This window comes from Gymnoscopelus braueri (assembly GCF_963280865.1).
Source record: "Gymnoscopelus braueri genome assembly, chromosome: 13".
Taxonomy (NCBI): Eukaryota; Metazoa; Chordata; class Actinopteri; order Myctophiformes; family Myctophidae; genus Gymnoscopelus; species Gymnoscopelus braueri.
The window spans coordinates 49195062-49325061 of record NC_137615.1 but is presented as its reverse complement, the minus strand read 5'-3'; the positions used below and the strand labels follow the sequence as shown (position 1 = coordinate 49325061).

The 130000-nt window shown below is 42.0% G+C and overlaps 3 protein-coding genes, 3 long non-coding RNA genes and 1 pseudogene across 7 annotated transcripts; 2 read left to right on the top strand and 5 right to left on the bottom strand.

Annotated features, from left to right (window-relative positions):
* The first annotated feature begins 4676 nt into the window (after window positions 1-4676).
* LOC308098373 lies at window positions 4677-6647 on the top strand. The gene is made up of 6 exons (XR_013934293.1): window positions 4677-4806; window positions 5040-5129; window positions 5320-5418; window positions 5526-5659; window positions 5734-5834; window positions 6137-6647. It is a non-coding gene; the product is annotated as an uncharacterized lncRNA (long non-coding RNA).
* Window positions 6648-9068: 2421 nt separating this feature from the next.
* On the bottom strand, window positions 9069-10097 carry LOC308099660 (C3a anaphylatoxin chemotactic receptor-like; annotated as a pseudogene). Its single transcript has one exon. The product of its transcript is annotated as a C3a anaphylatoxin chemotactic receptor-like (transcript).
* A 37316-nt stretch (window positions 10098-47413) lies between these two features.
* LOC308099659 (uncharacterized protein) lies at window positions 47414-49156 on the bottom strand (the record flags this gene model as incomplete). The annotated part of the gene is made up of 5 exons (XM_080448395.1): window positions 47414-47523; window positions 48000-48185; window positions 48412-48507; window positions 48812-48940; window positions 49078-49156. The coding sequence occupies 5 exons, from the start codon at window positions 49154-49156 to the stop codon at window positions 47414-47416; spliced, it is 600 nt and encodes a 199-aa protein (XP_080304521.1).
* Window positions 49157-49256: 100 nt separating this feature from the next.
* LOC308099315 lies at window positions 49257-127523 on the bottom strand. The gene is made up of 3 exons (XR_013934379.1): window positions 127399-127523; window positions 50118-50502; window positions 49257-49304 (listed from the first exon to the last, which is right to left on the bottom strand). It is a non-coding gene; the product is annotated as an uncharacterized lncRNA (long non-coding RNA).
* LOC308099314 lies at window positions 75831-109291 on the top strand. Its single transcript, XR_013934378.1, has 6 exons — window positions 75831-75934; window positions 91520-91572; window positions 92878-92926; window positions 96196-96281; window positions 100548-100589; window positions 108381-109291. It is a non-coding gene; the product is annotated as an uncharacterized lncRNA (long non-coding RNA).
* LOC308098857 (uncharacterized protein) lies at window positions 81308-83788 on the bottom strand. The gene is made up of 8 exons (XM_080447318.1): window positions 83677-83788; window positions 83512-83591; window positions 83319-83423; window positions 83010-83209; window positions 82749-82916; window positions 82403-82647; window positions 82254-82285; window positions 81308-82026 (listed from the first exon to the last, which is right to left on the bottom strand). The coding sequence occupies exons 1-7, from the start codon at window positions 83777-83779 to the stop codon at window positions 82266-82268; spliced, it is 921 nt and encodes a 306-aa protein (XP_080303444.1). The 5' UTR covers window positions 83780-83788; the 3' UTR covers window positions 81308-82026; window positions 82254-82265.
* On the bottom strand, window positions 83923-90703 carry LOC308098644 (uncharacterized protein; the record flags this gene model as incomplete). Its single annotated transcript, XM_080447050.1, has 7 exons — window positions 90299-90703; window positions 86825-86926; window positions 86592-86666; window positions 86348-86425; window positions 85793-85906; window positions 84349-84697; window positions 83923-84237 (listed from the first exon to the last, which is right to left on the bottom strand). The coding sequence occupies exons 1-7, from the start codon at window positions 90589-90591 to the stop codon at window positions 83923-83925; spliced, it is 1326 nt and encodes a 441-aa protein (XP_080303176.1). The 5' UTR covers window positions 90592-90703.
* Window positions 127524-130000: the final 2477 nt, after the last annotated feature.

The following is a 130000-nucleotide window of genomic DNA, read 5'->3' as shown; positions in this document are numbered from 1 at the left end:
TAGCTCATTCTATGCTTAAAGCAGTCTGTAGTTGTGCAGACTGGCATTATATCGTGTTATTTATTTATGGACAGATAATAGGGGTAGGGATGATTTATCTCCATGTGCCGATGGTGGCTATAGTTATTTACCTCTTGTATAGCTATAACTGGTATCTAATTGCAGAGTAGGAAAAATGGCATGGTAGAGTTGTTGTAGCACAGGCTAACACAGTACGTTTGCTTCTTGTGGAAGCTTTAGATTGTCGTAGCACAGGCTAGCACAGCATGTTGCTTCTTGTACGGAAGCTTTAGATTGTTGTAGCACAGGCTAGTCAGCATGTTTGCTTCTTATGTGGAAGCTTTAGATTGTTATAGCACAGGCTAGCACAGCATGTTTGCCTACGTGGAGGCCGAATTGTTAGCAAAAGCTATCTCAGCATGCCTTGCTACGTGGATAGCTCTGGATCGTTTGTAGCACAGGCTAGCATAGCATGGTTTGCTTCCCACGTGGAAGCTTGGATTGTTCGTAGCACAAGCTAATTCAGCATGTTTGCTTCTCATGTGGAAGCTTGGATTGTTGGTAGCACAAGCTAAACACAGCATGTTTTGCTTCCCATGCGTAAAGCTATCAAATTGGTTGTAGCACAAGCTAACTCTGCATGCTTATGTAGATAGCTCTGGATTGTCGTAGCACAAGCTAAACACGGCATGCTTGCTTCCATATGGGAGGTTCATGGTATATAGAAAAGTTGGTTGCCAAGTGATGTTGTCATGTTAGGAGCATCAAGAGTTCAGAAGTAAAGTTTGCAAAAAAAAAAGATTGAGAACTAGAAAAAGTGCTCCTCGGGGCACAGGTCTCCGCCAGGTCAGGTAGGTTATTTTGGCCTCCTGGTGGCGCTATAATAGGCCAATGTGAAAAGGGTGCCATTTATTCCTAGGCCGTACACAGCAATTGGACACTGCATGCATGATTTGAGGCATTTTCTTCTAAAAATGTGTTTTGCTAAATTTGACCTGCTGGTGGAGCTATAACAGGCCAATGTTAAAAGGGTGGCATTTGTTCCTCAACGTAGTGCAAATGTGCATTCAAAGTTTTACCGCAATCGGACGCTGCGTTCAAAACGGGCCACTCCTGCAAACATTACATGTCAATGTTAGCCAATCAGGATGGAATATGAAAAATCAAACAGATCCGTCTTGATCACATGACTGATCATGTGTACCGATTTGCGTGAAATTTGGATCAAATCTGAAGGCTTAATATCAAAACTAGAAAATGTGCTCCACGGAGCACAAGTCTCCGCCAGCAGACCCGTGCTATTTTAATAGCACGGGTCGTCTTGGTAGAACGGGTCGTCTTGGTAGAATGCGCGTGGTTTTTGGTGTTCTGCAGGGGCGACTGAATATGTAGTGTCTGCATCTAAAAAAAATCTTCTTGAAGCAATGTGTCATATGGGAGTCCTCGTAATTGACTGGTTTGTTCAAATGCTTGTCTGTCTTCTTCATCTTCATTGTCTTGAACAGTTTCAGCAGTTGATTGGTGTGTTTGATCTATGTCAGTTTTCTCTAGTGCTACATAATGTACAGTAGGGCTTAATTAAATGGACCCTGGGGCGTGCGGTGGATGGCATGAGTACAGAATGCAGGGTGCAGAGACTTCATAACGGCACCAGAGACCCAGGCCCTCCCCTCCCTCCCAAAGTGTGGAGCCAATATAAACCCAACCCCTTGATTGCTATTAGTAGGGTCCTGGCAGTAGGCCATGCTGCTATCTCTTTAATCTTTGATTGGTGTGTTTGATCTATGTCAGTTTTCTCTAGTGCTACATAATGTATTTGATCAAGGTGGCCAATTGTTACAGTATTAAGACTTCGGCCTTGTTGTGGGATCAATTCAACTCTATAGTCCTCTTCTGTGTTACTGTTGTAGATGAGTATGCTTTCTTAGCTTTGGCCTTCTGCGCCTTTGCTTGACCAATGTTAGGTGTTCTCAGAGGGACACACACACACGCACGGACGGGTGATTTGTACTGGAAGGTACTGTTCCAATCAAGACTGATTGATCCTGTCTTACCTCACTTCAAAAAACATAAATGACTTTTTGAAGTGACACACCTATTTATAGGATTTTATTTGGTCATGCGTCCCTCTAGCCAATCAAAGGCATTGGTGTCAACATATTGACACGTGTCACGTGGAGCTTGACCAATGTTAGCTTGGCTAGGGGGGAGGTGAACACACGGCGGGACGAAGCGAAAACATACTCTCCGCCTCCGGCGGAGACAAAAATTGTTTTACATAAGTCTGCCTCCTGGTGGCACTATAAAAGGCAAATGTGAAAAATGCAGGGCAAAGGTTTTTCCTTGGCCTCTAGAGAGTGTGCATACAAAGTTTTACACTGATCGGTGCAGTTATAGGTAAAAACACAAATTGGCCTGTTACAGCGCCACCATGAGGCTGATTTGAACATTTTCAAATGGCATTTCTTCCTCGGCCTAATGGGAATGTGTTTGCAAAATTTCACGGAAATTGCATGCTGTGTTCATGATTTGAGGCATTTTGTTCAAAACGGAGTACTCCTGCAAACTTTGAAAGTCAATGTTTGCCAATCAGGATGGAATATGAAAAATCTGAAATGAGACGTTTCTTTTAATGACTATAGAGATACTATCTAGCGATTTGCGGGATTTTTGGCCAAAATCTGTAGGAGTACTGTCCAAAAATGTGTTTTGCACAAATCGGCCTCCTGGTGGCGCTATAAAAGGCCCATGTGAAAGATTTGGAGCAGAGGTTCTGCTCTGGCATCCAGGGAGTGTGTGTGCACAGTTTCGCTGCGATCAAGCCAACGGTGCCAGAGATTAGCTGTACACAAAATGACAGAATGACACACGGACACACACACACACGGACGGACGGACGGACGGACAGGGGGTAAAACATACTCTCTCGCCATGCCTTTCGGCCTGGCGGAGATAACAATATCTCCAGTGGTCCTGCCATGTGTTTCAGGGGTGTAGGGTGGTGGGTAGCAGAGACAATAAAATCAATAATAAAAACATTCATACAATATTACTTGTTGAGATTTCGGCCATCGCTGTGCAGTTGAGTCGATAAGTACTGTACATTTTCCACTTCCACACACACAAAATAAATACTGTCACATTCTGCATGGACATTGTATGCCTTTTTTCTCATGCCGTCTCTTTCCGAACACATTCTCAATACCTATTCTCATCTTGTTAGTTAAAGAGGATTCAAGAGTCAAGAAGGTTTATTTGTCACTACATGTACAAGCAGTAAAAGGCAAGTGTGGTAGAGCTTAAGATTTTTGCCCGAACCCGACGGGACCCGACCCGGCCCGTCAGCACGGGCTGGGCCGGGTCCAATTAGTCACGTATTTGTCGGGCTTTGGGTCGGGCTGGGCTAGGCAACAAAATGCAATTTCTTTTTTTTATACAAATAAATGCGTATATTAATTAATTTGTAGCATATTCTTTTTTTCTAACAGACTGTTGGAAAAGGGTGAATGACTCCTGTTCTTAACGAATTACCAAGATTTTATGAGAAAAAAGGCTGCATGCAGCAATTAAGCTCGTTTAGAAAAATTACGGGCTACGGGCTGGGCTGGGCCCAATGTGTCAATTATGTATCGGGCTTTGGGTCGGGCTGGGCTTGAAGTTCTGTCGGGCTGGGTCGAGCCGGGCTCAAATATTTAGGCCCGATTAAAGCTCTAAAGTGTGGTGCTCCATGATAATATGACTATATAGCATAATATAGCATTATGTTTACTGTATGTTTATGATAATCCATTATACTAGTCCATACCCGGTCGACACATCCATGGGGGGATATGCGCACATGATCTGGCAACCCGGGAGGCAGTTCGTCCCATAGCTGGGCAGCCCCGTAACCATGGCAACAGTGTTTTACACAAAAACGCTAATAAACAGCTGAGATTTTGTGGTATCGAAAAATGGGCTTCACAGTTGCGTTCAGATGGTAATGGTCAATGGCTGTGTGCAAATTCAGATCAATTGCTCCAGCCACTGAGAAGAACCGGTTGGCCTCACCATGACATCATGACAGAGGTCAAATTAGAAAATGCATATAGCCTGTGTAGAATGGTCAAAGCTTTGAACTTAGTTGCTCATATTGGATAGCAGCTACAAACATGCATGATTTGTAAAAAACTCCCATGCCTGAATAGATGTTGTTAATTTAATAAATGTATTAATCCCTTTATTACACTTCAATGAAGAACAATGTCTGTTAATCACCCTTCAGTCAACACAGCAATAACTTTATTAAAGCCCGGATAATAAGCTTCATGAAGGATTATAAAAGCAATAGCAACATCAGCATTACAACAATACAATTATGTGCAATAAGGTAAGAACAGGTACAGAGAACATGTCAATGTTTCTAAAACATCTTTACACAGGTATTGTTCCTTTATGACAACTCAAAAATTGTATTCCTACTTCTCCAGACACAACTAGACCACTCTTATGCTCCGCTGTGCCATTTCACAAAGAAAATATGCTGATGCTGAAGCATTTGTATTAATGCTTCCTGTAAGAAAGCGTTTATTTTTTTATTATGAGGGTGGAACAAACCAAAAAGAGAAAGGTAATCGAAGCCATAAAAGAAAGACTGCACTCTTCTTTTGCTCAGTGTCTTGTGAAGAGGTGGCCAATAGCAAACACTTGCGATAAGAATTAACAGCACAAAGGTAGAAATGGATGTAAATGGACATTATGAGCACCTTGAGCTTGAGTATGTTGATACAGCACAGGAGAAAGATCTAGAGAAGACACCACAGTCTGGTAAGATATATAACTAAATAGATAAACATCATAAGAATGAACACTTGAATTGTATAAACATGCAGTTAAAAGAGTTTAACTGACCTCCCTCCTCTTCTTACTCTGTGTGTGTGTGTGTGTGTGTGTGTGTGTGTGTGTGTGTGTGTGTGTGTGTGTGTGTGTGTGTGTGTGTGTGTGTGTGTGTGTGTGTGTGTGTGTGTGTGTGTGTGTGTGTGTGTGTGTGTGTGTTCCAGACATAAGACGGTACAGGCGGGTTGGAGTCAGTGTTGGATTGCTTTGTGCTGTTCTAGCTCTCCTCAACATTGCTCTCCTGGTCTATCTCTGTAAGTCATGTTTCATTAACGATGTATTATTTTTAAATTACAATGTTTAATGTGATGATCAAGCAAGTGTTGTTTTCAATACACTAACATGATACCCAATAAAATATAAAGTTTTATTATGTGTCGTAATAAAATGTACTATAAGTGTATTTGAATAGCGGATATTCCTTTTTGTATCGTTCCTATACAGATCACTCGAACCTGGTGGAGAGAGACCAACTACTGAACAATTACAACCATTTGCAAACAAGTTTTGACCATTTACTGACCAGACATAACAACTTGACTGGTCAGTGAGACATCACTGTTTGTCTTCATTGTTATATCATGTTGTTCATCATTTATCATTAAGTTGAGCAAATAAAAGAACAGGGGCTAACTTTATTCTTTTGTTAGACTCACCCAGATGGCAGAAAATTGGCAGCAGTTGTTATTACATCTCTACTGGGAAGACAACCTGGGACAATAGCAGACAGTGGTGTAGAGACAGGCAATCAGACCTGATTGTCATAAACAGCAAAGAAGAACAGGTATGAAAGTGTACAATATATCTATGATCTTATACAGTTCATGTACATCAGTAACCAGCAGCTTCTCTGTCCAGGATTTTGTTGAAAATCTATATCAGATGGTGTGGCTGGGTTTGACTGACCGAGACAAAGGACAATATAAATGGGTGGATGGAACGCCGCTGACCACGCCAACGTAAGACTTATCGTCTTACCTTCATTCTTCTCTTGTTCATTTCAACACACATTTTCAATAATATTTCACAAATTTAATTTCAGTAAATTTTTACCTAAATGTTATTACATGTTATATAACATGCCTACTACACTGTCAATAAGACATTACGTCTGTTGTCAACTTCACTTCACAGTTAATTGGCATCTATATATAGAATATAATTTGAGTTTGTGATAAAAAACAACAACAACACAACGAAAAAAACATCCTTGTAAAGGTATTGTAATGAACACATTCAATGTCCCTACGTACTTCTCCAGGTACTGGCGCCCTGGTGAGCCTAACAACAGATGGGATGCTACTCATGGCACACAAGACTGTGTTCTGTTTGATAATGAGGTTAACCCTAGAGGATGGATCGATGCATACTGTTCTCGCAGTTTCCACTGGATCTGTGAAAGAGTTGGTTGCTGAAATCATCATTTTCACAATGTATAAGTTAGCTGGTTTGTTGGCACAGCTACATGATGGCTGTGTTCGCATGTGGTAGTGTGTGCGGTTGGCCTGCCTTTCAATTCTACCCAACATGCACTAATACAATGTATATTCATATTTGTATTATACAGTATAGTTAAAGGGGAATCTAACAGCCAGCTGGTCCAGTTTAATACCATGTTGCATGTAGATTAATAACATAATCTGTATTCTTAAAACTGTGTAGAACTTATGTACTGTATGTATTTCTCAGAAGTTTTAAGCTTTTTATTTCATTTTATTTTCCATTTAACATAGTTAGTGATTGATTATGTGCTTTACATGTCTGTGTGTGTGTGTGTGTGTGTGTGTGTGTGTGTGTGTGTGTGTGTGTGTGTGTGTGTGTGTGTGTGTGTGTGTGTGTGTGTGTGTGTGTGTGTGTGTGTGTGTGTGTGTGTGTGAGTATGCTGGGTCAGTGAGACAACACTGTTTTTCTTCATTGTTATATTATGTTGTTCATCATTTGTCATTAATTTGATCAAATAAACGGACAGTGCGATAATATTATTGTTTTGTTGTTGTTTAATGCCTTGTTCACAATGTGCTGCTTGTGCAGAATGATCGACAAACTGCTAAATCTTGAGATTTAATAGAACAAAAATAATGAATGTTTGTGAATGACCCACAAAACAATAAAACACTCAAGTGGTCTCTCATAATAAATGATTTAACATCACACAAATTGTATTTTACACTAGTGAGCATGTTTGTAGAGATTGTAACAAGCTCGTCTCATATACTGTCTACAAAGCAGACTGCATGGAATCGCAAAACAGAGACCACTAGAGTCACAGACTTGGGAAGGTCAACGTGATTTTCTCCATTGATGGTCAGTCTGAGTAACATTACATGAACATTACAGTAGGCCTGTTGGGAACGATGCTTGTTGGGAACGATGCCTGTTGGGAACGATACCTGTTGGGGGGTATCGTGGTATACAGGGTCTGTGAACGTGACCATCGGTTGAACTGTAGCGTAATTAAGTGTACCTGCCATGCCAATGGCAAAACACTTATTGTAATCCGCCACACTAAACTAATTTCCTGCCATACACGCATAAAGTCGTTCTATTAGATAGTCCACTTGCCCGCCAACACGCATAAAGTCGTTCTATTAAAAAAAGTATACCCTCTTCTATCTCTTCTTTCTCTTTTCTGTAAACAATCAGAACGATGGAGCTTGCACAAAAACAAATTTCACCCACTGTTTTACACCTGTAAACGTGAGTGGGTTGTGACAATAAAGATGATTCTGATTCTGGTTGGCACCTCAACGTCAAACTGTCCCTGACCCAGTCCCTTTGCTTCCTCCTATCCTGTCCTATTCTGTTCCAGTCCCCACTGTGGAACAAGGTAAAGTAAAGAAGAGTAAAAAGAAGAAAAAGTTGTGGTCATTGTGAAACCCAGTTAAAACCTCTTATAGATTGTACCGTCCCTTTCAAGCGGGGTGCAAATATACCAGATAGCTTAACACCCACCTATAATGTGCACATATACAGTGACAAAAATACACCCAACGGAGTGGGGACTATACTACTATTACACTATTCTACTAGGACAGGGCTAGGGCCGCCCACCTGTCCTATAGCCTACCCCAAACGGTGGTTGAAATAGTATGATTCGAGTTGGTCCCACATCTGTAAGATCCTGCAGCACAAATGCCCAATTCTTACCTTGTTCCGAACATTGTATGAAAAGAGTAAAGGTAGTCCTGGTATCCTACAGATGTCTGTACATCTGACAATCACAATGTTCAGATGTCTGTACTTCTGACAGGCAGAAGAATGGATCTTAGTGGCACGTTTCATGTTGCTCATTACTTTTATTTGGGTTCATAGATGTGTTAACGTACCGGTGACACACACACACACACACACACACACACACACACACACACACACACACACACACACACACGCACGCATGCAAGCGCACACATGCACGCACACGCACGCACGCACGCACGCACGCACACACCCACACACACACACACACACACACACACACACACACACACACACACACACACACACACACACACACACACACACACACACACACACACACACACACACACACACCTGGGCTTATTAATAACCTTAGATATTTGTATTATTATATTATTTATTCTCTTACTTAATATACAACATTTCACTCTTTGTACTTAAGTAATTCCTTCTTCAATTGAAAAATACAAACTTCAAACAGGCACAACTAATGCCCTGTTTGACCTATACTGGCATGACATTCATACAACTATGCCTCTCATGATAAAGAACACATTTGCACTGTAGCTCCAAACTATTTCCCCGGCAGCTTCATTATTTCTGACAGCAATCCAATGGCCAAAACAAACAAACACAAATTCAAATGTGTTTGTTGTGACTGTGTACAATTACAAAATCACACCTCAATCAAGAGAATCAAGCATTAACTTTATTGTCCCATCACTGGTATACAGGTAAAGAAGTGTGCAGAATTCATTTTAGTGTAAGCGCCATCATTTTGTTGTTGGCATCAATCAACAACATCATGTAAAAAAGATTTTCAAATGAGAGAAGAAGAAAAGGATGGGGAGAAGCAGGTAGAAACAAATCTAACATTAACAATTAATATGCCTGTTTTTAAAACTCTAATTCCAACATGGACATTTTTCATCATGGTTTCAATCTTGGCGGATGCAATGCAGAGGAAAAAAAGCCATTTACAGTTGCACATATTAAAATAAATTCAAAGAGGCAGTCTCTTGACCTGAGTTTGTGCAAGTGCTGGGTTGAGGCACCTCTTCGGCGAAGGCGTTCTCCAGCACTTTTAGGAGAGACTTGCGAACTTCATGCTTGAGATCCTGACCCATGAACACGTACAACAGCGGGTTCAGGCAGCTGTTGATGTACGCCAGGCAGAAAACTATGGGAAACCCGATGGTGATCACATGGTCCAGCGTTCCATTAGGCTCAGCCGCCATGAACTGAATTTGTACCATGACGTGAAGGGGAGCCCAGCACAGGAAGAATGTGATGATAACAACTGCTATGATTTTGAAGGAGCGGCCTGAGTGGCTGGCCAGCGAGTGACTTTTCCTGATCCGGTAGATAATGAGTGAATAGCAGGAAACGATGACGGTGAAAGGGACCACGAATGCCATGAGGAAGCGAGTAACGATCATGGCCTGAAGGCGAAACTTCAATAGCTGAATCATTGCGGGCGTGGAGTCATCTGCAAAGTTGTAGTCGCACATGATGATGCCCTTATCGGGCCACGTGTCGTTATAGATGAAGTAAGGGGGACTGAGAGCCAAGGCCATTACCCAGACACCCAGACTCACGCACGACGCCTTTCTGACGCTGCGCTGGTTCTTGGCCTACACTGGCCACACCACGCAAACACATCTGTCAACACTGATGACCATCAGAATGTAGACGCTGGCAAACATGTTCAGGTAGAGAACGGTAAAGTTCAGCTTGCACATGAATTGACCAAAAGGCCAGTGTTCGTCCATAGCTCTTTTTGTGATGGTCAGGGGCAGAGAGGTCGTGAAGAGGAAGTCGGCCACGGCGAGGTTGAGGTACCAAACGGTGTTGATGGTTTTCTTCATTTTGAAGCCCGTCACCCAGATGACAACACCGTTCCCCAGCAAGCCGAACACAAAGACCAGGCTGTAAATGACGAGAGACACGACCTTGAGGGATTTGTTGAGTTCAGCATGTTCATCCTTGTAGTCAGAGCCATTTCCACCAGACAGATCCATGGTTACATTGGGATAGACAGCAGTGAAACCTAAAATAACAAAACAAAAGTACATGCTTTGTTTTATCACAAGATGTATTATTATCCTCTAGGGCTCAGTAAGACTCCATAACCATTTATAATGGCCAAAAAAACTATATAGACATCTAACAAATATTCACGATATGATATTATCAAAAAACAAGTTTATGATATTTATCACATTAAAAAAAGAATTTAATCTGTAGGACACAGATTTTCATTTCCCATTTGTGTAACATGAGCAGTGAGTGTAATATAGCTGAGTAACTGTTTAGTGGATATATTAGCAATATATTAATTTATGTTAAAATACGTGTTAAATAGCTTTATATTCCCATAGCAACCATTCCTAGATGGTCTAGAATCTAGACCATCTATAGATACTTTAAAACAGGTAATTTTTTTTTTTTTTTTTGGGCGGTGAAACCGCCCCTATAAGTGAGGTTTGGATATTTGTACAATATGCAGGAATGTGCATTGGCCAAAAATGTACAAAAATGTACCCCGCCTAACCCTGCACCGTGATTGGCCAATCACAGTCTATTCAGGACTGTGATTGGCCAGTGTCACATGACACATGTGCATAGCCCTATATAAGAAACCATAACTTGAAAAAAAACATAAATTGGTTTTTTTCAAGTTATGGTTTCTTCCATCCTAAAGAGTGTTTCAATAAATGTATTTATTTTTTGTACATGATTGGTTGACTCCATTCAGTATTGTGATTAGCTAGCAAGACACCGCCCACTTCACACAGGGTGTGATTTTTTAATCTAGACTCTAGATTAAAAAATATATATATATGTATAAATTACCTGTTTTAGTGTTGACGTGAGTCAGAGAAGTGTCCTGTTCAAACTCTGCTCATGGGGAGCTCACATCACCCTATAGCACCCTATGGTGAGTCATATCCTTCCTGTTGGGCGGAAACCTCGTATCTCCATGTTTCAGCTTTTATTATTATTATTTTTTTTGTAAATTAATGCTCTATTTCGCAATACAAATATAAAAGGAGCAAACGTTTCAAAAGTTATTTTACTGAACCAATGAAAAGTATTAAAAAGAGCTTGTGACTAGAAATTAAGTACTACATTGTATCAATTGGAAGGTTTAAAAAAAAGAAACATTTCCTGAAAAGTAACCGTTTTGGACATGCAAGGTTTCCACCTGACAGCGACGACTAAGCGCACCACATTTGGTCAAAATGTGCTTTCAATAAAAGGAAGTAGGCGTAGGCTACACACCAAAAAAAGCTGAACATAAAAAAAGCGAAAGTACTGTAGGAGTAGCTTTTGTATCAATAATTGGGCGTGTCCAAGGAACCTGTCACTCAAGTCTCAGCTGGTGTGCCTGTTTGGCCGTGACAAAAACAGGCCGTTTGAACAGGAGCGCATTTTGAAATCTAAAATGTAAAATACCACCTGTAGATGAGAAATAAGTCTATATTTAGTTACTAAATAGAGCACCGAAGTCCTGACGTGACTCGTTCATCCCCAGGTTTGCGGAAGTAATTTCTCTATGGAGAATAACATTGGGTCATCTTAGAATCGTCTCATATAAGAATTGTGGTCCAAAAATAAACACCGCGTGTCGGCGTTATTGTCAGGGAGGGGGTTCTGTATCGTTTATGATAGTCAGTCACTTATATTTGATACAGTCTGTTTCTGGCGAAAATGTAACTAATTCGGCGGAAGTAACATTAGCGTTTTCTCACCGTCAGTTGATGCTTCATATCCATAAGAGTCAACACGCCGGGGTCATTTGTTTATTTTTGGAACACAGTTCTTATTTGACGCGATATTAAATACGTCTATGGGATTCAGAACGGGGGTGGAAAACTGCGAACCAGGTAGACAAACAAAGGATGTGTAAATGACGTCAGACTTCGGCGGTCTATAACCTATTTATGTATAAAGAATTGTATTAAAAAAATATATATACATATATTTTTTTTAATCAAATAACATAAGCCTAACCTAAGCCTAAAACCGAAATAAAGTAACAAAAAAACGCCCAAAAACGGTCACAATCCGCCCAATAACTGCGAACGCACGGGTCGCACGGGTCGCGCAGCATGTTTTTATTACGGGGCCAGAGCTCAGCTCTGGACCTGTCTTATTATTGTACGTATTCTTCTGTTTCCGCCACTTTTCGCAGTTCTGGCTGAACCGTGCTGTCGCTTTTTACGAAACTCGGCCATATGGTAGATGGTCATGAAAAACTATCAAGAAATAAATCTCACAATCTTTCGTCAAAAGGTGGCGCTATAGCACTCAATTGAAAATGCCAACTTTGAACAGGTACAACTCATGCCCTGTTTGACCTACAGCCATAAAACTTCAATACACACATGCGTCTACTCATGATGAACAACTTTAACCCTCTGACTTTTGACCTCTGACCTTTAGATCTCCCACCATTTTGAATTATATGAAAAACAGTTAAAACCTATCTCCTCCTGGGATTTTTGAGTAATCTGCACGAAACGTTTTACACATGAACTTTGGACCTATGCCGACTCAACGATGCAGCAGATTTTCCATAAGTGAAAAAATGAAGCTTTAATGAGCCAATGAATATTGCAGTTTTATGACAATTATTCATCTGCCCCTAACACATACATGCAGACTCACATTTCTTTGAAACTTTGCGTTAATGTTGAGGGTCATTCCAAATATTACTGAAACCAATCTTACTCCAATTGGTCAAAGGGGGGCGCTATAGCGATTTTTTGAAAGTGCAAACTTTAAACAGGCAAAAGTCATGCCTCGTTTGGCCGACAGCCATTAAACCTGCTTACACATGTGCCTTGACTCATGAGGAACACATGTATCACGTTGACCAGTAAGCTCCCCCCTTAGATTGTCCGCAATTTTGAGCAGTTTGAAAAACACTTAAACCCAGGATTTTTCAGCTATTTGCGTGAAACTGTATCATCTGTGTGATCTCCTTTTTCACAGGTTCTTGTCTGTTGGTCCAATGGCTTCTCCCTTAAACCTGTGCCTCACAACCTGAAGGTTGCCAGTTCAAGCCTCACTTGATGCGGACTTCATTAAAGTTGCATTGCACACAACATGATTGTGTCAATTAATACATGTGCAATTGTTAAACATAACCTGAAATACTTATTTGAGAGGGTATGTTTTTGCAATGTATGACATACTTCATTCTGAAAATAGCCGATCTACAATCTCAAAACTTTTCAGATAGCAACGTGTTTCTGAGTTTGTAGATCGGCTGCTTTCACTGGTTCAGTTTTATCTTCAACAGACAACCTCAGCCTGGACAAAGCTATAGCACTATAGGTAATGTTGCAGCCCGTCAATCCGAAGGTTGAGGGTTCGATTCCTGTTAATGGCAATAGGTTGACACGTCCAATCAATCCATTCTGCTTCCATCCTTCTCTCTCTTCAATCTATTGTTTCCATGTCTCTCTCTCTTCAATCTATTCTGTTTCCATGTCTCTCTCTCCGCCCTTAGATTGTTCGCAATTTTGAGCAGTTTGAAAAACACTTAAACCCAGTATTTTTCAGTTATTTGCGTGAAATGGTATCATCTGTCTGACCTCCGTTTTCACTGTATCAGGTCTGTTGGTCCAATGGCTTCCCGCTTAAGTGAATGTTTCACAACATCAAGGTTGCCGGTTCAAGCCTCACTTGGTGGAGACTTCATTTAAAGTGCATTGCAAACTACAAGACTGTATTAATGAATACATATGCAATTGATAAAGATAACATGAAATGCTTATCTGAGAAGGTCTGTTTTTGCAATGTATGACATACTTCATTCTGAAAATAGCCGATCTACAATCTCAACTTTTCAGATAGCAACGTGTTTCTGAGCTTGTAGATCGGCTGCTTTCACTGGTTCAGTTTTATCTTCAACAGACAACCTCAGCCTGGTCAAAGCTATAGCACTATAGGTAGTGTTGCAGCCTGTCAATCCTAAGGTTGAGGGTTTGATTCCTGTTAATGGCAATAGGTTGACACGTCCAATCAATCCATTCTGCTTCCATCTTTCTCTCTCTTCAATCTATTGTTTCCATGTCTCTCTCTCTTCAATCTATTCCGTTTCCATGTCTCTCTCTCCGCCCTTAGATTGTCCGCAATTTTGAGCAGTTTGAAAAACACTTAAACCCAGGATTTTTCAGTTATTTGCGTGAAATGGTATCATCTGTCTGACCTCCGTTTTCAGTGGATCAGGTCTGTTGGTCCAATGGCTTCCCGCTTAAGTGAATGTTTCATAACATCAAGGTTGCCGGTTCAAGCCTCACTTGGTGGAGACTTCATATAAAGTGCATTGCAAACAACAAGACTGTATTAATGAATACATATGCAATTGATAAAGATAACATTAAATGCTTATCTGAGAAGGTATGTTTTTGCAATGTATGACATACTTCATTCTGAAAATAGCCGATCTACAATCTCAAAACTTTTCAGATAGCAACGTGTTTCTGAGCTTGTAGATCGGCTGCTTTCACTGGTTCAGTTTTTATCTTCAACAGACAACCTCAGCCTGGTCAAAGCTATAGCACTATAGGTAGTGTTGCAGCCTGTCAATCCGAAGGTTGAGGGTTCGATTCCTGTTAATGGCAATAGGTTGAGATGTCCAATCAATCCATTCTGCTTCCATCTCTCTCTCTCTTCAATCTATTATGTTTCCATGTCTGTCTCTCTCTCTCAATTAATGCATGTGCAACTGTTAAAGGTAACATGAAATGCTTCTTGGAGAGAGTATGTTTTTGCAATGTATGACAAACTTCATTGTGAAAATAGCCGATCTACAATCTCACAACTTTTCAGATAGCAACGTTTTGTGAGCTTGTAGATCGGCTACTTTCACTAGTTTTCGTTCCGAGGAGACACAAAAATGCCTTTATTGGTAAATGGTTTGTGAACCAGTGATCTAGAGTAGTTCGGGACACAGAGGCTTGGTTCATAATGGACGGAAATACTTATAAATATCAACAGACACTACCAGTAATTGTGTCAATTAATACATATGCAATTGATAAAGATAACCTGAAATGCTTATTTGAGAGGGTATGAAGTATGTATGACATACTTCATTCTGAAAATAGCCGATCTACAATCTCAAAACCTTTCAGATAGCAACGTTCTTTCTGAGCTTGTAGATCGGCTGCTTTCACTGGTTCACTTTTATCTTCAACAGACAACCTCAGCCTGGACAAAGCTATAGCACTATAGGTAGTGTTGCAGCCTGTCAATTCGAAGGTTGATGGTTCGATTCCTGTTAATGGCAATAGGTTGAGATGTCCAATCAATCCATTCTGCTTCCATCTCTCTCTCTCTTCAATCTATTATGTTTCCGTGTCTCTCTCTCTTCAATCTATTCCGTTTCCATGTCTCTCTCTCTCTCTCTCTCTCTCTCTCTCTCTTCAATCTATTCAGTTTTTCTCTCTCTCTCTCTCTCTCTCTCTCTCTCTCTCTCTCTCTCTCTCTCTCTCTCTCTCTCTCTCTCTCTCTCTCTCTCTCTCTCTCTCTCTCTCTCTCTCTCTCTCTCATTCACCAGGTCAGGTCTGTTGTTCCAATGGCTTCTCGCTTAAGTGTGTGCCTTAAAACCTGAAGGCTGCCAGTTCAAGCCTCACTTGATGCAGACTTCATTTAAGTTGCATTGCACACAACATGATTGTTGCGAACGCGGAAGGAGGCCTCCGACCAAGTGGAGCTTACTGTATCACCGTGCTTGGGTTGTGTGTGTGTGTGTGTGTCTGTCCCTTATTTATGGTCTTTCCGTGTGTGTTCACGCTCTCATTGGCTCGCGCCCCCATGTGACTCGAAACTCTGTGCTGAAATGCCAGCAGCTGCACTGCCTGTATACAGCGTGTGTTCACGCTCTCATTGGCTCGCGCCCCCATGTGACTCGAAACTCCGTGCTGAAATGCCAGCAGCTGCACTGCCTGTATACAGCCGGCAGAGTGCGGCAGAGTGCACTACTACAGTGTGGTTGAAATATAGCAGCCTCAGTCAATCTGCGTTCGCTTCCAGCGTTCGCGCGTCTTACTTGTGTCAATTAATGCAAGTGCAATTGTTAAAGATAACCTGAAATGCTTATTTGAGAGTATGTCTTTTCAATGTATGACATACTTCATTCTGAAAATAGCTGATCTACAATATCAAAACTTTTCAGATAGCAACGTGTTTCTGAGCTTGTAGATCGAATACTTTCACTGGTTCAATTTTATCTTCAACAGACAACCTCAGCCTAGACAAAGCTATAGCACTATAGGTAGTGTTGCAGCCTGTCAATCCGAAGGTTGAGCGATCGATTCCTGTTAATGGCAAAAGGTTGAGACGTCCAATCAATCCATTCTGCTTCCATCTTTCTCTCTCTTCAATCTATTATGTTTCCATGTCTCTCTCTCTTCAATCTATTCCGTTTCCATGTCTCTCTCTCCGCCCTTAGATTGTCCGCAATTTTGAGCAGTTTGAAAAACACTTAAACCCAGGATTTTTCAGTTATTTGCGTGAAATGGTATCATCTGTTTGACCTCCGTTTTCACTGGACCAGGTCTGTTGGTCCAATGGCTTCCCGCTTACGTGAATGTTTCACAACAGCAAGGTTGCCGGTTCAAGCCTCACTTGGTGGAGACTTCATTTAAAGTGCATTGCAAACAACAACACTGTATTAATGAATACATATGCAATTGATAAAGATAACATGAAATGCTTATCTGAGAAGGTATGTTTTTGCAATGTATGACATACTTCATTCTGAAAATAGCCGATCTACAATCTCAAAACTTTTCAGATAGCAACGTGTTTCTGAGCTTGTAGATCGACTGCTTTCACTGGTTCACTTTTATATTCAACAGACAACCTTAGCCTGGACAAAGCTATAGCACTATAGGTAGTGTTGCAGCCTGTCAATCCGAAGGTTGAGGGTTTGATTCTTGTTAATGGCAATAGGTTGAGATGTCCATTCAATCTATTCCGTTTCCATGTCTCTCTCTCTCTCTCTCTCTCTTTTGAGGGGCGGCCATAGCTCAGTGGTTAGTGAGCCAGCCTAGGGAGCCAGAGGCCCTAGTTGCCCCAGGTATGATTCCAGGCCAGGCCAGCAAATGACATTTGTCCCTGAGCAAGACTCTTAACCCCTAATTGCTCACAGGCCCTCATTGGAAACAAGACCGCAAGGACTTTCATGAACGGACCTGTTAAAGGAATTATCCTTATCTATTCCGTTTCCATGTCTCTCTCTCTCTCTCTCCGATCTACAATCTCACAACTTTTCAGATAGCAACGTGTTTCTGAGCTTATAGGTCGGCTGCTTTCACTGGTTCACTTTTATCTTCAACAGACAACCTCAATCTGTACAAAGCTATAGCACTATAGGTAGTGTTGCAGCCTGTTAATCCAAAGGTTGAGGGTTCGATTCCTGTTAATGGCAATAGGTTGAGATGTCCATTCAATCCGTTCTGCTTCCATCTCTCTCTCTCTTCAGTCTATTATATTTCCATGTCTCTCTCTCTCTCTTCAATCTATTCCGTTTCCATGTCTCTCTCGCTATCTCTCTCTTCAATCTATTCCGTTTCCATGTCTCTCTCTCTCTCTTCAATCTATTCCTTTTCCAAGTCTCTCTCTCTCTTTCTCTTCAATCTATTCCGTTTCTCTCTCTCTCTCTCTCTCTCTCTCTCTCTCTCTCTCTCTCTCTCTCTTCAATCTATTCCGATTCTCTCTCTCTCTCTCTCTCTTTCTCTTCAATCTATTCTGTTTCTCTCTCTCTCTCTCTTTCTCTTCAATCTATTCCGTTTCTCTCGCTCTCTTTCTCTTCAATCTATTCCGTTTATCTCTCTCTCTCTTCAATCTATTCCGTCTCTCTCTCTCTCTCTTCAATCTATTCCGTCTCTCTCTCTCTTCAATCTATTCCGTCTCTCTCTCTCTCTCTATCTCTCTCTCTTTCTCTTCAATCTATTCTGTTTCTCTCTCTCTCTTTCTCTTCAATGTATTCTGTTTATCTCTCTCTCTCTTCAATCTATTCCGTCTCTCTCTCTCTCTCTCTCTATCTTTCTCTCTCTCTCTCTCTCTCTCTCTCTCTCTCTCTCTCTCTCTCTCTCTCTCTCTCTCTATTCCCTGGCCCCGCTTATCGCTGCTTGCAGCTATATTTATTATTGTTATTTGTATTATTATTTTGTTTTTTAATTTATTGTGGAAAAAAAAGAGAAAAGTGAGTCTAACATTAATTAGACGGACACAATCAGTCACCAGAAGCAGGGAAATTAGATTTAAATGAGTCTAACATGCTTAAAGGGAGTTTAAAATTATTATTATTTGAATGGGCTTATAATATATAAGCCCATTATATATATATATATATATATATATATATATATATATATATATATATATATATATATATATATATATATATATATATATATATATATATATATATGATCAAATTAATATCACAACGCAAACTTGCATTTTGGACACATAAAAGCAAAACAATTAGATATAGATAGACAATGGACTTAGTAATTATACTGTATGAATGTGTTCATATAGTATGACATGCATTGCTGAGGTCACTCACTTGGTCACTCAGTGGCATTCACAAAGCACTGAGCGGAGCTGCTAAGCCTAAACTGAATGCACATGATTTTGAATGAATGCAACATTTGTGCTGTCGTTACTTTTCCTATCTATTCCCATTCCAAAGTATTGGTGTTTTGTAAGTCCTGCACGTGCTATCCAAAAAAACATTAATTATAAATATGAATATTACTTATGTCTGGTTTCCTATAGAAGCAAATAGACAGGCATTTGAGTTTTTCCTGCAGAAAAGTCAGAACGGCAGAAAATCAAGTTATAAGACAAAACAATTAAGTGGGTTTTTATAGCGCCACTGCAAGGCTGATTTGAGGAAAAGATGCAACGATTGAGTTCTATGGCAGTGTGCACAAGAAATCTGACTCTAATCTGTGTAGTAATTTGCAAGATCAGACACGCACACGCATGTGAGCACGCACACACACGCGCACACACACACACACACACACACACACACACACACACACACACACACACACACACACACACACACACACACACACACACACACACACACACACGCACACCCCTTCTGGCTCCCCATGGCAACTGTGTGTTCCACAATACATGGAAAACATCCAGCAGTTAGTACATGTTTTTGCACATCATGTTTTCATCAAATAGTTCTCTTAGCTTTCTGCCTCAGTGTCTTTCACATTGCCATCAACCAACAAGTTTAATTAAAACAAAGTCATACCTGAAGTCCAGAACAAAATGAGGCCAATCGCTGTTTGACCCATGACTGTCTTTAGAATCCAGGACAGTTGCCTGATATGATGCTGTTACTATCCAGTCACTTGCTGCTCTTTAAACTATCAACTATCTTTGCTCTTTATCTGCGAGTGGTTTATCTGTCATCAACCGTCTCTTCCTGTGCTTCTAAAATAGAACTTATGACCCAGGATGTGGCAAATGTTTATGCAAATGCTAGGTTTGATGTTTACCTGGTAATCTAGTTACGTTGAAGCACAAACGTTTTTCTTTGCGCTGATAGTCAATCTGGATAAGAAAAATGTCTAGATTGTAAATTGTTAAATATTCTTGCATTTATAAATTTTACTTCTCCCATTGATGCTAATTTGGGTGCAGTTGTCTCAATTAGTAAATTCACTGTTGTTGGCATGGCTTATTCTTCGTGTGAGCAAAGCTTGGTCAGTATCAAAGTCCTGACATCACTCCATTATCCCCTGGGTCACAGAAGTATTTTTTTATATTAGGGTCATCTTAGCATTGGTTCATATAAGAACTGTGTTCCAAGAATAAACAAATCAGCTGGCCGATTCTGTCAGGTATGTGACTCTGTGTCGTCTATGATATTGAGTTACATTTGATAACGTCTGTGTTTGGAGAAAATGTACAGTCTTCTTAGATAGGGGGATAGCGGGCTCTAACGGCGGTGATGTCAGGGTTTGGTTCTATATTACAGTACACAAACTATACATTTTGCCATTATTTATTGTTTTGACATTGTTGGCTTTCTGCTTGCACTGACAAGCTGCAAGCTGTGCAGAAGTTTCCGCCTGTCCGAGTCTCGTGTGAGCAAGCATCAAATGTCCCCAGAGGATTACCCTTTACTCTGATTCCAGGACATTCTAAGCTATAATAGAATTCTAACCTGGTATTGCCATAACGTTATGTCTACAACACCATGTAGGCAATGATGGAATAAATGTTGTGATTCTGTGCAAACATTAAGCATAGAATAAACATCATTCTGTGTCATGACTAACACTAAACCCTCTATTTTCAGTCAAAACTGACCTACATTTCTTGGACCGCTTTTTTCTGTCAACACCAAAACTGTTTTCAGTTTACAATCTACAATCTACAATCTACAAGCTTATAGATCGGCTATTTTTGGTGAATGTTTGGTGAATGTTCCCCCCATACTGCTCCCGGATCAGAGTCCTGCAACGGGCCGGGTACCCGCGGATACCCGACGGGTACCCGCGTTTGACGGGTGAAAACGGGTGAAAATTTTACTTTGATAAGATCACGGGTACGGGGACGGGCGGTACTGAACTAATCGCGGGCGGGTATCATTTTATTGTGAAAATCAGAGAGCACTGTTTCCGCCCAAACAACGTAACTTGTGTAACTTAACACAGCACAACTGCATGGAGCACGCTGGTCAGTTATCTTAACTCACAAAAACACATTGAACATCCTGTTAAACCTTCAAATTAAAAGTATATGATGACGTAAACAACGACACATGTGTGCTGCGTAGATGCGCGTTCGCGCGTGGCTTAAGCTCGCTCCTCCGTCTTCACTTGATTTCTGTACAAACCTGACCACTGAATGTAGCGCTGTTGTTGAAGGCTGCTATCTTTTTCAACACACTTTTCAATAGGATTTACATTTTACACGGGTAAACGGGCGGACAACGGGTCGTTTATTTGACGGGCGGGGCGGGTCTGGTTCGTATTTTGAAATTATCACGGGTGACGGGTCGGTCTACGGATCTGAGTATTGACGGGCGGGGCGGGCGCGGGTTCTCAAAATTGGACCCGTGCAGGACTCTGTCCCGGATACCGTCTACATTCTGGTTGTCACCCGTCTCTCCGGTGGTCACCAAACTATTCCTGGTTGTCACGTAGTCTATTCCTATGAGCCACTATAAATAGAATACATTTAATTTTAGTAAAGATTTTATTTCACACTTGTGTGCCTTTATTTTGTAGTGATGTCCCAGTGTTTCCTGTGTTCCTTAGTTACTGTTCCCTGTTCTGTCTCACCTCTCTGTGGTGATTATTAGTTGTCTCCACCTGTTAGTCTCCTAGCCTATCCCTGTGCTGATTGTCAGTTGTGTTCACCTGTGCCTGGTTATCCCTGTATGTATATAAACCCTCCTTGATATTCTAGACAGGCTTCATGATTGTTACAGTGTTCTGGTTTACTCCTAGAGAACTAGTCTGATCCTGGTTACATTCTAAGAGTTCCTTTGTAATTGCCTCGGCCTCTCTGTTCTGCGTTTGGGTCCACCATTTCCTGCCTCACACTGTGACATAAAAAAGTGATAACGTGACATGCTGTCAACAGTGACAGTGATTGTTTGATGAGCAGTGCCATACACTAGCCCAGTGGTCCTTGAGGGGGTTCCAGGGGGTCCCCAGCAAAACGTGTTAATATAGCATCAAAATTAATGTAACCACTAAAACCCTAATACTATAACGTCACAACTCAATTTTTTTTGAAAATGTGTAAAATTTAGAATATTTTAAAAACAATTTAACTAGTCTTTTACAGGGTTCCCTGGCACAAGATAGTTTCAGATGGGGGTCTGTGGCCAAATACATAATAATTTGGAGTTGACATGCACCACTGCACTAACCCATTTGAGCCACCAGGCCTTGAATATCTAGTTATTGTGTATGAATGGAGAGTCAGAGGGAAGTGGACCCAAATGCAAAGCAACAGCAAGCAGAGCAGATAAAGCTAAACAGAGGAACAAAACAATCCAAAACATTCAAGACGGGAAAATACCATAACACTCTCACCTAGTGGTGGTCAGAGTAACAAAGTACATTTACTTGAGTTGAGACAGGGGTAGGCAACTTTAGCCAACATTGGCACAGGGGAGGGTATTCACTGGCATAAGTGTGAGAGAGGGTTCTTCTTTTCAAATAAAAAAAATATGTTTTAATGTAGTCAATCAAATTAAGTCCCCTCACATCTGTATGCAAATTATATCCTGCACATAATTCTACATCCATTCAAACTCTGAACTCTGACTGGGGAGGGAGTGTGGGAGATAGGTGGGCTATTGCTCCGTGTCTCGTGATCATTAAATGTCCTGATGTGAAAGAAATATGTTAAAGAAAGAGAAAAACAAATAATATGTTTATGGCACACTGACTATCAAGAAAATAAAAACATGGCACTTCATGTCAAAAAGGTTGCCTTCCCCTGCTTTAGACATTTGCAAAGACATTCAAAGATTTTCCAGGAACGAAAAAAAAAACTAAAATGAAACACTGATAATGAAAATTGGTGAGCTTGTAGATTGGCTATTTCACTATTTGAAATCAGAGCATATGAGCGGAGCGGAGCAGGGGGAAATGCTAGCCTGGCATTGGCCAGACTGATAACGTGGATTCACTCTCACGTTCCTCCCTGGTATCAGTCTGGATTTCGGCCCATAGGGAGCGAGTATGAGAAATCAGAAAATCATCGGGCCAATCAGTGACTGCGTTTCAACTGCTGTCCATACAACAGTGAAAAGCATCAAAATCATTCTGATTTCTCATACTCGCTCCCTATAGGCCGAAGTCCAGACTGATACCGGGGAGGAACGTGAGAGTGAATCCACGTTATCAGTCAGGGCAATGCCAGGCTAGGGAAATGCCGCAAAATAAAACATATATATATATATGAAGAATATACATACTAAAGATAAAATACTGGAGGTAATAATAATAATAATAATAATAATAATAATAATAATAAAGCTTTATTTATATAGCACCTTTTGAAACAAAGTTACAAAGTGCTTCACAGAGATAAAATACACCATACAGTAGGAGAGCACAAAAATACAAAAATAAGAAAACATTAAAAGCAACAAAAAAAAATAATTATGCAACAATACAGTAGGACACAATGGGTAAAAGTCTTTAGGTAATAAAAGCAACTCTATATAAGTGGGTTTTCAGGAGGGATTTGAACCGGGGCACAGACTCTGCAAGCCTGATCTCTAAGGGGAGGGCATTCCAGAGAGTCGGGGCTCTAAAAGCGAAGGCCCGATCACCTTTTGTTGTTTTATGGGAGAATGGGATTTCGAGTAGAACTTTGTCTGAGGACCTCAAATTGCGCTCTGGTTTATATGGCTCGAGTAGGTCGGAGATGTATGAAGGGGCCAGACCAGAGATGGCCTTAAAGGTAATTAATACAATTTTAAAATCAATTCTGAAAGCGATTGGGAGCCAATGTAGGGATGCTAGAATTGGTGAAATATGATCGTACTTTCTAATGCCGGTCAGGACCCGGGCGGCAGCGTTCTCGACCAGTTGTAACCGTTGAATTGATTTATTAGAAAGACAGGAATATAGGGAGTTACAGTAGTCAAGGCGTGAATAGATGAATGCATGAATTACTTTTGTTAAATCGGGGGTGGATAGGAAGGGCTTGATTTTCACGATGTTTCTGAGGTGGTAGAAGGATGATCTGAATGACCTTTTTTATATGGCCTTCAAAATTGAGGTCAGGATCAAGGGTAACCCCCAGGTTCCTTACGGAGGGCTTCAGGTTTGGAGCTAAAGAGCCCAGGTTTAGACCCAGCAGGGCTCTTTGCTGGGGCGGGCCAAATACTAGAACCTCGGATTTAGAATCATTCAGTTGTAGGCAATTGCTACACATCCAAAGTTTGATGTCAGCTAGGCTTGCGTGAAGTTTGGATATGCTGGAGGAGTCGTTTGGAGTGATGGGGAGATATAATTGGGTGTCATCGGCATAGCAGTGAAATTGGATGTTGTGACTACGGATGATGTTACCAAGGGGAAGCATATAGAGGGAGAAGAGGATGGGCCCAAGGATCGAACCTTGGGGGACGCCGGAATGTAGGGGGGCTAAGGATGAGGTTGCATCACTGATGCCAATGGAAACAAATCTGCCGGATAAGTATGATCTAAACCACTCAAGGGCGGTGCCTGAAATGACCACCCAGTTTTCCAGCCGGCTGATCAGGACCGCGTGGTCGATCGTATTGAAGGCCGCAGTCAAGTCCAGTAGGACGAGGATGGAACAGTTTCCTAAATCTGCGGCCATGAGGAGGTCATTGACAACTTTCAGGAGAGCCGTTTCCGTGCTATGGAGAGCACGGAAACCAGACTGAAATTTCTCGAAAAGGCAGTAGCTGAGTGAAAACTACCTTTTCAACAACTTTGGACAGAAAGGGTAGTTTGGATATAGGTCTGTAGTTGTTCATGGCGGAGGGGTCAAGGTTTGCTTTTTTGAGGAGGGGAGTGACTAGTGCGGTTTTCAAATGGGTGGGAACGGACCCAGAGGACAGTGAGCTGTTCACTATAGATAGAATATGGGGACTGACGGTGGGTAGGATCTCCTTCAGAAGGCTGGTGGGAATGAGATCTAGGGGACATGAGGTGGACTTCATGTGGGCTATTGTGTTCTGGAGGGTTAAAAGTGATATCTGGTTGAAAGAGGAAAAGGTGGCCATGGGGAAGCTTGTGGCTGCATCTGGTTCTCGGAAGGGGGGCAGAGGAGACTGTGAGGTGACCAGCTGGGATCGAATTAAATCTATTTTGTTTGAAAAAAATTGTAAAAACTCCCCGGGAAGCAAGCAAATTGGGGTGGGGGGGGGGGGGGCGACGACGTGCTCAATTGTCCTAAAGAGAGTTCTGGAGTTTTGATAGTTCTTGGCAATGAGGCTGGAGAAGTAATTTGCTCTGGCATCTTTAACTGAATTATTGTACGATTTCATGAGATCTTTCATGATTTCGTAGAACACGTGTAATTGTGTGGCTTTCCATTTCCGTACAGATTTTCTAAGTTCTCTTTTAAGTGCGCGGGTGTGATCATTGAGCCAGGGTGAGGTGACTTTGGGTGTGTTGGTACGGGTTTTAAATGGAGTGACAAGGTCAAGGGTAGTTAGGCAGATGCTGTTAAAGTAGTTGAGCTGATTATCAGTAGAGTGAGAGAGGGCAGGAGGAGTGGCAGAGGAGATAAACACAGAACTGAATTTGGCGGAGGTTGAAGGGTTAATGATGCGAGAGCGAATGGGAGCCCGTAATTTACTGGGGGGCGGAGCAATCAGCATATCAAAAATGATGACCACTCCGAGGCGTTGTTTACTAGGTTGACAATGCTCATGCCAGAAGACATCACAAGGTCAAGGATGTGACCTTTGACATGGGTAGGGCCAGTTGGCTGAATTATAAATAAAGATTGTATTAGGGTGAGGAATTCTCTTGCCAGCGGATTATTGGGGCAGCAGGTATGGACGTTGTAGTCCCCGAGAAGGATCACCCTGTCCTAGTTGGGCATGGATAGGGAAAGCAGGTCAGAGAACTCAGTGATGAAGGAGCTATTGGGTTGGGGAGGACGGTAAACTAGAATAAACAGTGTGGGTTGGTGCTTAATAGAAAATGCCAAATACTGAAATAAGGGGAAGACACCAAGGGCCCTATTCCGGAGCACTCCCCCCCATACCCCCCCCCCCCCCAAACCACGTTAAATACTGATAATGGAGCTGCTCCGCCCCAATATGTTATTCTAGCACCTGCTCTACCCGTCACCCATTATGCCGACACCGTTATTTGCGCGTGGAGGTGTGCCCGTGGGCGTGTTGTTGCTATATCCCCCACATTGCCATTCTGCAGACACACATGGGTACGGCTTTGGGGGGGGATAGTGGATTCTAATACCACCCGCCGTCCATTTAGTGGTTTACAAGAGCGCGCCCAGGCGGCTTCAACGCACGTCCACTTGGACACATGTGGACGCGCACAAGGGCTCCACCTCCATTCCTCACATTTAAAAGTCCGATGATATGAGGCTGTGAACCCTCATGACCCCAGACAAGCAAACATTTTGAGATCAGCTCGAGAGAGAGAGATTAAAAGACAGACAGACAGACAATATACCCAATTTACCCAATATTTTTTATAAATATTGGGTTTATAAAAAATATATTTATAAATATAAGGGATCATGGCAGAGATTCTGCTGAATCGGCTGGATGGCATGCTGGTTGTTCCACCAGAACGAGTCCCGTGCCAGCGAGTCTCCTACCTCGCCCTGACCGGTAATTTTTTTTTTTTTTTAATCAATACATTTTGCCGTTTTTATAGTGATAAAGTCGTTGGCAGTAACATAATAATTTTTCACAGAACGAGAAAGCGTGACGTTCCTGCGCCTCACCCGTGGGGCAGTGACAGAAATATGGCTTAACGCAATCTCCGTGAAAGATGCCTACCCACTGCCACATCAAGCTGATGCTCTAGCCGCACTCGGTGGGAATGCTTTCTTCTCCACAATGGACCTGACATCAGGCTTTTATAACGTCCCCTTGCACCCTGATGACAAGAAGTATACAAAGTTCTCGTCGCCCTTTGGACTTCATGAATACAACCGTCTCCCTCAAGGCCTATGCAACAGTCCCGCTACGTTCATGAGGATGATGATGTCCATATTCGGTGACGAGAATTTCACAAGCCTGTTGTGTTACCTAGACCAGTGTATATCAACCCTGGCAAACGTCCCAATTTTGGGCCGGGGCTACTGCTGAGGTGTGCCGCGCCGTTTGAAGGAGGTTTTTAAAAAAATCATTTTGAAAAAAAAAAAAAAAAGTTTTTTTTTTTTTTTTTTTTTTTTTTTAACAATAATAATAATCAGGCATGCAAACAGCCCCGAGGTGAAAAGGGTGACAACATGCTGTTTTTTTTCGGGTCAGGTGTCACACTATTGCCCTATTTGGATTCAAAACGGCAAGTGGAAGCTGAAAAGCTACAAGTTTGCATGTCTGAATAATGCAAAAACAGAAATATTTGTTTGCATTTGCTTTTTTTCTCCCCCATATATTTTCATGATAAAAAAGTGCGTATCGTATCGAAATCGTATCGAAGTTGTGTGCCCAATATCGTATCGTATCGTTTCGTGAAATGTGAAAATCGGCACACCCCTAGTGTGTGTATATAGATATACCGTATATATATATATAATTATATATACCATATATCTAGGTGTGCCCTGGGATTTTTTGGCTATGCCAGGTGTGCCTTGGCACAAAAAAGGTTGATAGACACTGACCTAGACGACCTGATGGTATTTGCACCTACAGAGGAAGCTGCACTCCGACGCCTGCAGATGGTGTTCGCCCGCCTCAAGGAACACAACCTTAAGCTCGCACCTAAGAAGTGCTTCTTCCTCAGAAGGACTGTGAAGTTTCTTGGGCATGTCATCAGTGAAGATGGAGTTCGGACAGACCACGAGAAAGTGAGAGCCATAAATGACGTCCAAGTCACCGACCTAATGGAGTCTGATGGGAGAACACCTTGCCCTAGTAAAATCAGATCGTATCTAGGAATTTCACGAGAATTTCACAAGCCTGTTGTGTTACCTAGACGACCTGATGGTATTTGCACCTACAGAGGAAGCTGCACTCCGACGCCTGCAGATGGTGTTCGCCCGCCTCAAGGAACACAACCTTAAGCTCGCACCTAAGAAGTGCTTCTTCCTCAGAAGGACTGTGAAGTTTCTTGGGCATGTCATCAGTGAAGATGGAGTTCGGACAGACCACGAGAAAGTGAGAGCCATAAATGACGTCCAAGTCACCGACCTCATGGAGTCTGATGGGAGAACACCTTGCCCTAGTAAAATCAGATCGTATCTAGGAATTTCACGAGAATTTCACAAGCCTGTTGTGTTACCTAGACGACCTGATGGTATTTGCACCTACAGAGGAAGCTGCACTCCGACGCCTGCAGATGGTGTTCGCCCGCCTCAAGGAACACAACTTTAAGCTCGCACCTAAGAAGTGCTTCTTCCTCAGAAGGACTGTGAAGTTTCTTGGGCATGTCATCAGTGAAGATGGAGTTCGGACAGACCACGAGAAAGTGAGAGCCATAAATTACGTCCAAGTCACCGACCTCATGGAGTCTGATGGGAGAACACCTTGCCCTAGTAAAATCAGATCGTATCTAGGAATGGTGATGTACTATCAAGGTTTCATCGAGGCATGTTCTGCGAAGGCAAAACCGTTGTTCAGGCTCACAGCTGAACCTGGTGCTCAGAGCAAGCACAAGAGAGGTCGCAAACCTGTCAAGAAAGGAGGTCAAGTCAAGTTGTCGCCTGCTGATTGGACCGACGCGTGCCAGAACGCGTTCGAGACTCTGAAAAACGACCTCATGATAAGTGTCACTCTAGCCCACCCAGATTTCAATGCCCCCTTCATTCTTGGTGTTGATGCGTCATTCGATGGCATTGGGGCCGTCCTGTCTCAAGTGCCACCAGGTGAAAAGATCGCTCGACCTGTCGCCTTCGCTAGCAAGACACTGTCCCGGTCACAGATGAATTACCCAGCACACAGGCTGGAATTCCTGGCATTGAAGTGGGCCATTTGTGACAAGTTTAGCCACTGGCTGAAGGGCAGACACTTTACTGCCTGGACGGATAACAACCCACTGTCTTACATCCTAACGAAGCCTCGCTTGGATGCATGTGAACAAAGATGGGTGGCTAAGCTTGCAGCGTTCGACTTTGATCTGAAGTATGTGCCAGGTGTTAAGAAAATTGGCCCCCTTGCGCTCAGCCGTGAGCCATTCGTTAAGTCATGTGTCAGTCACCGTCTGATGAAAGAGCCTTACATTGCACTGTTGGATGAAGTTAATGGTGTTGTCAGGGGTACAGTACAGGATACCTTCCGGGTGACAAACAACTGTCAAGCTGTTCGAGAAGTGGAACCAGGATCATCTGATTCCGATGCTGGAGCTGTCTCTCAATCTGTGGAGGGCTCCATCAGCCCTGAAGAGGTGTCAGCGGTGCTGATTGCCCATACTGACAGTGGAATGACCAGTCTGCCCAGTGCTAGTCCACCGTTGCCCCAGTTACCTGGAGAAGACCCTTCCACTGTTATTCCCCAGAGCCAGATCTTGAGTCTTCAGGAGCAGGATGCCACAATAAGCCGAGTCATGTTCTATGTGCAGCGGCATAAGAGAGCTACCAGGCGGGAAACAGCGTCTGAACCTGGCTGTGTCAACAAGCTCCTCAGACACTGGAAGAAGCTACGGGTACAAGATGGAATCCTGTACAGGGTGAAAAAGGACCTTAGACTCGACAAGAAACTCTTCCAGTTCATTGTACCGGATAGCCTTAAACATCAAGTTCTCCTTGGCGTCCATGATAATGCTGGTCATCAGGGGCGTGCACGAACCCTCTCCCTTGCCAGGGAACGGTTCTTCTGGATCGGAATGGAAAATGACATGGCCAACCATGTACGCCGATGTGAAAGATGTGTTGTTGGCAAAACACCTGAACCGGAGGCCCGTGCACACCTGGAGAACATTCAGACATCTGCTCCAATGGAATTGGTGTGTATCGATTTCTGGTCGGCCGAACTGAGTGACAAGAAGACAGTCGATGTCTTGTCTTGTCGATGTAGCGGTTGTGGGATGACTTCTTTTGTATTTATGGATTTCCCCAAAGATTACACTCAGACCAAGGTGCCAACTTCGGGAGCAGGCTCATGAAAGAACTTCTGGAGATGGCGGGAGTTCACAAGTCACGCACCACCCCATACCATCCAATGGGTAATGGTGTTGTAGAACGTTTCAACAGGACACTGGGGAACATGTTGAGAGTCCTGGCCCCTACTGCAAAAGCCAGATGGCCACAGATGCTACAGACATTGACCTTCTGCTACAACTGTTCAGTGCACGAGACCATTGGCTTTGCCCCCTTCTTTTTGATGTTTGGGCGAGTCCCGCGTCTCCCCATTGACATCATGTTCCAACATGTCCGCCAGAATGACAAAGTGGTCAGCCGTAATGAGTTTGTTACTCGCTTGAGGCAAGACTTGTGTGCAGCTGCAGAGATTGCTCGAAGACACAGCCTCCAAGAGTAAGCACGTCACGCCAGACTCTACAACCGTCGAGTCAAAGGCTCTTCGTTGGCTGTGGGCGATCGAGTGTTGCTGGCCACTCGTGGTGAGAAAGGCAAGAGGAAGCTCTCTGACAGATGGGACTCGGCTCCTTATGACGTTGTGTCAGTGAGGCCCGACATTCACGTGTACAGGATAAAAGACATCCAAACTGGCAAGGAGAAAGTTGTGCACAGGAACCTTCTTCTCCCAGTCGACTTCCTAAACTTGGATGAGGATGAGACTCCAGTCTCTCTTGTGGGATCAGATCTCAGTGTTGTGGCTGATGGAAGTGGCCCGGAGTCAGTGGCAGTTGGCGGTGTGGATCGCAATGTCCAGACAATGGACTGGCTCATGAATACTCCTGAGATTGAGGACCCTGTTGATGGGAGTGATGTGGATGAAGTTCTATCCGTAGCTTCAGGAAGTGATTCCCTGCCTGATGGCTTGGCCGATACACCTGATGGAACTGAACCTGTCACTACCAATGCAGTCCCTTCCCCCGAACCTGTCCATCCAGACATGTCCCCTCCTGACAATATCCCCATGGACATAGCCCCTCCTGACTGTAGTCCTCCAGACATTGCCTCCCCAGACATTGACTCCCCAGACGCTAACGCCCCCTGAGACAGCCATTCCAGACAGTGATTGCCCTGACTTTGACGTTCCAGGCCCTCTACCTCAGGTGATTTGCACACAGCCTAGCCGTCATAGTCTCAGGGATCGTAGGTCCATTAAGCCTCCCAGACGTCTTGTTTGTGAGATGAATGACCAAGTAGTAGAAGAGGATTCTATGTCCACGGTGTCAGTTAGTTCCTTGTTTCAGTTCTTTAGAGATGTACTTTCAGTTTGAGTGACAGGGTTATGAGAGTATTTAACCAGAAGTGTATCTAGGTATTACTTGAAGCTACAGGAACAATATTTTACATTTCAGAGGAGTAACAGGCATCTCTGTGTCTGTGTTTAGTCAGGAGTTTGATCGTCTCCTTTCTTTTTGCACTCCTTGTTGGGAGAGTTTTTGAACTGACATGTACTTAAGTTTTGTTCCTTGTAATGCACAGTTTTTCTTTTACCTCAGTATACGCACTTTTTACCTATGGTTTTGTGTGTTTTTGTCTCAAGAGTTGCACTTCCCATGTTTAGCAGGATTTCAGGGGGGTGTATGTAACAGGTAGAAGAAAGACTTAGTCTTTTATTGTGAAATGCCTGCTAAAGTATGTATGTATAGTTTGTCCTGCAATGAGTGGTTAGCTATCGCCATCTGCTGGTAGCTGGAAAGTCTATAAATGTGACCGGGTCATGTGACTATCATAGCATTGGACTCTGCACTCTGCTGTGGTAAGTCACGTTCTGATGCTGCTCTGAAAAAGTATTATAAATTGCACTAAAGCTAACGTGAGATTTACTGTAAGATACACTGTCCTGTAACAGCAGTTGACATGTTGTTTCTGTGTGTTTTCGTTGTGTTGCTGTAACTCACGTTAGATGCACGATGTATTTGATACTGAAATCAATGTTATTTCTTCCTGTAGAAGTCAGAACCAGTGGAGGTGCTAACCACATATGTTTTGTGTCTTGAACCAACCCATTGCAGGTACTTGTTGTTGCACTAAATGTTTTGTATGTATTAAGTCAGACGTTCACAAAACTAAATGTTTGTTTGTAATGTTCGCCATTACAGAGCAGCCACGTTGTTGCCTGCTGTATTTTGTGGTTACCGCCAGAGGGCGCCGTTTGGCCATTTTATTATCTATTTTGGTTGACGTATGTGTTTTTGGTATTTTCTTATTTCATTCATTATAAAAACGATAAAAAGGATGATGCAGGTTAAAAACAAGTTAAAAACAGATTGTATTGAATTCATTGTAAAAGCATTATTGTTAAAACCCAGTTAAAACCACTATACGATCACATGTTAAAAAGAGATACTGTTAAAACCACTGTAAACACATTGTTTAAAGTCACATCTTGTAATGCATTTCATGAGAATGTGAAAACTATGAGAATGTATAAGATGAGATAGCAGTTGAACTCTGCACTCTGCTGTGAAGTCAGAACCAGTGGAGGTGCTAACCACATATGTTTTGTGTCTTGAACCAACCCATTGCAGCTTCACTAAAGTACCACATCATCCAACCCAGTGCCTCTGTGTGTGTTCTTGGCGGGACGGGTATACAGCAAACCTTTTTTTCCCCCGTTCTTTTGGTGGTGTCGAACCTTTTCTTGACTTGGTCAACACTTCTCTGGATGCCAGAAAAGGCCGACACCGCCGCCGCTACCTCGGCCCACGCCTGCCTTGCATCGTCCCTTTTCGCCGTCTGATGTGAGGACCCGAAGATCCTCACCTGCCTTGCCTTGACCTCATGCACGAGCGCTTTCACTTCATCATCTGAAAATCGAGGAGCACGACCAAGAGCTGGTTCCTCCATTGTGGGATTGCGTGTTGTGGGTTACGCAGCCTGCTCTTAAAGGCAATGGCACCTGGCACACTGATTGGTTTGATTTGTGTAACGCCCAAACCACACCTATGCATAATGTAACGGGTAGCTCAGGTGTTTGGCGGGTGAGAGGGGTGCCACAGCATACCGTATTTTGCGGGGAAACGCCTCTTGCCTAGTCCGAAATCCGTAATTAGTGGTTTGTTCAAATTTGAGCTGGAATAGGGCCCCAAATGACAGGGGAATACAAGTGAGCTTATTATTATAAATAGCAGCAACACCACCACCACGGCCAGCGGGCCTGGAGTTCTGTAGGTAGGAGTAATCAGGAGGGGAGGCCTGATTAGGAGAGTGATTTCATCATTTTTCACCCATGTCTCAGTTAGCAGAAAGATGTTGATGTTATTTGAAGTAATACAATTGTTACAAAGAAATTACTTTTCATTGAGCGACCTAATATTCAGAAGGGAGACTTTAATATGGATGGGGGTACTTTTTGTTGGGTTGGTGTGGGTGGATAAATTAGGATAGATTAGGTTATTGGAATTCATTCCGGGGCCCTTGTGGTTGTTAAGAATTATTTGGCCAAATTAAACAGGGATTAGATATTGTGACTGAATATTGGGAGAAGTGACAGGTGAAACTGCAGCGGGAATAGGGGTTAGAGGTCCGCCCGGCCAGCAGGGGGCGATGTAAGGGATAAGGGTGGTATGTTGGGAGTGACTGGGAGTAGTCACTCCTCGGTGGTCAGCCGGGTCAGACGGGGTGAGAAGTCAGTGTTGTGAATGTGAATGCCTGTAGGCGGAGGTTAATTGCGAGCATTTTACACCCGAGTCTACTCGGGTGTAGACCGTCAGAAATAAAAAAGGACGGGCGGTCCCAGAACAGAAAAAAGTTGTTGATGTAATGGAGGTTGACGGAGTGACACGCAGATTGGAGCCAGTAGTGCAGGTGCAGGTCGGCTGATTTGGAAATCACAGTGGTAATGGAAAGAAGAGTTAGGTTTTGGGTCTTGTCTTAGACAGGTACTATAGATTATAATTGTGTAGAAGCTTAAAAAATTTGCAGGTTATGTGCAGAATATACAATCACTACTCAATAGAGCGTGCCAAAAATCCTGAAGGGGCGTCAACAAGTGTCATTTGGTAGCGGCGGACATCTTAGGGGGGTATAAACCGGTTGACTTAACATTGCCCCCCACAAGTATGTCTGCAGCTACTATGCCACGCCCCCCCGTGATGACGAGACGTTGGCATGCACTATAGCAGCAGTACTCACTCGAATATGAAATAAAAAAGAAGCAGCTTATTATCAAAGTACATTTTGAGAGACAAACAAACATCCATACACCATCTCAGAACCCCAAAACAAAAATGGAGACCGATCTACTTCACATCGCCAGCAGGTGGGGCAACTTAACCACACCGGGGTCCCCACACGTCTACAAGACTGTATTGCTGCAGCCTGGAGTATCATCTCTCATTCCTCCACTGTCATTCCTCCACGACTGGAACCGTTGAAGCCACGCCCCCCGAGCCTCGACATTTCAGAATAAAAGCTCACAAAAAAATCTTGAGTGAGAAATAATACTCCAGGCTGCAGCAATACCCGTCTCCACGTCTATAATCAGTCCTCTCCTTTTTTTTTGGAGAATAGACTATCCCACAGATTCCCGCTTCACAGCACCAGCAAGCGTGTTTTAATATAAATACATTTCATAATGTCTTTCTTTCTTTCATTAAAATGACCTTAAGGAGCCCCATTTAAAGACATACACTGCTAGGACTGCAGAAGAGATGGAGGTTGAAGAAGACCTTGAGCTAAGTCATATCAGCGATTTGTGTGTATCATATCCTCTCCAATTATAAAGTACTGATTGATGCCCATCATGTCATTGGATTGGCTTACAAGTTTCTGCTGACACTCTCTTTTAGTCAACTTGCTTGTCAGAGGAGCTTCACCACTCAAGTTTGTTTAGAACAAACTGACTAAGAAGCATCTTGAGGCATTCATGCTAATGTCCACAGAGAAAGAGATCTTGATGAGTTTGCACTGGCCTTGCATGTCTGTGGCCCCATCTGTTGAATTGCCTGCACAGTTCTTCAAATCAATGTCCACCTTTTCCAGACACACTTTCAGTAGCTCCACAAAATACTCCCCAGTTGATGACTCACAGTCCACTAATCCTATGAGCCTCTCATGGATCACATCAGTAACATATCGAAGTATCACAGCACACTGGTCTGTGGCGGTTACATCTTCTTGTGTGATTTACATCACATCGGAACGCATGCAGCTCGAAAATGTTCTGGTTTTTCCAGGTGGTTTTGTTAATTCTTGTTACTTTATTTCGGTTAATTCGGTTTATTTCTCCATGAAGTGTATATGTCAGAGGTTTTTTCTTTTTCTTTTAACTTCATCCCAAAAGTCAGTTGTAACCAAATGGAGGCTGGGGACCCACCCAGCCTGGGTCCCCCCACTGTGGGGAGACCTGGCCTGGGTCCCCCCACCACGCGGTGATCGTGAGGTGCGGGGGACTGGACTTATTATTTCATTTTCTTTATTTTTTTACTGGACTGAATTGTGGGGGGACAGTGTATTTTAATTAAACAGGCGCCGGCGCCACTGGTGTGGTGTCAATCTGCACAGAAAACATTCCTGCCTCCATTACATCCTTAGAAATGAATTATTGTATTAATCGACTGATTACGTCAATGACTTTGTTGACAGATCTATTGGAGAGCAGTGTAACAACGTTGGGTCTTGCTTTTCTCTATGCATTCATTGACATGCTCTTGCAGAGTCACATTGAATTTGCTCAGCAGCATGATCAGCTCAAGGAAGTGTCCATGATCAATGGCCATGTTCTTCAACTTGTAAGCAGCTTCAGATTTAGTGCCTCTAAAACTAAGACCACACTTTCCAATCAGTTTAACCACTTCTATGATACGGTCCATTACTTGGCGTTTCTTTGTGACCTGGTCATGGCGAAGAGACATTGGCCGGGTTTCCCAAAGAGATGCTGCGCAGGGATAATGCGTATAGGTCCTTACGAAGGGTCTACGTGCGTCCACACAGGCTGCGCAGTACCTTAGAATGCACGTAAGAGCCGGGTTTTCCTAAAGCGATTTCAGGTCGTGCGTAGCCTACGCAGCTTGCATAAGAGCCTCCTACACAGCAGAGACCCGGCCAAACCTACACTCTACCCTCATTAGTAGCAGCTGGTTGTGCGCTACATGCTATCTAAACTGGCTTTGGGAAACACCATCGTCGTTGGTTCTCAAGAGCACAGTGTTACGTGTCTGCCTAACTAGCTTCGGGAAACAGCACGCACGTACTCCTGGGAGAGGCTTTGTAGCCTCTGTAGTGCTGTCCTACGCAGCAGTTTCGTAGCGAAACACCCTTCGTAGCGAAATAGATCGATTAAAGGGACTACACCATGAATTTTTACTTTCTTCTTTTTTGTGTGTTTTTGGTCTCCCCTACCTCTCTTCTATCCCCAAAAATACCCCAGTTTGAACACTCAGGCTTTCACAGCAAATCTGGGGTTTTCTGTAAATTGGTCTCAAAACAGGCCAAAAAAAAACAGTCTCCCGTTTTTCAGTAAAAAAAAGAAAGAAAAATAAATCGTATTTTTTTTTCTTTTTTTTTTACTTCTTCCACACAGAACCAGGAGATAATGCATACAAACTGTCTCAATAGCGCCCCGTGCCAAACAGGACAATGTGGTATTGCAGGTGAAAGTGCTTTATAAGCCAGAGAGAAGTTAGTTGGAATGAGTATATCTGAGGCTTGATTTAGGCTCAAACCTTTTGAAAAACGTTTGAGGGACATAAACAATATGATATTAAATATTATATTTTTTTTAATTCATGGTGTAGTCCCTTTAAAAGACAGACCTTATATATAGACCATATATATGGGTAACAGCTCGGTGGAGTGCTGCTCACCGTGCTCGGTCTTCGCGGGGGAGGGGAGGTGGTGGTGGTGGTGCGTCATCCTCATCGTTGTCCTCCTCCTCATCGTCCACATCAGGCAATCCAGCACGCCAAGCTATGTTGTGAAGCATAGCTGTCACCACGATCACCTGGCAGGATTGCCAAACACCCGTTCAATATGGGTCCTGGTGGTGGAGTGACTCAAATTGAACGCTTCCTCCGCTGGTGAGGCCGACTCGTCCACGGGTGTGATGAGGTAGGTGCGGACGGGGTAGCCACTGTCACCTAGGAAAAAGCTCCCGCCGAACTCTCCCCTGGCCGCCCTCTCTCCCACATCTGAGTTCTCCCACATGAAAGCGTCATGGCAGGCTCCTGGCCATCTGCCGACTATGTCCGTTATTAGACCATCGTGGTCCACCACCACCTGAATATTCAATGCTGTATAGTGCTTCCTGCAGACCCAGACCAGGTCCACCAGGGCTGGTTTGAGGAGCGGAATCAGCGTGCCATCCACCACACCAATCACCCGGGGGATCCCAGCCATGTTGTAGAATACTTGATGCACCTGGCGTACCTCCTCCCTCGTGGTGGGTATCTTGATGTGGTGCCGGGCATGGAGCAGGAGAATCAGTGTCACGGCTGCCACACACCGTGACACCGGCGCCTTGCTGAGGGCGGTTCCCTCTCCAACCATCTGGAAATTCCCTGTTGAGTAAAAACGCAGTGTGGCGAGGAGCTGCAACTACGGGCTGAGGGCGAAGTTGCGCCGAGTTGGCCTCCTTATGTGGGGATACCACTTGGAGAAGGCGCTGGATCTCCGCGCGGGGCAGCCTGTATTTGATAGCCCGGTCCGACAGAACGTTGAGGGGACTGAAGTGTTGTCGGCGGAATGTGTGTACATACAATGGTAGCCAGTTGGTTTCTTCACCATTTTCAAACCAGTACCTGTGGGTACCTTTTTCGGCCACACCCCCAGATTCTCAAATAATGCTAAACTCCTCCCTCCAAGGCAAAATCACACCCCCAGAGGGGTGTGGTTTTGATGGGTACCTATCTGGTGGGTACCCAACGTGAGGATCTCAACTGGCTACCACTGTACATAGTCATAAAAGTAATTTTCAAAATACACATACATACGTATATACATACACACATATAAACACACACATACATCCATACCCACATGCATACACATCATACATACATATCTACATGCCTAAATAGGCTAACTGAACCCAAAAAAAATAATTACAACACCAAAAACAAACTAGAAGACAATAAAACAATAAGATAGGACATTACCACCGTTCCCCTGCCACTCACTTTTCAGTGCTTAATATTCACTTCAAATCAAATTAAATCACTAACTTCCACCACTCAACAAACCCTATAAGTAAATTCAAAGAAAACAGTGGTTAACCCATATATGTTTTTTATTTTCTTTTTAAAAAAAAGAGAGATTATAAAAACAAAAACTATACCCCGTTCCTCATAGAGAAAAGCAAAAGTTAAGATAAAAAACGAAAAGTAGATAGATGACAAAAAGGTCGTCATTCCAATCTTTAACAATCATTGTTGTGCCTAAACTTTACTGAACAGTCTACCATAATACTTAAAGTTCCATAACGTCCCGTTTATTGACTACTCACTCTCACCGCACTGAATTGTAGTTTTTCCTCTGAAGAATCAGTCACCGCTTGGCTTCAGCAGCTCCTCTGCGTCGTGAAGAATGCTGCGTATTTTCGCCGCATTCGTCGCTCCGTCTCTGCCGGCTATCTGCCATCCGATGCGCCGCTGCTCTCGTTCCAATTTCTCCCACTCAGACGGTCGGTCTTTATGCCCAGCTCCGCCAGTCCCTCAGCCGCTTCCCACGCCGAAGAGAAAGTCTTCGTCCCGCTTGGTAGCTCCACTAGTAGCCTTTCGGTCATGGACACATTCAGAGTCTCCAGTTGTCCATTTACCTCCTGTCGAAAGGTCCGAATCTCGGCGAGGATCGTCTCGGTGCCGCTGCTCATACTTATTGTGTAGTTTTCAAACTCGGGTGATAATGGTGTCTCCTCGGCTGAGACCGGCGGCGTGGTCTCTCGTCGACCGCGTTGAGAAGAGAAGTGAGACTGCTGGCTTGTTGTAGACTTGTTTCTAATTCTTTCACTTTTCCTTACTTCTTGGTTCATAGTACGGTGAGATTACATTTTAGAACTCCATAAATTATTCGGGAATATGTTGTTTTAAGCGGATTCCATTTGGCCAGGTCAGAGCAGCTCTAGAGTGCTGCCATCTTGTCGGCGTCGTGGGCGGAGTGACACTCGATGTTTTGGGAGATTTGTTCGTAGATCTCCCTTTGGCAGTTTTCCACTGTTGAAGGGGGGTGGAGGATGCAGTATGCGGGGGTGGTAGTGCAGGCCAGCCGGTCAGATCTGTAATCACAGGCCTCCGAGTTCTACCAGTTAATCGCCCCTTCAAATTCTTTGGCTTTGCCCCGAGAGTGTTCCATGAGAAGGCCTTGTCCTGGGGTTTATCGGAAGCCACACTAGTACTAGGTGGCTGCTTGTTGGTACGGTCTTGTCCGTTGCTCTGAGACTGTGGAAACCCATAATGTTGATTCACTTCCACGTTCACTCTTAAACGGTGTAATTCCGTTTCCAGCACTGCTATCTTTTGAAGCAATTTTTGGTAGTCCTCTGTTGAAATAGTCGGGCACATCCTGATGCTAATTAGCTTTGGCTATATGTCACGTACCCAGTCACTGGAGGTCGAAAAATAGTATATTGAAATATGGCAAAAGCTTGTATCTATAGAAGAAATAGAGTCCCATGGGTTTATAAATATCCAGGATCCATTCGTGGTTTCTCAAAGAAAAATAAAACATGTATATCAGCAGAAGAATGTAAGCATAGGCAGAGCATAGTTTCAGTCAGACAACTTTTGGATTGGATTAGAATATATTTTTATTGAGCATGCTTGAGCATAGATATAGGAAGCATAAAGAAGCATAGTTTGGCGTCAGGGCTCTGAATCCATTCACTCCCTGTAAGAATAACATTTCATTTACTAAAATCCTCATATCTCAGCTTCTGAAGAAAAAGGCCTCTTTTTGGTGGAAACCAAGCTGTATTCAAACTCTAGCTAAAAAACGGAGCATGGTATCAACTAACTTTTTTTCAGATGAAAGAAGAGATTCTAAGCTTTCTTTTGAGATATTCTATGTTTTCATAGTCCTAGTACAAAATATTCTGTGGGTCCTCAAAAATGAGTCAGAATGGTCAAAAACCTTGGCAGTGGGAGAGCCTGTTCTAGAAAACCCCTTGGCAGTCAATGTGTTAACTAGGCCACTCCCATTGCAACGCCCCTTTTTAGGCAATTAGCATGAGCACACCCACACACCTTCATATTCACATACTTGAGCAACATTTCAGCCTACTAGGACAAAAACTAGGAAGATTTGATCAACTGCTGGTGGCCATTTTGAAAAATGTCTGCCACGCCCACCAGGGTGAGAATTTGTGTTGTCCCAATATCCAGTTTTGTTCCCAATATATCAATCAACACTTCTGCCAAATTTGGCGCTTTCATCGCAAAATTGAACGATTAGGCTGATTCCTCGTGCTACGCCGCCCCACTAGGAGGGCGGAGACGTATTGGCTTTGTGGATGGCTTCAGCTTCTCGAACTCTATAGTAACGACATCAACATCAGGGTTGATTTGTTTGTGTGTCTGCAGGAGAGTGAAAATGTGTCCCAACTGCTCATTGTTTAGCCCTTTTATATTATGGGCGAGCTGGATGATGCGCTTCTCTTCCTCCGCAGGCTCCCTCTCTTCCTCCGCAGGCTTCCCCTCTTCCTCCTCCCTCACTTCCTCCACAGGCTCCCTCACTTCCTCCACAGGCTCCCCCTCTTCCTCCGCAGGCTCACCCTCTTCCTCCTCCCTCACTTCCTCCACAAGCTCCCCCTCTTCCTCCGCAGGCTCCCCCTCTTCCTCCGCAGGCTCCAACTCTTTGAGTATCTCTCCCTCCTCAATGGCCCGTTCTCTCGCCTTTTCAACCAGCCTCTCCATCTCCTCTGCTGTGGCAGCAGGCTCTGGTCCATCCAGAGAGCGCTGGATTAGCTCCCTGATCTCTGCCGTCTCCTTCGGCGTCGGGTTCAGCGCATAGAACCGGTCTGATATCTCACTTTTGCGCAACTCCGGTGACATTGTTTGCCGAGCCTATTTCAGTTAGCACATACAAAAGAAATATGGAGGAATCAAAATTGGTGCACAGATATTCAATATATTCAAATGATTATCTAATGTTGGCCAATGCTACCTACATAAAAGGAGATGGCAGTCCTGATCAACATGAAAAAGGGCTTCCCGGGAAGGCCAAAGCTGGTCCACTCCTTCCGAAAGTAAAGAGGGAGTGATTCACACTCCTTTTCCCCCAGTGAAGAACAGAAAGTCGTTCTTCTTCCTTCTGTACAGCTCCTTGAGACACAGATTTGTTTTGATTAATTGCTGTGTTCGATAAATTGGGACTAACAACAAGGTATACAAGTCCACTGTACTAATTAACCTACAGTAGTTCTGTTAATATGTCAGTTGATATATGTGTTTGGTTTGTGTTTGTTTGTGCATAAAGGAATAGAAAAGTGAACCACCTTATGGTAGCACCAATATAACTTTACCAACCTTGATACTGAGCCAGTCCTCCAGCCAATCAAACTCCTCCGCCGTTGCATGAACACATGCCTCAGAGAACATATTGGCTGTCTTGTGCTCCTTCACCTATCAGAGGATAGAAAGATTTACACATGGAAAAGAGGCTCTCAGTAGCAGGCTGACACTTTAACATATGGGCAACTGGCAGCCCGGGGGCCATATGCGGCCCCCACCTTCACTTAACTCTTTGACTGCCAGAGTATTTTCATAAAGTACTCCCCCAGTGCCAGCAATTTTCGTGTTTTTTTATTTTTATATTTTGAATTTTTCTCATGAAAATAATTTAAGGACACATAATGTAAAGACCCAGCACAAATCCGCCACTAGAGCGCAGCACATGACAGCTTTGATCATGTCGTTGGGTCTCTCTCACCCTTCTTCATAGATTAGACAAGGAAAAACATGAAAACGGATGTGACGTCCCCCCCATTGTTTTGATCGGAGAAAATTACGTTGTGATATACGACGGCGATGACTGATCGTCACCCAGACCATAGATTATAGAAGAGAAACTGTCCGTTTGTCCGTCATACCGTGTGAAAGACCGTTTATTTACCTATTTTGGACGAAAATGACTGGGGAAAAGAATCAAAAACCGGAAACGGAATCCAGGTCATGAAACCGGATGCAGATGTCCGTGAAGTAAGTGGAACTCGAGAATAACATTGAATATTAAGCAGCATAGCGCAATCAGAGATTAAACAATGAACGCGCGTCCAGCGCGTCGAGCGCGTCGACGGCCAACTGGACAAAGTAGCACTTGACGCGTTATCGCGTCGTCCGCAGTCAAAGAGTTAATCAATATCAGAATAAGAAAAAGTTAAAATAGTGTGGAGTGTGGAAATATAGGCTGCGTCCGAAATAATCCCCTATGCACTAGGTTCCGCTAGTGTCCGAAAGTGTAGTGAGCATTATTGTACCCCAATATATATAGTAAAAATCCCACAATGCATCTGGATTTGTAAGGAACAGTTGATGGTCACTAGTTTTGCCACAGCGATGACGCAATTTGATGGCGACTCGAGTAGTGTCCGAAATTTGCTTTTGAGTTCACTACTGTAGTCCACTACATCTGGGTCCCTAATATAGGGAGTAGGGGACTTTTCTGGATTTCGGAAGCAGCCATAGTGACCCTCTGGAGTGAGTGTGAAAATATAGTGACCCTCTGGAGTGAGTGTGGAAATATAGTGACCCTCTGGAGTGAGTGTGGAAATATAGTGACCCTCTGGAGTGAGTGTGGAAATATAGTGACCCTCTGGAGTGAGTGTGGAAATATAGTGGCCCTCTGGAGTGAGTGTGAAAATAGTGGCCCAGCTGAAATGAAGAGGTAAGTTAGTGATGCAACAGTGATAACACTCAGTTACATTAAACCTGGACTCAGCTGAAATGAAGAGGTAAGTTAGTGATGCAGCAGTGATAACCACTCAGCAACTCACCAGTATGAGGAAGTCATCTGACTTGGTCCTGTCTCTGGTCAGTCTGGCCGTCCTAACTTCCTCGTCCACCAAATTCTTAAGGACACATGGTCTGTGTCCATAGAGGGTGGACCAGTATCCAACCAGGAGGCCATAGAGCTGCTGGCACCTCAAGTTATTCTAGTATGGTTTCCTCCTGAGTTTCTCTGGGTAACAGGAACCGGGGGGGGGGGGGGGGGGGGCAGATGGGGGGCAAACAATACATATAAGTATTATGTTTTATAGGCTAAAACCATTGAAAAATGTTGCTATAGGTGAATAGCTCTGGGTATGTGTGGGAATGGTATAGTCTGATGAAATGAGAGGGTAAACATACCCACGGCCAGAGGAATCTTATGTCATGGATTTCAACTGGAAGGTGCGTACTGTATGTCTTCTTTGGAGGGGAGTATTTCATGCTTCGCCCTCTATGTCTCTCGCTGGTGATGAACAACAGACCTACGTATACCTTTAATTAGCATGCTGAAATTGCACAAAATGCTGTACCATTCTGAGTGGTTCAGTTTGCATACTGGGACCTGGCTCTCCTTGGCATGGATTAAGAACTGCTTTATCGCCTGTAGATAATGCAGCACCGATGTTGGCTTGAGGGAATCACTCAGGCTCTTGTAAAAGCTGCAAAATGTTGGAGATAATGTTGTCATATTGATGGTGATATACATGAACAGATTTCAAAAAATGAGTCACCCCAAACGTATCAATGTAGTAGCATTTATTTTCCCATTTACAGCTTTGGGACGGAGATATGTTTGAACCGAGTGGCAACATTAGACTGTTCGAACTGAAAAAAAAATATGTAATTTCTATTAGGCAAATCCAAACGTCTTTATCACAGATCGGCCATCAGTCACTCCACCAAAACTCACCTTTTGATCCTCGCCAAGTCACAAAGGAACCGCCAGTCGGAGTTTTTTTTGACACTGTGCGTCTTGTACAGTAGAAAAGCCTTAATGCGGCTGACTTTTGAGACCGCATTGTAATGTGAGGCCGCATTGTAATGTGAGGTCGCACTTGGATGAGCTCCCTCTCGGGCCGCCTGGTAGGTCTCGATGACCAATTCTGTAATGGTAACACACACACACACACACACACACACACACACAATGTTATATACAACCTTTTTGTGCCTGGATAGTTCATACAGTGGAGAACGTTCTGTGTGGCATATGAACTTGCCCTGGTTGGTTGTGTGTGTGCTCACCAAAGGACGTAGGCACAGTAATGTTCCTCATATTATTTCCCCGACGTTTCCCCTCTGTCCAGGGTCGGCATTTCGACGGGGAGAAGAGTAGAGTGGACTTAGCTTTGTAACGAGCCTAGATGCATAAGACAAAAGACACCAGCCGAGAGCCGACACCAGACCACATCAACTATTAAATAAAATATACACTGCGATTAAATGAGATCTCTATATAATGTGTGCATGATTTGAGTGGGAAAGTGAATTAAATTAGATGGTAACACCTTTACAGGGGTCCCTTCGTTTGGGCAGGAGGCAGAAGAGTCCTTTACAGGGGTCCTTTCGTTTGGGCGGGGGGCAGAAGACTCCATCTCAGAAGACTCCATCTCCATCTGAAAAGACTCCATCTCCATCTGAGAAGACTCCATGTCCATCTGAGAAGACTCCATCTCGAGGGCAGCGCCTGCCTGGGAGGGCTGATGGAGAGCTCTAGCCGTCTTGAGGGACCAGAGCTCCCTCTTGGCTTTGAGGTGAATAACTTTCAGCATTGTGAACTTTCTATGGAGAATCACAAATTGACGCTGTAGTGCCTTACATGGCTTACAAGGCTTATGACAGGGTCGACTTCTGACAGGATCGGGAGAAGTGGGCGGGTCCATCCCCTGATCATTATTCTGTGTGAAGGAGAGAAGAAACATGATCAGCATGCACACTAGACTAGGAAATCGGAGGGAAAAAGAGGTTAATGATGAAGAGGAGGTGAATAAGGAGAGGGAGGGGGAAGCCCAACATAATACAAAATATATTGTACATACGTGGTTCCAGGTGCAGGAGGATGTGGTAATCACTTGGATTTTGGGGTTGGTCAGCCTAAGCTCTTGGAGGAGGCGCTCTGTCTCTTGTCTCCGGACGAGGTCTTTCAAGAGCTCCTGCTGGTCAGGACCCAGTTCTATATGGACCTTCATGTGCCTATCTAATCATGTGCCCTTTTCTCCACACCCCGCTGGACACGGGCAGCAGCGAATGTATGTTCGTTTATTTATCATGTTGAGAAGGATCTTGCGCTCTGTAATATTTTTTATGTAGTGCATATCCTTCAGGTGGCACGGCATGTAGCCCACCGTGAAGTCTTTGAAACAAATATGACAGGAAGGCATTTTAAATATTAAGAGGGGAGAGAGAGAATTAGTGAGATTTTGTGTGTTCAAATGGGGACACATTAGAACATTTTAAAACACCCAAGGGCCGACTACATCTCCTGACAAAATGCACTTTCGGTCGGACCATAAAAAAGTTACCTACAGATCAATCTCAGAAAATATACTTAAAATATTTGAATATTTTAAGTACATATTCTTGAAACAAATGTATTGAAGTATTCATCCACAAACAGCCGGCAGCTTGAACATACATTTATATATACACAAAAACAAAAATGTATTGGCATCAATTTACATAAAAGTTGAAACTTAAGGACCACTTTCCATACAATTGGTACATAGTCTGCTTGCTACAACCTAATTACACTGGTTGCCCTGGGAACAAATGGGACGTTAATGATGTGGATGAGGCTGATCGTATACAGAACTTTTACATGGATAAACAACGTTTTTTACGGTCTCCACTGCATCAAGCAAGCAGCCATCACTCTCCATGAGCTGAATACTATTAAATGACTCGTAAAATTGAATATGTATGAATGAAATAACTGTATTTTCTCACAAACTGAATTTTGAATTGATCATAAAAAAGTATTTGAGTATTGACTAATTATCACACTAATTGATAACAGTTGTACTTTGACAGCCAAACATACCTCAGGAACCCTTTCTCAGGATATTCACATTAACATGAATATTGTTAACCATTATTCCCTTAACAATCATTTAGTCACCCGATGGGCTAACCAGTATAGCGACATGTAAATGCACTGCTAGAACAGTATGTTTCATTATTTCTAATTACCATTTCAGTGTCTTCCATAAAGAATTATGACAGAAGTCACAAACTTGAATGCCAATGAAAGTCTTGCAATAACAGGCTGCTAAAATGTCAGTGGCAGAGAAAAGGCACCCCTGGTGATGATATGAATCTTTGAGTGAAGTGTTCTTAACACATTGACCGCCAGAGGTTAATCTCATAATGTACTCACCAGTGCCAACGTTTTATTGTTGTTTTTAGTTTTTTTCACGTTGCCATAGACCTCGTTAAAATCCTTAAGATTGAGCTCTGCACTGTTTGTAAACATCGCGGAGAACTCCCTGCGTGTACCAGTCCAAACCACGTGTCAAACGGGGCATCCATGTTGTAGTTAGAACGGTTTAGGTTAAACAGTGATCAGCGAGGAGAAAAACTACAATCGAAGAAAATGGCGTTGCAGTGTGCGCTTTAGAATGGAGTCCTATGGGATCGGCAAAACGTGATCCCGAATAATTCCATTTCCGGTGGTGTTACAATGAAATGTGCCGTACTAGAAAATTGAAAAAAGTTTTTTTTTTTGAAAAAAAAGGAAAAAGCACCACAGCCCGTAGGCTACGGGATCGGCGCTTTACAGTTGGATTTATCGGCCCGTAGGCTACGGGCCTGGCGGTGAGAGTGTTAATGCTGACACCTGGCAAATGTTTAACGGAGAGAAACCTTGAAACTAGAACCTGGCTCTTTGGGTGGCCACTTGGCTTGGCCTTGAGAGGTTGAGATACTGCAGCCGGCCAAACGATGATGTCACTGGTGGACAGGTTTCTGAACTGCCCACAGCCCTCCTATGAGACAGACAGAGTAGGAAAAAAAAGGGTAGTATTTTATCATGAACATTAGTGAGGACCAATTTTATGAAAGCAGGTTGAAAAGTGGTCCTTTAAGTGCAAAAGTGCATCATCATGTGTAATAAACAAATGGCCACAACCAAAACAGTGCATTTTTTTAAACATAGTGTTGTTCTTCGACTAAAACTAAGACGAAAAATGTTCTACCTTTTTCCACTGACAAACTAAATGGAAACTAAATAAAAGCTATGATGACTAAATATACTGACAATTTCGTCAACAAATAACTAGACTAAAATGTTAGGAAGGGACTAGAGGACAAGAGATCTAGTATAAGTCATTTTACAATTAGTTGCATGCTGAAAATAGCAGATCTACAAGCTCACGTGTCGCGGTGCGAGCTTGAAGATCGGCTATTTTCAGCAAGTGTAAAAACAGTCATTACGACGGCATCAAGGCCCGACAAAATACATTTTTAGTCGACTAAATCAACTGTAGATTTAGTCGAATAAAATCTTATGACATTTAGTTGACTAAAACTAGACTAACACTAAAACATTCCAGGTGACTAAACTAAGTGAAAACTATTCAAGAGACTAATGACTAAAACTAAAATCTGCTGCCAAAAACACTGGGGAGTTCCTAGTCCTTTGCAGCACGGCTTCGGCACTTGTTGGTCATGGCTTTCTTCAAGCCCTCCGCGGTGAATACATTTGTCCATGATTGCAGAGAGGAACACCGCAAGACGTAGTCTGCAGACAGAGAAGATGACATGACACAAGTCAGTCAACATGGGTTTCCCCCGGTTAAATATATACATTGTAAAGACTATATGACTCTCTACAGACTGAGCACAGCATAGCCACAGATGAGGCCAACCTGGTTCAGAGTGTACTGTACGTCCCACCAGTGCAACATGTTGGAACCTGCATTTCTTTACTGCACAAAGGCAGCCAAATTCCCCAATGTTAATGTATTGGTGATATCATAAATTGAGAATATAATTTACAAAACCAAGATTTGTCTAGGATCAAGTATATTTATATGTCCCAAGCTGGGCCTTTTACAGCAGATAATAAAAGCCCTAAAAACACAATACAGTAAGACAGACATGTGTATACATTGTCACAAGATACCCCAAGATATATATCTATAAGTGGTTACCAACTCCACTGACTGGCCATCTATAACACTACTCTGAGGAACTAGTGGTGTGACAAATACTTACTGAACAGTCCATCCAGTTTGTTCTTCCCCTCTGGGATGACACCATGCTTTCCGTATACGACGGCATTGCGGCACTCCTCATGGGTGAAGAACACCTCGAACAAGGCGTGGAATAGCCTCTTGCAGTCCTTCCTGGCACGCTGGTGTATGGCTGCCAGCTGCACAGATGAAATCATCTGTCCACAGCCTGTGAATAGAGAGCGAGCAATTAACAAACTGCATTTTAAGACATCAGTTTTGCACTTGTAAGGCTCAGCTACATTGACCCCTTTCTGCGCTCAGTGCACCATGAAAACAGACAACTGTGACCTTCTGAAAACTTCACTATCTAGTTGCAGCTCACAACACGGATCACTCGCTACCAAGAACGTCAGGTTCAGTGTGAAATGTATGGCAAACGTATACATCCATACCTGGATATAGCTCCTGCTGCCCGAGACTGGACACTCCAGACTCTAGGTCACCGACCAGGGTGATAAGGCCCTTCAGTGCGTCTAGTTGCTCAGAGCCTAGAACAAAGACAAAAAAATCTGAGTCTACTGAGTGTATTTGTAAAACAATAAGATTGAGTACTGTTCTATATAGCTCTACAGTATATTCTGATAGCAGTCATTGATGAGTATTTGTTCAGTAGCAGGGGTCGATCTCCCCAGCTCTTCAGTAAACAGAAAACAGTTTTATTTTGGGATACCAATGTTTTCCAGTCATGTCAGAGAACTCACAAAAGAGGTACAGGATAAAGTAAAGTTTCAAGTGAGACAAAGAAATTAGCAGACAACTGAAAACTGCAACATTACAGGCAATAAAACTTACTGATACTGGAGAGCACAGTGGTTATCCTCCTCAACTGGGGCTGGAGCTTCTCCACCTCAGACCGACAAGAGTCGCAAGGCTGCCACCCTTGACCCTCTGGTATGCTCTGGTCAGATGGATTTGGTTGACCTAGAAAGATTGAAAGCACATCAAAAACTGTAAAGAAAAGTTTTTAAAAAAAAAGTAGAACGCAAAACTCATCTATGAATCCTGAATTTGAAGGACAACAGTGCCAAGTCTTCTGACACTTAGCTGAGGAACCACACCTTCTACTGGAGCATCACTGGACGGAGATGGAGGTTCCAGTACACTGGGTGTTTCTTGGTTCCACTGATCCAAGTCCATACTTCAAAACTATAAGCTACTATACAAGCTCATAGCACAGCACCGAGTGCTGTGCTACGAGCTTGTAGGTCTAAATGGGTTAAATCTAAAGAAAACATACCTCATCAACAGGTCGGCAGGCCTGTGTAGAAGAGGCTGGAGGGTATGGCTGTAGATCGGGGTAAAAGGTATCACAAGGTTGCAGAGACATAGAAAAGTAACCTTAGTTTGTAGTCTGTCAAAGATCTTTAAAAAATAGCTATGCCTTTATGCAATGCATTGTGGATTTTAGATGGACCAATCAAAAGTACAAGTACAAATCACAAATAAATTCAATCTAAAGAAAACATACCTCTTCAACAGGTCGGCAGGCCTGTGTAGAGGAGGCCGGAGGGCATGGCTGTAGACCATAGTTAAATGGGTCATAAGGCTGGAGAGACAGAAAAATAACATTAGTTTGTAGTCTGTCAAATAGAAAAATGTACAGCCAAATGCAGATTAGACTAACACTTATCTGACATTTTACAAAGTCACAAGTAAGGCATTACATCTATTGAAAACAAAATTTTACCATGTCAGCTATCGGTGGACGGAAGCCCTCATGGGTATGAATCTATACTTGTCACAGGCTGCTACTTACAAAGGACATGCAGTTACACAGGAGATGACAGCCAACGTAGAGAAGAAAATAAGTGGTCCTGCACACCATATTCACTTACTTAAGATTTATTTGAAGACATTTTTTTTGGTTAACTACCTAATGAAGGTCAGCTAATCGAAACGTTCTTACAAATAGATAAATAAATAAAATGTAACTTAAGACAGTGTTCTGACTACTTCTGAACAACTCCTAAAATCAGAGCCTGAGATAGAGATCTAAAAAAAACGAAATAAGTAATAAAACTCTACTAAAATATGACCATGACAATGTCATTCATATAGTGGGGAAGAGAATGGTCCAAATGTTTTGCACATAACTTACACTCAAAGCCAATCGAAGTCCATCAATTGCTTCAGGAGGGAGGAGACAGGAGGATAGACTATTTTCTGGCTGAGCAGCTTTGTTGTTTTGTGCCACCGCCAATGGGTTGATCCCAACGAAACATCTGAAATCACAAAACACATATGGAAAAGGTGCACTCACAGCTGTTCTACAAGAGAGCACATCTTTCGAGTTACACATGATGGTTCTACTTCAAGCAGAAAGTTACCTTTTGAATTCCAGTGTGTAACAGGCGTGCTCCTCCTGGTACACCAAAGTTGTAATAACTGGAAAGCTGCCATTCCAGCCAGGAAGTTGATCTGTGGAGCCACAACGACCGGACCCTCAATGCTCAACATCCATTGTGTAGCTGTGAGAACTTCACCTAAAGATAATTTTACATATATGGTTTGCATGTTAACAGTGTTTGTCTGTTGCTTTCCACATAACAATAGACTGTTAAACTAAAACATGACCTCCATATAGTCTCTACAGATTAGAAAAAAACAGTTTACACTACCTGAGACAATTAGACGAGTCTGGAAGCTTCATTAACCTTTCAACAACTGCTGCTGTCGCCAACACCTAAAAGACAGAAAAACAAATAAAAAATGTGTAGTCATTGACCCCAGCTCAACAGTTGAGGGTAACAGATTCAACTTGGGCATAACACAAGTTTACAGGTGTAAAAGAGTGGCACAATTTTTTGTTCAAGGTTCCCACAAAATTGTATTAAGAATTATAGAGGTGAAAAATGTCAAACAACAAAACAGAAAAGGGTTAAATGAAAGTAAAAGGTATCCCAAAATTAAATAAATAATAAAGACATCCGCAGACTCTAGTGCAAGTAAAGACATCACGTAGCAGCAGATATTTTTTCACCTGAAAATCGACTTTGCACTTCTTCTTCTTGTCGTGTCCAGTCTTTGCACTGGTGCTCACTGCCAGCCAGGTGTTTCTTTCAGCATCTGTGATAGTAGAAATATTTTAAGACATTAAATGTAATGTTAACTCATCAGATTGCTCATAATTCGCGCCACCGCGCCGTGCCCCCTCATAATTCATTCAGTTCTTCTGATGAACTTGGCAACAGGGACGTGCACAGAAGTTGACCAGAAGTGCCCTTTTGAAAAAAAGAAAAAAAAACGTTTTTTTTTTCCAGTTTACAGTAGGGGTCTTCAACAGGAGCATACCAAGTAAACCAAAAAAAGTATAATTTACTTGAGCACCTGCCCCTCAAAATGTCTGTGCACGCCACTGCTTGGCAAAGTGTTTCACAATGCAGAACTGATTAATGAAAAATGTTCATGTCAAGGACCCCCTAATTAGTATGTACTTGGTTAAGGACTCAAGATTTACAAAAAAAAGTGTTTAAAAAATATTCCACGCGTTTTGTTTATACTGTTTTTTAGTTTTTTTAATAGCTGATCTACACCCTCACAACGCATCACCATACAAGCAGAGCTTGTAGATCTGCCATTTTCAAATAGACAATGTATAGGGTTTAAGTGGTTAAACTGATTTTGATGCTATATAACCTCATTTAGCTGGGGACCACCTGGAAACCCCCCAATGACCCCTGGGGGTCCCTGGAGCCCACTTTGAGAACCACTGATAAACATTACCTGCTTTTGTTAGCTACTGTCTGCAAAACAAAACTAAGTTAAAAAAACGGATCACCAAATCTGTCTGCACACTAAAATTCTCAGTGTTAATTTAACTGTCTTAAGGATCCATTCATTCCATTGGTACCATTTGTACTCTCTTTCCCTTAATTAAATGATTTTACTTTGTACTGTAGGTTCAAAAGAAAATTCATAGATATAATAATAATAATAATAATAATAATAATAATAATAATAATAATAATGAACTAGACGCGTCGCAATTCAGGGCAATTGCAGAGTGTGGTTGCGCCGACGGGACTCGAGGAATACGCTGGGAGGAATACCGTCGGAGGCTGCGCCAATTACATTGTCACATAACTCCTGAGATCACTTGCGTTTCATTTTGAGAGGATTGATCCCCCCAACATAAGGTTTTTGCATCAAACGGTTACATTTGAGCATTTGTGGCGCCCCCTATGGATCAAAGTGGAAATGCTTTTGGGGATTTGTTGAGTAAACCACCCTTGACATGTGATTAAAATTTGGGATTGACTGGATGTTTCGTTCGTGATTTGTGGCCTTTTTTGTAAAACGGTTCCCTTCCGCTAACTTTGGAAGCCATTTACGGACGAACGGTATGGACTATCAAAATTCTGTTTCGGTCCAGATTATTGCATGGGTCCAGAGATTATGTGTACCGATTTTTGTGAAATTTGACCAAAATATGTGGGAGGAGGAGCTAAAAGTGTGTTTTGAAGAAAATTCAAAATGGCGGAAAATCTATCCTGACGCAAATGGGCGTGGCCTATATGGGGAGATGCATCGTGACCCAAGGAATCCAGGGAAAAAGAACATACGGTTCAAGAGTTATAGGCCAAAACGTAAAGGGGGCTGTTATGGCGCCACCATGAGGCCGACTGGTGTAATTATTTTTTCAATAATGTCGGACTAAATTATGAATCTCCCCTCCAAATCTGGTAACTCTAGCTCTTACGGTTTCTGAGAAAAAAATACTTGAATTTGAGTTTTTTCACTTTTCCATTAAAGTGGATGGGGAAATTTAATGCACTAATAAATCAATATCAATTAAACTATTTAACCAATCTCTTAGCAAAATACAAGCGCACGATTCCCGGTCAAGCCGGTCATTTTGACATATGGCACAACATTGTGGGAGGAGTAGCACGGCAAAGTATTGTTTATCTAGAACTTGAAATAAAGTTCATCAAGTACTATAGTCTGGTTGCCCTGTTAGGGCAACCACACTAACTAGACGCGTCGCAATTCAGGGCAATTGCAGAGTGTGGTTGCGTCGACGCGGGTCACGGTTCGCGGCTTTTGTGGTCCGAGGCTATTCACCTGTTTCTTGGCTGTGTGTTTTCCACTTCCTGTCGGATTTCATTGGATATCATTAGTCATCTGACCGGTTTCATTGGATTTCATTGGATCAAAAGACAGGAAGTGGAACACAGTGAAAAGCCTAGGAAACAGGTGGATAGTAATCAGGGGTAACCGGGTAGGAATTAATGTTGTGAGATTGTACAGGTCTGTTATTGGCTAGATGTATAGGCTTTTTGAGTATGGCATTATAGGATTTCCTTATGTGAATATAGAAGTTATATTAGGCATTTATCATTTGACTTTGTGTGTTATATTCCTTGCAATACATTATTTTTTATATTTATTTAATTATTTTGTGAAATGTTGTTTTTAGTTATATACTGTTGTTTATTGAAATCCTGTCTTTTGGGTCTATTTGGCTTCTACTGTTGATGCCGGCCTTATGTTTTAAATGTATTGCCTTATGAAATAAAGTGTAATCCACCTTGTGTGTGTGTAAATATCCTGGGACCATACATCTCTATGGTATATAGTAATACAATTACATCTGAATATGTTGCTTAAAAGCTAGAATATTGTATTGTTTCCTTTACTAAAGGAAACATTTATAAACAAATCTTACACGTATAAATTATAAGTGTAAAGATTTCTTTATAAATGTGTCCATAAGGTTATTTAAAAAAATGGTCCATACATGTATACAGTATATTAATGTCCAGGGTTCCCAATATAATCCATATTAGAAACTCTTTTTTCACATGAGGTATAAGTATTATTGGCACAGAAGAGTGGAGAGGTGTAATGGCCAAAGGCTGAGGTAAGGGTGATGAAGGTAGGATGAACGATGAACAGAGTTTGAGTGAACAGTGTGATGTTTAAAAATCGAGGTAATTATACCGTCAATGGGGGAAAAAAATGCATCCCGTTATAAAAAAAGTATGCCGTGACCAGCTTGTGGTAATTCTATTAAAATATAATATAACCCATTTGTTCTAGGTTGGGGTTATCTGTAAATCATGGTTGAGTCCTGTAAGTAAATATAACCCTGCATTACCACTTTATATTGTTGGTTTAAAGGAATGTTTTATATTGCTACTATTTTATACGTGTCACTGGGTGATAGTTGGCGCATTTATGCCTCTAGCAGTTAATATGAGCCTTTTAAGTAATGCACATTTAGAACTGAATATCAAATGGATAGCCATCTGAGAACCCGTGGCCAAATACAAAGGAAGAACAGCGTCCTCTGCTGTTTTTTCTTAGTCATGTAGCAGAATCAGTTCTTGAGAGATTAAATGGATAGAGATAGTTTAGGCTCTAAGTAACCTGTTACCTCACACCGTTAGTTAAAAAGAGTTTTATTTGTGAGGGGGCTCATACTGATCACGACAGGGGCAACCGGGGCTCTTGGGGTAACCCCTAGTAGTATATTTCTGTTTTTAAAGAAAGATTTTAGCTCCACAACGCAATAGGAGTTACACGATGTTGTCTAATTAGTACGTGGTTTTCGGTGATATTGTTATGTGCAAATTATTACATCAGTTATGTTTTGATATAGGGTGGTGGTACATGTCCTGTATCATGGACGTGGTCAACCAAAAACCGCTTTGTCCTGTAGAAAACAAAATCTAACACATATTGCCTTGTTCGCGTTCACAAAGTATAGCTGCGCGCTCTTCTGTTCGTCCAAGTAATTAAAGCCCGCTTTGGCCAGTAGAGTGGGGTCGTGTTATTGTTTTCCATTCGCTCTTGGGGCTGGGTCAGGTAATAATATTGTGTTTGCATAACCCTTCGATTGTATCGATTTTAAGTAGGGGGCAACTATTGCCTTCCCCCGTTATTTTTTAGATTAGACTTGTCAAGCGACAGGATAATGACAACTTTGACCAGGGTTTGGCCTGGCATGTAATCAAGGGATGATGTTGCATTGTTTTGTAATAGTTTTTGACAAGTTCCGATCCCCTCAAAGTCTCCGTATATTTTTTCACTGTATTGTGTATTAAAAGCCCCCCCCCCCCCCCCCGTTTGGGTGTATATATTTGTCCTTTTGATCTGTATCTGTTTAGATCATGTTTTGCGTATACGGCCACCCAGCTATTGTAACCAAATGTATATTTCTCATTATTTAAACGATTAAACAAATTGAGTATAAAGGATCCAATGGAAACAAGCCAGAATGTCTTGGGTTTGAGGTGTTCTTGTTAGTTATTATAAGGAACTGTACCTTTCTGTGCCTATTTTTTTTTAAATGCAAATAAAGTAATCAAGAATTCTATCTGGTAAGCTGCATTTTGTAAATATGTATTATGATGCACATTTCATTTCGGTGGTTTTTCTTTAAATTTTTATATTTTTGGATGAGGGCAGTATCTTATTACCACCCGCATTTCTTTACAGTGTTTTATTTCCAAATGGGAATGGTCTGTATCTTAAGCATTTTTTTTAATCACAATTAATGCTTAACTCGTTTTTTGGCTTGCATTTGTGTGTTGTATGGTGATGTGTAGGCTATGCATGTCTTGTAAGTCTGTTTCATAGCCTACCGTTATGTAATCGATATTTTTTTTTTTTTTTTTTTTTAGCATAAGATGCTATATTGTTGAATTAGTCCCCATTTTGTTCTTACAGTAAATGATGCATTATAATAATATTTTGCATTGTAAGCATATTAATAAATGTCCACCTTTATAACTTATGTTTCATCACTTTGTGTGTATTTGTTTGTGTAATAATTATACAATTTCCAGTGTTAATTATAACACTTTAATTTGTATATTGAGCACTTTCGCTAAATCATGTGAATATCAGTCCATAGTATAATATTCACTGTTGGACAAATTTGCCTATACTCGATCCCAATACTTGAGTGATTACTCGATCCCAATACTTGAGTGATTCTGTCTATCACTCTAGGCTACTTTTTTATCGTTTTCCCCCAAATACTATCTCAACTTGAATAATTATTATTACTCACAAACCTGGTCCAGAGGATTTGTTAATAGGCTGTGGTGTGAAGTAACTAAGTTAATTTACTCAAGTACAATTTTGAGGTATTTTTTAGGAGTTTTTCCTATTTTCTGTAGCCAAGTGTTTTCTATTCCACTATACATCTCAGAGGCAAATAATTATATGTAATCTGACATCTTGCATAAATGAGTCTGAATGTCATTTGAGTATGTAGCGAAGTATTAAACATCTTTAGAAGATAATGTGTTTACAGTAGTTTGAGCATTAAACAATTGTTGATATATAACTAATTCATCAATAGGTGTAGTGTGTTCGTTTGTTGATATTGACAAGCCATGATATTTTTCAACATTTTATTTAGAATACATGTAGTCTGCTTCGAGTCCGGGCAGGGGGTCCCCCATGGCAGCAGCTACATTTTCTGAAAGACATGAAAGGTATTATTAGTTAGGTATATTCATTGCATAGAAAACATTTCACATATAGTAGGCCTATAGCTAAGCTTACACTGTATTGTATCGTATTATTTGGAATAGGGTTGTAGTAGCCTATTCAGTGTAATTGCGCGCTCCCACCGCACTTTTATTTTACCCGTGGAGCGGAATCTGCCAATGCTTTGTCAATGCAAATGCGTGGATTTTTAGAATAAATCCGCCAGACCATGAATATACACGCATTTGCATTGACAAAGCATTGACAGATTCCGCCCCATAGGTAAAATAAAAGTGCGGTGGGAGCGTGCCCTTAGCATGTAATTGTATATTTGTTGAATGTGATAGTTCAGAAGTTTATCAAATTCCGATTTTTAAAGTGATAATTTGAGGCATATCTTACCCTTTCGTAATTCGTCTTTCTCCAATTGGAGTACTCGGTTTTTGAGACCGAGCAGCTTCACCTTCTTTTCCAGTCGTTCGACCTCGTGCTTCTGGCTCCAGTTTTTCTCTTCCTGGTGCCACTGTTGTGCCTGCAGCCTGTTAATTTGGGCCTCAGTTTCCAGCTGCGCCTTCTTTATCACCCCCGCCATCTCGTCCCTGGTTCCATTTTCTACCACACGCTGAAAACAGAAACAGAATCAATTAAAACATATTATACATAACATTTATATACACACACACACACACACACACACGTACACACACCGCTGGGACATGTTGTGTAGTGGAACCAGCAATTGGCCGAAAATATAAGTCACCTGCTACGGATTTAGCAAGCACATGAATGCACTTTATTTGCATGTTGCTCGTCTATTTGTTGTAGGGAATCAAATTAAATTTAGTAAGCGTTAGCGGAGGTTTTACGTAACGTTAATCACAGTAAATTGTACCAAACGTATAAGGCTATTGTTGCTACTGATTAAAGTGAACTTTTATGTGGTGGGACTTACATGTATATTCAGAAAGCGGCGGCGCACATCTGCGATCTCGGCAGGTATTACAGCTGGTCTTCTGCGTGCTTCTGCCATTTTGCTGCTGAAAGTCGTGTGGTGTGGAGAGAGAAAGCACTCTTTTAACCAGGTCCTTGATGGGCGTGTTCCGCAAACGGGTGTGATCGTTTAACAATTATCTTGTCATTTGCCTGGTTGGGCTCTGTGAGAGTCACATCGCGAATTTCCTTGAAATGGCAATTTTTTTCTGATGTGAGTGGGGTTAAGACTCCACTGTTGAGTGTATAATTAATGTAGTAATTGAGTTTGTTTAGTAAGATAGATAAGATAAGATGTTTAATGTGTTTGATATATTATTGACATTTAATTTCTTGCTTCTGCCTCAATTAAATTAGCTGCATAAACATATGACTTTTGTTAACATTAGTCCATCAAATCATAAACACTTATAATAAATCCTATTCTAAAATTGTTGGTCCTATAAGTGAATCTTACACATTTCATTTAATAATGCATAAGGCATTATTAATCAGTACATTAGAGCGTATACATTGTAATATTTTGTGTTGAATTTGTGTCTTTTTTCCACCTGAAATCCAAAAAATAATTCAGGCTGGGTGATAATATTAGGCTATACAGACTTATGCATTTTCAATAGTTTCTATGTGTCATAGAATTTCATTGAACAGGGATTTATGTTTTTTTTTATTAATATTCGGTTCAAACGAATTTTTGAAATGTGTTTCTTAGTGGCAGTTCATGCGGCTAATAGTATTCGTTTGCCAAGTATAATGATTATTAAGGGTGCATTTCTCCTTTCCGACATGTCGCCTTTCCGACGTTGACGAACCCTATACCTAACCCTAACCCTAACCATAACCGCACGCGGAAGCCACTAGTCGGAGTGGTGAGATGTCGGAATGGAAGGAGCACCCCGATTATTAATTAGCCCGGGTTCATCACTAGGCTTTAGTTCAAAGTTATGGCTGCCTGTAGTCTTATTCATTTAAGGGGCTTTTCGAATTATATATGAGCAGAGGTGGACAAAGTATTCTCCCCATTAGAGTTTACAAACGTCTATCAGATGTTAATCGTACTACTTTGGCTACTATACAAATGAACATTTCCAATATTATTATCATGGTCAAAGTGTGGGTATTAGGCTAATAATAAGCAACAATCCAATTCAATTCAAACTTTATTTCCATTGAACAAATAACAACATAGGCCTACAAACAAATACAATATTTCTTTTTATTTCCCCCCCTCCTCCTCTTCTGGCTGTTTTGGTTCCGCCACAGGTCTTGGCTCTGCAAGTGGTTCAAGTAGATGGGAAATGACAGGTTATTCATTGCGTGGTTTATAGGTACCCAGTGATCAGATTCAACAAACTACATGAATACATCTCGAGTAGGCCTATATATTACACTCACCATTGGTGAACAATTTGGCACATGTCTGGCAGGTGCCAGAATCCGGTTGAGCATGCAGTTGCTCCAGGTCCTTCTTCTTTTGCAGAAGCTGGGAGTTTATCCGCCCCAGCTCGGACAAACGGGTCTTCTTGCCATCTCTAGCCTCCTCCAGTTCCTCTATTTTCCCCATTACTTCTCTCCCTGCCGCCACAATTTGTGGTGCTATTGTGCTTTTGGGCACCTCTGTGTTGGCACATCGATACTAGCAATAAAAACAAAAATATAACATGATTAAGTTCTCAATCCGGTATGTCTATTTAGAAGTGAATGATCTGTTCCTTGAGTATGTGTTGAATTTTCCGTCTGATCATTTTCTTTACTTAATAGTAGGCTATCTATAGTTCTTTTATCGTTTGCTCATAAAATTTGTGCCATCAACATGTGTTGGTTAAATGATACAACTTACATTCAGAAGTTGCATTTTGTCCCGTATTTCTTTGGCTTCAGCCGTTGCTCCAAGAGGAATTTTGATTGGCGATTTGGAAGTCATTTTCAGTACAGTCAGTGTTTAGTGTTTTGTGTTGTGTCTTGTGTGTTGTGGTAAATGTGTGGCCAAAGCTTCAATGTGCGGGACAGTCACAACTGGTAGAAGCAAACCATGAACCACGGTAATTAGAAAATAAGGTAGAGTCAGCCAAGGGCCAGGGCAGACACCATTACATACATAGCAAACGTCATTTACGCACGTTCTATAATATTATATATTATTTATATATTTTGTTATTGAGCTGGCCCACCGGGCTCTCATTAACTCCAATCTATTTCACCGAACTCAAAGATGCAGTCATTCTGGCTCCCATGGTGCGACGAATCTGCTGACTGGAATTGCAGGATTCCTAAAATATAGATGACCTTACCCTGTTTCTATATACCTTGCCAGGAACCAGGAAATGAATCTTCATTGGTCGTTGAGTTGGCGCGGATTACTTGTGAAGTGGCGGGTGTTTAGTGTAGGAAAACAATGTAGTGGGGTAAAAATACAATGTTTGTCTTTGAGGTTGAGCGTACTATAAGTAAAGGTTTTGAAAGAAGTACTCCAGTAATGGAGAAGTAAAAATGTATCTAGTACACATTGTGCTCTATTATCAATTTCACAAGTCTACAAATGTCTTTTTTTAAAGCAGATACAAGGTTGTTGATCGGATAACTTCAGATGTCTGAAATGTATTTAGAGATGAGGTGGTTATGTATATTTTGTAAGAACCTAAACTACAAAGTAACTAGTAACTAAATGTTTTTGCAGTGGAGTAGAATTACAATATGATTTAATTATGCTGTTTGGTTAATATGACCCAAAATATTGTTAATTATTTATTTAACATTAACAGATTAAATAAAATAGTTATATTACATGATTCAACAAAACAATCACATATCGTCCAATGTTTTATTTATATGCACACATGTTTTACTTTGAACTTTCAATTACAATAAATGCATGAAATTGCATATCAAACATATCAATAACACCATAACATTCAAATTCACTGTCGACTTCCTCACAACTGCTGCACAATCACATTGAAAATATTAAAACAGTGCAGTTGTGTTTGTGAGAGCTTCAATTATAAGTGCATAAGATTTAAAACGACATTTGTGCATTTTGTGCTTACACTTAATTACATTGGCCCCGATTCATAACGAGGGTCGTATATATGGGGTAAATAAAGTTCGTAAAGGCCGGTCGTATTTTGGTAGTCACAAACGAACGTGCAATTCCCAAAGGGGTTCGTATATCACAGAGACGTGCGTACAACCAGTGCGTATGACCAGGTGTGATGATTACTCTGGAAGGCTGCGTCCAACAGCATCCAACTTTAACGTCACCGTTTTGAACCGTGCTAAACAGCGTTGCCATGTCCGTTTATTATAAGCGAATTTGGGCTTATTTTTCTGTAAAGTTGCTTGTAAATATTGGTAGCTGTGGGGACCGCGGTTTTTTGGGCTTGTTTCTAAAGTGTAGTTGGTTATTTGGGCTTGCTTCACAATTGTTCAATTGTTTTAACCGGTGGTTCTCAAATATTTTTATGACATGGACCCCCAAGTTAATATGTAGGCTAATTTATCCCTATAAGCCCCATCTGAAAATGTTTTGTGCCAGCTGGAGGCAGATTTGTGTTGTTAGAATGTTTAAAAAATCTTCCAAATATTGCACATTTTATTACAAGATTTTTTTAAAATATAGCAGATCTACAAGCTCACAACGGTTTAATTAAAGTGCATAATGGCCTAAGTGCCAGTTGCTTCTTTTGGGCTTGTTTTCCTAGACCTGGTTGCTTATTTCTCTCACAACATCTGGCAACGCTGATGAAAGTTTGAAGTTCAACTCCGCCTCGTCTAAAGATAACAGATGCGGCTTCGCATCGCCTTGACAACTTACTGTTCTGTCTGGAAGCGGATCACGTAATAAATGCTCTCATGTGTAATGAGAATAAAGAAGTTTACAAGGTTTAACCCCATTACCAAATAAAAGGCTAATAAAACGTGGAAAGGATATATATAAGCCTTTTCTAATGTACATTGCGGACTTTTACCAAGGTAAAAAGATGATGAAATCCAGCATACAAGTGGAACGCTGCTATCCGATTATGGACCAGAGCTTATTGATTACTTATTGATTAAATTAGTGCATTTTTGATTAATATATCACTGTCCTACGTCGGAATGGGGAATATTAGATCTGTTGTGTGTGGTGTTCATGTGATCAAAATACAGTAGAGTAGCCTACAGTAGACTATTAGCCTACAAAATTAATACTGCAGCACGGACAGAGGTGCGTCAGTCCCTCCGCAGTTTCATTAAGGCATCATAGCCTATTTTCATTATTATGTGACACTTTGGCTGATGGCCCGCTGGCAAACACACTGAGGGACGGGGACCTAATAATTTATTTTTTTATTTTTTATATATATGTGTTGACAAATGTTGGGCATATATATATTTTATTTGAGGTTTGCCACTGTTGTAATTGATTTTGACATGAAGAATAAAGCATTCTAAAGACATACGCACATTTCAGCCCTGGTAGGACACCCTCGGGGCTGACCTGAGAACGTGCGCACCTGACGCACAAAACACAGAACAAAAAACTTTTATGAATCCGACTGCAGGTGTAGGATTTGTCCTAAATGCCAGTACGTACAAAATATGGTCGTAAATCCCTTTATGAATCGGGGCCAATGTTCCCAAACAACACTCTGGAAGCCTAACTGAGTGTCACTCTGAACAGGGATTTGCAGCAGAAGGTATAGGCCTATAAATCCAGTCATGGTTACAGATGGGTAAGAAAATGAGCCTGGAGTGAGAAACGGTGGTCTGGCTCAACATAAACAAGCAAAATAATTTGAAACACCTTGCCAATGATTAAATCGTACCATTGCATTTCTTCTATTCATGATTTTACTATGAATAGGCCTATATCTGTTGCCCGATATAAAAAGGTCATATTCTTTAACATCAGGATGACGAACCATTGAACAGGGGAGTGGACTGGGTTAAATCTTGGAAGCCTACATCACAGTAAGATGAGACCGCATTTATTTCTTTGCATTTGACTCGCTTGCTAGAGGCATGTAATAGATGACCGTTTGAATGAACTTCCAATGGTGGCCTTGGGCACAGCTGTGTTGGCACATCGATACTTGCAATAAAAACAAAAACAATAACATGATTAAGTTCTCAATCCGGTTTGTCTATCTAGGAGTGAGTGAACTGTTCCTTGAGTATGTGTTGAATCTTCCGTCTACATCCTCTTTACTTAATATTAGGCTATCTATAGTTCTTTTATCATTTGCTCATAAAACTTGTGCCATCAATATGACCGACCCATGTGTGCCATCAATATGAAAAGATGACCGTTTGAATGAACTTCCAAAACTTGCAACATGGTTTCGGGTAGTGGTGATCAAAGACATAAAATGCCTTGAAACACTTACAACCGCACCCAAAAGTGATGGGTGTTCCAAGGCTGTCCTATTTGTTATGACAAAAGCTTGGGACCACTGTTGCTTCTCCCCTAGCATGAGAACATATGGGTGCTCTTTGGGTGCTGTTGTCAGGTACTGCAACATGGATTGTTCCGGGCTGAGGAAGAAAAGTAAAAAGAGAAAAAAGAGCAAGATTATTACAAGTTGATAGAACTGGTTAGATTTAACTCCAAAGGTATATGGAGTCTGGGCCGAGTCAATACCCCAGTAGTGCTCAAATCCAAATTAAGTAAGTATGAGGCCAAAGTGCACATCTAGGTGGAACACACATGCCTGCCCTTGAACAGCATTAAAATAATGTCACTGCAAATAGCTATTCATATCTTATCCCTAATTACATATTAGGCTATATTACAATAAGGTGCCTGCATGATCAAAACAGTCAATTCTACCTAGCAGAATATTCAAATAGTTGAATTAACTCACAGGCTGGATGCTGATGATGGCCTTGTGACACTCCAGGCTGCTGGGGTGGAAAACTCCTCTCCCAATTTTGTACTGTTCAGTTGGGAACAGGACCGGCAGCAGCTGTAGCTTTATATCTTCTTGTTGGTTTCTAAAATGAAAATATGTAACATTTATTTCAAATGCAACAGTGAACTTGTAACTAACTTAACTCAGAACTGTACACAGGGTAATTGGTGGATATTAGTGGATTTACAGATAAGTGGATCTCAAAGTGGTGTCCAGTGACCACAGAAGAGGACATTTATTTTCACTATAATTTCTTCCATAATTAGGACAATGTCAGAATATATGGTTGTTTTGGTCTCATGGGTTGCATACACTTTCAGCAATAAATTATTTATAAGCAAAAATCTTGAGAAAAATGTGATGGTCTAATGTGTGTCAGTTTAAGCATCCATGACGTTTAAAATTTTGAAAACCACTGCCACAGTTGTCCATTCAAACTCTGATGGGCCTGATACAGTTGGCCCCAGATATCTGCTCAAAATAGGGATGTGTGCATCAATGTCAACTGCGTCGATTTATGTGGTTGGAGACACAGTGAAGGAAAACAAATGCCTTTCAAAAATGCTCTTATGTCAGGACCTAAAGACATTTGAAACGCACATAAACCATTTTTTCAAGGCCTACTCTACTGTACCTCAAGCAACTTCTTTTGGTCCAGGAGAAAGGAGTACTCCGTATCAATCCGTCGCTCTGCAAATTATAAAACAAGGACGGATGACATACAATAGATGTCATTGTGACTGGAGAGCTAGGACGTGGCTTCTGCGTTCATGATCTGAGAAGGATCCTGGAGGAAAGACACAGAAGTAGTGCTGTCAAAGTTAGCGCGTTATTGACACATTAACGCATGAGCGAATTAACCGCGAGGTGTGAATGAGCTGCACGCAAAGTTGTGTGTACTCTCTCTCTCTCTCTAGTTACTAGTTACTGTAGTTACTAGTTACTTTTCAGATATAAATGATGATATTATGAAACATACATTAACCACTTTAGCCCTATTTTATACATAGGCTATTTGAAAATAGCCGATTTACAAGCGACGCGTTGTGAGCTTGTTGATCTGCTATTTTCAAACATTTTTGTACTTTTACTTTTGGTACTTTAAGTACATTCTGATACCAATACTTTTGTACTTTTACTCAAGTACATTTTTAATTCCAAACTTTTACTTGTAACAGAGTACTTCTGCATTGGAGTAGTGATACTTTTACTTAAGTAAAACATTTGAGTACTTTTTCCACCACTGATTAATAATAGCTCCGATAATATATAATATTTGTCAACTGTGATCTGCATGGACTCTCGGTTAGACACCGTTGTACTGGAGAAGTATAACTCTCGGTTGGACACCGTTGTACTGGAGAAGTATAACTCTCGGTTAGACACCGTTGTACTGGAGAAGTAGAACTCTCGGTTAGACACCGTTGTACTGGAGAAGTATAACTCTCGGTTAGACACCGTTGTACTGGAGAAGTAAAAATTGGGGCCTGTGCCCTGGTACATATGAAACGGGGGTCCTTAAAATTAAAGAGCCAGAATCACTGGCCTAGATAGTCATTTAGGCTAATGACCACATAGTAGACTATGTCTTCCTAGCTTACCAATCACAGCATTCAAGTAACACAAATCTACAGGTTGATAATGTTTTATTTGTTCTTACAAAATTGTGGCCACAAGTAGCCTATGTTATATCAAGTTATTGTTATGATGGTTATATGAACATTACAGGTCCACAAAAGGAACCCACGACAACATAGGCAACATAGTTATAATGTAACCATATTGTAACAGTACTTCTTTTATATTGCTAAGTCATTTGTATCTTAATTAAAGAGTACTTTAAAAGTTTTCATCGTACTTTCATTTTTAGACCACAAATATTATGGTGGTCCCTGGCACTAACCTCGTGGTTGGACATACAGTCAGTGGAAAAAGCATGCACATTTTTTACTTTAGTAAAAGTATCAATACTGCAATGTAGAAAATGTAAAATGACTATGTTATAAGTAAATGTCCGGCATTAAAAATGTGCTTGAGTAAAAGTACAAAAACATTGGTATCTAAATGTAAGAAAATAGGCTACTCATTATGCAGAATATCCCATTGCACAAGTTGTCAAATGTGTGACATCTTTTGAAAATAGCAGATCTACAAGATCTGTGAGCTTGTAGATCGGCTATTTTAGAATGGACGAAATGTTTATAGGGGTGAAGTGGTTAATGTAAGTTTTGTAATAATAATCGAAATCTACAAAGTAGTACTGAAGTTGTCAAATAAAAAAAGGTAGGCCTACTGCCACATAACACTACAGGCCTTCACATAATGAACATAGGCCTACTGTAGTGTGCACATAACAATATAAATAGCAAGGTTAACATTAGGCTAGGACTGTAGTAGTTCAGATGACACCTTGTCAAAACAACTATACAGGAAAAAAGCAACATCACTGTGGGTGGAAACACGATCGCATCGTCCGCCACCAGCGTCATGGCCGAACTTCAACCTGTTTTTTGCACTTTCTCCATTACAACCCGTACATCTACATAAACGTTCAGGTTTCAAATATAAAGTGCGTACCCCATGGCCATGGATGTTACAATTATATACGGGCCGTCAGAAGTACCCGTGTCTTCCGTATTGTTCAATGAAAAGCATTCTAATTCGATCAATGGCCTCTTTCTCCGAATTTTCTCCATGCTTTCAACTAAGCAACCCTAGCGGTTGGGGGGTGTATTGCACTCTGATACATTGTAACTGTATGAGGAAATGGCCCTCGATCGGATTAAAATGCTTTTTATTGAACAACACGGAATAAACGGATACTGTTGAGGAACCGTACATCATTATAACATCCGTGGCCACGAGGTAAATACTTTATATTTGAAATCTGAACGTTTATGTAGATGTAGGGCCGTAAATGGAGAAAGTGCAAACACCAGGTTGAAGTTCATCAATGACGGTCGTGACAGACGATTGTCTTAAGATCAGTAGTAAATCCATTGTCAGACAAACCAAAATACGAAAATATCTCTGGCAAACACAATAACGCACGCTGCGCGCGCGCACACACACACACACACACACACACACACACACACACACACACACACACACACACACACACACACACACACACACACACACACACACACACACACACACACACACACTCGCGCGCCACGAGGGAGGCGGCATGTTGTGGAACGCTGTGTGGAACCTCATCCAGGAGTATAACAGGAGGATAGATTCCATAGCCCGAAGGGACAGTCATGTGTTTGATTGGTTGTTGTTGGTTGTCAGGGCAATATCACAACCAATCGGTGGACGGACATTTAATTATGACTTGTTTCAGACCCTTTTTTAGCAAACCCGCCCCCTTTTTCCAACAGACCAACCAGACTTACCCAACCCCGCCCCTTTTTCACCGACGCCCCGCCTCTCTTTAAATAGCTTCAGAGGTTAACTCCCCCTTTTGGCCATTTGCCCGTTTTCTGCGTGTTAGACTGGATTCTCCAGTCAAAAAGAGACACAAACAGTTTTTACAGGCCCCCAGATTTGAAACGGGTAGAAATGGCTAGCATTCTAAATGGCCAATATACCCTAGTCACATCACTCTCTGCTGTACAATTTGCTGTGGCTGACATCAGGGTTCCATTATACAAACAGTGGCCAGTTGATTTACAATAAATTAATTTAGATGCAGCTATGTGATTATTAGTAGTATTTTCCTTAAGACAGTGGTCCTCAAAATGGGGTCCAGGGACCCCCAGGAATCATTGAGTGGGTTTCACAGGGTCCCTAGCAAAAAAAGCATTAAAATCAGTTTAACCACTTTAAACTTACAGTATATGGCTATTTGTCGATCTACATTTCAAAGCATTGTCTAAAACAATTTTGTATTGGGGTTCCTGGCCCAAAAAAAATATTAGATGGGGCTCTTATTTTTGGGGTCCTTGACATGAAAAGGTTTGAGAACCACTGATTACAGAAAATATGATTAATATTTATAAAATGTAGTCTCCAACCTGCTCTTTATTTTTTCATTAAATAGGCTTTACCAGTTTCAAATGTTTCAAAGGGATTGTGGTTATCTGATAAGAGGTTTTATGATATAAATGTCAATAATCAGTGTACATTCAGTAGAATGCACAGTCCTATATTGGAGAAACAAATGGTTGTTATAGCCATTTCTCACTAGCTTTGACACAAAGCAAGATTTAGCTAGAGATTAAACATTTCATCTCAACATGTTGTCACATTGTTTTTATTACTTGCACATTTTTAGCTAGATAGCTTAGACACGCCAAGCAAAAGCTTTGTTTATGCTGCATTGCATTACGTTGGACTCAAAAATAGCAGATCTACAAGCTCACAATGCGCCATGTACGCGACGCGTTGTGAGCTTATAGGTCTGCTATTTTTGGCTTTAACTCAACGTGAGGAACGAAAACAAGTCCCTGACCACGTTAACCAACAGCTATAGCTAATATGATAGCATTCTCACCTTACCATGAAATATTACTTTGAATCATTGCGCTCCATATAGACGACAACATAAATTGGATTGGTAACGTATACAGTAACTAGTGGGTCTGATGTTTAGACCAGTGCCGTGCTAACCGGTGCTAACGTTAGCTTTAGCTACCATAGTGGGTAACGTCAGTTGGCTCGTAGTACATTCATTCATTCTCCCATAATAATACAGGCATCTTCAGAGAAAATGCATTATCTTATAGTAATGTCAAACGCGGGGTAACTAGACCCTTGTCCTATATGTTCCATCTCACCATAAAATAAACCAGCCACATCCAAAACAGGTCCCATGTAGTCTCTGATCAGAAGCTGCTGTAGAGTAGCTGCAGTCCTGTGGTTTGTTCTGTTTCAGTCCGGTGAGACCGTGGGAGGATGCAGGAAGACACACGCCTGGTCACTTCCAATCCAATTAAATGGTGTACCAGTAACCCATGCTATGGTTTGACTCGAACCCAATAGACTATACCATAACCAGTGGCCCTTCCAGGGGTATTACGGGGTCCTCAGCCAAATTAGTTAACATAGCGTCACAATAATTTTAACCACTTAGTGTTGGCTGTTCAAAAATAGCAGATATACAAGCTCATATAGTGCGGAACCAAGTGCAGCACTATGAGCTTGTAGATCTGCTATTTTTGAATGTAGGGGTCCTTGGCGTGAAAAAGGTTGAAAACCACTGGACTATACCACCAGTTGGGTTATGAAAACAATTCATTTTGTTTGATGTTGTGGCTGTGAACGGGGCATTTCTAGCTTAACGGATGGTATAATATTTTGACATTTTTTTTAATCCAATGTTTGGATTGTAAACTGACCCAATAGTGTCAACCCAATGGTTGAATTATTAAATTAACCCAGCATTTTTAAGAGTAACCATTTATCCTTTATCTACAAATTGAACCATCTACATATGAATGCTGCCTATTCTGTTTGCAAAGTCATAATTCTGGTCACATTGTCATCTTTAAATGTACATATATATTACTGTTCAGTTATTGTAACCGATTTAAATTCCTCATGAAATTACGTTAATGACATGCATGACATTATAACATTTGCTTGACTATATAGATACTGAAGTGCATCAATTGTAATATAAAGGTACATTTAGCTATTACTCATTTTATGCATCGAAATGTAGTCTACTATGAATTGGACAACAAATCTTGTACCTTAGGAAGGTTATTTATTTTTATTTTTTGCTTTGCGCTCTTTAACAGGTGGTTCTGGTTCCTTTATTGCCGGTGGAAGGGCTTTCTCAGGTGGTTCAGGTTCTGGTTCCGTTATTGCCGGTGGAAGGGCTGCTGGTGGCTGTTCCTTAACCTTCTGTGGTCCAGGCGAGGCTGCAGCAGGCCGTGGGCACACTTCCTCCTCAAAGTCTGTAGTTGGCGAAACAGAATTTAAATAATAATGTTAAGTTTGGGATTGCACGGTAATGATAGAAAAAAATATATTAAGAGATAGGCTATGAATGAATTATAAGAATATCTTACCTTCACCAAAGAACGCCTCACATGCCTCACAGCTGGTCTTCTCAGGGTGAGGCTTGCGCTTTTGAAGACGGCTGATGTTTCTGGCCAGGTTCCTGTTTTTCTCTGCTATCTTCTCTATGCTGCTAACCAACTGGACCGTCTGACGGCCCAGTTGGTTCGCATAGTTTACGGCCATGGTCCCCAACTCTTCCAGTTCGGGCTGTAGTGCCTCTTTTTCGACCATGGGATCGGTAAAGGCGTACTGAAACAAAAAAACACGACAATAATAATAATTAGTCACCGCATTCAAAACACACGGTTAAGGCATGGTTTTAACGGTCAGCCTCGTTTCTCTTAAATACAAAATTATTTTTGAATTAACGTTAATAGGTTTAAGTGTTTAAACTTACTGTTAACAGCTCAAATTTGTCTCGAATGTTGTTCTTATTTGGAGAGTCCATTGTCTCTGTGTGATGTCCTCTGTTGTCTGTTCCCAGGTTTCCTTGTTGGAATGAATGAAGGGTGGAGTGGAGTTGGTGGTTGGGTTTTGTAAATAATTGCTTGTGGGTGTGTCAGTGAAGGCTACCTGTTCATTGGATAGTCTGTTTGAATCTTATAGGTTGTTCGTGTCACATGTCTCATGACGCCAAGATTAGAGGCGTGTAAGAGATCGATTAAAATATGAATAGACTGTATTCATTAAACAGTATGGAACATTACTACTAACAAGTTGCATTGTTATGTTAAATAACTATTGTTTAAGGAATAGGTGTCTGAGTAACGTGCAACGATACAGAGTCTATATAATATTAAACTGTAATAATAAGAATGTTAAATACATTTAAAATGATATTAAATATAGAATTGAGTTGTTATTATGGTCAAAGGAGCCCCAATGATATTATTATGCACTGTGACTCATTTTATTTATCTGTAGTAACCACTATATGCATTCATGTCCACACCATTATCTCACACTTTATTCGTTTTTTCATTACGATTCATGTCATTTTAAATCATTAGTGTTATTAACATCACCTGAGCTGCATGTGAGTTTCATCGAGGTCTGCCATATGTATTGAGAAAATATGTCCATGACATATCTATTTTAACAAACTAAACACTCTAAAGAGTTTATCATATAGGTTGAACAATGGATCCCACATCCCATATCAATCAAGTCCGTTGAATGTTGATATTACATCATGTCTCCGTTCATTATTAATTATGAGACATAAAAAAATATATTATTTGTTTATGTGTGTACCAAGTTATTTCGTAATTATAACCTTAGCTTCACGTGGAATGTTGCTGGCTCTCTACTGCCACCAAGTGTCAAAAACATGACTCACACAACAGTAAAAATCAGTTTTAGGACATAGTTTACAAGACAGATGTGTTGTTCAAGATGTATCAGAGTATCTATTTCAGTTTTAGGCTGTTCATTGATATCTATTCATGTATCTATTTGATGCAATAGTAGAGCATCTTATGTTTGTCTTATCACTGTAGTCACTGTAATAGTTATGGAATGATTGGAATGATTTCATGCAATAGTAACTACCTTAAAATGTTAGTCTAAGCATTGTGGATTAGTCAATAGTCAATAAAACTTGCCTAAGTTTCATAGTTACAGTGTTATTTGCTTGTTTCTATTAAGTCAAATTGATGCATTTATTTGGTTGTCATCTAAATTGTATGTAGACCTTTTAAAGTTACCATACTGACACAATGTATAAACCATTTCAAGTATTGATCATGACATGTTTTAAGAAAGAGAAGTTTTAGTGTAGACATCTTTATTAATGCAAGCATTGTTTAAGGCCATAATGCAGGTCACCAATGAAAAGGTCGTTTCCCAAATGTGTGAAGTGTACACCATCAGGCAGGAATAGCCGTTCATCTTTGCGTGTGATGTATTTGTGGGGAATCATGGCACCATCAATCTGCGATATAAATGTATTTATCTGCGAATTGATCCAGACACGGGCTTTGTTCACTTTCATGATGTTTCTGGCACCTCTCCACCGCTGTCTTTCTGCTATGCCTGAGAAGATGATCTTGGTGTTGGGGCAGGTATTTTTAATGCACATCATGTCCTTTTTCATTCGTTGCAATAGTGTTAACCGTGCTGTTTTAGCCAGGTCATTACCTCCAACGTGAAGGACTATGATGTCGGGAGGGGTTTGGGTGGCGAGGATACTTTGAATTTTTGGGAGGACGTCTCGCCAAACCATTCCTCCTCTCTCGATCTACAAGCTAAACACAACACTGCATGTATGGATGATAGAGCAGCAGCATAAAAACACATTTGTCCAACTTTCTGTAAGTATATATATATATATATATATATATATATATATATATATATATATATATATATATATATATATTATTAAAATATTAATAATCATATACATGTAATACATAATCAAATATTGTATTAATAATCATAATAAATTAAACAGCAGCCAACTAAGCTGAATGTCTGCATGATAGAACAGCATTAAAACAAACGTAAATGTAACTAAAAAAGAAGTTAAGAAGAAGAAAATGTTTTTGTAACCTCTGAAAATGATCCTTACATAAAAGAAGGAATGTTACTGAAATATTTGTATGTAATTATTTAGTTTGGTATAACGAAAAACTATAAGAACATAAAGAAACAACAATAATAATAATAATAATAATAATAATAATAATAATAATAATAATAATAATTGTAAGGGTAATAATAATAATAATAATAATACTTATTATTATTATCGTTATTAGTGTGGTTGCCCTAACAGGGCAACCAGACTATAGTACTTGATGAACTTTAATAATCTTCTTCCGGATAAACAATACTTTGGCACACTACTCCTCCCACAGTTTTTCCCCCCCAATTTAGTGCCATATGTCAAAATGACCGGCCTCACCGGGAATCGTGTGCTTGTATTTTGCTAAGAGATTGGTTAAATAGTTTAATTGATATTGATTTATTAGTGCATTAAATTTCCCCATCCGCTTTAATGGAAAAGTGAAAAAACTCAAATTCAAGTATTTTTTTCTCAGAAACCGTAAGAGCTAGAGTTACCAGATATGGAGGGGAGGTTCATAATTTAGTCCGAAATTATTGAAAAAATAATTACACTAATCGGCCACATGGTGGCGCTATAACAGCCCCCTTTACGTTTTGGCCTATAACTCTTGAACCGTAGGTCATAAAATCAAAATTTCTTTTCACCTGGATTCCTTGGGTCACGACGCATCTCCCCATATAGGCCACGCCTATTTGCGTCTGGATAGATTTTTTGATATTGATTTATTAGTGCATTAAATTTCCCCATCCACTTTAATGGGAATTGCAAAAACTCCCATTCAAGTATTTTTTTCTCGGTAACCATAAGGGCTACAATTACCAGATTTGGAGGGGAGGTTCATAATTTAGTCCGAAATTATTGAAAAAATAATTACACTAATCGGCCACATGGTGGCGCTATAACAGCCCCTTTTACGTTTTGGCCTATAACTCTTGAACCGTAGGTCGTAAAATCAAAATTTCTTTTTCCCTAGATTCCTTGGGTCATGACGCAACTCCCCATATAGGCCACGCCCATTTGCGTCTGGATAGATTTTCCGCCATTTTGAATTTTCTTCAAAACACACTTTTAGCTCCTCCTCCCACATATTTTGTCCAAATTTCACAAAAATCGGTACACATGATCTCTGGACCCATGCGATAATCTGGACCGAAACAGAATTTTGATAGTCCATACCGTTTGTCCGTAAATGGCTTCCAAAGTTAGCGGGAGGGGCCCGTTTTACAAAAAAGGCCACAAATCACGAACGAAACGTCCAGTCAATCCCAAATTTGAATCACATGTCAAGTGTGGTTTACTCAACAAATCCCCAAAAGAATTTCCACTTTGATCCATAGGGGGCGCCACAAATGCTCAAAATGTAACCGTTTGATGCAAAAACCTTATTTTGGGGGGATCAATCCTCTCAAAATGAAACGCAAGTGATCTCAGGAGTTAAGTGACAATGTAATTGGCACAGCCTCCGACGGTATTCCTCCCAGCGTATTCCTCGAGTCCCGGCGGCAGCGACCCGCGACTAGCGTCGGCGCAACCACACTCTGCAATTGCCCTGAATTGCGACGCGTCTAGTTATTATTATTAGTGTGGTTGCCCTAACAGGGCAACCAGACTATAGTACTCTATACTCTTTATTAGTGTGGTTGCCCTAACAGGGCAACCAGACTATAGTACTTGATGAACTTTATTATTCTTCCGGATAAACAATACTTTGCCGTGCATCTCCTCCCACAGTTTATTTTTCCCAATTTAGTGCCATATGTCAAAATGACCGGTCTCACCGGGAATCGTGTGCTTGTATTTTGCTAAGAGATTGGTTGCATAGTTTTATTGATATTGATTTATTAGTGCATTAAATTTCCCCATCCACTTTAATGGAAAAGTGAAAAAACTCAAATTCAAGTATTTTTTTCTCAGAAACTGTAAGAGTTAAAGTTACCAGATTTGGAGGGGAGGTTTATGATTTAGTCCGAAATTATTAAAAAAATGATCACACCATTCGGCCTCATGGTGGCGCTATAACAGCCCACTTTACGTTTTGGCCTATAACTCTTGAACCGTGGGTCCTAGAATAAAAATCTTTCTTTCCCTAGATTCCTTGGGTCATGACGCATCTCCCCATATAGGCCACGCCCATTTGCGTCAGGATAGATTTTCCGCCATTTTGAATTTTCTTCAAAACACACTTTTAGCTCCTCCTCCCACATATTTTGTCCAAATTTCACAAAATTCGGTACAGATGATCTTTGGACCCATGCGATAAACATCTCCAAGCGGAATTTTGATACTCATTACCGTTCGTCCGTAAATGGCTTCCAAAGTTAACGGAAGGGGCCCGTTTTACCATAAATGCCAAAAATCACGAACGAAACGTCCAATCGATCCCAAATTTGAATCACATGTCGAGGGTGGTTTACTCAACAAATCCTCAAAAGCATTTCCACTTTGACCCATAGGGGGCGCCACAAATGCACAAAACGTAACCGTTTGATGCAAAAACATGATTTTTAGGCACTCCTTTACAACTTTGGAAGTCATTCTTAGCCAATCAGGATGGAATATGAAAATCTGATAGACTTGTATCGTTTAATGACTATAGAGATACTGTGTACCAATTTGCGCGATGTTTGGATCAAATCTGCAGGAGTAGTCATAAAAATGGTTTTGCAAAAAGCGGCCTCCTGGTGGCGCTATAACAGGCCAATGTGAAGAATTTGGGGCATCCAGGGAGTGTGTGTGCACAGTTTCACTGCGATCAAGCCAACAGTGCATGCCGGAGATTAGCTGTTCACAGACGGAGGGGGCGAAGGACACACAAACGGACGGACGGATGAACGGACGGACGAACGGACATAGAGGGTGCAGGTTGTTGTCTCGGCCAGGCCAAAAACAACAAAGCATCATGCTGTGCAAAGTAAAAAAAAACACAAATCCTAATTCAGGTGCCCACTCGTCCAGGTGCCCAGTTGCCCAGTCGTCCAGATGCCCACATGTCCCAAGTGCCCAGTTCCCAGTTGACCACATTTCCCTAGTGCCCACGTGTCGCTAGTGCCCTCCTGTCCCTAGTGCCAAGATGGTTTTGGTGCCCAGTTATCCCTAGTGCCTGATGCGTTGTAAGCTTGTAGATCTGCTATTTTCTAATGATACATTTTGTATACATTTTATGCATTTGAAAACTTAAAATAATTACTACTTTTACTTCTGGTACTTTAAGTATATTTTGATGCCGATACTTTTGTACTTTTACTCAAGTACATTTTCATTACCAGACACAATTCTACAATTGCAGTATTGATATAATTGATTAATTGATATTCATTGTTAAATAAATATTACAATGTATATCAGACAGCTGACAGTTCCTGGGAGAAATTAGGCTTCTGTGTTTTTTTTCCTTATTATTATTATTATCATTATTATTATTATTATTATTATTGCTGTTATATATTTGGCTAACTTCTTCTTTTTAACTTTTAAATTAGTCAAATGACGTTTGCATTGAAAACATCCAACAGCTGCATATCCGGTTTAGAAGGGATACAGAAATGGTTTACCTAAGTTTGTATGTGTGCGTGCACGCATGCATGTTCTTGTGTGTGCGTGCGCGCGCGTGTCCGTGTCCGTGTGTGTGTGTGTGTGTGTGTGTGTGTGTGTGTGTGTGTGTGTGTCTGTGTGTGTGTGTGCGTGCGCGGGGGATTCCTCCGTGTTGGAAACACTGGTGACGCGAGGTTCGTGGGGGGGGGGGGGAGGGGTTGCGAGAGGGCTTGCCCGGGCTTGTTCTGACCCTGTTGCCTGAGCAGACCAATCACAGCTCTTGCTGATTTTGTCCCTCCCCTTAGATTCACAGCACTCACACGCCTTCCTCTCACAAATCAAAATCCCGCGGATGCCCTGGTCGTTTACTATTGGAAACGGATCTACTTGATTTAGCTTCATATTATATCACCGATCTACTTTGTTTTCTTCGGAAGACTTTCATTTCGTCGTCTTTTGTCTGAGGTGAGTAATATTACTTTATATATACACTTTTGTTTCGTTTTTTTTTGTTTATAACTCTGATAGTCTTGGATCACACGACGGTCATGGATGAACTTCAACCTGGTGTTTGCACTTTCTCCCTTTTTGGACCCTACATCTACTTCAACGTTCAGATTTCAAACAAAGTTTTTACCCCATGGCCATGGATGTTATAATTATGTATGGGCCCTCAGAAGTAGCCGTATCTTCCGTATTGTTCAATAAAAAAACATTTTAATCCGATCGCTGGCCATTTTCTCATAGTTGGCATACTCTATCAGAGTGCAGTACACCTACCAACCGATGGGGCCGCGTAGTTGAAAGCATGCGGACATGCTGAGAAAATGGCCACCGATCGGATAAAAATGCTTTTTATTGAACAATACTGAAGATACGGTTACTTCTGAGGGCCCGAACAGAATTGGCACATCCGTGGCCATGAGTTAAGAACTTAATATTTGAAATGTGAACGTTTATGTACATGTACGGGCCGTGCAATCGCCAGGTTACGTTTGTTTCAGGCCCCAGGACTCTGGGTGACTTTGTTTTCATACAATCATGTCACAATTTTGACCTGTCTATAACAATTCATTATATAACGCAGAATGCTTTTAATCAACATTGCATTTGTATATATTTTGTCTGTTAAAGGTGCTATAGTCAAGTCTGGCCCGTTTTTTTCTAATATTTACATTTTGCGTTATTGGGAAAGTGCGACATCTAGTGGCTAAATGCTGCATAGCGTCCGTCTCTGCGGGTTGCCAGGTCGGGAGTTTTGGCGGAGAAACCCCCTTCTGCAGTGCAATTATTCTTGTGAAGCAGACAAGCTGCAAGCATGATGTCGAGTGGGAACTCTGGCGAGGTACAGTATTTTACAGTATTTTAGGTTACTTTGTGAGGTTGTTTCATGATGTTATATTGAAATGTTCTGCTAAATGACTGTAATGTAATGTTCCAGTAGATAGTTTTAGCCTTTAGCTACGTTTTGCTAATTATTTTCTCTGATATCTTGGCGTCCAACATCTTTACCCTTGTTATTTACTGTGTAGCCTATGTCCAAAAATAAATCTGTTTGAAAGCATGAGGGTAGGTTCCAAACGAAACCTCACGTCAGTTTGTGTTTATGGAATACTGTATATATATATATATCTATACTTGTATATACTTTATCCTATACCTATGACTGGTTCTCAAACTTTTTAGTGCCAAGGACCCCCAAATTGATATATATTTGGCCGCGGACCCCCATCTGAAAATGTTTTGTGCCAGGGACCGATTTTTCAAATATCTTCAAAAATAGCAGATATACAAGCTTGCAGGTGACATGCTGTGAGCTTGTAGATCTGCAATTTTTGGATAGCCAACATATAAATGGATAAAGTGTTTCAATTTTCAATTTTCAAATGATTGTTATGGACATCAACTACTTTTCCTGGGGAACACCTGGAACCCCCCCAAGGACCCCTGGGGACCCCCTGACCCCACTTTGAGAACCAATGCTATATGATACTATACTAAGCTGTGCTGTCCTGTTTGTACTATACTATGTTGTACTGTGATGCACAAGCTACAGTAATGGTATACTATTACTACAATATAGTCTACTCAACACCATATGTATCTCTCTCTTTCTCTCTCTCTCACACACACACACACACACACACACACACACACACACACACACACACACACACACACACACGTTAACGGTACAGAGTATACAGTATACACCTTATTTCTGTAGGCAGCAATTGGAGGGAGAGGAGAGAGAGGCAGAGGTGGGAGACGGAGAGGTCCTCGGACCAGAGGAGGAAGACGAGGCAGAGGTGGGAGAGGAAGAGGCCAGCAGAGAGATGGAGATAGAGATGTAGAGGAGAGGCATGTGTCCCTTGCAGAGGGGAGGAGGATCGAGGCTGAGGTTTGCGTCTTATTGTTTCAGTAAATGAATACAGTCACACGTATATGACCAAGACCTGGACATGTATACAAGAGGTTCTGATTATGCCTTGAAATGTGTTTGTTGGATGAATTGTTTCCCATGCCATCTGCTTTTCCAGGAGATTGTTGAGTCCCTGTCCCTGGAGGAGTGGCGAAGGATTGGACATGTCGTCGTTCGCAGGGAGCCAGGGATCATTTATGATGTGTTTTGGATGGACCAACACCGTCATGACCCCCCACCATCTGCTGGGCAGCCTAGGGCCCGATGGTGCAGATGTGGCAATTGCAGAGAGATGCCTACAGACCCGGAGAGGTTATGCTGCCGCCAGGAACCTCTCCGGTGCATGAGTCGGCGGTCAACCTTCGGCACGTACTGCCTGGATGAAGGCGCCCTCCGCATCCACAGGCGCTACAGGGAGGACTTACTGGTGCTCAGGCTAGCTGCAGAACTGGGTGCAGACAACCGGGAATACCGCTTTGCTGCCTACAGGAGCTACATATTTTGGCAGTATAGCACTTTAGGTTTGTATGACAATGATAGCACAATGTCATAATTTTGTAATTATTTGCACACCTAATTTTCCAATTATTTGCAATCTTGAGTAATTTCTATATATCTTTTTTTATATATTTTTTCCTTTAGGTCCGAGAACCCGTGTTCCTGTTCCTTCGTGCTGCGTATGGGCCATACGGGATCTCTTTCCTGACCCGTTTGGGAATTATACGGGATATATCCCTGGCCGCTAAGCTACAGTTTCTACAGTTTTTTTTCAGATTTTTTAGGAAAACCTGCTATAGTTTACTGAGACACTACACTGTCTCTCTGCATTCTATGAATGTATTGTTTGCTGTAAGTCAGCAATATTTTTTGGTTGTGTTTTACACATATATAAATGCATATTTTCCAAATGGTGGCAGTGTTTCCCAATTTGTGTCTTTCAATGTATTCCTGAAAAGTCTGTGAGTGACACATTCACTAGGCATTGGTTTACTATGAATACATAACAGGTCTGAGATCATACAATACAGTTCTGAACAATGTTTAGATCAGTATCAGATTCATACTGTAGATATTCATTCATATATATAATACCACATGGAATAAACTAGACAGATTCATTTTCATCCACTTTACTGGTATTATAATCAATTCCAGACAACAGTCCATACAGAAATGTGGGAATACTATGGCAACATGGCTTGATACAAGCAGACATAATGGTACTTACAGCAGGTCCATATTCCACATTTGGTGAAAACATGTTTGAATCATTATGAAACAGTGATCTAAAATCGTTCTGGGGCTGACCATATAAATGTATGTGCACCAGTATTCATTTTGGTCAGTAAAGGGCAGTAGTAGAGCTAACTAACATACTATTTTAGCATAGTTGGGCTTGGGTAGTGAGTACTAGTGACTTATAGGGGAAATTCACTCAGATACTTGCGGAACTTTTCATTTGTCATGGAAGAACATGCCCTTGTTTTGATTCATGAGAAAAGCTAAACACAAATATAAGTGGGGTACAACCGATATTTGTTAACTTGGTCAGAGCAATGGATGACTGCACATCAACCAATTCCATCTGAAAGCTTCTCCATCAATCAGATACTTTTGCTTATATACAGAAATCTGCATGAGTAAGTACCTCAATGGGAATGAAAAAGCATATTACTTGTCTTATATTAGTCCATATGTAGACATCTGCAGGTTACTTACAAACCAGACACCCTGGTGTGCTTTTTTTCTCCCCAGAGTCAAAACTTTCATACACCTCACCCAATATTTTAACAAAATCTCAGGCATTGCTTGTTTCACACTGTTACACTTACAACAGCTCATCTGAGGATTATGAATCCTTTGAATCAAACTTGCTAACTGCCATAACATATGGTGCTGGCTTTGACAGCGTAGGTTGTAAAATAACTTAATTTTACAACCTTTACCTTCAGTAAATTATTTGCTATATTACACACGTCTACACCCCTCAACAATGCAATGGATCTGGGAGAGCGATGGTGGTGATGATGTGATGAACCTCACCCAATATTTTAACAAAATCTCAGGCATTGCTTGTTACACACTGTTACACTTACAACAGCTCATCTGAGGACACTTACAACAGCTCATCTGAGGATTATGAATCCTTTGAATCAAACTTGCTAACTGCCATAACATATGGTGCTGGCTTTGACAGCGTAGGTTGTAAAATAACTGAATTTTACAACCTTTACCTTCAATAAATTATTTGCTATATTACACACGTCTACACCCCTCAACAATGCAATGGATCTGGGAGAGCGATGGTGGTGATGATGTGATGAGACAGACTAGCCGACACAAACTCGGGACTCGTTAATGTGTCTACGAAGGTGGTGCGCCTCTTTCCCCTCCCACAGTATCAGTTTGCTTGCCACCAGTTCTGTGTGTCTGATACAGTGCCCTGCCGGTAGACTCCATCCAAGACCTTTTCCTGCTGTGCTGTGAGGGTCCATGTCTCAGCCCCATACAGCAGTACTGACTGCACTGTGAGGGTCCATGTCTCAGCCCCATACAGCAGTACTGACTGCACTGTGAGGGTCCATGTCTCAGCTCCATACAGAAGTACTAACTCCACTGTGAGGGTCCATGTTTCAGCCCCATACAGCAGTACTGACTCCACTGTGAGGGTCCATGTTTCAGCCCCATACAGCAGTACTGACTCCACTGTGAGGGTCCATGTTTCAGCCCCATACAGCAGTACTGACTCCACTGTGAGGGTCCATGTTTCAGCCCCATACAGCAGTACTGACTCCACTGTGAGGGTCCATGTCTCAGCTCCATACAGCAGTACTGACTGCACTGTGAGGGTCCATGTTTCAGCCCCATACAGCAGTACTGACTCCACTGAAGTGGAGTCAGTGTGTGTGTGTGTGTGTGTGTGTGTCCAAACGGGTCAGGAAAGAGATCTCTTATGGCCCATGCGCAGCACGCAGGAACACGGTTTCTCGGACCTAAAGGAAAAAAAGATATGAAAAAATTATAGAAATTACTCAAGATTGCAAATAATTGGAAAATTAGGTGTGCAAATAATTACAAAATTATGACATTGTGCTATCATTTTCATACAAACCTAAAGAGCTATACTGCCAAAAGATGTAGTTTCTGTAGGCAGCAAAGCAGTACTCCGGGTTGTCTGCACCAGCAAGTCCTCCCTGTACCGCCTGTGAATGCGTAGGTTGCCTTCATCCAGGCAGTACGTGCAGAAGTGTGGCCGCCGACTCATGCACCGTATAGGTTCCTGGCCGCAGCATAACCTCTCCGGGTCTGTAGGCATGTCCCTACAATAACCACATCTGCACCATCGTACCCTAGGCTGCCCAGCAGATGGTGGGGGGGGGGTCCATCCATAGAACAGTAGTAGCAGTACTCCCGGTTGTCTGCACCAAGTTCTGCAGCTAGCCTGAGCGGCAGCAGATGGTGGGGGGTCATGACGGTGTCCATCAGATCCTGTTCCGACTGTTATGGCTAGCGTGTGTGACCCAAGCGCACAGCAAGGAGGAGACGTAGGTAGGGTGAAGCCCGTGGGAGTATTTTCGGGTGGAAAGCGGAGTTGGTGTGGATAGGTGGCTCCGCAGGTCGGCACAACTCAGCGTTGGAATCCGGGGTACTGGAGAGGAGACACAGGATCAGTGGAAAGTGGAAGTGGAGTTGAGCCAGGGAGTAGTCAGAGAGGGGGGAGGAGCCGTGAAGGTGAGGAGGACAGAGCCGTAACCACACTAGATACCTCATTGGCCTCTGCAGTTCATTGGAGCGACATGCTTGGTATGGTGCCACCATATTTCCGGGGGGAACGGGCACTGGCCAATCACAGCGTGTTGACTACTGGCCAACCACAGCGCGTCTTTTCCAGGACTTGTCAGAATCTAGTTGTCCCGCCCCCACCTGCGTCTGATTGGCCTACTGAACGCCCCCTTCTGTGACGCACACGGAAATTTCCAGCTGCCCCCCAGAAGCATAGAGGAAGCGGAAGTGCGTCCGAGATGCCGACGCTTCAGAGCCAGAGGAGGCGTCTACCTTTATATGTCTATGGCCGTAACACCGATGAAGCAGTCCAGGCACCAAGATAGGCACGACTACCGTGAACATCTCTCACCTGGGAGAAATAGGGAGACAGAAGGAGGAAAGATCGATCAGGAACAACTTTGAAAAGCATATGGACTTCCTTTTGTCAATATGGTCTGCGCTATTCAAGAATAGCTGTTCTATAATCAAATCAGCACACTAGGATTCTATTCGGTCCAGGGGAAAAACACAAAGAAAAAGTCAAATAAAGCTAGGTGAAAGTAGACCTACAAGTTGCAGAACTAAATTACATTTTACCTGTGTGTTGGGTCAGTTGTTCACCGATGGACCTGAATAAAGTAATGGAACACTGTTGTTATTCTTCAGATTCTGAGAACACAGTTTATACAGTAGCAGAAGGTAAAATAAGATTACATGGACTATAAAAATCTAGTGTTTCTACCTACCTTGACCTCTCTTGGCGTGCGTCCGTAGAAGCTCCTCTATTGGGGGTGGCGGGATGACAGGCAGAAGGCCAAGTCTTCTGGGGTCCTCCGGTCCATATGGCCTTCTCTGAGGCAGCCCTGCATCAGAAAGAATTCTCTTCAAGAGAATGCGGCTCTGAAGAGCGGGAATGTAACCGTAGGATTTGTTGACCCTGATGTTATAAAAACTCCACCGCTTTGCATTCTTCTTGAAGAGTCTTCTGGGCCTGTTATGGTTTCAAACACAACATAACAGTTCCCTTTTATTAGTAAAATTATACATTACTCATAAATGAAATTCTGTAATGTTTAGTCCCATCAGACTTACATCAGCTTGCCATCTTCAACTCTCTGCCTCACAGGGCGGTCATTGTGGAAATTGTAGTCCAGCGCTGCAAGGAATGTCCGGGCCTCATAAACAGGTGGTGAAAATGAGAACCGTTTACTGGCATACATGAGTATGTGGTTCTGGAACGACTCGAGGTCTGCAGTTGATCTGTGTAAGACAAAATATATTCATAGAAATGGTGATTGACTTTTTCTGCATTGAGGGGACATTTTTACAGTCAACTCTTGTTATCTTACTCACCTGAAGGTCAGGTACTTGTGCACAGTCTTCAACCACCGCTTGTTCATCACAACATCTGTGAGAACGTTCAGAGCCTTTGACCCGATCTCCAACCACTCCTTGCCTGAGCCGTTGTCCTTCTCAAGGTCCTCATGTTGACAGTGTCCCAGTGTCCAGCGATGCTCATTAACAACATGGTGGAGGATGCCAAGCCACAGATCCTAATAAAATAAACAAAATATAACATTATACGTGTGTCACACACACACACAAAATCATACTGTGGCTATTCAGCCAAAACATCAAGAAATGTATAATGTTGAACATTACCAAGAATTCTATATAGGTCGAAGCCCTTTCACAAGCCCACCAAAAGTGTCTTGTAATGTCCCTGAGCCACGTAAGCAAGACAGTCTGTCCTGTGGCCTGTGCTGCCTGAAAAGTACATAGACACAAATCACAACTGTAGTTTTGACAAATAACACACATTTAGACAAGATTTTCCAGGTGATGCAATACTTACAGCAGTGATACGTTTGGCTAGGTTCTTACTTCCATGCCACATGTCAAAACTGTGCTGAACACCTGGGAACATCCCACGATCTGGTTGAGAAAGATAGAGTATTAAAAAAAAAAAAAATACAAATAATTATGTTAAAAAAAATAAAAAAAGCCTTGCGGTACTTACCCATGAGTGACGAGATCTGCACATGGGCATCCGTGCACACCTCGACCACCTTCAGCTCACTGAGGAGTTCAGTCATACTCTCGACAAACGCCTTCTTCTCCATGATGACTGAATTCCTCTGGGTCTGAGCACAGTAGCCAGGACTGTCCATCCTTCCATCAGCTGTGGATAGTTGTTAACAGTTTTTAATGAATGAACGGCTTGTCAATGTACAGTACAGTAAAGACAACGTGCCACTAAAACCACCTAAACATCAACAAACAATGCTGTCTCACCTACAACCACCACATCATCCCTGTCTTTGAGACGCTCGATGACTTCCCCTCTTTTCTCTGTCCAGAACTCCTTAATGGCAGCCACACAGTAGGAGCCCTGGATGCTGAAGAACGTCTTTGCTGCAACCACCCCCATGTTCATGAACTTGAACAAGAGGGCGATTTTAGTGTAGTTGTTCCCAGACAAGAGAATGTTGGAAGCCAACATGAAGTCCCCCGCTTGCATCCCAAACTTGAGGGTGGGTTGAGAATTCCACCTCCAAATGGTATGGCCACTGGCACAGGTCTGAGTAAAACAGATGATGATTAGGGACTGACATGCACCATACACAGAGACAACCACAGATCTTTGCTCAGATGCAAATTCAGGACATGCACTTGAGCAACAATTACTCACCCAGTCCATAACAAAGGCAGTTCCACGTGGGATGACAGAGACCACATAGGGTGGACGGCACTGGCACTGCATCCCAGTTACCTTGCACATATATGGACATTTGTCAACTGGTAGGACAAGGAAATTTGTCAGTTCCAGCAGACTGTCCATGTACAGTATGGAGGCACGCTTCCCTATGAGGTCTTCCTCACGTTCCACCCTTAGTGATTCTGGGAAGTGTCGTGGTATGGTGTCCACTGATGGTAATGGTGGTGGCTCTTCGTCATCTGGGATGTCATGAACGGTTTCATCCGACCCAATCACCGGCAAACCGTGGATGCAGGGACATGACTCCAGTTTACCACCAGTCCTGTCAGTGAATGAAAAAAGTAAAAACATGTATATATGTCACAGTACGATTGGAGAACCAGTACGATTGAAGACAGAGCGCTCGTTTTTAGGCACGGGGCTTCGGGGCGAGGCGGGGCTTTTCGAGACAGGGTTTATTAGCGAGGCTCGCGAGGAGGAGAAGGAGGATGCGGCGCTGCGAGGCGGGGGTTTATTACGCGAGGCTCGCGAAGAGGAGGAGGAGGAGCCTCCTCCTCGCGAGCCTCACGTAATAAACCGTCCTCCTTCTCCTCCGAGGAGGAGGAGAAGGAGAACGCGGCGCCACGAGGCGGGGCTTTGATGCGACGCGGACCTGTCTTTTGTTGTTCCCCCCCACATAGCAACCAGGAAGCTACGCTAGGGGAACGCTGAACACGCACACGCTTGTCCATGACGGAGGCGCGCCGACTCAGCAGAGCTTGAGGCCGAGGAGGCGCGCGAGTGCCCGCGCTGACCGGCCGATGCTCTGCTGAGTCGACACAGCGCCGTTCGAGTTGTAAACCGATAGGGACAGAATAGTTCTTTTCATGGATCACTGTGTATGTGTGTGTGTGTGTGTGTGTGTGCGTGCGTGTGCGTGTGCGTGTGCGTGTGTGTGTGTCAGGGAGAAAGTAAAACAAAAGCCAGAACACAATAAAAGTATCTTAGCAGTCCTGCTTTCAATAAACCAAAAAAAAGCATGAGCGCGTGCATGTGTGTGTGCGCGTGTGTGTGTGTGTGTGTGTGTGTGTGTGTGTGTGTGTGTGTGTGTGTGTGTGTGTGTGGTCGTGGCCATATATGTTTGTGCACGAGCCTGGCTTGTGGCTCCCTCTAGTGTTGCTTCTACAGATTTGCTGGGTGGGTGGTAAAAACGAGCACGCTTTCTTCAATCGTCCTGGTTCTCCAATCATACTGTAACATATATACATTTTCAATCTGTACATTTAGCGTATCGACCCTCCACAGGGTTGGATGCACAAGGTTGTCGGCTAAATGTAGTAATAGCCAGACATTGACACAGTGCAGTAGTATAGTCTATAGTATTTGTGAGCTAAATTACTAAATATATTACTACAGTAGGCAGTGTTACATTACATACCGAATACAAAGTCCAGGGACATAGTCTTCATCAGAAGTGTCACTGTCAGGAGAAGCCTCTGAATCCTGGAGATCCTCATCACCTGGCTCTGCATCATCATCTTCCCAGTCAATACTGTCAAATAGCCAATTTGTAATAAACATCTGAACACAATAACTGAATGCCATCATTCAGTTATTATATTATTATATATTATTATATTATATAATATTATATATTAAAGGAGGACTTCACCCAAAACATGATTTATTTTCTATCAATTGGACACCCCATGAAGCCTTGAATACATGGATTTATTTTGGTTTTTGTCACATTCCTAAGCCAATAATTTGATGCCCGGGTGTATGTCCGGTAGGAGACACAAATAATCTACTTTGTGTCTCCTACCGGATACATTAGCCGGTAGGAGACAGGAATCCAATTATTAGCTTAGGAATGCGACAAAAACACAAATAAATCCATGGCTTCATGGGGTGTGCAATTGATAGAAAATAAGTCATTTTTTGGGTGAACTACTCCTTTAACCACATTCAACATAGGGTTACCGTAACTTACATGCAGTTCCTCAGATCATTGATCTCCTCAATATCCATGTCCATGGTTGGATCCTCCTGGACACTCAAGTCATGTAGGCTAAACAGAAATGTAACAATGTCACATTATGCCACTCTATAGTGTAAAGAGCCGTGCACATAATATATAAAATATATCAATACCAAACAATGTGAATAGTAATGTAAACAGAGATTTCATATAGCAGCTAGCAAGTACATGGCAAACATATCACAATGATTTGTACCTGTCTTCCAGCAGGCTCATGATTTCTGACGCTGAGACCGTGTCGTCTTCACTTCTGCCTGGGAAATAATGCTGCCTTAAAAACAACAAAAGTCACAACATTATAATTCACATAAACATTATTTTGCACTTGCCAGTCTGCTTCTTTGATTCAAGTGCCTGGATGAAAATCTACAGTAGGCTATGTGATGTTTACAGTAAATGCAGATAGATTGTTTATACAGTAATACTTACTGGAGAGGGGAAAGTCCAAAGGGTATTGGACCAGCAGGGGCTCGAGTGCGGGCCTTCTTCTTCCGGGGTGTGGAAGCCGGTGGGACACTTTGGGCGTAGTACCTACGTTTATTATGAAAATAACATAATAATCATGTTAGTAGCAAATAACATATCTGGTGTACACAACTCGCCAGATGGCTATATACATCACAACATCTCCAGGAAAATATTATGAAATGTTATGGCCAGTGCCAGTCAGGTAAAGGGGTTACTGAAGTCACTGCTATAATTACAATTTAGCAGACGCTCCTAATCCAGAGTGATTTACAGTCAGCAAGGTAAACACAAGGTAATACATCAAATGCAAAGAAATAGTAATCTAGGATCATAGGTAAACCAAGAACCTATCATCAGTCTAAACAGTATAATATCCACAAATAAATAATCTGTACATTGAAACTATACACACTATATCCTCAGGGTTATTAACCACTTGAACCCTGAGCATCCCTATTCTGGGAGGAACATTCACAGAAAAGTGCCAATCTACAAGCTGACAACACACGTCAGCTTGTAGATCTGCTATTTTTGTAAACAACACTGATGATAGTACTGTCAAACAAGTCTATGAAACTATGAAGTTGAAATCTGCAACACAATTTGATACTATGTAGTGGGGGTCCCTGCTTCATCTCTCTCTCAGCTAAGGGGTCCCTGCTTCATCTCTCTCTCAGCTAAGGGGTCCCTGCTTCATCTCTCTCTCTCAGCTAAGGGGTCACAGCTTCATCTCTCTCTCAGCTAAGGGGTCCCTGCTTCATCTCTCTCTCTCAGCTAAGGGGTCACAGCTTCATCTCTCTCTCTCAGCTAAGGGGTCACAGCTTCATCTCTCTCTCAGCTAAGGGGTCACAGCTTCATCTCTCTCTCAGCTAAGGGGTCCCTGCTTCATCTCTCCCTCTCAGCTAAGGGGTCACAGCTTCATCTCTCTCTCTCAGCTAAGGGGTCACAGCTTCATCTCTCTCTCAGCTAAGGGGTCACAGCTTCATCTCTCTCTCTCAGCTAAGGGGTCCCTGCTTCATCTCTCTCAGCTAAGGTGTCACAGCTTCATCTGTCTCTCAGCTAAGGGGTCCCTGCTTCATCTCTCTCTCTCAGCTAAGGGGTCACAGCTTCATCTCTCTCTCAGCTAAGGGGTCCCTGCTTCATCTCTCTCAGCTAAGGGGTCACAGCTTCATCTCTCTCTCAGCTAAGGGGTCCTGCTTCATCTCTCTCTCAGCTAAGGGGTCCCTGCTTCATCTCTCTCAGCTAAGGGGTCCCTGCTTCATCTCTCTCTCTCAGCTAAGGGGTCACAGCTTCATCTCTCTCAGCTAAGGTGTCACAGCTTCATCTCTCTCTCAGCTAAGGGGTCCCTGCTTCATCTCTCTCTCAGCTAAGGGGTCCCTGCTTCATCTCTCTCTCAGCTAAGGGGTCCCTGCTTCATCTCTCTCTCAGCTAAGGGGTCCCTGCTTCATCTCTCTCTCAGCTAAGGGGTCCCTGCTTCATCTCTCTCTCAGCTAAGGGGTCCCTGCTTCATCTCTCTCTCTCTCAGCTAAGGGGTCCCTGCTTCATCTCTCTCTCTCAGCTAAGGGGTCCCTGCTTCATCTCTCTCTCTCAGCTAAGGGGTCACAGCTTCATCTCTCTCAGCTAAGGTGTCACAGCTTCATCTCTCTCTCAGCTAAGGGGTCCCTGCTTCATCTCTCTCTCAGCTAAGGGGTCCCTGCTTCATCTCTCTCTCAGCTAAGGGGTCCCTGCTTCATCTCTCTCTCTCAGCTAAGGGGTCACAGCTTCATCTCTCTCTCAGCTAAGGGGTCCCTGCTTCATCTCTCTCTCTCAGCTAAGGGGTCACAGCTTCATCTCTCTCTCTCAGCTAAGGGGTCACAGCTTCATCTCTCTCTCAGCTAAGGGGTCACAGCTTCATCTCTCTCTCAGCTAAGGGGTCCCTGCTTCATCTCTCCCTCTCAGCTAAGGGGTCACAGCTTCATCTCTCTCTCTCAGCTAAGGGGTCACAGCTTCATCTCTCTCTCAGCTAAGGGGTCACAGCTTCATCTCTCTCTCTCAGCTAAGGGGTCCCTGCTTCATCTCTCTCAGCTAAGGTGTCACAGCTTCATCTGTCTCTCAGCTAAGGGGTCCCTGCTTCATCTCTCTCTCTCAGCTAAGGGGTCACAGCTTCATCTCTCTCTCAGCTAAGGGGTCCCTGCTTCATCTCTCTCAGCTAAGGGGTCACAGCTTCATCTCTCTCTCAGCTAAGGGGTCCTGCTTCATCTCTCTCTCAGCTAAGGGGTCCCTGCTTCATCTCTCTCAGCTAAGGGGTCCCTGCTTCATCTCTCTCTCTCAGCTAAGGGGTCACAGCTTCATCTCTCTCAGCTAAGGTGTCACAGCTTCATCTCTCTCTCAGCTAAGGGGTCCCTGCTTCATCTCTCTCTCAGCTAAGGGGTCCCTGCTTCATCTCTCTCTCAGCTAAGGGGTCCCTGCTTCATCTCTCTCTCAGCTAAGGGGTCCCTGCTTCATCTCTCTCTCAGCTAAGGGGTCCCTGCTTCATCTCTCTCTCAGCTAAGGGGTCCCTGCTTCATCTCTCTCTCTCTCAGCTAAGGGGTCCCTGCTTCATCTCTCTCTCTCAGCTAAGGGGTCCCTGCTTCATCTCTCTCTCTCAGCTAAGGGGTCACAGCTTCATCTCTCTCAGCTAAGGTGTCACAGCTTCATCTCTCTCTCAGCTAAGGGGTCCCTGCTTCATCTCTCTCTCAGCTAAGGGGTCCCTGCTTCATCTCTCTCTCAGCTAAGGGGTCCCTGCTTCATCTCTCTCTCTCTCAGCTAAGGGGTCCCTGCTTCATCTCTCTCTCTCTCAGCTAAGGGGTCCTAGCCTGAAAAACGTTGAAGACCCCTGCACTACAGGATAACAGGTCAACAAATGAACCTGGCATCTGTCTACATAACATGCCATCTAAATACATCTATCTTTCACTACAACCAGTGATCACGCACTAGTTTTTAGATGCTGGTGTCATTGTGCAAATTAGCCTTGACAAAAAAAGAAAAGACAAGAAAACCACACTACAAGCTTGTAGATCTGCTATTTGCGGGGAGTGCAACCAACCATCGAACGTCCAGGGATAGGCTATATAAATCAGCCTTTGTTAGGTTTAGATGTGGTATTGTATCAAGTAGGCTAAAACCCTGAGCAATGATAAATACGTGCGTTCAGATTACAGGCACGTTGTTGTGCCTTTGAGCCAGTCAGTCTCTCTACAAACAAACATGGGTATAGCTACTAGCTAACAGTAGACATAGGCTACGTGGCTAAAATAGTAACAGGCTAACAGTAACATTGTAGGTAAATAAATGTATTTATTGTGGCAAGCATTCCAATTGAAACCGGAGATAAAACAAGCAGTGATTATGTACACCTATATCGTCGATCTGACGACACAGTACTAGACTAGTTAGCAACTTAGCTTTGCTTACCGGTCTAGAAGGAACGTAGCGACGTCAGCATGGCTCTTCAAACCCTGGGAGTCTTTCACCACACTCCAACGGGGGAAAGCTGCCGCTATGTTCACCCTGGTCTTTCCTCTCCGTTTATCGGCAGCAACGGTGGATTGGTACTTGGTTTTACTTTTACTTTTTAGTTTCTTGCTTGGCTGTGTAGCCGTGCAGTCAACCACAGACGCCATCTTTCCTACTCTGCAATGCTTACAAGGCAGGGTCTGGCAACCAAGAGCGAAGCAGTCACGTGATTGGCTGATAACGAAATGCATCTAATCCAGCCCTTATCAACGCATATAAAAGAATAGAATAGAATATAAACACAAGTCGGTCCGGGAAAAGTACAAAAAGCTTCAAAATGATTGTTAGAAGATTATTTTGCGATCTTTGTGGATATTATTGAAGATAAACATGATTTGAAGAAGAAAACATTTAATAAAAACGACTTTTTTTATTTTCTTAATTTTAGCGTCCGTTTTCATGGAAATGTTGACTATAGCACCTTTAACATTGAGCTTGTAGATCTGCTAAAACTAACTTTAAGCAGCGACCGTCGCTCTGAAACTGGGTTAAAAACAACAAGGATTCGTAAGCTAGGCTAACTGATGCTAACGGCTATAAACGTGTGCTTACTACTTCCGCATGGCAGTGACGTCACCCACAGCTCCTTGGAGCTTTGTTTGTGTCTGTCTCGACACAGACAGTTGGCAGGATAGATAGACAAATTGTACGTGTACTTCTATCCACTATTGTATCCACTACATTTCAGAGGCAAATATTGAACTTTTGATCCACTACAATTATTTGAAAACTTTAGTTACTCTGTAGATTTTGATTATTATTTAAAAAACATTGGCTACATTAACAACTTAAGCCCTACTTAAACTTTTGGCTAAACTTTGGCGAAAATGGCAGATCTACAAGCTCACAATGCTATGCGTTGTGAGCTTGTAGATCTGCTATTTAACAATTAGCTCTAAAATTGGCAGCCATCTGTAGCCATGTGATAACAAGGCATTATAATAGCAGATCTACAAGCTCACTGTAAACGTGTAGGCTTATTTTAAATAGCCAATCTACAAGCTCACTTGTCAGCTTGTATACCACTTGTGAGCTTGTAGATCTGCTATTGTTTATTGATATGCATGTACTTTCATAACTTTGTGTCTAACATATTGTATCCCCTTTTTTTTTTTACAGCTCTGGCTGTGTGGACCCAGGTGACAGGCACACCATCCCAGACCTACTGCAAGGTGTGTAACATGCTGATCCTATTTTAGATAATATATAATAATAGATAATATATAAGAAATACTAGGTTATGGGGGTCTGTGGTCTAATGCATAGGCTAAAACATTGAAGCTCTTTGACATTACAATAGTTTGAGAACCACTGTTCCATGTGACAAGTATGTGTTGCTTCAAGTTTCTATGGAGTTGTCAGCTGACTGAAAGGTGATAATAGGGGTGATTAGAGGTGTGGTTAGGGGTTGAATAAATTACCAATTTTCTGAGCTTGTAGATCTGCTATTGTCCCTATATTGACATGCTCACGCCCTTGTGTCTGTATCTGTGTACATTTGCCGTGTGAGTACTGTAAAGTGTTGCATTGCTGATTTGGTATGTTGGCAAATGGCATAGATAGACAAATATTGTACTTGTAATCCACTACAATTATTTGAAAACTTTAGTTACTTTGTAGATTTGGATTATTGTTTAAAAAACATAGGCTACATTAACCACTTCAGCCCTATTTAAACTTTGGCAGAAAATGGCAGATCTACAAGCTCACAATGCAACATGTTGTGAGCTTGTAGATCTGCTATTTTCCAATTCTCTCCTGAATTGGCAGACATCTGTAGCCATGTGATAACAAGGCATTATACATATTTGAAAATAGCATATCTACAAGCTCACTGTGAGTTTAATGTTTGGAAAATAGCAGATCTACAAGCTCACAATGCAACATGTTGTGAGCTTGTAGATCTGCTATTTAACAATTATCTCTAAAATGTGCAGCCATCTGTAGCCATGTGATAACAAGGCAGTATAGATATTTGAAAATAGCAGATCTACAAGCTCACTGTAAACTTGTAGCCTTATTTTAAATAGCCGATGTACAAGCTCACTTGTCAACTTGTAGATCTGTTATTTTTACTCTTATTGTGTGCCACTCTTGTATGATGAAGTCAGTTTGCATAGAAAAATACTGTACTTGTACTAATATCCACTACAGCTCAGAGGCAAATATTGTACTTTTAATCAACTACAATTGTTAGACAACTTTAGTTACTTTGTAGATTTTGGTTATTGTTTAAAAAACATAGGCTACATTAACCACTTCAGCCCCATTTAAACTTTGACTATTTGAAAATGGCAGATCTACAAGCTCACAATGTGACATGTTGTGAGCTTGTAGGCTTATTTTAAATAGCCAATCTACAAGCTCACTTGTCTGCTTGTAGATCACTTGTGAGCTTGTAGATCTGCTATTGTCTATTGATATGCATGTAATTTCATAGCTTTGTGTCTAAAATATTGTATTTCTTTTTTTTACAGCTCCGGCTGCGGACCCAGGTGACACACACCATCCCAGACCTACTGCAAGGTGTGTAACATGCTGATCCTATTTTAGATGTAACTATCTAATGTTGACATTGTCTTGGGGTCAAATACTAGGTTGTCGGGGTCTGTGGTTTAATGCATAGGCTAAAAAATTGAAGCTCTTTGACATTACAATAGTTTGAGAACCACTGGTATTCAGGTGACAAGTATGTGTTGCTTAAATTTGCTATAGAGTTGTCAGCTGACTGAAAGGTGATAATAGGGGGGTGATTAGAGGTGTGGCTAGGGGTTGAATAAATTACCCAGATGTCCATTAATAGGCCCTGATTGTGTCTCCTCTGTGTCTGCACAATATGACAGTTTTCAAGATAGATCTTGGCACTGTTTCTTTGCTATAGAGCACCGAAGTCCTGACGTGACTCGTTCATCCCCAGGTTTGCGGAAGTAATTTCTCTATGGAGAATAACATTGGGTCATCTTAGAATCGTCTCATATAAGAATTGTGGTCCAAAAATAAACACCGCGTGTCGGCGTTATTGTCAGGGAGGAGGTTCTCTATCGTTTATGATAGTCAGTCACTTATATTTGATACAGTCTGTTTCTGGCGAAAATGTAACTAATTCGGCGGAAGTAACATTAGCGTTTTCTCACCGTCAGTTGATGCTTCATATCCATAAGAGTCAACACGCCGGGGTCATGTGTTTATTTTTGTAACACAGTTCTTATTTGACGCGATATTAAATACGTCTATGGGATTCAGAACGGGGGTGGAAAACTGCGAACCAGGTAGACAAACAAAGGATGTGTAAATGACGTCAGACTTCGGCGTTCTATAGTCCAGTTAATAGAAAGTTATGCTGATAGCCATCATTGCTTTGTTTAGTAACAGGGAACACCCTGTCTCTGCAGGTCCTTTTTAAACAGAAAATAAAGGGTGTGTTGGCAATTTAAGCTCTTTGACATTACAATAGTTTGAGAACCAATGGTCCAAATGACAAGTGTGTTGCTTCAAGTTTCTATAGAGTTGTCAGCTGACTGAAAGGTGATTAGAGGTGTGGCTAGGGGTTGAATAAATTACCCATTGTTGATGCCCAGGTTCAGGACCTGTTAATGGGAGACCTGTTGTGTCTCCTGTGTCTGTCTTATCCATATGTGGCCAATGTTTCAGCACACTTGTGTGTGTGTGTGTGTGTGTGTGTGTGTGTGTGTGTGTGTGTGTGTGTGTGTGTGTGTGTGTGTGTGTGTGTGTGTGTGTGTGTGTGTGTGTGTGTGTGTGTGTGTCACCACTTAACCTAATTTAAAATAGCAGATCTACATCTAAATGTAGATCTGCTATTGTCCATATATTGACATGCTCACGCCCTTGTGCTCAGACTGTGTCTGTCTATCTGTGTACATTTGCAGTGTGAGTACAGTACATGTGTTGCATTGCTGATTTGGTATGTTGGCATAGATAGACAAATATTGTAATTGTACTTCTATCCACTACATCTCACAGGCAAATATTGTACTTTTAATCCACTACAATTATTTGAAAACTTTAGTTACTTTGTAGATTTTGATTGTTTAAAAAACATAGGCTACCTTAACCACTTAAGCCCTATTTAATTTTGGCTATTTGAAAATAGCAGATCTACAAGCTCACAATGCAATGCGTTGTGAGCTTGTAGATCTGCTATTTTCAAATTCGCTTCTAAATTGGCAGACATCTGTAGCCATGTGATAACAAGGCATTATACATATTTGAAAATAGCACAGAGATGCTCATAGGCCTGCGTCCTGCGTCACTGACGCACATTATTGAGAAAGGACGCATTCATGTGGCCGTCGTGGGGTCCTTGGGGGACTAGTTATTACTAACATTTCACGTTAAAATCATTTGCGGTAAAAAAAATATATATATTAAAAATAATGTTTATAATTTTCTATTTTCTTGGTTAATGGCCTATTTCAGTAGAATCAGAATTCTACTGAATTCTGCAATATTGAATTAGGTAAAATTATTCACGGAGGAGAGTGAGTGTGTGGGTGGGTGTGTGTTGTGTTTGTGGCTGCTCTGAGCACAGTCCACTGTTGCCGAATGAAATCATTTAATTATAAGCGACTTTGAGCTTCTTTTTTTCTGTAAAGTAGCTTGTAAATATTGGGGGTCCATGGCATGAAAATGTTTTAAAATCACTGCTCTCAACATTAAACAATAAAGTTTGACTGACCTGCCCCCTATTTGCTTATTTTGGGCTTCTTTGTATAGACTTGCTGCTTCTTTCTTTCGCTAGATCTGGCAACACCGACTTACGCTAATGTTTAGCGGCTAGCTGGCTCTGTCGTGTTTCTGTGATCATAGTTATAATATATAGTCTGTGATCCATGCTCTGTAGCTGCTATCAACAGTTCTGGCTGGAACGGTGGATAGATCTGTCTGTTACAGTAAGATCCATCTAAAAGTACCACACACTGACTGCAAGTTAGAAACTCAAAGTGGGTATAAGAGGCACAGTTGTTTACAATGCGATGCAAATCTGTGCTGTGGTTACACGCAACACACTCTCGCATCGAAGCAGCACGCATTTGTGTTGAAAATATAGCCACTGCATGATTCATTAAATAGGCCCTTATCTAAAATCATCTGAGAAAATAGCAGATCGACAAGCTCACAACGCATCACAATATTTATCTGTGGAACCAAGTCAAACTAAACGTAATGGCACTACCCCTGAAATGCTTGTCAGGTGGGGGGGGGCAGTTCAAAAATGATTATTTTGGGGGATCCCCAGTTCAAATATGATTATTTTGGCGGCCCCCCAGTTCAAATATGATTATTTTGGGGGGTCGCAGACTGAAAAGGTTGAAAACCAGTGTATTAGGATATAATGTACTCACACACACTTTCTTTTACAAATAATTTAAAATTTGCCACATTTTGTTTAGTGTTCAGATAATTTGAACATGCATGAATGTAGCTATAAGTATAACCCTTGGAGATCAAAGAGAACGAGAGAAAGAAAATCATTTTATTGTGGACCCATAACATTCTTTGGGACCCATTTGAATGACCACCTGTGGGTCCCGGGACCCATTACATTGAAAACCTAGCAACATCAGCATATCTACAAGCCCACTGTGAGTTTAATGTTTGGAAAATAGCAGATCTACAAGCTCACTGTAAGCTTGTTGCCTTATTTTAAATAGCCGATCGACAAGCTCACTTGTCAGCTTGTAGATAACTTCTGAGCTTGTAGATCAGCTATTGTCACTATATTTATATTGTCATATTTGTGTCTAAAATACAGTATCTTTGCTTGAAATTTTCAGCTGTGGCGTGGCTGTACACTGGACCTGATATCTTGGCCAACACAGCTGTGGACTGAGGGGACCATCCCAGACTGCACTACTGCAAGGTTTGTTTAACATAACATGACATATGTGCAAATCAAAGCCTTTTAGATCTAACTATCTAATGGTAGCATATGGAAATTGTCTTGGGGTCAGTCCATTGTCCGTTTTTAAGGAGGCATTGCCAATATATATACTCTGTAGCTTAACTCTTTGACTGCCATATCAACAGTGTAATAGTGTGCCACTGCTGCCAGCAAAAACAGTGATTTTTACTGTATCTTTTGAAAAATCACCGAATCATCTCTGTGACTGCCGTCCTCACGGAGATCCGCGCATTACATGCACGGGGTTATCAAGATTCCCAGAGGGGTCCCCAAATGATTTTGTTGGTCCCCAGAATTTCTTTATTTTTTAAATGCCAACTATAACCTATTATTACGCTTATTTTGCACACTTTATTGTCTCCACCAGGCCGGAAGGCATGGCTGAGACTATGTTTTGCACTCTGTCCGTCCATGTGTGTGTCATTCTGTCTGTGGACAGCCAATCTCTGGTTCCGTTGGCTTGATGGTAGTGAAACTGTGCACACACGCTCCCTGTATGCTAGAGCAGAATTCTGCCCCAAATTAGTCACATGGGGCTCCTGATTGTGCCACCAGGAGGCCGATTTTTGCAAACACACTTTTGACTGCTCTACACATGTTGTCAAAACATCACACTAATCGGTACACAGTATCTCTATTGTCATTCAATGAAACGGGTATTTCAGATTTTTCATATTCCATCCTGATTGGCTGATATTGGCTTCCAAAGTTTGCAGGAGTGCTCTGTTTTGAACAAAATGCCTCAAATCATGAACACGCCGTGCAATTCCTGTGATATTTTGCACGCACATTCCCACTAGGCAGAGGAAGAAATGCCACTTAAAAAATGTCAAGTTAGCCGCTATAGCAGATCGATTCATGTTTTTACCTATAACCGCACTGATCTGTGTAAAACTTTGTATGCGCACTCCCTAGAGGCCAAGAAAACGCCTTTGCCCTGCATTTTTAACATCTGCCTTAAAGGTATAATGACATTCATTTTCACTTTTTTTATTTTCAATGTTTTATTTGGGGTTTTATGACCTCAATTACACCCAAAAAAACTGAACATTCAGTGGATTTTCTGTGGTCTGGGGTTTTCTGAATAATTAGGCTGAAAAGTAATCTGAGCTTGGCCCTTCGACAGTGAGGTCACAGTCGATTAATCCCGCCCACTCTCCTCCTCGCCCCTCCCCTCCCCTATCCTTTCCTTTGGGTGGGGCGGAGCAGAGGCGATGATTGACAGGCAAAATCCCTCACCAGCGACACCCGCAGGCAAAGATTTCTTTTTGAGTGGTGCTAGCCACTCCAAGGAGTGACTTTGTCCTGGTGTGTGTGTGTCTGTGTGTCCGTCCGTCCGTATGAGCCTCTCTGTATGTTTGAGCACAGCCTCAACAGCTGCGGCTGATTGCAACACAAAGATGCAACCAGTTACACTAATTATACACACACACGCACACACACACACTCACACACAACACACACTTTTGAGTAAAAATACTTAATGAGTAAAAATACTTAAAATGAGTAAAAATACTTAAATATTAGTAAAGACATTTTAAAGTTCCTAAACTGAGTAAAAAATACTTACAATGAGTAAAAATACTTAAAATGAGTAAAAATACTTAAAAGATGTTAAAATGAGTAAAAACACGTAAAAATCAGTAAAAACATTTTAAAGTACTTAAAATGAGTACAAACACTTTGAAGTCATCAAAGTCTGTAAAAAGTAACAAACGAAATGAACTCATGAAAAGCACCACTCTCTTCACATTGGGTGTGATTTTTTTCATTGCAGTTGAAATAGAAATGTGAGAGAAAAACACCTGCCATGGATCACTGGAATGGAATTTTCACTTAAAGGGGAAATCCACCCATTTTCAATATTTAACTATGTCATTAATATAGCATAAAGGAGTTGTGTGGAAATAAGAAAAAATTAAAAAAAAAATTAACATTGCAAAAAAAATTAACATTGCAAAAAAATTAACATTGCAAATTACACCATGATGAGTCATCACAGTGTAATTTGCAATGTTAATTTTTTTGCAATGTTAAATTTTTTTGCAATGTTAATTTTTTTTTAAATTTTTTCTTATTTCCACACAACTCCTTTATGCTATATTAATGACATAGTTAAATATTGAAAATGGGTGGATTTCCCCTTTAAAACCTTTTGTACACTTTTGAAGGACCAGGACAAAGACTTTGAATGTGGTGTAAAAGTGAATGTCATTAAACCTTTAAGCGCAATCAGGTAGCTGACTTGTGTAAAACTAATATTTTTCCCTATTGAAAATGCAATGATTATTTTTCCCCCAAATGAATCCGGAAAATGAGGGCCTAAACATACTCCAAAAGTTGCGCAACTTTGCACACACATCAAGCCAAAAACCAAACAAGAAGTCGGCCATTTTTTATTGATAGTGCCGTTTTTGTGCATTTCACGCCATTTTCACAGGTTGTACTTTAACAAACTCCTCCTATGCGGATTATCGGATCCCCCTCAAATTCGCTCAGAGTACTCAAAAGACGTTAACGATGAAAAGTTATCAAAAGATTAAAACGGCGTGACAGTGGCAAAGCGTCAAACTTCAACGCCAAACAGGAAGTGAAAATAGCCGCTCTACAATTCCTATTGTCTGGCCTTTTAACAGCCATAACTTCGGTTCGCAGCATGCTACCGAGTACAAATTTGGTATGTGGACTAAGACCACCAATAGGGACGAGCTGTAATTTATGAAGCCCCGCCCCCTCTGTCTTCCTATTGGCTGGCCTTTAAACAGCCATAACTCGAGTTCGCAGCATACTACCCAGTAGAAATTTGGTATGTGGACTTAGACCACCAATAGGGATGATCTGTAATTTCTGAAGCCCCTCTGTCTTCCTATTGGCTGACCTTTAAACAACCATAACTAGACTTCGCAGCATGCTACCGAGTACAAATTTGGTAAGTGGACTTAGACCACCAATAGGGACAATCTGTAATTTCTGAAGCCCCGCCCCCTCTGTCTTCCTATTGGCTGGGCTTTATACAGCCATAACTCCAGTTCCCAGCATACCTACAAAATTTGTTAGGTAAACTTAGACGGCCAATAGGGACAGGCTGAAATTGCTTAAGCCACTTCCCTCTGTGTTCCTATTGGCTGGGTTTTAAACAGCCATAACTCTGGTTCCCAGCATCAAAAACCTACAAAACTTCCTAGGTACACTTTCACGGCCAATAGGGACAGGCTGAATTTGCTTAAGTAATTTAGCCTAACTTTTCAGCTGATTGCCATACAGGCTTGTATCGTAAACAGAACGTCGAGGACCCGGTCATCGCTGTTTGCAGCTTTAATTCTAGTTACATTCTGTTTCCACACATTTTAAAAGGTCATGACTATGTCATGACTATATAGGATCCAATTTAGTCAAAGCTGTCAGCCATTCTTATTCAAAAAATTAAAATGAAATAAAACAAAATGGTTACACCATTACTCTACAGATAAATGGTAACATTAGTGTTTGCAACAGTAAACTTATGAATTAATGCATTATTTTCCCATAGTGCTATACCTAATGTAAACTCTGCAGATCATATGAGTGCCGTACTTTTATTCTATGGTGTACTCATCATATACATAATCTTTGGTATATATATATTCTTATGTAATACTTTCTCTCTTTAGTTATACTTTTCCAAATGTTTTGGTTAATATTGTATAAAATCTTGAATAGTTAAAGTTCAACAAGGGAATGTCAGCTATTACAAAACTCAAGTCGGTTATAGCCATAATGGCATGAATGGTAGATAAATATGAATAAAATAAGCACCATACATACCAATGCAGCTGTTATATTGTTAACATACCAATAATGTACATTATGCAAAGATGAAAAAACTCAACACAGTCAGAGAAATGACTTCATATATACCGATACTTGATCATAGACAAAGATTTTCATCAAAAATGTGCCCTTTAAACAGCCATAACTACAGTTCCGAGCATGTTTAACGCACCAAGCTTGGTAGGTGCTATAGCAGTGTAAAACACTTTAAATGGCCATGCTTCAGTGACCAATGCTCTTAGCAGCGCAACATAGGGTTAGGTTTGAAGGCTGCGCAGCGGCCTGAAAATCTACTGTCATAAAATGGCACACACGGTTTTTACACAAGAATATAACCGTAGAAAAAAATATTAAAAAGTCATTATATTGTAAAACTATAGCGCTAGTCTGAAATTGTTCTCTTTTTTTTTCTAGTGTTCATCAGATCGGAACAGCTCTTCTGGTGACTTTTTAAAGGTAAGTAAGTTGATTCTAGATGCCTAGAGTGATTTGTGACTAATGCTACACTAGTATTGAAGGTTGTTTTTTGGTAAAGACTGTACATTTTAATAAAAGTTCAGATCTAAACCTTGGTGACATCATGCCTTGTCGTGGGAAGAGATCTTTCGCTAAAAAGAAATTCTGGGATGCTAAAATGGCCCATACAGATTCACCAAACAGTTGCACAGAGGTCGATGAAGGGACACTTAGTCCAGCCATGGAGCCTGTGGTAGAAACAGCTCAGCAACATGCACAGTCTGATGTTGAAGACAACATTGGCGAGGCCATGGACCTTTCCAACAATGACCCTGTACAACAAGCATGCACCCTCCATCCACCCTCTGTGAAATCTGTGCAGGCATCCAAAAGCCAAAATCATCATAAGTTTTCCGAAATGTCAAAGAATCAGCAGTGTACATGCATGGCTCTGACATTTTTGGCACACCAACATGAAGGTCTTGACTTGAAGATGGATGATCTTGACAAGATACTGGACAAGGGAGACAGTCTGTATAAAAGAACAATAGAAACACTAAAAAGACAAAAGCAGTTTAAGTCATGCCAGCTGACAATGGAGGAAGTACCTCTCAAGGTGGAAACGGAACACAATACGTACTCTGTGAAAAAATCTAACGTGGACATGGGATATATGAGAGCTGAGGGAGAGCCCCACCAACGGCATTGGTGGCTGAAGCTTCAGGAAAGACTTAAGTGTCTGTCTGAGAATGTCAAATATGCACTCCTAACAGTATCACCACACACCATTGCTGTTTTTAGAGACAGGTCTGGAAGATATGGACTGTTTGACTCTCATCAGAGAAGTGCTGATGGCCTACCTTTGCCTGGAGGAAAAGCTGTAATGATGACCTTCACTCAGTTGGATGATCTGTTCGCTAAGATTGACCAGCTAATTGACTTCTCACACTCAAACAATATTGACAAAATGCAGTTTGACTTCATGCCAGTGACATTTGAACAGACAAATGCTCGGTCACCCCATCGGTCAACAGTGCAAGTTCATCCTGACAACCTGCATCACAAAGAGCCTGTTGATCTAACTAGCCAGGATGAAACAAACACTGGACCTCCAATCACCAAGCATTCTCTGCAGGCAGGCCATTCACCATCAACACAAGTGATGTCAGACACTACAAATGAAAGAGCCAACAAAGTGAATAAAGAACGGAAACAGAAAATGATGAGGAGACAAACAAAGGATCGACTGCAATCTGATGCCAAGAAAAAACCTAGGACTCCAAGGAAGGAATACATGATCAAATACATTGCCATGAGATGTATAACGGATAAAAAATTCCATGAACAGCAAAAAAAATTCAAGAAGGCATATGACAACAGGAAGTTCAATGAAGATGAGGAGTTTAGAGAGAAGAAGTCTGCTTATGGCAAAAGGAGGTTGAATGAAGATGAGGAGTTTAGAGAGAAGAAGGCAGCTTATGGCAAAAGGAGGCTCATTGATGATGAGTTTAGAAAGAAGCACAATGCTTATGTAAACAAGAGGTTCAGAGAAAATGAGGAGTTCAGGGTAAAGTTTAGGGAACGCATGAAGTCCTACATGGCCCGCAGATGCAAAACGGACCCATTCTTCAAGATGCGCCATGACATCCGACGTTCAATGAGAATAAGAAATAGATACAAGGACTTATGTGATATCCTGCGCAAACGGGGCATTGCTGTAAAAGCGAGTAAAGATTTAGATACTGCGAGGATAGATTTAGCTCCCGCACCCCAACGGAATGAGCTACTACAAGGCGCTATAGCGAGTTTCCAGAAAGTCATAAAACATGGACCAACTTTTGTGTGCACAACGTGCCATCGGACTCTTTTCGCTGGTCAAGTGAATGTTTGTCATCGGTCAAATTACACGATCAAACCCGCCGTGGTTGCTGCCTGCTTAACAGGCAAATACCTTCATTCGTGTGATGATCAATGTGGAGGGCCGGAAGATTGCACTGTACCCGAAGAAAGGCGAAAAGAGTGGATTTGTCAATGCTGTCACAAAAGTGTAGTAGCAGGAAGAATGCCACGCTTGGCTGTCGCAAACAACATGGAACTTGCACCCATTCCTCCAGAGCTCCGCCAACTCAATGTGCTGGAAAGACAACTATCGGCAATAGACATACCATTTGCCAAGATTCTCACACTTCCTAAAGGCAAACAGAGTGCTATATATGGTGCTGTGGTGTGCGTGCCAGCAGACGTGGAAACCACAGTAAACACCCTACCCAGAAGGCTCGACTCATCCCGTTTGTACAGGGTGAAACTGAAGAGACGTCTGCGGTACAAAGGCCATCATTTGTTTCACACTGTCAATATGACCAATGTCTTACTGGGCTTGAGGAAACTCATCGAGACACACCCCGACTACAAAAACATCACAATCCGAGATGATGAGAGCATCAACGATGAAAATGTGGAGGGCCATCTTGAAGACCTACCCACTGTTGAACTTGAAGACCTACCCACTGTTGAACAGACGGGCACAGACGAAGTCATGGACAGTTGTGACGATGCCGAAATGATGGAAGTAGCCGATGCGACTGAAACCCTCGACCCATCACGGAGAGTGGATCAACATCCACCCACTGCCCAAGATGAGCAAGATGCGCTGAGACCTGGACATGGCCTGGACAGTTGCTTGGAACCGGATGACATTGGACAAGAGACAATGACATACGGAGATGGCATATTCTGCATCGCCCCAGCTGAGGGAAACAGGCCTGTCAGCTATAGCACAGCCCCTAACCTCGAAGCAAGGGCCTTCCCTACATTGTTTCCAACTGGAGAGAACACGTTGGATCGTAAGAGAAAGCTCAAACTGACACCAAGCAGGTACTTCAACGCAAGGCTTTTCAATGTTGATGATCGTTTTGCGAGAGACCAAAGCTATCTCTTTTTTGCCCAGTTTGTTACAGAGACCCACTTGGCAAAAAACACCATCTCAATTCAATTGAGGAAGGGCAAACCCTTTACCAAGGATGGTCGCAGGATCTCCAACAAGATGTTGCAGGACAAGCATGAAGTTGAGAGACTGGTCAGAAACCGGGATGCAACCAGGTTCATGCAACCCCTGAGGGGGACGCCAGCCTACTGGCAGAAGACCATGTATGATTTATTTGCCATGGTCCGTCAGTTAGGCCCACCTACCTTCTTTTTGACCTTAAGTGCTGCAGAATTCAGATGGCCAGAGGTCATAACGGCAATAAAAGCACAGCAAGGCCAAATTGTGGATTTTGACAAGCTGGACTGGAATGAGAAATGCGACATCCTCAGAAGCAATGCAGTGACTACCATGCGAATGTTTGACAAGCGAGTTCGTTCTGCGTATACAAAACTGCTGTTGTCTGATGCTCGCCCAATCGGACACGTCATAGACTGGTTCCATAGAATCGAGTATCAAAACCGGGGTTCGCCGCATGTTCACGCCTTAATGTGGGTAGCCGACGCCCCCAAACTTGGAGAAGACTCGGACGAGAAGATATGCGAATTTGCGGACCGCTACATTTCGTGCCAGCTGCCTGATCCAAAAGAAAATCCTGTGCTTCACCGAATTGTCCAAGAAGTTCAGATGCACAGCAAAAACCACACAAAGTCCTGTAAGAAAGGTAACAAGACATGCAGGTTTGGATTCCCCAAGGCACCAGTGGACACAACCTGGTTAACTAACCCAACGCCAGTTGATCCAACGGAGGAGGTCACGGATGAAAACGAAAGGGCCGCAACAGGAGGAAATGAAGGAGCAAACGAAAGTGCAAAGAGGAGTACCGAAGGCATAGGCAAACAACAGAGGGCAAGAGCACAAGCTGCTTTGGCCAAACTCAAACCTCTGTATGATCTACTTCTGGACTTGCCATCAGAACTGACCGATCTCTCAGAGTTGCTGGCAAAGTGCAATTTGACTCACGAAGAGTACGACAGCTATCTTGAAGACTTGAGGAATGTCCAGGTCCTCTTGATGAAGCGTGGAGTCAAGGACTGCTATGTGAACAACTACAACCCAGTTTTGCTGGAGGCCTGGAATGCCAACATGGATATCCAGTTTGTCCTGGACCACTTTGTTTGCATCTCATACATGCTGTCCTACATATCCAAAGCCGAACATGAGATGGGTGAGCTTCTGAAACAAGTAGTCGAAGGCATAGACCCCACAAAAGTGACCGAAAGGGGTGCAATGAACGAACTTGTTCACGCATATGTGAAAAACAGACAGGTTAGCTCTCAGGAGGCAGTGGCCCGAACTTGCAGCTTGCCATTGAAGGAATGCTCCCGCGATGTTGTCTTCCTCCCGACGGATGACAATGCAATGAAAATGAGCCTCCCGCTCAGCTTGCTGCAGAAAAGACCAGCCGATTCGAACCAAGTGTGGATGTCAGGGCTTCTGGACAAATACAACGCCAGACCCAAAACACTGGTGTTTGACAACATGTGTCTAGCAGAATTTGCATCCGAGTACAGGATTGTGTACGGTAGCGAAGCAAAAAAGCCGGATTGCCTGAAGCTGTCTGACAACATGGGAACCATTAAGAAGCGCTCGACGGATGGCCGACCCGCAGTTATCAGATACGCGAAATTCTCGGAACAGAAGGACCCCGAGAAATACTTCGGCAACTTGCTCAAAGCTTACCTTCCGCATCGCTATCAGACCACACTGAAAACCGCAATCTTCCCCACCTACAAGGAGTTCTACGACTCTGCGTCTGTGAAAATACCTGGACAAAAATGGACATGCCGCGCAAATGCCATTGTTGATGAGAACAAAAACAGGTATGAAAAACACAGCAAATCGATGGAAGAAGCATTAGAGGAATTCATGAAACATGGCCCTGCGGAAGATGCGTGGGCCAACATTGCCCCAGAAAATGAGCTCGAGCGGATGGAATGTCTTGCCGAACAAGATCAAGATCCACAGGCAGACGACGAACAAGACGACGTCCCTGAGTTCAGTTGTCAAGAGGTGGGTACAATTGTTGGTCACAGGGTATCGGCTCCGCAAATGAGCCTCGATTATCTGCGTTCAATGTGTCGAAACCTCAACCGGACTCAAGCCTCCATCTTTCACTCTGTACGTGAATGGTGCTTCAAGAGCGTACTCGACCAGAAACCCGAACCCTTCTTCTTCTTTGTCACTGGGGGTGCTGGGACTGGCAAATCACACCTGATCAAGTGCATCTACGGTGAGGCAACAAGGATTCTCCGTCGACTCCCCAGACTGTTTGAAGAGACGGATGCATCCATGCCCACAGTGCTGTTGTCTGCGTTTACAGGAACTGCGGCATACAACATCGCGGGAAACACACTGCATTCCCTGTTGAAGTTGCCAAGAAAACTGAAACCACCCTACATAGGACTGGGAAACAAATTGGATGACGTGAGGGCAAAGCTGGGAAATGCGGAGATCATCGTCATAGATGAGGTGTCGATGATTTCAAAGGCTATGTTTATCTACATCCACTGGAGACTGCAAGAGATTAAAGGCAGTAAGAGGCCATTCGGCGGCATGTCGGTACTTGTAGTAGGCGACTTTTACCAGCTCCCTCCAACGTCAAGTGGGAAACCGCTCTGTGTGCTCGAGGAAGGCAAACCGGACCTTCTGCTCGAACACTTTCAGATGATCACGTTGACCGAGATCATGCGACAGAAAGATGATCTGCCCTACGCAGAGCTTCTGAATAGGTTGAGAGTCAAAGCGAAGAAGGATCCGCTGAGTGACGGAGACAAAGCACTCCTTGCTCAGAGAGTGACTGTGCGTGACCGTTGTCCTAAGGATGTTGTGCACATCTTCGCAACCAACAAAGAGGTGTCCGAACACAACGCCAAATCTTTGTCTGCGCTCCACAGCCACATCGTCAACATACCCGCGGAAGACTACAAGCAAGTCCATAACCACAAGACTCGCCTTGCCAGTCCCTGTACAGGAGAGCAGAACGATCTTCTTGACAACTTGCAGGTTGCAGAAGGCGCCCCAATCGTGATCATCAGGAACATAGATGTGGAGGATGGCCTTGTGAACGGGACATTTGGCAAGATGGCTAGTGTAGAGATGCACGTAAACGAGGACGGGAGTAGAGTAGCCAAGCTTTGGCTTGTAGTAGACAAGCCTGAAGCAGGACAGAAATACCGGAAAACTACACCTGGCAGTACACAAGTGTACGTCGAGAGATATGAGGAACACCTGAGCAATAACACGCTTCGTAGGCAATTTCCCATCAAGTTGGCATATGCTTGCACAGCTCACAAAGTCCAAGGCATGACTACACAATCTGCTGTGGTTTCCTTGAAACGGATCTTCCAACCAGGCATGGCCTACGTTGCCCTCAGTAGGACAACGTCATTGCAAGGATTGCACATCATTGACTTCGATGCGAAGAAAATCTATGCTGATCCTGCAATCACAGCTGCCCTGGAATCCATGAAGACCGCCTCACTGGACAGTGTTATGCCACTGTTGAAGTATCGAGAGACGACAGGCCAGGCGCAAACACTCGCGATTGTCCATCACAACACGCAAAGTTTACCGGCACACATTCAGGACATCAAAAAACATCACGAACTGACCCATGCAGATGTCCTGTGCTTGACCGAGACGCATCTCACCGGCTCCTTTGTGGCTGACAGTCTCCAATTGGATGGATACACCATGTTCAGCCGCAACAAGCACATCTCGTACACCAGCCGTCCTGAACGTGCAGAACAGAATGGCGGTGGCGTCGCTGTGTATGTGAAGGACCATTTACAGGCATGTGAAAAGCGTTACCTACACAATGTGACAAACCTCGAGTTTGTTGTCGTCAAGATAGAGTCCCCTGTCAAGCTTCTGATCGCTGCAGTGTACAGACCACCACGTTACGATGACCCGTTCATGGAAAATCTGAAGGCGCTTCTGGACTCCTTAGAAGTGATGGACCACCATCCCATCGTAGTCTGTGGTGATTTCAACGAAAATCTACTGGCCAGTGTAGGTACTCCGATAGCGATGCTGCTCGAGTCCAGAGGATACACACAACTGATCAAGGAGAAGACTACTGACAAAAACACGCTGTTGGATCACATTTACATCTCAAGACCAGAGCAATGTCTACAGTCTGGAGTACTACGTACGTACTACAGCTACCATGATCCTGTGTATTGCGTATTATCCTCCGATCAGGACTAGTGCATAGCCTGCAAGACAAGCTTGCAAACACTGGAACCATGTAGACCTTAGTTTCAAGGACATCGTGCTCTTTCCCACCAAACGCATTCTGACCTGCTCTTATAAATCACATCTGCCGCACTCAATAACTAAAGGATTGCGAACAATGGAACCTCTTGATCACCAACCCTGTCATTGGATATATCACTGGAACATGTGAATGAGCTGCCCAAATAGTGGTCACCAGAGATGATCGTTTGACGGTATGAACTATTCATAGCCAACGCTACATCATTCTCTGGTGCCACTCCAGCGCAAAGTCTCATCTGCCACACTAAATAACAAACGGATTGCGAACAATGGAACCTCTTGATCACCAACCCTGTCATTGGATATATCACTGGAACATGTGAATCAGCTGCCCAAGTAGTGACCGGGCCTCATCGTAGCCGCACCTATACTTTGGAATCTCCCATTACGCAGCAGCCAAATCTCACCTTTTTTCTCTTGTCGCTAGTATTATTCATATTGTAGCATTGTTTTGTCTTTTTTCATAACTACTGATTGTGAAGCATTTGTTTGAAAAGAACACTAACACTTGTTTCCCTGTTTTTCAGAAGCCGTCCAGCACTGATATTTTTTTTGCCTTTAACCTTTTTCTACATTTCAGGAATGTTCTTTGTGAATAATTGTCATATTTCTAATTGTCATTTATGTTGTGGCTCGTGAACCGGTAGTACCCAATTTCTATAAACACAATATTGGCCATCCCTGAATTTAATAACAAACTCACACATAAAATAATCAATTCTAAAAAATGCATAACAAACTATTTTGGATTGTATACTGCCTTTTCATGACCCACTACCTTATATTTACATGTGCATGTTGTAAATGTTTTAACTCACCATTTGTTTTTAGGGCTGTAAGACTGTAACACTAAATTATTTTTTAATAAATGTTGTCAAAAAATTTAATTTTATTCAAACAGCCAATATACAAGCATTAAAATAGGACTTAATTTCTTAATTAAACTAATAAATGTAATCCCAAAATAATTATGGAAAATGTTACACATTGATTCATTGATAAATACAAAATTAGATATCTACAAAATACACTTTGAGATAATTCACTTAATCAATATAGTTGCAGCCCTAAAAGTTTTACTTATTTTTCAGAATGTTACATTTATTAGTTTGTTTAATATATTTACCAGGAGCTTGCTTGATCGCCTTTTTTAACAAAGGGGTCGGTGCAAGAATTTTTTCCCTGTGCACTCCTAAATTGGCTGAAATAGGAGGCAGGTTTTTTGCTTCACCCTGGAAAATATTGAAATTACTTAAAGGTTAGAATATAATTTTGGACAATAACAGTAATAGTAGTAATAATAATAACCATTATAGCATCAATAATATATCTGTCAATAATAAACTGTTTACAGGCATTGTAATAGTTATCATAAAATATAATTGTTTAATTGTCACTAATAACTCATATTAACCTATATATAGAATCATAAAATATGACCATAATTACATATATAATCATAACTATAGTAAAAAATAATTGATAGGACATTATACCAAATATATTAATGGTGTTGCTTACAGTAAAGGTACCAATAATACAATTGTGTTAATAAATACTTTAAACTATATCTGCTCTGCTTTGTCTCTACTTATTTTTCTTTTTGCCATGTGTTTGAAAAGTGAATCTATATGTTTGGTAATGTATTTAGTCACATGTATTTAACATTTACAATGAATACAGATGTGTTTTTTTTTTAATTGTATTACTATTCACAATCAGAAGGGTTCTTCACTACTAAAGCTGAACAAAAAGTGAAACTTTGGAATGTAACATGTCATTAATGCCTAAACACATACACATATGAACATAATATACACAAGTTGTTCGTTTAACTGACAATAATTCTTGCCTTCTATAATTTGGTGTTTTAAGCTTGTAATTGAAAGTGTCAGACTATAATCTCTGCCTGCTGGACAAAATGGACTTCAATCCCTCTACTGTGTGTAAAATTGTGAAGCAATCTACATGGACATTAGAGCTTATCCAAAACTCTTTTTGTGGGAGGGGCTTATTTATTTTAGTGGGAGGGGCCTATTTCTTCAAATCAAAACGCCATGTATCACGAACACAGGATCCAATCAGCACCAAATTCGAATGGCACGTCACGCGGCCTCCGACGGTATTCCTCCAAGCATATTCCTCAAGTCCGGGCGGCGGAAACCTGCGACCGGCGTCGGCGCAACCACACTTTGCAATTGCCCTGAATTGCGACGCGTCTAGTATTAACATTGTTCTTGAACAATGTTAATAAACAATATTTCAAACTGCATCTCCTCCCACAGTTTTTATTCCCCAATTTCGTGCCATATGTCAAAATGACCGTCTGGACCGGGAATCGTGTGCTTGTATTTTGCTAAGAGATTGGTTAAATAGTTTAATTGATATTGATTTATTAGTGCATTAAATTTCCCCATGCGCTTTAATGGAAAAGTGAAAAAACTCAAATTCAAGTATTTTTTTCTCAGAAACCGTAAGAGCTAGAGTTACCAGATTTGGAGGGGAGGTTCATAATTTAGTGCAAAATTATTAAAAGAAAAATTATATAATTCGGCCTCATGGTGGCGCTATAACAGCCCACTTTACGTTTTTGGCCTTTAACTTTTGAACCGTAGGTCCTAGAATAAAAATATTTTTTCCCCTAGATTCCTTGGGTCATGACGCAACTCCCCATATAGGCCACGCCAATTTGCGTCAGGATAGATTTTCCGCCATTTTGAATTTTCTTCAAAACACACTTTTTGCTCCTTTTCCTACAAATTTTGTCCAAATCTCACACAAATCGGTACAGGTCATCTATGGACCCATGCAATAAATATGTCCAAACGGCATTTTGATAGTCCTTACCGTTCGTCCGTAAATGGCTTCCAAAGTTAGTGGGCGGGGCCCGTTTTACAAAAAATGCCACAAATCACGAACGAAACGTCCAATCGATCCCAAATTTGAATCACATGTCGAGGGTGGTTTAATCAAGGAATCCCCAAAAGCATTTCTTCTTTGATCCATAGGGGGCGCCACAAATGCACAAAACGTAACCGTTTGATGCAAAAACATGATTTTTGGGGGATCACTCCTCTCAAAATGAAAAGCAGGTGATCTCAGGAGTTACAGGACGTTGTCATTGCCCCGCTACATGAGTGGGAGGGGCCTATTTATTTAGTGGGAGGGGCCTATTTCTTAAAATCAAAACTCCATGTATCACGAACGCAGGATCCAATCAGCACCAAATTCGAATGGCACGTCGCGCGGCCTCCGACGGTATTCCTCCAAGCGTATTCCTCAAGTCCCGGCGGCGGCGACCTGCGACCGGCGTCGGTGCAACCACACTTTGCAATTTCCCAGAATTGCGACCCGTCTAGTATTAACATTGTTCTTGAACAATGTTAATAAACAATATTTCAAACCGCATCTCCTCCCACAGTTTATTTTTCCCAATTTAGTGCCATATATCAAAATGACCGGCTTCACCGGGAATCGTGTGCTTGTATTTTGCTAAGAGATTGGTTGCACAGTTTTATTGATATTGATTTATTAGTGCATTAAATTTCCCCATCCGCTTTAATGTAAAAGTGAAAAAACTCAAATTCAAGTATTTTTTTCTCTGAAACCGTAAGAGCTAGAGTTACCAGATTTGGAGGGGAGGTTCATGATTTAGTCCGAAATTATTGAAAAAATAATTACACTAATCGGCCACATGGTGGCGCTATAACAGCGCCCTTTACGTTTTGGCCTATAACTCTTGAACCGTAGGTCGTAAAATCAAAATGTCTTTTTCCCTGGATTCCTTGAGTCATGACGCAACTCCCCATATAGGCCACGCCCATTTGCGTCAGGATAGATTTTCCGCCATTTTGAATTTTCTTCAAAACACACTTTTTGCACCTTTTCCGATTCTTTTTTTCCAAATCGCACACAAATCGGTACACGTGATCTATGGACTCATGCGATAAACCTATCCAAACGGCATTATGATAGTCCTTACCGTTCGTCCGTAATTGGCTTCCAAAGTTAGTGGGAGGAGCCCGTTTTACCAAAAATGCCAAAAATCACGAACGAAACGTCCAATCGATCCCAAATTTGAATAACATGTCGAGGGTGCTTTACTCAACGAATCCCCAAAAGCATTTCCACTTTGACCCATAGGGGGCGCCACAACTGTGCAAAACGTAACCGTTTGATGCAAAAACATGATTTTTGGGGGGATCACTCCTCTCAAATTGAAAAGCAGGTGATCTCAGGAGTGACATGACGATGTCATTGGCCCGCTACATTTGTGGGAGGGGCTTATTTATTTTAGTGGGAGGGGCCTATTTCTTCAAATCAAAACGCCATGTATCACGAACACAGGATCCAATCAGCACCAAATTCTAATGGCACGTCACGCGGCCTCCGATGGTATTCCTCCAAGCATATTCCTCAAGTCCGGGCGGCGGCAACCTGCGACCGGCGTCGGCGCAACCACACTTTGCAATTGCCCTGAATTGCGACCCGTCTAGTATTAACATTGTTCTTGAACAATGTTAATAAACAATATTTCAAACTGCATCTCCTCCCACAGTTTTTATTCCCCAATTTCGTGCCATATGTCAAAATGACCGTCTTGACCGGGAATCGTGTGCTTGTATTTTGCTAAGAGATTGGTTAAATAGTTTAATTGATATTGATTTATTAGTGCATTAAATTTCCCCATCCGCTTTAATGGAAAAGTGAAAAAACTCAAATTCAAGTATTTTTTTCTCAGAAACCGTAAGAGCTAGAGTTACCAGATTTGGAGGGGAGGTTCATAATTTAGTCCGAAATTATTAAAAAAAATATCACACCATTTGGCCACATGGTGGCGCTATAACAGCCCCCTTTACGTGTTGGCCTATAACTCTTGAACCGTAGGTCGTAAAATCAAAATTTCTTTTCACCTGGATTCCTTGGGTCACGACGCATCTCCCCACATAGGCCACGCCCATTTGCGTCAGGATAGATTTTCCGCCATTTTGAATTTTCTTCAAAACACACTTTTTGCACCTTTTCCTACAGATTTTTCCCAAATCTCACAAAAATCGGTACACATGATCTCTGGACCCATGCGATAATCTGGACCGAAACAGAATTTTGATAGTCCATACCGTTCGTCCGTAAATGGCTTCCAAAGTTAGCGGGAGGGGCCCGTTTTACAAAAAAGCCCACAAATCACGAACAAAACGTCCAGTCAATCCCAAATTTTAATCACATGTCAAGTGTGGTTTACTCAACAAATCCCCAAAAGAATTTCCACTTTGATCCATAGGGGGCGCACACAAATGCTCAAAATGTAACCGTTTGATGCAAAAACCTTATGTTGGGGGATCAATCCTCTCAAAATGAAACACAAGTGATCTCAAGAGTTGCGTGACAATGTAATTGGCACAGACTCCGACGGTATTCCTCCCAGCGTATTCCTCGAGTCCCGACCGGCGTCAGCGCAACCACACTTTGCAATTGCCCTGAATTGCGACGCGTCTAGTATTAACATTGTTCCTGACAATGTTAAACTTTAAACCTTAACTCCTCCCACAGTTTTGGCAGCACACACTCGTGCCATATGTCAAAATGACCGGCTTCACCGGGAATCGTGTGCTTGTATTTTGCTAAGAGATAAGTTGTATTGTGTAATTGATATTAATTTATTAGTGAATTCATTAATCCCCATTGACTTATAATGGGAAAATGCAAAGACTCACATTCAAGTATTTATTTCTTTGAAATCGTAAGTGCTACAGTTACAACACTTGGACGGGAGGTTCAAAGTACAGTGCCCTAATTATGAAAAAATAATTACACCAGTCGGCCTCATGGTGGCGCTATAACAGTCCCCTTTACGTTTTGGCTTATAACTCTTGAACCGTAGGTCGTAGAATAACAATCTCTTTATCCCTGGATTCCTTGGGTCATAATGCAACTCCCTATATAGGCCACGCCCATTTGCGTCTAGATAGATTTTCCACCATTTTGAATTTTCTTCAAAACACACTTTTAGCACCTTTTCCTACAGATTTTGTCCAAATTTCACAAAAATCGGTACACATGATCTCTGGACCCATGCGATAATCTGGGCCGAAACAGAATTTTGATAGTCCTTACCGTTCGTCCGTAATTGGCTTCCGAAGTTAGTGGGAGGGGCCCGTTTTATCAAAAATGCCAAAAATCACGAACAAAACGTCCAATCGATCCCAAATTTGAATCATATGTCGAGGGTGGTTTACTCAACGAATCCCCAAAAGCATTTCCATTTTGATCCATAGGGGGCGCCACAAATGCGCAAAACGTAACCGTTCGATAAAAAAAACATGATTTTTGGGGGGATCAATCCTCTCAAAATGAAACGCAAGTGATCTCAGGAGTGACGTGACAATGTAATTGGCGCAGCCTCCGACGGTATTCCTCCCAGCGTATTTCTCGCGTCCCGGCGGCAGCGACCCCGCGACCGGCGTCGGCGCAACCACACTTTGCAATTGCCCTGAATTGCGACAATTCTAGTATTAACATTGTTCTTGAACAATGTTAATAAACAATATTTCAAACCGCATCTCCTCCCACAGTTTATTTTTCCCAATTTAGTGCCATATATCAAAATGACCGGCTTCACCGGGAATCGTGTGCTTGTATTTTGCTAAGAGATTGGTTGCATAGTTTTATTGATATTGATTTATTAGTGCATTAAATTTCCCCATCCGCTTTAATGGAAAAGTGAAAAAAATCAAATTCAAGTATTTTTTTCTCAGAAACCGTAAGAGCTAAAGCTACCAGATTTGAAGGGAAGGTTCATATTTTAGTCCAAAATTACTAAACAAATAATTACACCAATCGGCCTCATGGTGGCGCTATAACAGCCGCCTTTACGTTTTTGCCTATAACTCTTGAACCGTATGTCGTAAAATCAAAATGTATTTTTCCCTGGATTCCTTGGGTCATGACGCAACTCCCCATATAGGCCACGCCCATTTCCGTCAGGATAGATTTTCCACCATTTTGAATTTTCTTCAAAACACACTTTTAGCTCCTTTTCCTACATATTTTTTTCCAAATCTCACAAAAATCGGTACACATAATCTCTGGGCCCATGCGATGAACATATCCAAACAGCATTTTGATAGTCCTTACCGTTCGTCTGTAAATGGCTTCCAAAGTTAGTGGGAGGGGACCGTTTTACCAAAAATGCTAGAAATCACGAACGAAACGTCCGGTCAATCCCAAATTTGAATCAAATGTCAAGGGTGGTTTATTCAATGAATCCCCAAAAGCATTTCCCCTTTGACCCATAGGGGGCGCCACAAATGCACAAAACGTAACCGTTTGATGCAAAAATATGATTTTTGGGGGGATCAATCCTCTCTAAATGAAACGCAAGTGATCTCAGGAGTGATGTGACAATGTAATTGGCGCAGCCTCCGACGGTATTCCTCCCAGCGTATTACTCGGGTCCCGGCGGCACCGACCCGCGAATCGCGTCGGCGCAACCACACTTTGCAATTGCCCTGAATTGCGACGCGTCTAGTTTCATGGTCTTCCAGATAAACAATACTTTGCCGCGCATCTCCTCCCACAGTTTATTTTTCCCAATTTAGTGCCATATGTCAAAATGACCGGCTTCACCGGGAATCGTGTGCTTGTATTTTGCTAAGAGATTGGTTGCATAGTTTTATTGATATTGATTTATTAGTGCATTAAATGTCCCCATCCACTTTAATGGAAAAGTGAAAAATCTCAAATACAAGTTTTTTTTTCTCAGAAACCGTAAGAGCTAGAGTTACCAGATTTGGAGGGGAGGTTCATGATTTAGTCCGAAATTATTAAAAAAATTATCACACCATTCGGCCTCATGGTGGAGCTATAACAGCCCCCTTTACGTTTTTGCCTATAACTCTTTAACCGTAGGTCGTAAAAAAAAAAAATCAAAAAATTCCCCTGGATTCCTTGGGTCATGACGCATCTCCCCATATAGGCCACGCCCATTTGCGTAAGGATAGATTTTCCGCCATTTTGAATTTTCTTCAAAACACACTTTTAGCTCCTCCTCCCATATATTTTGTCCAAATTTAACAAAAATCGGTACACATGATCTCTGGGCCCATGCGATAAACATATCCAAGCGGCATTTTGATAGTCCTTACCGTTCGTCCGTAAATGGCTTCCAAAGTTAGTGGGAGGGGCCCGTTTTACCAAAAATGCTACAAATCACGAACGAAACGTCCAATCGATCCCAAATTTGAATCACGAATCCCCAAAATAATTTCCACTTTGACCCATAGAGGGCGCCACAAATGCCCAAAACGTAACCGTTTTATGCAAAAACATGATTTTTGGGGGATCAATCCTCTCAAAATGAAAAGCAAGTGATCTCAGGAGTGACGTGACAATGTAATTGCCGCAGCCTCCGACGGTATTCCTCCCAGCGTATTACTCGGGTCCCGGCGGCACCGACCCGCGAATCGCGTCGGCGCAACCACACTTTGCAATTGCCCTGAATTGCGACGCGTCTAGTTAGTGTGGTTGCCCTAAAAGGGCAACCAGACTATAGTACTTGATGAACTTTATTCCACTTTATTCCGGATAAACTTATTTTGCCGCGCTACTCCTCCCACAGTTTATTTTTCCCAATTTAGTGCTATATGTCAAAATGACCGGCCTCACCGGGAATCGTGTGCGTGTATTTTGCTAAGGGATTGGTTTCATAGTTTTATTGATATTGATTTATTAGTGCATTAAATTTCCCCATTCACTTTAATGGAAAAAGGAAAAAACTCCAATTCAAGTATTTTTTTCTCAAAAACCGTAAGGGCTAGAGTTACAAGATTTGGTGGGTAGGTTCTATATTTAATGCAAAATTATTGAAAAAATAATTACACCAATCGGCCTCATGGTGGCGCTATAATAGCCCTTTTTACGTTTTGGCTTATAACTCTCGAACCGTAGGTCGTAAAATAAAAAAATCTTTTCCCCTGGATTCCTTGCGTCACGACGCATCTCCCCATATAGGCCACGCCCATTTGCGTCAGGATAGATTTCCTGCCATTTTGAATTTTCTTCAAAACACACTTTTTGCTCCTTTTCCTTCAAATTTTGTCAAAATCTCACACAAATCGGTACACGTGATCTATGGACCCATGCAATACATATATCCAAACAGCATTTTGATAGTCCTTACCGTTCGTCCGTAATTGGTTTCCAAAGTTAGTGGGAGGGGCCCGTTTTACCAAAAATGCTAGAAATCACGAACGAAACGTCCGGTCAATCCCAAATTTTAATCAAATGTCGAGGGTGGTTTACTCAATTAATCCCCAAAAGCATTTCCACTTTGACCCATAGGGGGCGCCACAAATGCACAAAACGTAACCGTTTGATGCTAAAACATGATTTTTGGGGGGATCAATCCTCTCTAAATGAAACGCAAATGATCTCAGGAGTGACGTGACAATGTAATTGGCGCAGCCTCCGACGGTATTCCTCCCAGCGTATTCGTAGAGCCCGGCGGCCGCGACCCGCGACTCGCGTCGGCGCAACCACACTTTGCAATTGCCCTGAATTGCGACGCGTCTAGTTATTATTATTATTACCCTTATTATTATTATAAAGCCAGGTAGATTCCTCCAAGGAACTCTCAAATGTCTCCTAAACATTTTATTTTAAATTTAATTACAATAAATATCAATTAAATAATAAAAGTTATTGAAAGATAAAATAAAATAATCCAAATTAAGTCACATGCTTTTACATTTGTTGTCAGCCCCTCCCACTAATTGTGCAAGCCAATTACATTTTGACATGTCATCAGAGATCATGAGTAACTTTACATTTTGTTACATTTTGCGCATTTGTGGCGCCCCCTATGGATCAAAGTAGATATGCTTTTGGGGATTTGTTGAGTAAACCATCCTCGACATGTGATTCAATTTTGGGATCGATTGGACGTTTCGTTCGTGATTTTTGGCATTTTTGGTAAAACGGGCCCCTCCCACTAACTTTGGAAGCCAATTACGGACGAACGGTAAGGACTATCAAAATGTCGTTTGGATATGTTTATCGCATGGGTCCATAGATGACCTGTACCGATTTGTGTGAGATTTGGACAAAATTTGTAGGAAAAGGAGCAAAAAGTGTGTTTTGAAGAAAATTCAAAATGGCGGAAAATCTATCCAGACGCAAATGGGCGTGGCCTATATGGGGAGTTGCGTCATGACCCAAGGAATCCAGGGGATTGATTTTACGACCTACGGTTAAAGAGTTATAGGCAAAAACGTAAAGGGGGCTGTTAAAGCGCCACCATGAGGCCGACTGGTGTAATTATTTTTTAAATAATTTCGGACTAAATTATAAAATTATAAACCTCCCCTCCAAAAAAACTCTAGCTCTTACGGTTTCTGAGAAAAAAAAACTTGAATTTGAGTTTTTTCACTTTTCCATTAAAGTGGATGGGGACATTTAATGCACTAATAAATCAATATCAATAAAACTATGCAACCAATCTCTTAGCAAAATACAAGCACACGATTCCCGGTGAAGCCGGTCATTTTGACATATGGCACTAAATTGGGAAAAATAAACTGTGGGAGGAGTAGCGCGGCAAAGTATTGTTTATCTATAAATAAAGAGTATAGAGTACTATAGTCTGGTTGCCCTGTTAGGGCAACCACACTAATAAAGTGTAATGATTACTATAGTCTGGTTGCAACCACACTAACTAGACGCGTCGCAATTCAGGGCAATTGCAAAGTGTGGTTGCACTGACGCGAGTCGCGGGTCGCGGCCGCCGGGCTCTAGGAATACGCTGGGAGGAATACCGTCGGAGGCTGCGCCAATTACATTGTCACGTCACTCCTGAGATCACTTGTGTTTCATTTAGAGAGGATTGATCCCCCCAAAAATCATGTTTTTGCATCAAACGGTTACGTTTTGTGCATTTGTGGCGCCCCCTATGGGTCAAAGTGGAAATGCTTTTGGGGATTCATTGAGTAAACCACCCTCGACATTTGATTCTAATTTGGGATTGGACATGACCCAAGGAATCCAGGGGAAAATACTTTTTGATTTTACAACCTACGGTTCAAGAGTTATAGGCAAAAACGTAAAGGGGGCTGTTATAGCGCCACCATGAGGCCGACTGGTGTAATTATTTGTTCAATAATTTCGGGCTAAATTATAAACCTCCCCTCCAAATCTGGTAACTCTAGCTCTTACGGTTTCTGAGAAAAAAATACTTGAATTTGAGTTTTTTCACTTTTCCATTAAAGTGGATGGGGACATTTAATGCACTAATAAATCAATATCAATAAAACTATGCAACCAATCTCTTAGCAAAATACAAGCACACGATTCCCGGTGAAGCCGGTCATTTTGACATATGGCACTAAATTGGGAAAAATAAACTGTGGAAGGAGATGCGCGGCAAAGTATTGTTTATCTAGAAAGATTAATATAGTATCCCTAGAACTATAGTCTGGTTGCCCTGTTAGGGCAACAGGCCTGGATACAGCTAGTTGTAGTAGGGTGGGCAGGAACAAATGTCAGGTGGGCGACTGCCCCAAATTTTTGGGGGGTCAAACCCCGTAAAACCCCCGAAATGCATAGAAAATCTATCTTCTATCATATCAGGTGTTGCCTTTTGTCTGACCTCTACCCTGAAACCTGCCTGGCTTGGTTGAACCTGCCAGGGGTATGACCCCTGCCAGTATAGACCCCAGGGTCATGGAGGCACACAAGCCTCCCCACCACAGCAAGGTAGCAACACAGGGGAGGTTATCTATCTATCTATCTATCTATCTATCTATCTCATGTTTCTATCTATCTATCTACCTACTTATCTATCTCATCAGTATCATGTTTCTATCTATCTATCTATCTATCTATCTATCTATCTATCTACCTATCTATCTCATCAGTATCATGTCTCTATCTATCTATCTATATCTACCTACCTATCTATCTCATCAGTATCATGTTTCTATCTATCTATCTATCTATCTATCTATCTATCTATCTATCTATCTATCTATCTATCTATCTATCTATCTATCTATCTATCTACAGTATCTATATATCTGTCTCACCATATCATGTCTCTCTCTCTATCTATCTACTGTATATATCTGTCTCACCATATCATGTCTCTCTCTCTCTCTCTCTCTCTCTCTCTCTCTCTCTCTCTCTCTCTCTCTCTCTCTCTCTCTCTCTCTCTCTCTCTCTCTCTATCTACTGTATATATCTGTCTCACCATATCATGTCTCTCTCTCTATCTATCTACTGTATATATCTGTCTCACCATATCATGTCTCTCTCTATCTATCTACTGTATATATATGTCTCACCATATCATGTCTCTCTCTCTCTCTCTCTCTCTCTCTCTCTCTCTCTCTCTCTCTCTCTCTCTCTCTCTCTCTCTCTCTCTCTCTCTCTCTCTCTCTCTCTCTCTCTCTCTATCTACTGTATATATCTGTCTCACCATATCATGTCTCTCTATCTATCTATCTACTGTATATATCTGTCTCACCATATCATGTCTCTCTCTCTATCTATCTATCTACTGTATATATCTGTCTCACCATATAATGTCTCTCTCTCTATCTATCTACTGTATATATCTGTCTCACCATATCATGTCTCTCTATCTATCTACTGTATCTATCTGTCTCACCATATCATGCCTCTCTCTATCTATCTATCTACTGTATCTATCTGTCTCACCATATCATGTCTCTTTATCTATCTATCTATCTATCTATCTATCTATCTATCTATCTATCTATCTATCTATCTATCTATCTATCTATCTACTGTATATATCTGTCTGACCATATCATGTCTCTCTCTCTATCTATCTACTGTATCTATCTGTCTCACCACATCATGTCTGTCTGTCTGTCTCTCTCTCTATCTATCTACTGTATATATCTGTCTCACCATATCATGTCTCTCTATCTATCTATCTATCTATCTATCTACTGTATATATCTGTCTCACCATATCATGTCTCTCTCTCTCTCTATCTACTGTATCTATCTGTCTCTCTCTATCATGTCTGTGTCTATCTCACCATATCATGTCTGTCTGTCTATCTGTCTGTCTCTATCTCACCAGTATCATGTGTGTGTGTCTGTCTGTATGTCTGTCTGTCTGTCTGTCTGTCTGTCTGTCTGTCTGTCTGTCTGTCTGTCTGTCTGTCTGTCTGTCTGTCTGACTGTCTATCTGTCTCTATCTCACCAGTATCATGTCTGTCTGTCTCTATCTATCTATATCTCACCATTATCATGTCAGTCTGTCTCTCTATAAAACCAGCCTCCTGTTTGTCCTGGCAAAAATTCTGACAAATTCATCCATATCTAATTTGTTTGTAATACATTTTTCATGGGCCAAAATAACCAAGTTCTTTTTTCTGTCATGCAACATGGTGCGGCGGTAGGGTGTTAGGACACGTGCCAGTGTGGAGAAGGAACTCTCACATGATGCTGAGGACACGCCAATAACCAGGGCTGTTAATTTGTGCAACACAGGAAAGGCGTTTTTATAGACATGCATGTATTTACACATGGTGGACAGGTCTGTTTCATTTGGACAATCCTTGACCAACATTGGCTTTGCAACAATTAGTTAATTTTTCAGAGTCTCATAGTATTTTCCAGTTCCAGCAAGTGCATGCAGAGGCTGCAACAAGGTGGAGTCTAGAAATGCACTAGATGTGGGTACAACAAGGCTGGATATGGCTGTCATTAGGTCTAGATTCTTCTTTGAGAATCTGTTTTCTAACTCAGAAATGGCTCTGTCGAGGATGTTAAGCAGGGATCTTTTGAGAGACTGAGAGGGGGTGATGGTGGGGTTATCAGAATCTGTATGACCCACAGTTGATAACACAACGCTTTCACCAAGGCGTTTACTCAATGTTCTCCTTCTTTTTGGATGATGTGATGCATCCTCAGGCTCAGCAGAGACAGCAGACTGAGAAAGCTCAGTCCAGCAATCATCTTTACGGATGTCTTTCAAGGACTCCAGTGATGCTTTAACAAGCTCACCAGCAGCACATACATCCACAGAGTGAGACTGTAGCATTGCATTTGCTGGTTTTAAGACCCCAAGCACCCGCACTAGAAATTTGCCAATCTCAAAGAAATGTTGCCTTTTCATTTGAATTAAAAGGCCTGATGCCTCAGTGCACAAATCAACTAAGGCCTCATCATCCTCTGAAATCTCTGCCAGGATAGTGCAAATACGTTCTTCATTCTCAACAATGCACCTTGTCACTTCATAATGGCTTGTCCAGCGAATTTCAATTAGTCGTCTGAGATAAGGAGCATCATACATTTCTGACACATAGTGATGATGGCAGAAGTTATACAGGGAATTACAGAGGACAAAAAACGTTTTGGCACATGGCTCACCCTGCATAGCATGCACAACAACTAAATGCAACTGGTGGTTGTAACAGTGCACATATGGAACATATCTATCCACCTTCTTTTGAAGCAGTGCTTGCACACCACCTCGTACTCCACTCATCACTGAAGCACCATCGTAACACTGGCTAACTATATTGTCAGCACTATAGCCAGCATCAGAAAGATGTTTTAATATTTCAGTGCAGGTGTACTCAGCATCAAGTTGATGTAAGTTGAGTAATCCAATCAGATGCTCCTCTGGTACTGAATCTTTTACAAACCTAATCATTATGGATAAATTCTCCACATTACACCTGTCCCTTGTCCCATCACTTTTGACACAAAATCCAGGAGAGTCAGCTTTTGAATACTTTTCCATGACCTCTCCAAGAACCATGCTGGCTAGTGTTTCAATGATGTCGTTCTGAATACCCTTAGATGTGTAACTGGCATTTTTAGGTATGCTCTTAGAAACAGCAGCCAGCTTCTCATCCTTGGCCACGGTATAGTCAAACAATTTAAAAAAAAGACCGGAGGCAATGTCCTCATCAGCATCACTGTGGTTAAATTTTAACATTTCTGTAGTTCCACGGAGCCCCAACTCATTAACACACAGAAATTGAATGACACCACCGACGCTTTTAACATAATACCTGTTCTTTTCTATTGCTGTCTTTCCTACCAGCATACTGTCAACTGTCATCCCCGTCGCATCTCTGGCTTTGTGTTCAGACCAAGTGGCTGCAGCCAGCACATGACTGTGGCTAGATGCATGTTACTGCAGTCCCCTTTCACTTTCCAATGCTGCTTTCCAGTTGGTGTAACCACCCCTGGTAAAAACAACATCTCTGTCATTGCCACTGGCACTGCTGTAGTTCCGACAGGGGAAACAGAAACATGCGTTTTTAATAACCGAGTACTCCAGCCACGGTCGTGTGCGGTACCAGGCTGGGTTAAATGCACGCAACGTGGCACCAAATGCTCTTTTGGGGTATATGGATAATATGGGTTGGGATGGTGCATCGCCATTCAATAGCGAAATAGCGAAGCATCGACATCGCTATCTTCTCTTTTAAATGTACGTCCTACTGGTGAAATTAGGCGATCGGCTACGGAGCTTTCGCTTGACTAGCAGCCAGCAGCACACTAACTGAGTCTGTGTGAGTAACTTTCTTTGTGCGTCTAAAAGTTATTTTCTGTGTGTGAGACTGTAGCAATCGCTGATTTGTTCTGTAACGTTGCTGGGCGTGGTTATGAGTAGGGGTTCTTCTACACGGCTCATTCTCCTCAGTGTGCCCTTTGTGTTGTGGTCTGAACACTTCTCTGCCCTCTCTTCATCAGATCTGACTTCATGCATTCGCTGCTGGTTTAACAAAGTGAAATAAACACAACCATACCTCGATTTAAACAAACGTTTAGAACACTATTTTGTTCCAATCCATACAGGATTTAGAAGGTTATTTTACTAGCAGCAGGGAGGTCAGGCGCGGACGCACGGTAGGCCAAGTAAGGCACGTGCCTTACCTCCAATACACAGCATTTTGTGTATTTACTATGAATATCGCCCCCTATACTTAAGGCTGACAAACAACGTAGTACGCATCCATTCTCTCTCTACGTCCTGCGTGTCTGGAGGATGTTGAGTCTTTTGAGCCAATGTGTATTCTCAGAGTCCCTTTCACACTCGAGTGTGAAATGTGTCTGCCTGTGTCCCTTATTCACAGAACCGGTTTTCTACGTCATGAAATAAGCACACAATATAAACGCCACACACACAATGTCTCGGCCTCATTCTCTTGAGTCATTTTTGATTCTTGAGACAGCAGAGACTGCCAGAGAGAGAGCAATGGCACCGGCGAGAAAAAAAAAGTTTGTCCAGAGCAAACTCATTTTCGACGCGACGACGCCTAAACCTGTACCGCCACCTCCTACACCAGCAGCAGACACGGCAGCAGCAGCTCTTGGCTCAGAGCCAACACCACCACCACCACCACCCCCACTGGAGGGGCACACAGAGGCTAGGGCTGCTGCTTTTGCATCCATTCCTACAGCGCCCACTAACGTCGGGTTCGGGGATGATTTATCAGCTATGGAAGAACCAGCAACTCAACCACAGCTAACAAAATTCCCAGCTACTGAAATAAATGGGAAATTACGCGCATACAGCAGCAGATGGTATCAACAATACCCATGGCTTGAATATAGCAAGAAAGGAGACTCTGTTTTTTGTAAACCATGTCGACATTTCCCCATGTGGACTCTAAATTTACAAGAGATGGATACAACAATTGGAAAAATCTGGGAAATGCCTGCATAAAACATGATCGGAGCAACCCGCATGGCATTGCATTACAGAAGCTGGAGGCCAGTTTTGTTGCCTATTGCCAGCTTTGTTTTCGAGTAACAAGTGTTTTTTCCCCGATTTTATCTCATGTACATTATATCTGACTGCTTGTGGTATAAGAAAGTACAAAATAAAAATCCATCTTTGAAAAAGTCGTTGTCATGGTTAAAGGGATACTTCACTTTAGGGCCGGGGACACATTTAAAAAAAATATTAAAAATAAATGAAAAAAGTTATGGAAAATTCAGGGGGGGGGCGGGCCTACCACGTACTTGCCAGGCCTTACTCATAAAGAGATCCTGCGTCCGCCACTGAGGGAGGTGCTGCTTAATTTTTCTGTGTGTGGGTTTTGCGAGCAGTCGGCCCGTCACAGTCCCCCCACCCCCCCCCTTCGGAGAGACACTAAGCGGTGCGTGTTCAGGTGGGTCTAAAATGCTTCCCACGGTGCCCACTTACAGTCTATGGTGCCCACCCAATCAAAATAAATAAATGTTACATAAATATTTTATGAAAGAAAAAAAATGGCAAAAAAAATATTTAAAAAATAATAATATTTTGTATTTTTATTTGTTACCCCAATTTTGATTGGGTGGGCAGGATGCACGTTTGGGTGGGCACTGCCCACCCCTGCCCCCCCCTAGAACCGGCCCTGTAGGGCAACCACACTAACTAGACGCGTCGCAATTCAGGGCAATTGCAAAGTGTGGTTGCGTCGACGCCGGTCGCGGTCGCCGGGACTCGAGGAATACTCCTGGAGGTATACCGTCGGAGGCTGCGCGACGTGCGATTCGAATTCGGTGCTGATCGGATCCCGCGTTCGTGACACGTGCCGTTTTGATTTGAGGAAATAGGCCCCTCCCATTAAAGAAACAGGCCCCTCCCATAAATGTAACGGCCCAATCATATTGTCACCTCACTCCTGAGATCACTTGCTTTCCATTTTGAAGGGACTGATCCCCCCAGAAATCATGTTTTTGCATCATATGGTGACATTTTGCGCATTTGTGGCGCCCCCTATGGGTCAAAGTGGGTATGCTTTTGGGGATTTGTTGAGTAAAGCACCCTCGACATGTGATTAAAATTTGGGATTGATTGGACGTTTTGTTCGTGATTTTTGGCATTTTTGGTAAAACGGGCCCCTCCCACTAAATTTGGAAGCCAATTACGGACGAACGGTAAGGACTATCAAAATGCCGTTTGGATATGTTTATCGCATGGGTCCATAGATGACCTGTACCGATTTGTGTGAGATTTGGACAAAATAAGTAGGAAAAGGAGCAAAAAGTGTGTTTTGAAGAAAATTCAAAATGGCGGAAAATCTATCCAGACGCAAATGGGCGTGGCCTATATGGGGAGTTGCGTCATGACCCAAGGAATCCAGGGGAAAAGATGTTTTGATTTTACGACCTACGGTTCAAGAGTTAAAGGCAAAAATGTAAAGGGGGCTGTTATAGCGCCACCATGAGGCCGAATGGTGTAATTCTTTTTTTAATAATTTCGGACTAAATTATAAACCTCCCCTCCAAATCTGGTAACTCTAGCTCTTACGGTTTCTGAGAAAAAAAAACTTGAATTTGAGTTTTTTCACTTTTCCATTAAAGTGGATGGGGACATTTAATTCACTAATAAATCAATATCAATAAAACTATGCAACCACTCTCTTAGCAAAATACAAGCACACGATTCCCGGTGAAGCCGGTCATTTTGACATATGGCACTAAATTGGGAAAAATAAACTGTGGGAGGAGATGCGCGGCAAAGTATTGTTTATCTTGAAGACCATGAAATAAAGTGGGAAGATAGTAGTACTATAGTCTGGTTGCCCTGTTAGGGCAACCACACTAATAAAGCGCGAAGATAACTATAGTCTGGTTGCCCTGTTAGGGCAACCACACTAATTACAGTCAAAACAAATGAGGCCAACATTAGCTCTCACTGATGTGGTCTGATTTATACCTGAAATAAACAATGACATCATGCACCACATGGAAACTAATATGCTAATGCCATGTCTAAGACTGTTTCACGCCCCAAAAAAACTGATCTAAAAGCTCACAATGCGTCGCTGTGAGCTTGTAGATCAGTGATGTTTGGGCATGCAACACAGTCTTACGACGAAACATATAAGCTTTAGAACCAGAGCGAGTCTGTATAACCCCCTGTATTATGACATTATGTCATGACGAAACTTCAACCTGGTGTTTGCACGTTCTCCATTTAATGACGAAACTTCAACCTGGTGTTTGCACGTTCTCCATTTAAAGCCCTACATCTACATTAACGTTCAGATTTCAAATATAAAGTGCTTACCCCATGGCCACGGATGTTACAATTCACTTCGGGTCGGTGTACGTACCCGTATATTCCGGTTTATTTTTAAAAAAAAAAGCATTTTAATACGATCGGTGGCCATTTTGTCATAGAGCTATAATGTAACAGAGTGCAGTACTCCGCCCAACCGATAGGGTCAAGTAGTTGAAAGCGTACAGAAATACGGAGAAAATGGCCACCGATCGAATTAAAATGCTTTTTATTGAACAATACAGACGATACGGGTATTGCTGAGTGCCCGAGTAGACTTGTAACATCCGTGACCATAGAGTAAGCACTTTATATTTAAAATCTGAACGTTTATACAGATGTACAGGTTGTAAATGGAGAAAGTGCAAAAAACAGGTTGAAGTTCGGCCGTGACGCTCGTGACGGACGAGCGTCGTGTGATCCATGGCTAATACACGACAACTTCACGTTTACGATACTAACAAGTTGGATAACATTTTAATTCCATAAACTAATTAAACTTACCTGTTATCTAGTAGAGTAGAAGCACGGAAGCAACCGGTTTGTAAATAAATGTTCGCTCAGCCGACGGTTAGTTGGTTTCCTTTCTCTGGCTCCCCGGGTTCAAAACTAATAAGCTCCGCCTTGAGCTGCGTGACGTAATGTCGCACTGTAGGTCTGGTCAGGTTCTCAACCTGTGGGTCGGGACCCCCAGGGGGATCCCCACATGATTGGGGGGGTTGAGAACCACTGCTGTAAGTAACAGGATAGGTGGGCACTCGGACATCTGCACACCTCAATGTAAAATTGGCAATTTTGTCCAAAATGTTAAAAAATGAAATGTTTGGAAAATGTTTTAAAATAAAGTATACACGATTAGAACATTCTTAAATATTTCTATAATTGCTAGAAATTGCTACAAAACCTGTATAGCAGTCATTTTGGGGCATAAACAAGAAGTTGAAGGATAAAATTAATAACAATACAAATAACTGATAATGATGATGATGTTCACATCATGTAAAACATTTGTTAAATTGTTGTGCCTTTTGTTTTTAAACCCTGTAGCACTTTGTTATTTCCAAAAATGTAAAGTGCATTATAAATAAAATGTATTATTATTATTATTGTCTCCGCCAGGCCGAAAGGCATGGCGAGAGACTATGTTTTGCCCCCTGTCCGTCCGTCCGTCCGTGTGTGTGTGTCCGTCCTTCTGTCTGTGACCAGCTAATCTCTGCCACCGTTGGCCCGGTCGCTGTGAAACTGCGCACACACACTCCCTGGATGCCACAGCAGAACCTCTGCCCCAAATTTTTCAGATCAGCCTGTCATAGCGCCACCATGAGGCCGACTTTTGCACAAAAAAAATTGCAATTACTCCTACAGATTTTGTCCAAAAAACACGCGAATCGGTACACAGTATCTCTATAGCCATGTGATCAACACGGATCTGTCTGATTTTCCATATTCCATCCTGATTGGCTAAAATTGGCTTCCAAAGTTTGCAGGATTGGTTCATTTTGAACAAAATGCCTCAAATCATGAACGCAGCATGCGATTTCCGTGAAATTTTCCACAGAGATTCCCACTTGGTCCAGGAAGAAATGCCACTTGAAATTGTTCACATCAACCTCATGGTGGCGCTATAACAGGCCGATTCACGTTTTTAGCTATAACTGCACCGATCTGCGTGAAACTTTGCAAGCACACTCCCTAGAGGCCAAGGAAAAACCTTTGCCCTGCATTTTTCACATATGCCTTTTAGAGCGCCACCAGGAGGCTGAGTTTTGTAAAACACATATTTTGCTCTTACTCCTTCAGATTCTGTCCAAAAATCACGCAAATCGGTACACAGTATCTCTATAGTCATGTGATCAAGATGGATGTGTCCGATATTTCATATTCCATCCTACTTGGCTAACATTGGCTTCCAAAGTTTACAGGATAGGTCCCTTTTGAACAAAATTCCTCAAATCATGAACGCAGCGAGCGATTTCTGTGAAATTTTGCACTCACATTCCCACTAGGCCGAGGAAGAAATGCCACCCTTTCCACATTGGCCTGTTATAGCGCCACCAGCAGGTCTAATTTAGCAAACCACATTTTTGGAACAAAATGCCTCAAATCATGAATGCAGTGTCCGATTGTCGTGCAAGGCCTAAGAAGAAATGGCACCCTTTTCACATTGGCCTATTATAGCGACACCAGGAGGCCAAAATAATCTACCTGACCTGGCGGAGACTTGTGCTCCGAGGAGCACTTTTTCTAGTTATTATTATTAAGGTTTCGAGGCCTATCAGGCTCTCGAAGCCTTATTGCATCTCTTGCCTTTCACTATTCTTCCGCCGTTTTTGGCAGTTCTGGCCTAACCGCGTGGTCACTTTTTACGAAACTCAGCAATATGGTAGAGGGCTATGCCAAACGGCGAAGAAACGAAACTCACAACTATCGGCCAAAGGGTGGCGCTATTTTACTCAATTGACTTTGAACAGGTACAACTCATGCCCTGTTTGACCCACATCCATGACACTTCGATACACACATGCGTCTCCTCATGCCTAACAACTTTCACACTCTGACTTTTGACCTCTGACCTTTAGATCTCCCACCATTTCCAATTATATGAAAAACAGTAAAAATCTATAGCTTTCTGGGATCTTTGAGCAATCTGCACGAAACATTTTACACATGAACTTTGGACCTATGCCGACAAACGTGAGCAAGCGGATTTTCCATAAGTGAAAACATTAAGCTCTTATGAGCCAATTAATATTGCAGTTTTAAGACAATTATTCGTCTGCCCCTAACACGTTCATGCAGACTCACATTTGTTTGAAACTTTGCAATAATGTAGAGGATCATTCCAAGTATCACTGAAACCAATCTTACTCCAATTGGTCAAAGGGGGGCGCTATAGCAATTTTTTGAAAATGCAAACTTTAAACAGGCAAAAGTCATGCCTCGTTTGGCCGACAGCCATTACACATGCTTACACATGTGCCTTGACTCATGAGGAACACATCTATCACTTTGTCCAGTAAGCTCCGCCCTTAGATTGTCTGCAATTTTGAGCAGTTTGAAAAACATTTAAACCCAGGATTTCTGTAGCCTGGTAAACCCTCCCTCC

Bases quoted from the DNA above. Each gene is read 5' to 3' on its own strand.
- LOC308098857 (XM_080447318.1), bottom strand. From the start codon at position 83,779: ATGGAGAAGAAGGCGTTTGTCGAGAGTATGACTGAACTCCTCAGTGAG. The intron at 83,592-83,676 runs GTAAGTACCGCA...TTTCTCAACCAG, and splicing joins GCAGATCTCGTCACTCATGG to ATCGTGGGATGTTCCCAGGT. The intron at 82,286-82,402 runs GTAGGTAGAAAC...TACTTTATTCAG, and splicing joins GCACGCCAAGAGAGGTCAAG to GTCCATCGGTGAACAACTGA.